Source organism: Protopterus annectens, chromosome 1.part0, assembly GCF_019279795.1.
Source record: "Protopterus annectens isolate FY-2018-M chromosome 1.part0, PAN1.0, whole genome shotgun sequence".
Lineage (NCBI taxonomy): Eukaryota > Metazoa > Chordata > Ceratodontiformes > Protopteridae > Protopterus > Protopterus annectens.
In genome coordinates, this window is record NC_056725.1 from 405,409,163 (window position 1) to 405,542,007 (window position 132,845).

Consider the following 132,845-nt stretch of genomic DNA (forward strand, 5'->3'; position numbering starts at 1 on the left):
CATGGGACCTGACGACATCTCAGGCTGTGTTCTACATGAACTACAGAATGAACTGGTGCCCCACCTAAGTACCATGTTCAGTCATAGCTTCACCTCAGGCTATGTGCCCACTGAATGGTGCACAGCAACAGTTATCCCACTCCACAAAGGGGGAGCCACCACAGACCCCGGAAACTACCGCCCCATTAGCCTAACAAGCCTGGTCTGCAAGGCTATGGAGCGTATCATCATGGAACTTATAAACAATGACATTGGTAACCTCCATACTCAGGACTCCACCCAGTTCGGGTTTGTAAAAGGCAGATCATGTCTCCTAAACCTGATAGACTTCTTTGAAGCAGTCACCAAAGCCGTAGATGAGGGTAAGGTGGTTCACACAGCCTATCTAGACCTCGCCAAGGCTTTTGACACCATCCCCCACTCTGGAATTATAGATAAACTCACTAAACTAGGTATAAATCCCTATGTCACAAGATGGGTTGCCAACTGGCTCACTGACAGAACCCACACTGTGAAGGTAGCAGACTCAAAATCCAGCTTCAGACCAGTGACAAGTGGAGTACCACAGGGTTCAGTCCTTGGTCCTCTCCTGTTTAGTATCTACTTCTCTGAAGTACAGGCCAACACAGAAGGTCTTTGGCTAACTAAGTTCACAGATGACTGCAAACTAGGAGCCATAATCAAAACTCCAAAAGATGTGGACATCCTACAAAAGGGCCTTGCTGAGACAGATGCCTGGTGTCAAAGCCATGGCCTCAAGCTCAATGCCAAAAAGTGCATTGTCATTCCTTTTGGTAAAAACTCAGTACCCATGAACTACCACATAGGTGGTAGTCTACTTAACACCGAAAGTGTGATAAGAGACCTTGGGACACAGGTGGACAGTAGTCTCTCCTTTGATAATCACATCGCCACAGTAGTCAGGGAATCCTTCTATGTGGCACACCTCATCACAAAAGGTTTCTCATCCAGGAAAAAAGAGGTCATTGTTCCCCTCTACTCATCACTCATTAGACCCATTATAGAGTACAATGCCCCTTTTGGTATGTACCTCACAAGACATCTACAACAACTGGAAAGGCCACAGAAATACCTCACAAAGAGGATTACTGGCCTAAAAGAGATGCCCTTTGCAGACCGTCTCAAAAAACTGCAGCTTTACTCCATTGCATATCACCTACTCAGAGGCAATCTCTGTCTAACAGACAAAGCTATGTCAAACCCAGAGCTTTTAGTCATGCCCCAGTTAAAGAAATCCCAATCCCTATGAGCTACACGCTCTAGGGACCTAAACCTTGGCACCACAATAAAGAGAACATGCTGGAGGGATAGATTCCTGTCCCAGAGGCTTCCCATACTCTGGAACAAACTACCTATCTATATCAAACAAAGCTCCTCATTAGCACTGTTCAAGAAAAATCTTGATGATTGGATGGGAGATAGGAAATTCACCCTGGGGATCACTTCTGCAGCTCTGCTCGACAGTGGCACAGGAAAATAATTTTCTTGGGTGGCGAAAGCCAGGGTACCTTTGGCTAGGCTTATATAGGCCCTAGGGCCAATAGCCTAGTACCTACCTATGAACCTATGAACTAAACTGAAAGCTTTCTTATATTCAGAGGAGTGTCTCACACAACTGATAAAGCTGTTTCCTAGAGAAAAAACAGTACCATAAATGTATTCCATCGATTAGTCTTATTCAGCTTTTAAAAGATGTACTATTTTGAAAGATGGAAACTTGTTATTATTTTTGAAAAGCTGTAAAGGGAGGGCAAGCCATCCACTTTACAAAACAAATACAGCCCATTACATTGCCTTTATGTTTACTTTGAAGAAAAAAATCATGCTTTTATATATTCTGCTATTAAGCATATATTTCCCCTTACATTTTTTAATATTGCATTCTATTTTCTTTGAATGATACTTTCATTTACTGTTTAATATAGTACTGAAATGTTATTTTTAATGTGACTCAAACTGGTGAAGTGTCAACTCAGCAATATATATTAATAAGGTGAGTTGACTTTTTAGTTTATGAATAAGGTAATAAGGTGCTTATTTTTTATTAATTTACTAAGCTCTTTTTTGGCTCATTGTTGATACAAATTTTACTATGACTGTACCTATTTTCTACAATATTTAGTTATTTTAAATTAGTTATATTATTAGTTTAGATATTTTAAATTATTATACATTGGTTTCAGTGTATTTTCCCCTTTTTCCTCTGTATTATGTATATTCCTGGCACAGAGGCATTGGTACTTAGTACTCATTATCTAATTATAATATTATAATTATAATAATAACAGTTGTGATATTTATAAATCATTGGGGATATTGTGGAGGATGCATAATGCAGAAGAGCATTAAAAAACAGCTAACAGTACATAGTGCAATGAGGACTAATGGTGATTGTGCATACATAGGAGGATTGTGCATACATAGGAGGAGGTGTCAAGCAGTCATGTGAGAGGGGCAAAGAATCACAGTCACACTACTGGTAATGGCACTGCACCACAGACTAGGTGCTGTGGCATCCTTTACATCCACCTGAACTACCACCAACTCGGGTAGATGGGTCCTCTGTTAGATATCTTATCATATGTGGAGAAAAAGGCATAAAGAAATGGCAGAAATGGGGAAGCAGAGGCACACCCATGGAAAACATGGTGGGTATATAGGTGGAGGGAAGGAAGATGGGTGTGCTTCCTTCCTTTTGGGGGGGGGCAGGTGCCCATTTTTCTTTCTTCATGGTTGGTAGAGGAAGATATCAATAAGGTTCAAATAGGGGGAAGATGGATAATATAAGGAAGGTGGCAGGGTCACACCAACAGATAAGGCAAAGACTGACAGGGGAGGTGGTAACACATAAGGGTGTGTCCAAGTGACAGAGACTGACAAAAGATGGATAACTTCAATTGGAAGGTAAGGCTGACAAACAGGGAGGGGGAAGAACACACAAGAAAAGACAACACAGTAAAGGGGAGAGCCAGAGTACAGTTAGAGTCCCATCCTGCCCAACAGATGAATTGTCCCAATATCAGCCACGTCTTAACTTAACTCAGGGTTGGTGGCTTGATGGACTAGGATAGCCAGATGTATGGCTCTACCAGCCATAGCAGGAGTAAATTCAACGTGCCAGTACAAGCATTCAGATAATAACCTGCCTCAGCCCACACAAGCTACCACAATTCCCACTTTGTGTCTCATGGGGTCCCTCTCCTACAGTCTCAGAAGAGGAGCCTTTAACTCCTCCTGAGATATGGCTATAGGTACACCAATGAGCCCTCCAGGTCACTTTCTACAGGGTGACATTTGTCACCTAGCAGGAAGGCAAATCTGGGGACCACTGGGGACCCAGCAGATATTTGAATGGTAGATACAAACCATGGTGGATGCTTCCTCACATCTGCTTGCCCCACATCTGATCCTGTAGAAAATGAAAATAAATGGAGAAACAAAAACAGCAACATGAAAAAAAGTAATGTAAATGTACCAAAACAAAAAAAGAGAGAAGAACAATCAGCATATTAGCATCTATGATATATTTCACTGAACTATTACAGAACTTTTCAAATTACCCTCCATTTACTCCATCATCTAGAGTGCCAGACCTTTCTCCTCTTGCAAACCAGCCTATTAGTTTCAAATTTCTGGGCCACTGGAAAACAGAAATAATGAAGGACTCAATAAGTATGTTTCTGACAAGTGAAAGAGAACATAACTGGATATACACTGCTGACTTCATGATGCCAATGCAATATTATCTTATTTCCAAAAAGAAGGTAAGCCTTCCTTTCTAATCTTTTTTCCTATTGGCAGAGTAGACCTGGACAGTACCTTTGCAGGGTGTTGAGTCTTTGGCTGCATTGATCTCTGTTAGGTTTAGGTAAAAAGATTATGATTTTTTTTTTGGTCATTAGTTAATACGCACCTGCCTTTCTGACAGGGAATTTGGAATTCCACGGATGTATTTTCTGTTTCCCATCCAGTTATCCAGGTTTACAATTACAGTTACAAGTCATACTGGCGGAGGATAATTATGCAGTGCTAGGCATCTTTAAATATGTAACTGAAAGCACACTGGAGTTACATCAATGAACACAAGGTCCACATTGAAGTGATAACGTGCATGAAATGCACATTCTTTCTACTTGAAGATACATGAGAAGAAAGAAGATGAATGTGCTAACACATCACAGTTTCGTCCACCTGATGATAAAGAAAGCATATGACAAAAATCTCAGGATACTCAGTTACTGACATTTGTAGATATGACCAGCACCTGCGTTTGTCTTCTCAGGCAAACATTTTTATATTAGACATAGAGTAGGATGGGCATATGCTTGTATTATAAGGCACTGCATGCTTGTGTTTGGTTGTGATTGTGTCTCCAATATTAAAAAACAAACATGCAATTAAACAAATGGCATGACAAAAATCTTATGAAATGTTAAGTCTCAGACTTCATCTAAATAAATCAAGTATATCTCAGTGTGTCATTCATATTAATATCTTTCAGTTGCTGGTGGGGGTCTCCTGAAGAAGAGATATAGATGACATATTTGTGGTGAATGGGAAAATATGTGATATACACACAACAGGGAATGGCAAGAGAAAGAAACAGAAGAATCTGAGAACTGCACATATCAACAGTAGTACATATGAGTAAGGAACCCAGTGATAATGACCAACTGAGAAATTTCAACTTCGTGTGACTTATGTAAAGTAAGGAATGTTCATTTCCATTAACAAACTTTTCATTAAGGCCTCAACAAATAAAATCAAAGGGCAATGGACTTGATAAGATACCCAATGTATATTTTGGTTGTCTGGCATGCTTAAAGTAATTTTTGTATAGTTGTTACATCAAGTTATCTGTCGTATTGTATAGATGAAATTCTAAGAATGTTTTTCCTTATTTATCTGTCATGCTGCATGACAGGATTAACTATGAGAACTCTACAGTGAATGATAATGCAACTCATTTGCCAGACACATCAGTACTTACTGTTAGGCTGCAAGAAGATTCAATAGTGAAGTCATTTGCTGTAGTGATTATCAAATATAAGGTACAGGGAACATCATAAATGTTACAATCCATGTTTACACCAACATACAGATGGCTAAATTTAGTGTTACCATGAAAGCATAAAATGATCTGCATATGTTGTTTGAAACTAGATAAGAAACAACTGAATTAATAGCATTCCTGCCACAGATGGTTACTCTAACAACTCTGGGCCTGAGGCTTTCTCCATTGCTGGTTCTAGTCTGTCTGCCACTCTGATGGTGTTCTAATGTTGTAGTTGTTTATATTACACCATGTTGTATATCATGCAGCAGTCATGCAGCAGTCAACGCATATCTTCCTGTATGTGTCCAGAGTACAATGCAGTCCACCTTCAGAACTATCTAGGCAATAGAAGCAGGCCTTCAGTAATCTGAATGTTTTCAGTTATGCTGTGCATCTGTGACAGAATGGTGTTCTAATAGCCATCTCTACCATGGTCATTGCTGGAAATGAGACATATCTCCAAGGCATATCACCCATCATCCACAATACACAACAATGAATGCCATTGTGAGTGTTCTGTGATCTTGTAGCATTGTAACATAGATTATGTTGGGGAACATGTTCATCTGCCAATTAAATGACCCTGTGGAGAGTCACCCATCCCAAATTGCTAGTATAGGTCATACATAAGGTCAGATGTCAGAATTATGGGAACTCTTGGCATAGCAAACAGACTCACTATAAATAATACCCTGTGCTCTGCTCATAGCCTGACAGTTAATGGAATAGAAGCTCTTTCAGTTGATGCATCAGACAGTATATGAAGCATGTAGGCCTTGATAGCAATGTTGGTACAATCAAATGCTCCCAGAACCTCAGGGAGACGGGGTATTTCTTAGGGTGTTTTATTGGTGTTGCTCTCTTCTGCTATTTGTGGGAACCAAATATCCGAACCAAATATCCTTCACCACATGCTGCAGAATTACATCAAGGAGCTGGTGTAAGCTTCATGAGAAAGATGCCCACAAAATCTTACCAAGTCCCCTGTCACATGCTGGAAGATCACAGTAGTGAGGAAGCTGATGGTACACAGATCTTTGTGGTCAGTGGGATAAGCAGTGTATGCATCCCTAGTGATGCCATGCGAGGGATGCACATTCCTGCTAACTCCTGTATGGTGCATCTGCTCACACAGTACTAATCAACTATGTCCTGGTTATGGTGGTGATGGTTTGTTAGCTCCTGGCAGATCCTTCTGCAACTGGGACAATGGCAGAAAACACCCAGACACTAGTTGCAACGGTGGCTACTAAAAGATGCAGCTCAGCTATTACAGATTCTACTCCTTGCACTTATAACAGTAAGCACTCCTGTCAATCAAAAACACTGATATTCAGAACGACTGAACATTGCAACTCATCAACAATACTAATTTTATACATCTGTGGAATGCTGTGCCATGTTTGAGGTCATCATTTGCATACATGATGACTCTCAGTTCCATGTTATCTTTCATCTGCATGTGATTTTGGAGTGATTTCCATGTCATGCATATTTCAATAGCTTCCTTGTAATGCAGTTGCACTGTATGTATCTCTGAACATCCCCCTTAGGTCACTGCTCACTGTGTGATGCTGCATATTGTGATATACTAATTGTTTCTAATGGCCACTGCTTATTTCAAGTTTGTGGCAACATTACATTTCTCTGTTAATCTTTTTTACATAATATGAGTTTTCACACTTGTAAAGTTAAGCTTTCATACACTAACAATACTTGTTCATCCCAAGATTCATTTTTGAAAATGGCTTGCTTCATGCTATGTAAATTAATGTTTTTAGTTTATGGTAGTAAACTAGTACAATAACACATCAATCCTTTTTTTATTCTCTTGAGAAATATATTACTATTTTTGTTATATTTCCTTTTTAATTATATTTATGGACTTTTGACAGTGAATAGGGTAACAAATATTATTTGTCTGAAGATCTTGCTGAGTTTTTATTTCTGGTGACTTAATGTCAAATTTCACCTTAAAGTAATGTTTGTTTCATATCAGGTAAGTAAATGTTTCTAGCTTATTTTATGAAACTGGTGCCCGATCTTTATTTTGCTTAGTTATGGAGCATATTAATCTCACTTATTAAATTAATATTTTGAATTAAAAGCACAGACTTTTAGTGAGAACCATAGCTATATAGCTATATCTATTTATTTCCAAGAGAAATTTCTGTGCTTAAAATGAATGAAGACTTAATGGCACCTAAAGGATGATATACATAAACTCCTTTTAATTTCTTAAAATGTTTCTGTTTTAAAATGTCACAAGAAGTTAAAATAATAAACATGTTTTAGTGATATACTGTAATAAGATTAGATTATAGGTTTCAGAATTTGTCTTAGCCATAGTGCCAGTCCATGGATGAAGTAAGTGAGGCCACAACTGACTTCATGATTGTATATACAGTAATAATAGGAGGACTCTTAATTTTTCAACCCACTTTCACTACTGATATCCCTCCGTGCTTTTTTCTGGCATTGCGCCTTTTTAGCGTCTTTTTTCTTAGATGTCAAAAACAACTCATTCTTCTGCTCACCAAATCTGCAGATGAATACAAAATCGGGGGCATCACCCCGAACCTCATAAATATCCCTCTCTTTAAATGGCACTAAACTGCATATAAGTGGTGCATTAAATTATCTTGCCATTAGTGTCAAAAATGCAACATTTTTTCCTTCCAAGAATCCCTCCTAGCTTTATATATTACTGATGGGTAAAAAGAAAAGTTGACAAAACAGCAAAAAGGCCTCAGAATTCTGATCACTGATGATCTTTGTTTTATACCTGTATAGTCATAGACAAACTGAACCAGTGACGAAAAACACTAATAGTTCAACAAACAATAAAATCCATCCAGCAATATCTCATATAACACGTGTGTGTGTGTGTGTGTGTGTGTGTGTGTGTGTGTGTGTGTGTGTGTGTGTGTGTGTGTGTGTGTGTGTGTGTGTGTGTGTGTGTGTGTCGTGTGTTTGTGCGTGTGTGTGTTGATATATATATATATATATATATATATATATATATATATATATATATATATATATGAAATATATTTTTATATGTATATATAAAACATTTTTACATATATTGGATGTTCATAGGTACCACTAGGCTATCTGCCCTTGTGAGCCATTTTATTCTGCCCAGTTTCCCTTTTTTGTGCTTGAAATAACAAATTCCATTTGGTTATAAATAGACCTTGCCCATCCCATGGTTAACAATTATATATTACCCCTAATGAGAATAACTAGGATCATGCCATAGATAATATGAGGAGACCTAAGCATGGAATAAAGCATTTAGGAGCTGCCTCTCTCTATTAGTAGTACAGGGAGCAGTCCATGGGTAAGCTTTTTGTTTCCCATCCATAGATGTAAGTTGTGCTTGAACATGGACAATGATGAACTTCATTTTATGTGGATGGGAAGGCTGTTCCTCAACAGCAGTGTATTGTGTGGGATATGCCTGTTCCTCCAAAACATTCTGTTGATGTTGTAGAAACAAATATATCTGATGCCATTTGACTTGTTTATGTTCATTAAATACATCAGTGATGGGTCAGATGATATCTTGTATGTCAGTCGCAGATCACTTCTTAGCAGTCTATAGGATAACTAGTATAGTGACAGAGTTTTGAGTTCATCCATGTAGGACATGTTGTGTAGGCACTTCACCCTTTTAGTAAGGTATCTCTATGGCATTCTGGTTGTTGCATGTGTCTGAAGAGATGCATGCCAAAGGGATCATTATAGTCAATGAATGTCCTAATGAGGGCTGAGTAAAGGGGGTCAATGACATTCCCATATCTAGACAAAGTCTCTTTGTTTATAAGCTGTACAATATAGGACTTTCTAACAACAACAGACACACATTGGTCAAAAGTTAGGTTACTGTCTACATAAATTCCTACATCCTGAAAAACTGGGTCAACTCTTAGGGGATAATTGTCATTGTGGTACTTCCCTGAGGAAGATGGCTTCAGAAAGAATGCAATAATGCATCTTTGGCATTTAGTTCAGTGCATGATTTTGACACCAGGTATTTATTTGGGCCAAACCTTCCTGCAGGATGGCTAAGTCATTTGGGATTCAGTGACTGCTCCTAGTTTTCAGTCACCTGCAATCTTAGTCAGACAGAACCCTTTTCATAGTTTCTTTTATTTCACAAAAGTAGATAGCAAATAAGAGAGGTCCTTGTACAAAACCCTAGGGTACTCCACCAATGAGTGGTCTTTTTGGGAAGGTAACTTCCCCTATTTTGATTATCTGCATCTTACCTGTGAGCCAGTTGGCAATTCAGTAAGTGACATTGGGGTTTATTCCAAGTTTATTTATCTTTCCTACTATGGCTGAGTTGGAAACTGTGCCAAAAGCTTTAGCCAGGTTGAGGTATGTGGTGTGTGTCATTTTGTCTTCATTTTGTATTGGAGACCTTTTCAAAAGAAAAAATAGGTTGAGTAAGCATGACCTACCCTTGATGAATCCAGGCTGAGACAGGTCTAGTGTCTGGAGGTTCCCTATGTCCTGACTGCTTAATTCCATAATGAGTCTTTCCCGGATTTGCATATGAGGCTGGTCAGACTTACAGGACTGTAACTGCCTGCATCTATGGAAGGCCCTTTGTTATTCAGTTGAATGACTGTAGCTGTTCTCTGTCTGGTACAAAATCTTATGGAGACTGAAACTGAACAGTTTTGTTAGCAGTGTGGCTAAATTGTACTTTGTGCTATTTAAGATGCATCCAGATATATTGTCAGGACCTATCAATGCAGTATTTCTAGCTTTTGATAGCACTTTTAGGACTTAATCTTGTGTGATAGCTGTAGGTGAGCCAGTTTCAGGTATATCTTGAGGGACAGACAGACAGGCGACAGGGGTAAAGTTACAGCTAAATTTATATGGCAGCAGGTTCACTATATCTTCAGCCTCAGGGTAGTTAACATCATGCATAATCATCTCAGTGCTTTGCTGCATTTTGCTTTGAGATTATAAACATAACTAAAAATGCCTTGTGATTGTCTTTGGCCCAGGTAACTATTTTATCCTTAAACTTGAGTTGTTTGTTTATCTCAGTGACAGAGGCTCTAGCATTCTGGGAATTACTCCTTACTTTGGTCAAAATTCTCTTCCTTGTATTGTAAAGCTTGTTGATATCATGGTTTCCCCATGGGGGTTTGTTTCTGGGTTTGCCCTATGCTTGTTCCTACAGATTAAAGATGCATGTGTGCAGCAATTCATATGCTGATATAGTGTGGTGGTGTAAACTTCTACATATTCAGTGGAGCTAAGTGGGTTTGGTAGGGATTTGAAACTTGACAATGTATCACTTAGGAGTAGGTAGTTTGTCTTCAAGAAATTTCTAATGGCACCTTGGGTGGATGGGATCTCTGGTTTTAGCTTTATTTCAAAAGAGACTGCCTTATGGTCAGACCTAACAAGTGATGAAGATGTGCAAGGGATGGTGCTAAATGCTTCTGTATAAATAAGGACAAGATCCAAGATGTTATTCCTGCTACTGAATACTCTGACTAATTGTTACAGGGTATTTGTAGTGACAAAGTCCAGGAATCTCTGTGCTTGTGCCCCAGTGCTGCTGTAGGTTTCCCACTCTATAGTTGGATAGTTTAGAGCACATAGGAAAATGGCACTGGGATTAATACTTAGTGATTCGGGTTCCTGTAGATATGCATTGTAGCTTTATTTTGTCAAAGAGGGAGTTCTATATCTAATTAATATATAGTATGGGACCTTCCTGATGGTTATTCAGACATGAAGCAATACTAGGGCAGCATGCTGATTTACCAGCCTTAATGTGAGTCTCTTCTGGATGTAAATTGAGACACCTCCACCTTTTTTACCCTCCTGTGCAGTTGCTGGTCTAAACATGTAGAAGGCAATATAGACCTGCACAGCTGGAGTGCTTGCCACTGTTTAAAACCATGTCTGAGTCCCTACACAAGCGTCAATGTCATCCAGGGTAAGAAAGGCTTGTAAGAAGTGAAATTTATTGTTTAGACTCCTGGCATTGATCAGTAACACATTCATATTTTTTCTTTGTTTGTTTCATTATGTTAGTAGGCTTATTAGGCTGATATTCACTAGAAAAGGCACTATGAGGGTTTACAATGAGTTTCCCAATAACTAAATCCCTAGAGGGGACAGATGAATGCCATCCCTGGCAAAGTAGCATGATGTTTCAATCATATCCTCAAAGGCTGGCAGATATTGGACCCCCTTTGAATGACACCAAAAACTAAGCCAATTATTGAAGTCAATTATTTTTTGCTCATATCATAGCATCATCATTGGAGAAGGTAGAATGCTGCTTAATGATAGGCTCATACCTGTCTTGTACTCATAGTCTGAGAGCTCCATCAACTCTCTCTTTATACAGTCCAGGGAGGTAGGTACACCTCAAGCCATTGACACTGGCATGAACTATGACAGACTTATATGGGTACCTGTTGTTCAAGGACATGACAACATGCATGAGCTGACAGGTTCTCACACCAGCCAAGCAAGTAACCATCCCTCTTTCCTTGCTCATCCTGGTAAGAGGTACATCTGTATGTCTTACAATGGAGTCACCTATAACAAAAGTGTTTAGCTGGGTTGATCCCTGCCTTACAGGCTCAGCATCTGTGCCATTGAGACTCCATGTGTTATGTGAAGAAGTAAGCGTAATACGCTGAGTGTGCTTTGCACCTGTATTGTGTTTTGGATGTGTTTGAGATTTAGGCAAGTTATTCTTTAGAACCTCAGCAAATGATGGCTTATGTGTATTGTGATGACTTTGGAGAGATGTAATATGTGGTGTACTGCTGACCATTTTGGTGTCTGCGTTTACGTTATGTGATATTTTTGCCTCCATGGATATTATATATGTACATCTCTCACACACTGTGTTATGCTGTGTGAGTAATAGATGATCATTAGACAGCATGAGACAATTCTTACATTGTCACAAAATACCCATCTCAGTTAGGTTGGCTAGAGAAGTTGTGGGTAAGTGCCAGTCCACGATACTGACAGGAATGACTCTGGATGCAGGGGTAATTATAACTGCTTGGAGTTTTAGAATAATGCTTTGGTAGACTTGTTACTTAGCATTTAAGTTTCAGTCAAAACAGCTAGCCTAGAAACCATTTTCTGCCACCAGTAAACTAATTATAGTAAACAAATCAGTAATTTGATACTAAATTGGGTGCGCACAGTATCAGTGCTCTCATTATCCACCAGTAAACTAATTATAGTAAACAAATCAGTAATTTGATACTAAATTGGGTGCGCACAGTATCAGTACTCTCATTATCCACCAGTAAACTAATTATAGTAAACAAATCAGTAATTTGATACTAAATTGGGTGCGCACAGTATCAGTACTCTCATTATCCACCAGTAAACTAATTATAGTAAACAAATCAGTAATTTGATACTAAAGTGGGTGCGCACAGTATCAGTACTCTCATTATCCACCAGTAAACTAATTATAGTAAACAAATCAGTAATTTGATACTAAATTGGGTGCGCACAGTATCAGTACTCTCATTATCCACCAGTAAACTAATTATAGTAAACAAATCAGTAATTTGATACTAAATTGCGCACAGTATCAGTACTCTCATTATCCACCAGTAAACTAATTATAGTAAACAAATCAGTAATTTGATACTAAATTGGGTGCGCACAGTATCAGTACTCTCATTATCCACCAGTAAACTAATTATAGTAAACAAATCAGTAATTTGATACTAAATTGGGTGCACAGTATCAGTACTCTCATTATCCACCAGTAAACTAATTATAGTAAACAAATCAGTAATTTGATACTAAATTGGGTGCGCACAGTATCAGTACTCTCATTATCCACCAGTAAACTAATTATAGTAAACAAATCAGTAATTTGATACTAAATTGGGTGCGCACAGTATCAGTGCTCTCATTATTAAGCAAATTTATCAAAGGTCAGTTAGCCTTGTGAGTAGCTTAAGGAGATAAACTTGTGAAAATATATGTATGTGTTTATTGTCAACAGCCAATAAATGGGGACACGGAGGTAAATATGTTTTCAAATTATTAAAAGGGGCAAGCAACAACAGCAGATACACAACTACACAGGTAAGTGAAAGGAAAAACAATTAGACCCTTACCCCTAAGTTGGCTGGCCTGCAACTGCCTTAATGCAAAGACAAGTCCTGAACAAGTTCAACATATACATAGTACATAAGAATGAAACTAGGGTTTAATAACAACAGAACACTTAAATAGCAAAAATGCAGTGCAGCTATGCAATGGAATTATCAATATAGGCTTAAAGACCTTAGCTAAAGCAGATACAAACTATTAAAATGAATTTAAAATCAAATCAAGAAATTAATTTTTGGATAGCATTTTAAGCTTCACATTGTATATAGTTTTTGTTCTGTATTTTCTTCTGCTAGTTTTGTTGTATTTGATGTTCTGTATGTTTGTACTAATGTCCACAATTACTGTTTTGCAATTTTATGTGTTGTTATTCTTTATGACAACTTTTACCTTGTTTTATGAATTGTGTATTTGCTATTTCTCACTCTACATGTAAATGATTTTGATTAGTAATGTAAACACAAGTGAACTAATCTGGTATTTAAAACTTAGTAAAACTAATATCTTTTTTCCTGATGTACATCACTTAGAAAATGATACATTTAATCGCAGTTCTCTAAGATACAAGTACTAGCTAATTCAGCACATATTAAAAATAGAGGTTCTGTTAGGCTTTGTAAAAAGAACTCCTTGATAACAAAAATATAATCAACACATAAAGATAATGAAATATGAGAATGTTGTCACTTATTCACTTTAACATGCATCCAGTTTCATTCATTTTCAGAAATGAGTGCTTAACTAGAGAAATATGTCAGTAATATCTTATGAAATGTATCTTGATTGTAAAGATGTAAATCATACTTGTTAATCCAGGCACCCATGTAAATTGTTTGTTTTGTTGTTAGAGAATGTTTGCTGAAATTAATTTATTGTTAACCTGCATATATTGTACGTATATAATATGAGGTTATGAAAAACTCAATAAAAATATTTGAGAAAAAAATGAGGGCTATGAACATCAGTTAATTGCTAAAAAATGTTTTGTAAATGGTCTCTTAATTTTAGTTGGTAATTTAAATTACATCAACAAAATGATGCAAGTACTTTAAAAGAGCTGTCATTTCAACTACTGCAAAAGATTTTGAATACATTGTATATTACAAATTTAAAAGTTTTGACTGGTGTATGGCAAGGTAGTCCTCTATTTCCTAGGCATGATCATTTTTTTGTATTTCTTGTAAAGATTATCATGAATATACCGATTTTATTTCTAAGAATAAAGAATCCAAAGCAAAATATTTTTTACTGATAATATGTCACTTTTCATACCATAAAGCCTTTAGCTTCATTTTCCAAAAATTGCTAAAATAACAATTAATTAGTGTTTTGCTTTCTATAGCAACAAATCATTCTAAAGGCATTTTTGAATTAAGTGAATATTTTTTTTAATGAAAAGCAAACTAAAATATGATATACTTTAGAATTCATTAAAATGCTATATGTTTGGAAATTTTCTAGGATAGCTAGAAATATGATGAATGATTGGAATAAAGAATCACTAGAGATTCAGTAAAAATGTCATATTGGGTTCTACTATGAAGCACTGAATGTCAAAACTCTGAGTATGTGTGTGTGTGCGTGTGCGTGTGCGTGTGCGTGTGCGTGTGTGTGTGTGTGTGTGTGTGTGTGTGTGTGTGTGTATATATATATATATATATGTACACACACACACACACACACACACACACACACACACACACACACACACACACACATAAAGGTGCTTGGTATGACATCTGGACAGAAGAAGGACGACAAGGCGACATGGTGGTGGAATGAGGACGTACAGGAGAGTATACAGAGATTGAGGTTGGCAAAGAAGAAGTGGGATTGTCAGAGAGATGAAGAAAGTAGACAGGAGTATAAGGAGATGAGGTGCATGGCAAAGAGAGAGGTGGTGAAGGCTAAGGATAAGGCATATGAGTTGTATGAAAGGTTGGACACTAAGGAGGGAGAAAAGGACCTGCACCAACTGTCTAGACAGAGGGATCGAGCTAGGAAAGATGTGCAGCAGGTAAAGGTGATAAAGCATAATGAGGGAAACATACTCACAAGCGAAAAGAGTGTTTTGAACAATGGAAAAAGTACTTTGAGGGGCTGATAAATGAAGAGAATGAAGAGAGAGAAGACTGGATGATGTGGGTATGGTGAATCAGGAAGTGCAATGGATTAGCAAGGAGGAAGTAAGAATAGCTATGAAGAGGATGAAGAATGGAGAGGCTGTTGGTCCAGATGACATACCTGTGGAAGCATGGTGGTGTTTAGATGAAATGGCAGTGGAGTTTTTAACCAGATTGTTTAAAGAACTCTTGGAAAGTGAGAGGATGCCTGAGGAATGGAGAAAAAGTGTTTTGCTACCGATTTTTAAGAATAAGGGTGATGTGCAGAGCTGTAGTAACTACAGAGGGATTAAATTGATCAGTCACAGCATGAAGTTATGGGAAAGAGTAGTGGAAGCTAGGTTAAGAAGGGACGTGATGATTAGTGATCAGCAGTATGGTTTCATGGCAGGAAAGAGCACTACAGATGCAATGTTTGCTCTGAGATTGTTGATGGAGAAGTACAGAGAAGGTCAGAAAGAGTTACATTGTGTTTTTGTAGACTTAGAGAAAGCATATGACAGGGTGCCTAGAGAGTAGTTGTGGCATTGTATGAGGAAGTCGGGAGTGTCAGAGAAGTATGTAAGAGTGGTGCAGGATATGTACGAGGGTAGTGTGACAGCAATAAGGGCTGCGGTGGTAGTGACAGATGCGTTTAAGGTGGAGCTAGGATTACATCAAGGATCAACTCTGAGCCATTTCTTATTTGAAATGGTGATGGACAGGTTAAAGACAAGATCAGGCAGGAGTCCCAGTGCACTATGATGTTTGCAGATGACATTGTGATCTGTAGTGAGAGTAGGGAACAAGTGGAGGAGACCCTGGAGTGATGGAGATATGCTCTAGAGAGAAGAGGTCAGCAGGACTAAGACAGAATATATGTGTGTGAATAAGAGGGAGGATAGAGGAATGGTGCAGCTGCAAGGAGTAGAGGTGGCGAAGGTGGATGAGTTCAAATACTTGGGATCAATAGTTCAGAGTAATGGTGAGTGTGGAAGAGAGGTGAAGAAGAGAGTACAGGCAGGATGGAGTGGGTGGAGAAGAGTGTCAGGAGGGATTTGTGACTGACGAGTACCGGTAAGAGTGAAGGGGAAGGTCTACAAGAGGGTAGTGAGACTAGCTATGTTATATGGGTGGAGACAGTGGCATTGACAAAAAGGCAGGAGTTAGAGCTGGATGTGGCAGAGTTAAAGATGTTAAGATTTGCACTGGGTGTGACGAGGGTGGACAGGATTAGGAATAAGTATATTAGAGGGTCAGCCCAGGTTGGAAGGTTTGGAGACAAAGCCAGAGAGGCAAGATTATGCTGGTTTGGACATGTGCTGAGGAGGGATGCTGAGTATATTGGGAAAAAGATGCTAAGGATGAAGCTACCAGGTAACAGGGAAAGAGGAAGGCCTAAGATAAGGTTTATGGATGTGGTGAGAGAGGTCATGTAGGTGGTTGGTGTGACAGAGCAAGATGCAGAGGATAGGAAGAAATGGAAACAGATGATCCACTGTGGCAACCCCTAAAGGGAACAGCCGACAGAAGATGATGATATATCTATATAGGTTTACCATCAAAATGTTGACTGCACATAGTCGAATGTGCACATTATTGACAAATTTACACAAAATCCGTACTGCCGAATTTTCAGAATGCCGAAATACAACCGAACATTGGCATTTCTGACTGCTCCACACCTAAAAATAAGTGCCAACATGGGTCAAAAAAAAAGATTTTTACAGTTTGGAGTATCAGTATTCAACTTTTTCAGCGGTCGGATTTTGAAGTTTGCATAAGTGGTGTTGACAATCTGCAATCAGTATTTTGATTTTACATACATATATATATATATATATATATATATATATATATATATATATATACACACACACACACACACACACACACACACACACACACACACACACACACACACACACACACACACACACACACATCTGTATATACATATATAGAGTGATAGATGGGTAGGAGCTGAACCTTACATTGAACTGGCTTTTACATTGATGTGTGAAAAAGTCAGTACAATGGATCCAAAAATAAGCTTATCAAAAAGTACTGGATTTTTTCACCAAAAGATTGCAGTACAGCAGTGGTGATTGGTGTATATGCCCTTTCCCACTATGGTGTAGTCCCTAAGCTGTTGTATATAATTGGCAGGGTATGTGTGGTGCATGCAAAACCATTTTTTTTTTTTGTGGGTGTGAGCATTGAACTTATATGCACCAATGACATGGAACTCCATGGTCCACTAACACAAAAAAGGGAGAAATCTCCCATCCCAAAAGAAAAAAAAAAAGAAAAGAAATATATGACTGCTCTGTGAAAGCTAGCAATAACTACATCATCAAATTTGCAGATGACATCATAGTGGTGGGACTCATAAGTGGTGATGACAAGAGTGGGTACAGGAATGAGGTAACTCCCTGACTGAATGGTGCAATAACAACAATTTGGACCTGAACATCAATAAAAAAAAAAAAATCATTATTGAATTCTGAAAAAGCTCTGCCATGCACCTGCCACTCAAGATCAATGGTAAAGAAGTGGAGACAGTCCAAACTACAACGTTCCTGGGGTTACATATAGCAGAGGATCTTTTTTGGAGTACAAACACAGGCAAGCTAATTAAAAAAGCCCACCAGCGACTACACTTCCTAAGAAGGCTTAGAAAAGCAAAGTTCTCTATGAATGCTCTAAATACCTTCTACAGAGGAGCCATTGAGAGAATTATCACCATCAACTGCACTGTATGGTTCGGTAACAACACAATGGCTGAAAGGAAGAAGCAGCAAAGAATAATAAGAACAGCAGAAACGATTGTGGGCACTAGTCTTCCTACCTCACAGGAGCTCCTTGAAATGAGATGTAAAAAGGGGTCATGCAAAATACTGAGTGACACTTCTCATACAGCATATGGTTGGTTCACTAAACTTGCATCTGGTAGAAAGTTACGGAATATTTGCTGCAGGACATCCAGTTTCATGAACAGTTCTTATCCTATGCAATAAGACTCATTAATACAGACGTAAATCTGGATGTATCAAATCTATAATAGCGTTACACTCTAATTTTTTTCCTTTTTTTCCATAGAGTAATTCTTTTTATTTATTACATACCAAAATTAATATATTCTCATTTAAGTCTATATCATATGAGTGAATTGCACAAATTGTGAACACTCAGAATATGGAACGTAGCGGACCTCAAAGTGTTTTTCTGAGATCACGGTACAGTGAAGAATGGGATATTTGCCCTTTCCTCACTGTAGTGCGATCTCGGAGTTGGAATTTATATTTAGCGGGTGGTGTAGGGGCACAGCCCCCCACAACAGGAAGTTCGAGGTCTGGTCCATTCGATATTCTGAGCATTTGCAATTTGTGCAATTCACACATATGATATAGACCCAATACAGACAATAACAATACACACCAAAGATTGCTGCCAAGGCCATGACAACACATGAGATGAAACAAAAACATAGGGTAATTTGTTATGTTATGAAAACAAGCACATAAACCAAGGATAATGTAGACACCACAACCTATAAGCAGATCAATTGGTATGTGACCTGTGTCCTGTGGTTATGTGGAACATCCACCAGCATGTGGCCACAATGGTGACAACTCTCTTGTATGTAACACAACTACTGAGTATGTGCAGGGTATCCGCATCAAAGGCCATAATACCTCCATAGCTCACAGCCTTCATCACACCAATAACTCAGTATAATGCACCCTTCTACATATACCACCCTACACATATTCCAGTGATGTGTAACTCATGTGTAACCTATACCACAGTGAGCTGTCACACATCTCATTGGCTATACCTTGGTATTCTTTTTGTTGCATAAACATTACTGTCTGATGGTATGGATCCCCCAGCAAGGTGTTATACCAGATGCATGTGCAATACCTGTTTGGTGATGCACACACTAGCTGTTTGACAACATTGATGACATGGGTTACATTTGTGACACTGTGGATTGTGCTATATATATATATATATATATATATATATATATATATATATATATATATATATATATATACACACATATACACACACACCAGTCAACAATTTGTAGTCCTCCAGACAGCTGTTTGGACACAGGATGTGTATGTCATTCTTTTCATCTGTGACCATACCTCTCAACCTCTTAGAGTAAGAAATCTGGACAAAGCCATGAAAAAAGTGGTACAAATAGGGACAATTTTTGAATATTGCTCTTACAGACTTAAAAAGTTGGTAGAATAAAAGGTTTTGCATTAGCATGAATTTTCTGAAGGATATGAAGTCTAAAACTCAAATGTCTGTCATTATTTTGTAAATTCACTCTTTAATGATTTGCCAGGAATTTGTCAGAAAGTCAGAAATTTATGAAAAATGGACCAAAACTATAAGGCAAAAATGTGGACATTATGCAAAAGTCTGTACAGTTGACAGGTATGTCTGTGACTTAAATAATGGATGAAAAGGGCTTAGCAGACAGCACTGATGTACAGACCTGATCACTTGACCCAAAATATAGGTCACTTCACACTTTTCGTCATGTATGTGATGCAGTGGTCTACACATTTGATGATATAGTGTTTATGGCCACAGCTGACAATACTGAGTGAACACCTCAATGTGGATTTGTGTCAAGTGCCTTGGGCTTGATCAAGGATGATAGTGCTGTCATCATTCATGCTCTCAGTGACCACTTTAAGGAGATCTAACAGATGTAACAGACATGATGTAGCATTAACAACTCACATATGGCTGTTCCACCCAGCTAGGATATTACTAGTGTCCATTTAGAAAAGGTCCATGATGTTATGTTGGTCTACTTCACAAATGAAGAGTGTCAGTATGTGTGTGTATGTATGTATGTATGTATGTATATATATATATATATATATATATATATATATATATATATATATATATATGCATGCATCGTGTGCTGTCCTCCCCCATGCTAATACGTGATCTGTGATGTTATCACAGCCCATTGATTCTGTGTGATAGCCCTGGATAAAGGTAAGACAGTGCATACTTCCTATCTTGGCCTGGCCTAGGATTTGGACACAATCCCTCACTCCGGTATCATTGAGAAACTCTCCCAGCTGGGGATTAACTCTTACATCACTAGATGGTTAACCAATCGGCTCACCAACCAAACACATACTGTGAAAGTTGTTGAATCAACCTCTAGTAGCAGAGCTGTCACCACTGGCCTACCCCAAGGATCTTTGATTGACCCTGCATTGTTTGGACTCTATTTCTCAACAGTCCAGGCTAAAGTATACGGCCTTTGGATTACCAAATTTGCTGATTCTTGTATATTGGGTAGTAAAACAAATAAGTTCTGCCACTTAAATAAATCCGGTTATACTTAAAAGATAAACAAAATGCAAAAAGAAAAAGACAAAATTTGTGAACATCTGTCAGATATGTGTAGACAAATAGACATGTCCGAAATACTAATGTATCTCATGAGTTTTGTTTTCTTATATTACAAACTATAAATAAAAATATTAGAGGAGGGGATTTTTTGAATCATACAGAAACTATAGAAGACAAATGGATTCTTAAGTTTAAAGTAGAGTTGCCCTCTGGTTTAAATGAGAAGTTTACAGCTAACCTATTTTAAAAGAGAAACATAATAGGATTAGATAACTAATTATAAATATTTATTTTACAAATATTTTTAATATATATTTTAATAAGTATATATATATATATATATATGTATATATATATATATATATATATATATATATATATATATATACTCTTAGACATTAAGATATAAGTATTGGCACTGTTTACCATTTTATTTGTTAGTCACATGATCTTTTCACATAGTTGGTTTCAAGAATTTAAATGCTATTTTTAATTGCTTAGACCATTTTGCCTGAAGAAGCCTATATGGCGAAAATTTTTGTAACTAGCACTATTAAGTAAAGTTGTTATTTTATCAAGTGCTGTGTTCCCGGTTACTTTTTCTTTATACATTTTGTTTCCTTTATCGAAGTGGTGGAACTTGTTTGTTTTACTACTTGTATCCTTTTGTTTCATCCACAGACATAACATCTCATTGCAGTCCTATCCCTTCCACAAGCACTTTTTGACAACTGTTTATACCTGATATAAATCAAATACATGGTATTACTCCTAATTTATTGTTGGAAGGTACAGTTGATGAAATGTTGATAATATAGGGTTTGAATGCAAGTATATGTAATACTGTTCAATAAGTAGTGATAATGCAATGAATTATACTTTACACTACATTTGCCATGTGTTACTTTGAGTTGACATAGCACAATGTGTTTAAGCGGCATTGCATGGAGGTAACTGCACCAAGAAAGAGCTATTCACCATCACTTGACATTGGTTCATGATGCCAACCTCCACAGAAACACAGAGTCCAAAAAGTGAAGGGCTCCATTATTTTTATTTTTGCACTTATATGTGTCACTTGTGATTCTATTTTATAGGTGTTAAAATGGGTAGACAGGAAAGTGGTGAAACTGGGGGCAAGCAGGGCGAAAAGCAAAGGGAAAGCAATATAAGAATATGCTGGAGAGAGGTAGAAAAGAACCATAGCTATCCATTAATTCAAAAGTGTAAAATGAAAATATGTACAGAATATGTACAGAATATTAGCTGAATTTGGACTGTCACCTCCACAAAGTGGTGTGACAACAACACAATCAAGTTGTAAAGCCAATTGGACCAAGTCAAGTGTGTCAAGAGTACACAAGTGCAAAATGAAGAGCTATGTATGAGAGTTTCTTTTTTTTTTACTTCAGTAAGAGAGGAATGCTGGGTAAGAGATGTTTGTATTTTGGGGTCAGAAAGTTGGGTAGGTGAGGAAGCAAATGCAAACAGAACAAGCAAAACAAAACACAGGGATGGTGAGGGACACAAAAGGTTGGGAAACAACATGATTGAGATGAGGGAGGGGAAAACGTAAGCTCATGTTCCTCAAGCATGGGGACACTGAGAATCGAGTCCTTACCCTCAGGACTGTCATCACTGGCATCTTAATCTTCTGGCTGTTGAAGTGCTTGACATTTTCTCCTCCTACTGATCATGAAGGAGAGCAGCCTCTCCATCCAGCATAGCCATACACCTATAGTGCTGTGCACAACTCTATGCACCAACCCTGACCTCTCGTATTGGGTGATGAAATCCCCACCTCTGCCAGTACTCCTGGAGGGTTCTACAGCACCAGTTGCCAGGGTGGTACTACCTGAGGGCACGGGTAGTACAGGGGCAGCTGAAGCAGTACTGCTAAGGTAGATCCCAGATATGGTGGGTATCTGTGCTGGAGCCGGTGCAGCCAGGACAGGCTGACCCACTGGGGCTGACCTACCTCGCTGTGCCATGAAGCATTAAATGATTTGTTACAGATGGATGACATGGAGGCATTCTGATGACACATAACAGAAAATTAAAAAAATTTATAAGGGTGGGGGTGAGAGAAAAAAAAAGATAAAATTGGTATCATCATATGTGACACACAATGCATTATCACAATTATACAACTATTTTATATGAAGTATTCTATTTAAGTAAACGGCCTAACAACTACATACTATAATTATGGATGTCTCAAAGTAATCCTTGCAATGTGCATGTATTGCTCATATGCTTGGTCCAATTTTACAAATTGCAGTTAAAAGCAGAACATTTATGCCACTTGTATAGATTTTAACTTATCTAATATTATTAATGTATTGCAGTATTGCATAGTTCTTACGCATGGTATTTGAACCCGCAAACTTTGACTACAGTCTTACACTTGACTCCTAAAGTTGGTTTGTGCTACAGACGTATGAATGCATACTTGCATTTACAGTTAGGATATGCATGCTTACTTTGCTACTACTGTAGAAAAAACATTGTTCTTTTACCTTTAAAGCTGCAATAACACTTCTCTTGTGCTGCGTACATACCACTTACTTCTCTCAGTCTCTCCAGATGATCAGCATGAGCCTGCCTATTTGCCACAACTTCAGGATTAGCTGTGAAAAGAAAAGAAAAGAACAGAACAGCATTATGCATACCAGTCTTGCCTATATTTAGCTTTTATAGGTACTTTAAATTCTCTTTATTAGCATACTTACACAACTGCGGGATTTCACTAGTTTGAAATGCATCCAACCACTGGGTGATTGCATCCCTCTTGCACCTTTTTTGGTCATTGAAGTGGTGTCTACACTGTTCTTCAGTGTGTGGGATGGCAGTCGTACTGGATACAGCCTTGGACAGACTATTCCAAGCCTCAGACTAATACTGGGAGTCAGAATAGACCCCTGTAGAAGCCTTTGTCTGTGGTGCTTTACCAGGAGTCCAATAAATATTCTGGACTCCTGAACACCCCACCTCTGCACCCTAAATTGGGGACCTTTTACTCTAATGCTAGACATATCTAATCCAAAATGTACGGTAATAGCAAATAATGATTTTCTGCCAATTTATGACATCACGTTTACTGGTAGTGTGTAAACCCAAGCAATGATGCCAACCACATTTGTACAATGTTAAGAAGTGAGCAACAGAACCAAGCAGAGAGGAAAACAGTTTTTGAAACTGGAAGGTTAGTCTGACACTTGACATTAGTTTGAGGGGTGTCTGCTGTTATAAATTTTAGGTGATTTAACTTTTTCGACATGCACTGGGAGCATGAATATCCTGGTGGTGATGGTGCTGCAGTAGCATTGTCACCTCACAGTAAGAGGTTGACCCGTTCGATTCTCAGTTAGAGCATCTTCTGTGTGGCAACATGCGTGAATGGGCGTTCCTTCGTTGAAGGTTGTGCATTAGGCCCGGCAAGTTGGCACGTAAAAATCTACTGCTAATCATTAGCGGACCGGAGTTCCACTGTGGCGACCCCTAACCGGGAAAAGCCAAAAGACACAACAACTGGAAGCATGAATATCCTGACCTGGCATATGTTTATTTGGCTTTATTCACTGCTAAAACTGATTTTTACAGTGTAGGACTCAAACCTATGCATAAGGAATAAAACATTTTCTTCCATAGTTATGATTTTTCATGTTTGTCACAGAAGTTCCTCTCAAAGATAGTCATCAATCTTTCATAAATACAGATGACAGACTGAGGTGTTAACCATATACATGTGTAAGCTGACAAGGTCCTTGCATATACATTAATTTGTGTATTTGTCTTATTTAAGTGTGAAGGCCATCCAAGTCCAGATAGCAGAATTATGCTTACAGAAACATAGTAGAACCTCAGTCATACATCTGAACTATCAAAACACAGGAAGGGAGTCTTATGCTTCATGCATGTAATTCATATCAGCTCCACTATTTATAATTATGTATAAAGTGATATAAGTGTTAGTTAATATAATGTGAAATGGAACAGCAGTAGAAATGTGTGAAATTTCCTGTATCAAAACCCAGGAGCATGTGTATGACAGCCCTACACTTACACCTGTTGCCACAGGACTATTTAAATAACACTTGTATATTTTCTTGTTCATTACTATAAACTGGACTGTCACAACAGTAAAAATATGTTTCACTTCCTGTATTAGACCCAGGACCATTTGTTTTACAGTCCTACACTTACACTTCCTGCAACAGGAATAGTTATATAGGAATTTCTTAATTACCTATTCTGTGTGTTAACAGCAATGCAGCGCCACTTAGCATGTTTGTGTGGTGCCCACCAGAATTAATAGAATGTATCTATTTTGAAATTGTTGACTGCCCGGTCTGCAGGTGTTCAATGGCTGCAGGTGTTAGGGAAGCTTGCTAACCACCACGCAATGTTGCTTAGTGGTGTTGCCCGATGGAAACCATAAAATACAGCAATGTATCTGTTTTGACCTGTACACGGTCTATGCCCTGTCTGCAGGTGTTATGTCTGCTTCTTGTGTGAGCCAGTAGTCCAGGTTTCTGCACTGCTAAGTGTCACGCTAATGAGATACGCACAGCTAAACTTGACATTCATTGTGTTCCTCCATTTCCCTTGTTTATGCTAAGAAACGCATCGCCTGGTGATTGGCTAGACACCAACTAGAAAATCTTTTCCACTTGACAATTTATGATTTCCCAGTAGGAGGCTTTCTTGCCCTCTTTAGTTCTTGGTGCTTGTCCACATGAAAGAGGGGCTTAAAAGATATCAAAATTAAATCATCCAGGCAGTTACTTGAAGTTGTTTGAGATCAGGATGCATCATACTCCCCTTGTCTTGTACGAGTAAGTCCAGTCTGTGAGGAAGCTTATGGTAATTGTCTGTGGCTAGTTCTATAAGAAGGGTGAAATAATATTGCTATGACCAAAAAGGAGTTAGAACAGTGATTTTTGGAGAGTCCTTTGAAATCTACAGAATTACCCTGGAAATCATTAGAAAGCGTGGAAATTTGTAAAGGAACATCCCTGACCTTGGGAATAAAAATGCATCTGTTTTCCAGCCCTGCTTGCAAGAAGTTAAGGGGCATAATTTGTTTAGTTGAATGTTTTAAAAGGAAATGAATAGATGCTTGAACAGATACATGAAGTGTTCCCCACAACTGCATCAGTTCCTAGAAGACACCTTCATCCATTTTCCAATTTTTAAGGGTCTGTTCTGCTCATGCTTAGCTTGTCTGCCACTACATATTACTCTGACAGAATGCAAGCAGTTTGGAAGGTTAAACCGTCCAGAAGAGCTACCTGCCAAGCCATAATAGCCATCCAGCACAGGCGGTTGGACCTGGTGGCCACTGTTTGTTTATGTTCAGCATCGATATGGTGTCTGCAATCATTTGCAAAGGTCCTTGGAAACACAGATGATAAAGAGATTCCATAGAATGGATGTTTTGAAAGTTTCATGGGCTGTTGCAACTTTACCCCATACAAACTGCTCTCCGTACAATATCTGAGGTGTCTGTAATTATAGACTGACTTGGGATATGAGGAGAAAAGGGATGACCAAGAGTTTGAGACATTTCATGTCCCTACTAGTCCATTTCCTTTTTGAAAAAGACAAAAATTGGAATATGAGATTACAGATAATGATGATGTTGGCCCATAATTTTTTTATTAATTTTTCCTCATGTGTATCCTTGTGAGAGGAATCATGAGAATCAGAGAAGCCATGAATCCTAAAATCATGAGATATTATCTTGCTGAAGTCTGAGTGACTGGAGAAGTTCAGGAAAATTTCAAAATAAAAGTCCACCTTTTCATCTTTAAGAAAAGCCTTTTGCTTTGAAGTGTCCAGAAGGCAGCCCAGAAACACAATCCTGTGTGATGGAGTCAAGGAGGATTTCTGAACATTTGTCTAGAACCCCAGATCGGTAAGGGGGGGGAGACACCCACGTTCAGTACTCCTGACATCTGGGAAAAAACTCTGAAAGGAAAAGTAAGTCATCTGTATAATGAAATATTTGAATGCCCTATAATCTGCAATAAGATATCACTGGAGTTAGAACACTTTGTAAACACTCTTGGAAGTGTACATAACCCAAAGACTAATATACAGAACTGTTAACATGACTCAGACACAGAGAATCTGAGAAATTTCCTGAAGCCTATGATTATGGAGATGTGATGATAAGCATCCTTTTGGTCTAATATTACCACAAAACTCAAGACAGAGATGACGGGTTACAAATTCTAAAGGGTCAATATTCTTAACGTTGATACTTTCATAAACAGGCTGAGAATGTACAGATCTAAGACTGGTCTCCATTGTAAGCTCAGAAAAGATCCTTCCTTTTTGTTGATCCCTTCTGCCCTCTCTTTTTTGGTCTTTGTTTGCCAGGAGGTCACAGAAGTGCTTATTTTTCCTTTTAAAGGGAGAAGAGGATTTGAGAAATTTGTAATGGGGAACTTGAAAAACCTTAGCACCACAGATTAATTTCCCTCTTTTATCAAATTGTTTGTGGACCTGTGTTGCAGAAGGACCAAACAAAGCCTCCTTATCTAAGGTATATATTAAAATCTCAGACTTTACTTCATCAGCAAACATTCGGTTATATATCCAGGCATACCTCTGTAAAACTGTGGCTGTGGCAGTGGCCCTAAACACAACACCTGCTTAATCATACATACTCTTTAAAGCATGTTAAGATATTTAAAACAGATAGAAATAATAGAATTCAGAACGGAACTACCTTCTGAAGGAAAAATAATAGGATTCAGAAAGGAACTATATTCTGAAGGAGGTATGACAGAGTATTCATTTACACTGTCTGCACAACAACGAATAAACTTCAACACAAATAAAAGTTGTCAAAAGCAATACACTTTTGCTACCAAATTATCCCTGTGCTTAAAAATAAGCCCTTGCTGACTGAAAACATCCAAAACTGAAATCATACAGATTTTCCTAAAAGGGAAATACCACTTTTACTCAGCAAATAAAATATATAAATATTTTCTTAAAAGGGCAATAATGTCTATTTATGTGTGGAAGGGTCCTGCTATGGAGATATAACTGACAGAAATGAAGGCTGAAGCTGATTACTGCTCTGTGAATCCTCAGAGCTGCTTCTTCTCAAGGCAGCAAGAAGGGACGGAAACTGTCTACACTTTGACTCCTGATTCCCTTTTAAAGAACTAACCAGTCAGTAGTTAAGGTGTAGGTGTGGAAGGGAGCCAGAGCTTTGTGAATCTAGCTGGTTGTTGTACCCTGTATAGGATATAACCCATTTAGCCAAGGACTACCACAGCAGTGAAAATTATGAACATCTAACACATTAAACTCCATAATAAAAAGAAAAATCTCCTGGCCACCACAGAAAGAGAGGTTGATAGGAGGTTACTAGGCTAGCAGCCCTAAAGCCTTTACAAGCCTACCCATGTTAATCCCAAGTATTCCCATTTGTTCTTTCTGGGTTGCTTGCAGGACATATTTATGAGCAGAGTGGGTCTGTGATCAACACTGGCTACCCCTATCCATGAAAGTCACGGGTGCCACCCCAGTGGCAAATTTGCGGTCTCCCATCCAATTATCTAGGTTGCATTTAAATAGAGTCAGTGAGGAGCTCTGTTTAACACAAATAGGAAGTCTATTCCAGAGAAGTGGCAGTCTCAGGGAAACACATCTGTCCCTCCAGCATGTTCTGTTAATGTCACAAGCTAAGTTAAGATACCTAGAGCGTGTGACTTTTGTGCCATTTGACTTGCAGATGTGCAGCATTTTCATTAGGGCAGGGTTGGAGATTGCCCTATAGGTCAGGCACAAGTCACCTCTCAGCAGCCTATAAGATACAGAATAAAGTGACAGGGCTTTCAGCCTGTCCATGTAGATCATGATTTGGTGTCCCTGTATTTTCTTAGTAAGAAATCTCTGAGGTCTCCCCAGTTGCTGCAGGTGTCTGGTGAGGTACATGCATAAATGTGCATTATCCTCTATTAGTGGTCTGATGAGGGTCAAGTACAGTGGAGTTATAATGTCTCTTGACCTGAATGCTATGCCCTTGCATATATGGTGCACAAAGTATAAGTCTTTCCTTACCACTGTGGAAACCTGGTGGTCAAAGTTCACATTGCTCTACACCTGTGTTCTCAAGTCTCACAGCACTGGGTAGGAATTCAAGGGGTGCTGTCATTATTGTAATTTGTAGGGAATTCCATTTTGTCAAAAGGAATAATAATGCATTTTTTGCATTTATTTTTTGGCCATGGCTTTCACATCAATCACTTGTTTGTGTTAGCCTTCATTGCAATAAGTTGACATTATTGGGGGACTCAATGCTACTCCCAGTTTGCAATCATCAGTGAACTTGGTTAGTCAAAGACCATCTTCTTTGGCCTGGACTTCTGAGAAATAGATGCCAAAATGTAAGGAGACCAGCACAGACCTCTGTGATACTCCACTGATGATGGGTCTACTGGTGGAGATGGAGTCACCAATTTTGACAGCATGTGTTCTGTTGGTGAGCATATTGGCTACCCATCTAATAACATAAGGGTTAATCCCTGTTTGGAAGAGTTTCTCAATGATGCCAGAGTGGGGAATTGTGTTGAAAGCTTTGGCAAGGTCAGGATAGGCAGTGTGCACTGTCTTACCTTCGTATATGGCTTTGGTGACATTCTCAAAGAAGTCCACCAGGTTTGATAAGCATGATCTACCCTTCAAAGTTTTGAAAGTCAAAAAACAAACCACAATCCAAAAATTAGCCTCAGTTGCAACAAGATGAATAAAGATAAAAAAATTCAAATAAGCAACTAAGAAGTGCTTAGAGAAAGAACATTAATTTAACAAATAAAAAATAAAAATAAATCAGATGAATCAAGCGCTTTCATCTCCAACCATTTGGAGACTTTATCAAGACAGAGCATGCCCCAACTGACAGCAAATTTATAATACAAAGTTAATTACTGAACCAATCAACATCCAGGGTTCATGAATAATTCATGAGCAATGACTATCCCTACAATTTACATCTAATAATGTCAGATAATCACACACAAAACATTCATCATCCTAAATATTACCCACTATAATACATATAAATACATAACTATAAAATACATTATTAAAATAAAATTGAATATGTGTAAATAAAATCTAATAAAACCTCAACATTTCCTATATGTTGTACACTTCAAATAACCCTAATATATTGTAATATAAATGAATAAATACATGTATAAATAAACACATAATAGATACAGTATAAAATTCACCAATGTATATATATATATATATATATATATATATATATATATAAAACATAAAATTAATGCATATGTTTCAACTATTAAAAATTACAAGAACATTTCTTTAAAAGCATCATCTATCTAAAGCTTTTAATCTTAAAAAGCAAGTAATTGCAACAGATTCATTTAAGTCTGGCCATTGGGTTGCATTCGTTTTCAACTGCCATATGGCCTCACTTTTCTCCAAATATAAAGTCCAAGGTCCAACTCTTGGGTCTAGTTCAATAACTTCAATAACAGTGAATTTAAAATCATGTCCAGGCCATTCCATACAATGTTTTGCAAGGGCATTGGTTTCTTTTTGCAGTCTGATATCCCTCAGATGTTCATAAATACGGTTTTTAAGTTTCCTTTCTGTCTTTCCAATATAAAAACAAGCACATTTGAAACAGAAAGCACAATAAACCACCTTCTCAGTATAACAGCTGCACTTTTTATGTAAATAGACCTTTATACCATTTATATTACATTTTGACCCTTGCTTAATATGTTGGCAATAATTGCATGCCCCACACTTCTTCATATGGCCCCCATTCTGAATCTGGTAACTCCTTTCAAAGATGTTCTTTAAGGTTTGTCCCTTTCTATATGCCACAATAGGCTTCTCACTTATGCATTGTCTAATGTCATTGCTTGAGGTCAAAATTATCCAATTTTTATCCAAAATCCTGAACATTTCTTTACTGTCAAGATTATAAAAAGTGATAAAAGCTGAACGAAACTTCCTATTTGCCTGCACTTGTTTAACAGGTGTCATAACATTCACATTAACATTGCTGTCCGTATTAACGGAACCAACAATCAAATTTAAAACCATATAACTGTTCCCTTCATTGCCAGAGTGCACCATCTCCGAATTCAATATAGCATGATAAAACCCCCTCTCTCTCTCTTATTAACTACTTCCAACATGAAGTTGTTAATTAAGTCCAATGGGTATTCTCTTTTAAGAAACATATCTTTCAACAGTTCACATTAATCCAAAAAAGAGTCGAAACTAGACACCATCCAAGCAGCTCTAGCAAACTGTCCCTTAACAACTGCTCTTTTTTTGCTTGAAGGGATGGCTACTTTCAAAATGTAAAAAACTGCTTGAATGCGTTTCCTTCCTATAAATACATGACTCAAAATTCCTTAAGCCTGTATTTTTTGTCAGTTTAACATCCAAATATGAGATTTCATTGGGATCAATATTATGGGTGAACCTTAAAAAGGCTGTTGAATTATTCATGTGAGTTAAAAATTCATTAATCATCTCACTTGGTCGATCCCCAAATATAAAAATATCATCCAAAAATCTCACACACATTTTACAATATTGATAATAAACTGAATTAATAACAAACTTTTTCTCCCATTGTAGCATCACCAAATTAGAGTACAAACCACCACATGGAGAACCTATAGCAACGCCAACTGCTTGGATAAAAAATTCACCATTAATAAATATACAGTTATTTTTCAACACAAGTTCAAATAGTTGTTTGTATACATTAATTTTTGGTTGTGATATTCCTTTTTCCAATAAATAGTCACATGCCCATTCAATACCAGTATTATGGGGTATTGAGGTGTACAAATCCTTCACATCAATGGTGATGAATACACCTGTCTCACTGTATTCTAAATTATTAACCCTTTCTAAAAAATCCCATGAATCCTTACAAATAATAGTTTCTTCACTAATAAAACATTTCAAATTAATATCCAAGTATTTTGCTATGGGATAAGTGATAGAACCACGCCCATTCACTATAGGGTGCATAGGTGGATCAACCATATTTTTGTGTAGTTTTGGTAATCCAAATATACAAGGAGTTTTTGGATGGTGCACTGTCAGGTAATTGTACTCATGTATAGAAATTGAGCCTTCAATAAAGAGGTCCATTAATTCATTTTTAACTTTGTTATGAATGCCATTTAACGCATTAATAGAGATTTTTCTATATGCATCACTCAAGAGAATATTGTTCATCCTTGTGTTATAATCATCTAGGTCCATAATGACAATATTACCACCTTTATCTGGTTTTATAATCCACACATCTCTATTAGACCTAAGTTTGTTTAGACCATCCATCTCACTTTTACTTAAGTTAGGTGAGCGTGCATTTCTGTGCATATTTCTAACATCTATTTCACACATTTTATCAAACACCGCTAACGCAGGGTGTAGGGGTGGGTTGAATGTACTTGAAATGTGCAAAGGGTTACTCACATATTCAACAGATTTAAAAAGGACATTTAAATTCAACTTTGTAACAAACTGTCTGATATCTTGCAATGTTAAAATTCTTGCTCTGGAAATGCTAATATTGCTACTTCTTACCATATAAATGATCTACCCTTAACAATCTGCATCCGGTGTCTTCATTTCGGTGCTTTTATTTTTTGGTTAAGTTTTGGTCTACAGCAACTACCACTTTTTCTTCTTAGTTCTACCCTTAACAAAGCCAAACTGGGTTGGGTTGGAGGTTGACTACATCCTTGTTGATAAAGTCCATGATAATTCTTTTCATGGCCTTGCAGATGACGCTGGTTAGGCTTATGGGTCTGTAGTTCCTAGTCAGTTAGGTCAGTTGATGTCCTCCCTTTGTGCAGGGGGATTACTGTTGCTCTTCTCCATACTGCAGAAACATAGTCAATTCTCAAGCTATGATTAAAGAGAACACCAGATGGGTCCACTAGGTCTTGTTTTAGATTTTTTAGTAAACAACCTGGGATATTATCTGGTTCCATTGAGGCCATGTTTTTTGTCTTGGCAAGTGCAGAGATGTCTTGTTTTCCAGAGATACAAGGCACAGGGCTGGTGTCAGGTATGCTATGGGATATGGTAGCTGGGATAAGGGGGTGAAGTTTGCGCTGAATCTGTTAGCTAGCAAGTTGGTGATATCTTCCAGTGTAGTATGAGTGTTCCCATCTACAACCAGTTCTGCACATAGCTGGGCATTTTTTTTTAGACTTTGGATGCAGTTAAAGAATGCCTTATAATTATCCTTTGCTAGGGATGTGAGTTTAGTTTCATAATTTGCTTTAGAAGACTTTACAAGAATTCTGATTTTCTTGTTTAGGCTTAGGAGGGAATTCTTCATCTGCAGAATGATATCCCTCTTGCTTTTGGACAACAGTTTCTTCCTATTGTTATATAATCTGTTTATACTTGGAAGTCCACCACGGTGGCTTGTTTTTATAGGTAGAACTGGTTTTGATCCCATCAGGTACAGCAAAGTTTATGCAGTCACTTAATTGTTTCCATAGGGCATTTGTGTACACTTCTGCATGTAAATGTCTGTGATTGTGGGTGGTATGGAGCTTTTTATACCATGGATTAGTAGGCTGTAGTTAACTTTGGTAAAGTTTTTATAATTTTTGTTCCTGTGAAGGTGTAATTTCCGTACTTACTTCAAATGAGACTGATTTGTGGTCTGACCTAGCTACGGATGTTAGGATGTAGGATTAGGGATATAGGAAAGATGTCCACTTCATCATTATAACAGTGATTAAAAACTGGTAAGCCTATCGAACTTATTGTTAGGAGCGGTAAGGCCAACTAGAAACCTAGGATTGCAACTAATTCAAAAGCCTCCTTCTGCTATTTTAATATGCTTAGAGGTAACCTATAATTTTGTAGTAATAATACCCTAGTCTCTGACCTTAGGGACATTTTTCATATGCTTGTAAAGAAATTGTCTTCCAACTTTTGTCCACCCACCTTACACTTTGTTTCCTCCATCCCAAATTACAACTCCTCTTCCTGATATCAATATGGAACAATTCTTTATACCATTTTTCAAAACATAAAACACTTCTTCCCTGGGTCTTGGCTATATCCCTACAAATCTGCTGAGAAGCATAAAGTTTCAGCTAGCAAAGTCCTTCCAGTAGCTCTTCAACCTAAGCAAAATTGTAGTGCCCCTGCATGAAGGTAATTTTTCTACTGGCCCTAGCAATTCCAGACCTGCTAGTTCCACTCATATTATTTGTAAAATCATAGAATGTGTTATAGATGAACTAATAAACAATAATATGGGGAACCTTATATCCCTGGATACACACCCCAGCTCAGGTTTGTAAAAGGCAGATCATTTCTGCCCAAACTGGTGGAGTTCTTTGAAAGGGATATTGAAGTCATGGATGAGGACAAAACAGTTCAAACTGCTTATCTGGTCTTTGACCTTTGACACTATCCCCATCCTGGGAGTACTGACACACTATCTCATCTGAACATTAACCGAAACATAGTTCACTGGATTGGTAATTGACTGCCTGGCAGAAATCCATTTAAGTCAGTAGTATTTGCTGTAGGCAGAAAAAATGTCACCAATGGAGTCCCATAGGATTCTGTCCTGGTTCTCCTCCTCTTGAGAATATATTTCTGTTGTTTATAAGCTGATATAAAGGAGCTATGGCTGACCATATTTGCTGATGTCCACAAACTGGGAGAAGTTATCATATCTCATTCTGCTAATCCAATTCTCCAGCAAGGGCTAGACCAAACAAATGCTTGATGTCAAATTCATAGGCTTGCCTCAACACCAATAAAGGCAGCATAGTTTGGTCTGGAAATGCTGATATTGCTTCTTCTTACCATATAAATAACATTCCACTTAAATTTGATGCAGTCAATAGGATTCAGATTATATATGTTGATAAACTCTCGTTTGACCATCATGTCTCTGTGGGGGTTAGTGAATCTTTCTACCTCGTGCAACATATCTTTTGTGATATCCCCTCAAGGACAAAATAAATTATCATCCCACTTTATTCATCTGTTATTAGTCCCTTTATTGAATGTAACACAACTTTCAGCATGTGCATCAATAAGCCTTTAAACAACCTTAACAGACCTCAACATTTCCTCTCAAAAAATACATATGTCAGTATCCTTACTTACTCAGAAAGCCCTGTCTCCCTATTCAGTTACACTGACTATGAAGGTGGTGATTTCTATTTAACCTTCTGTGCTATGTATGACCTGGGCTCTTTGAACTCCTTTCCCTAAACAGAACCAGTAGTAAAGCAAACACCCCTTCAAGACTCCTAAACCTACTCTACCTTATCAAGAACAGCAGGTTGTGTGAAAGATGCCTACCTCAACACACTTCTACTTCTAGAATAGGCTGCCTTACATATCCAGCAGAGTACTTCCCTAGCAACATTTTAAACCATGGATGACTGGATGGGTGACCACAAATTTTCACTGGACATATGTGGAGAAAGTCTTCTTAATGGGGGACATTGCTAGTATTCCATCAGAAATGGCTAATGTGGCTAAGCCTCCTCATAGTCTTTTGACGTGAAGCTTGGTAAGAACCCATGATTCTATGATCCTAGGGTTGACACCCATCCTGTTATCAGCAGGACACCTATGGGTTGAGTTACCTCATCCTATTGTCTGCTGTGGAAAGTAGTGTGATTTGATAAGTCATGCTTTTCGATTACACGGAGTCACTGTGGAAAAGCCGCAATCACTTCTGGGTTTTTCCACTGCAATTCAGTTACATCACCAACCTGGACCTGCAGGCAATGCTATTCCCTGTTAGGTCCTAGTGTTGTAAATTAAGCAGCAATTGGCTGCAATTTATGAAGGGGGCAGTTATCAGGGCAGGAAGAGCTCTACACAGATTATGGCTGTAGAAAGTTTTGTTATTAGGACTTCTACAGCTGTTAATAAAGTAAAGACTGAGATTTGTCTTTTTTTACTGTTCCTACTAGCCTAACTTAGCCAGTCCTCTATATATCCATACATCCAGCCAGCCATCCAACCAACAGGCAGCCATTCATCTCTACATCCAGCCAGCCAGCCAGCGAGCCAACCATCTATCCATCCAACCAGCCAGCCAATCAGCCAGCCAGCCATCTATCCATCCATCCATCCAGCCATCCAGCCAGCCATCTATCCAGCCAGTCACCCATATATTTATCCATCTATCTATCTATCTATCTATCTATCTATCTATCTATCTATCTATCTATCTATCTATCTATCTATCTATCTGTCTATCTAATCTAGCCATACAACCACCCAGTCAGCCATCTATCCAGACACTCAGTCAGCCTTCTATCCAGCCACCTATCCAACCACCAAACAAGATATTTTACTTTTTCAGCCTGAAGTATTTTTTTTCACATTTAAATTAGCTGTAACCTTCAGATTACACAGACTGTAAGCAGTCAGTCATTCACTCACTGACATTCTGGATAGGTGGTTTAGTTGAAAACTCATTCTAAGAGGTTCAGAAGGACTATAATCACATTATATTGTTGCCTGAGGGTGAGATCCAGGGGAAGACACTTAACATTTCTGTTTCATTTGGCTTTGCTGTCTCTAACAGCAGTGTATATCCCTTAAGACCAGCTAACTTGACAAGTTATTGCATCCTGGCTTAAATCACTGTAGATGCATATATAGCTAGTGGATACAAATTAACTTTTTTTGTGATAATAAAAGACGATATTCTAGTCTAAGATGAAGTGTTTTTGCTATCTCAGCCATTCCAACCAGTCAGTCTTTTTTTCATGAATTTTGGAATAACTTGGGTTACTGTTTCAGGACTGCACACTTCTCTATCACGGATGATTTGTGAGGTTTATCTGTGAATTATAGTCTAGCAATCATTTTCTTTATGCAAATTGCTGAAGTCATTTTTGAAGGGTGTCCTTAATCAGGAGCTATCTGTTCTATCCTCTTTCAACCTTACAAACTGTTAACGTTTTTCTGGAAAAGTTCTCCTTACTACTGTTCAGACTGCAGCAAATGATTTTGCTTTTGTCATTAGAGTAATTTTATAGGTGTCATTACCCAGTAAGTAACTCCAACATAAAATTATGTAAAATGCAGACTTCAGGTTCAAAGGATAAACTATCAAGATCAGGCTGGTGACTACATGCCGTTCCTATCAGGGAGACCACAAGTCATAGTGCAACATTTCAGCATAGAGGCTACAGATCTCAGTCACATAGTGAGACCCCAAATAAAATGCAGGATGTGGGAGAGTTTGACATAATCATTGCAGTCTTCACCTCACAAGGTACATGGTTTTGATTCTCATCCTTATTGGCTAGGCATAAAATGGCCCTTCAAGGCAGTTGGTCTAGTATTACCCTATGAATGCAAGGCTGAAATTATGTATGACACAGAATGTTCATCGCGTCAAGACTCTCGCCTCTGTATCACATCACATTTGCATAGCGGAGCACACCCAAGCCCGATTTCAGGAGGAAATTGCATATTACACACAATACCTATCACTGTGAGCCCCCAACTCAGACTCCTGCAATATACCTCCTCCCTACCTAATGTGTGATGGCAGATGCTTTACTGTATTTCTTTGCCTCCTGTCCATATGATGATGATGAATATGAACAACTTTTCCTTTTCTCTGATAAATACGTGAAAGTCTGATGCACAGTCTGGCTTAACAATTCACTGAGTAGCATAGTCTGATATTTACAAAGTATGCATTATCTTTGATGTGGATCACATTGTAAGATATCTGTGTGCTTATCATGGCACGTAAGCAAGGACTGGACATCATCACTTTGCCTGTGCTAGCATATATTGCACCTGGCTTTGTCTGGGAGTGGTTGTGTGGCTGCTGGTTGTTGATGCTATAGTGCCGTCTTGTCAGGCAATGGTTTTGAGGCACCTTCCCTGCTGGATATTTATGTGCACTGTTCCACTGTTACACTATGTCAATAAAGTTAATCTGCCCAGTTTATCTCTGCACCAACATATTGTGGGGCACACAACATACTAACAACATTCTGAAGGCTACAACAGCGTCATATTAGTACTAACATGTCAAGGCACTGGAAGTGGGCTTCAAGCAGGCAGAACGCACCCTTTATGATGATGCAGGTCTGTACATGTGTGATTTATACTAGTATTTGGCCATACTGAGTTCCAGACTAAATATCATAAGCTAGGATTCCAGCAAGCCTCTAGCACCTCAAGCTACAGAGTTTTTATTATGGGGAATGGATAGCTTCTGCATTTGGACAATCTAGAAATGTAACAATATACATTTGCAAAGTCAGTGTGTTTGCACATACCAAGTAGATTGTCCTCTGAAATTTTGTTATACAGGAAATGACAATAAAGCTGAGATGTGCTTGAGTGAGATGCCACCTCCCTGGGTAGCCTGCAGAAACACTGGTTATGATCCCTTGCATGTCAAACATTACCTAGCAGTTTGTAGAAGACTGCATCTCCCTCACCATTCATGTGGTGATGTCATGGTAGAAGGTGTGGCCAGTGTCATATTGGCCACACCAACATCTCCCACTTTGGCCTGCTTAAAAGGTGGCAACCCTATATAATGAGCCTGCACTTTCACTTGGATTCTAGCCAGACCAAAGCCAGACTCTGCAAAATAAAATATGAGCAAGGCCCAGATTACTGCATATTGTTAGGTTAAACAAAAAATTTCCATTTTTTTTACAAAGCTTTTTATTTACTTACAAATGAATAAACAGGACAAATTATACTCAGGCATAAATGTACAGTATATAATTTTTTGGTCATCTATGTTGAAACCATTTACAGCAAGACAGCAAATAATATATGATTAGAGACAAAGGTGAGGATTTGCAGACATGGCCCCCACTTTTTCATTGCAGTATTTTTATTGAAGCCATATCATTTACAATGGCAAAGAAGGCACATGGTAAGCAGTACATATTCAGATATAATGAATGCCATAAATACCAGCAATACTACAACAAATTCAGATACACGCACGTGCACACACACACACATGCACGCGCGCACACACACACACACACACACACACACACACACACACACACACACACACACACATATATTTTATTTATCTATTGAGATATATATATTTGGTTGACAAAACAGATGGTTGACAAGTGTGTGAGGCTGACAATCCCTGGGGTTGGGGAATATACCCTTCTCCCTGGATTGTGCTATAGCAGAGGTAGTATATATAAATTAGCAGGGGGGTGGTCTTGCTGACCTACAAAACAGCAGTTGTTTTTATTTGCATGGTCCAAGGGTGTGCCCCGTAGAATGTATGTTAATGTGTTTATATATTCTTTTTTGACCTTTTGTCATCAATTTTGTTAATGTCAGTCTACTGCAGTTTAGATTAACTTCAATATAGATACAATATAGGTAGATAGATAGATTGATAGATAGATAGATAGATAGATAGATAGATAGATAGATAGATAGATAGATAGATGCATGTAAAATATAAATGATAATATCCCAAAATAGTGACATGCAGCTACAACAATGCCTATTACATTGATGTGTACACACTGAACATAACTATCCTCAAAAAAAAAAAATCAAAAATACAATGATCAAAAAAGGAAAGCAAAGGCTTTAGTTTTTTGATCAGTAAACTTATATAAATAAATTAAAACATAGCTGTACCTTCAGATATACTTTGTCTGAATAGTAATCCTGTTATGGAGATAGTTTTTTGCAAATTAATGTGTAGGGTTCGGGCTGGTGGCAGAGGCAGGGTTAGGGTTAGCACACATGAGGAAGAATTCTAAGGAAGGGCTTTATGGTATTGAATACCAACATGTAAACACAGTGCAGAGAGAGTATGTACATTTCATTGTACTATAAGTATAAATACCATAGCCCATCATCATAATTTCTTGCCCTCAGTAAACTAACAGGCAGCACACTGGGTCTATATTGTACTGTCAAAATAGCATTACAGCAAATGCCGTTTCAACGACACATAAAGTGTGAAATTCAAGAACAGAGAAAGCTCATGTCAGTGATTTTTTTCCTAGGGAAAAAAAAATCGGTTGGCCTGAGTCGTGACATTGCCCTTTACCCCACTGTAGTGCGATCTCGGAGTTGGTATATTTATTTAGGGGGGATATGGGGGGCACAGCCCCCCAAATTGTGGGTGTGGGGCACAGCCCCCCAAATTGTGGGTGTGTGGGGAAAGTCCCCCACTTTGAAATGTTTTAATTGGTGTGTTGTATTGTTGGTCTACCAATTTTTTGCCGTTTCAACAATATAATATAGACCCAGCACACTTATGATAATGTATACATTCTTTTCTTTGTATCTTTTTATAGTGGCTATGCAAATTCGAGTTACAGCTCTTGCTAATCAGACAGAGTAACAGATGTCATGTTGTAATTTATTATGTCTGTTTTTCGACAAAGCATACAAAAGTATCACTAATAATAATGAGTTCTTGTAAATCAAAAAAATTGCACCCGATAAATCTCTGGCTTTACAGAAGAACTTAACAACAGGAGTGTTATTTATGTGGCCTTATGACTTGTCATAAAACTAGGCCAATAAAAATGTCCTGTTGTAGACTGCTGTCTAACTAGCTCAAAAGCAGGAGAGCAGAGTGCAAACAAGTCTGCGCCTTTGCAGAAGAGCTTCCCACCAGCAGTGCCATTTATTTTACCTTATGATTCGACATAAACTAGGCAAGTGAAAAAGTTCTCTTTGTAGACTGCTGTCTAACCAGCTCAAAACCAGCAGAGCAGAGTGCAATTATGCTACTGCCCCCAGGGCATGTTCAGGCTTTTTGACATTTGATTTTACAGGAAATATTTCCGTGAGATTTTTTTTTTAAACACAGCCTATCCCCATTCCATTCCATGTAATTCATACTAATTAACGTAAAGAAAAAGAATGCATTAATGGGCAGAGTCGCACTCCTTTAAAGGGTGGATCTTCCTTAGAAATGTGAAGAGTGAATTTAGATAAAGTTGTGAATTATGAAGTGCTTTGCACATTATACAGAGAGGAACAGTTGAGTTAAGCTGCTGCTGCTACTATTGCCTAAAGAACAAACATGGTAAGTTATATGTTTACTGAATTTTCACAGATTTTCATAAAGATGCTCTTTTTTCTGAATTCACATATACTTAAATTATCTATTAATTAACAGTAAGGAAGATTCTTTACAGCTACATATTTCATGTTATTTACCTCTTTCCTTTTTGTCTATGGGGTGAGCCTATCCAGGAATGGTATATGTTCATGACAGACTTAAGTAGGCATTCATATCGACTAAGAGTAATTTGATCTGAGCAGTGTGGAAATTCCACTACTAATTTTTTAATAAGTGTCACAAGATATTTTGTTTCATGTACAAGAGTTGCTGCAGATTCACATTCAGGCAGATTGGATTTTGATTAAGCATCTCTTCTGCACAATAGCATGCCAAGAGTGCACTAGTTTATTTCTATCCTTTTTCAGTATTACAGTATCATTATGTGGGCATGTTCATCATCACTTTCTAGTGGATGTTATGGAATTAGAACCTTAAACTTATGAACTTTGAGGTGTCAAATACATGTCTGCTTCCTGCTGACCCACCGATATGATTAAGTCAATGATGAATTACATGCACTATTAACTGTGGGTCTACCAGACATGAAAATATGTTCAGGCATCAAATTAATGAAAAATAAGAAGGTATGTGAAGAGTACTGGATTTAATTTGGTTACTAGCAACTTCTTTCTGACTGTTGGTCCAAACAACAGATGGTTACTTTTCATATTTCATCACAACTGAGAATGAGATGTGGTCTCTGTGTTTGTGTGTGTGTATGTGTGTGTGTGTGTGTGTGTGTGTGTGTGTGTGTGTGTGTGTGTGTGTGTGTGTGTGTGTGTGTGATAGTTAACAGAACTGCATCTCTTATGGTTTTAAATATGACAGCAGTGTGTCTTTGTGGGTATATGTGAATGAAAGCATATATGCCTTTTTGAGAACAGAATATCATGATTCAGTTTGTATGTGAGTGCAAGGAAGTTAATCATTTTCCCCATTGTTATATGATCTTGGAGTTAGCATTTATTAAATTGCAACAGCTGCTTGCCATCAATAATTGCAGTTTGATATTATTTCCAATGAAATGTTGTTTTGTGCAGCTGGCATAAACTCCAAATAGACAGAGAGACAGAAATGACAGATATAGAAACATTGATAAATAGAAATATTTTTGTTACTATATTTTATACATACAAATGAGTAAATAAAAAAACAAACAAACCAGTTAGTGATTCCTTTTGGAAGTGACCACCCAGGGGCTTGACTGCAGTCACACTGTATATGAGGCAAGACAAGCAATTAAACAAGAGACTGTAAGATGAAACTAGACATCAGCTTACTCCTTTAATTCCAAAAGTATTAATGCCTGACTTGCATGGCTTTCCACAAAGTCACCAATGGAAGAGAAGGAAAGGCATTCAGTAAACTGAACTAGCTACATTTATTAGATGGCAGTCTATGGCATTCTGAAGTACTGTATCATGGGTATCTGTGCTCTGATGTATGGATGCCTTAATATCCGTTAACATCTTTATACACTGCACAGGTCAGGACATCCCTGCCATCATTTTATCCAGTAGGAAGGTTACTACCCCCATGTATTTAGTGGCACTAATAATGTGTCAGGATAATATAAAAAACAACCTCTACCAATGGATATCTTGTATTACTTCTAGCTGTTTAATGTCAATTATATTAAATAAATGTTGAGAGTTCCCTAAATTAAATTAAATTGAATTAATGTTTATTTGTTGGAAGAGTTAGGTAATACATTAAAAAGATCTCCTAATCCCCTCAGATATTTTGGAAAAAAATAAACCAGTATGGAAGTGCATTTAAGTAGAAATAATTTTGTATCCATTTTGTCTCGAACAAAATACATTTAGGAAATGCTCACTGATGTATCAATATATTACAGAATACTCTGCAACTCCAAAGAAACAGTATGAATTAAAACAGCTACAGAGCTTATAAAATGTTAAATCTACAACTTCTAATACCTGTGTGCGTCTTTTGACTAGAAAAGTATGTGGCTATAATGTTTACGAGTGGCATGCTGTACATACAAATCTTGGCTATTGCATCTAAGTCCTTGTTATAAACAAAGCAAGTTTATTATACTCCTTAAATGACCTCATGCATACCTCTGCATTCACTTTATAGTCGTTGAAATTTTTCTTTTCTATGCATCACTGATATCATCAGAGTTATCTGAAAGACTGTATTGCATAGTTGAACATATAAACAGACTGCTACATGCCTTGTTTAGTTTACATATTTTATTTATTATTTTATTTATTTATATTTGTTGACCGGGAGTGTCTGACTGGACGTAGGTCCATTTTCAGCAGAGGCCCGGGGAGAAAGACTACACAATTAAAATAAACAGACAGTAGTTACATTGGATTACATAGCGATTAACAATTTACATAGCAATTACTTACAACATATTTACAGATGAAGAACATAGTACATCAGTAGACAACTAGAATCTTTATCTGTGAAGTACATAACAGACATTAACAAATGTTAAAATAAGAAGTTCCTGCTGTATAAGTACTAGGCTTATGAGCATCTGCGCTTGCTATAATCAAGGTAGTTAGTGGAGTGGAAAGAAAGGTAGTGGTTGGCTGAGGTGGGTGATATTAGAGTGGGAGTTGCAAGGGCATAGCCAGCATGTTTTTAGGTGCGCTTTTAGTAAAGTTTTGAAGTGGGTGCATGATGGTACTTAGGTAATTGTGGGTGGAAAAGAGTTCCATAATTTGGCTATGGTGCAAGAGAATAGTGCTTCACCAGCAGAGTTATTGGCTTTAGTGATCTGCAAGTGATTTTTGTTGCTGGATCTTAGTGGTCTGGTGGTGCGATAGGGTTGGACTAGATTCTGGAGGGATGGGGCATTTAGTGGATGGTTTACTAGTTTGTGGGCGAGTGAGAGTTGATACCATTGAAGTAGGTGAGGGAGTTTAAGCCAGCCCAGTTCAGCAAGTGAGATACAGTGGTGACTACGGTAGGATGCCCCTGTGGCGAATTTGGCAATTTTGTTGTAGCAGGTCTCTAGCTTGTTTAGATTGCATTGCCTTAGGTTGGTATATAGTGGAGAGGCATAAAGTAGGGTGGAGATAAGGTGGGAATTTGCTATTGAAATCTTTGCTGCTTTGGTGAGAAGATGCTTATTTCTGTTTCACGCTCCTCGTTTATTGTGGACTTTTTTTATGGTCATGGATATGTGAATGCCAAATTTTAGTTTATTGTCCATTTCCACTACTAGCAATTTGGTGTGTTCAGTTGGGCATATAGTAGTGTTGTCTTTTGCTGAGATGTTAAAGTGAGAGTTGTTTTGAGTATGTTTGGTGGGTTGGAAGATGAGTAGTTTAGTTTTGTTTGGGTTGAGTATTAATTGGGCATCGGATAACCAAGTTTCAACAGAGGAAAAGGCTTCCTGTGTGACTTTTTGCAGTTTGGGTAGGGACTGGGCTGAGCAGATGATGGTCGAGTCGTCTGCGTATTGTATGAGTGCACCATGTGTGGTGGCAGAGGCTAGATTATTTGTGAAAACAGAGAAGAGTAGGGGTCCAAGGATGGATCCTTGGGGAACCCGTATGGAGACAGGTAGTTGCGGAGATATGTCATTCTGCCATACAATAGATTGTTGGCAGTCAGACAGTTAACTCTGAAACCAGTTGGTGACTGATTGTGAGAAGGATAGGTTATTGAGGGCAAAGATGAGTTGTTTGTGTGGGACCATGTCAAATGCTTTAGATAGGTCTAGGAAAGTAGCAGAGGAGATATAGCCATTGTTTTTATGCTGAAGGATAGTGTTAGTAAAGGAGAGTAAGGCAGTGGTGGTGCTATGGTTTGGTCAGAAACCATGCTGAGTATTGGAAAGGAGGTTGTTAGTAAGGAGGTAGTCTGAGACCTGGAGTGTAAGCATCTCTCTAGTATTTTGGAGAGTGGAGAGAGAATAGCTATGGGGCAGTAATTGGTTAGTTCTGTGGAGGGTCCGCCTTTGTGGAGGGGAATTATATGTGATAATTTCCACAATGTGGGAACATAACTTTCTGACAGAGATCGATTAATCAAGATGATACTGGGTAGGCCAGAGCATCAGCTGTGATTTGTAGGTATTCACTTGGGAGGTTGTCTGCTGCTAATTTGGTGGGTTTAAGTTTAGTTAAGAGTTTTTTTATGTTCGAGGTAGGTACAGCAGAAAAAGAGAAGGCAGTGGGGAGATTAGTAGTTGAAGGTGTGGGTTGGAGGGGAGGGGGGTTGTGTTGTTTAGCTAGTGATAGTATGGTTTGTGTGAAGTGTGTGTTGAATGAGGTAGCAATATTTTCAGAAGAGTGAGGAATGTTAGGAGGAGGGGTACTGACTTTACCTGGGTGGAGGATGGAGTTTATGGAGGACCAGAATTGTTTGGGGCTGTGTTCGGAGGAGTCTAGGGCAGACTGGTAGTATTGGAATTTGTCCTGTTTTATTAGCTTTTTGACTCTATTGCATAGTTCTAGGAATTTCTGTCTAGTTGAGGGGGTCTTGGTTTTGCACCAGTGCTCCCAGGCTTTATCCCTGTTTTTCATTTCTGACTTAGTAGTTTTCTGTAGCCATGGGGAGGGTTGTGCTTTGATTCTGGAAAGTCTTATGGGTCCATGGTAATTAAGGATGCTCAGGAAGGTAGTATTAAAAAATTCAACTGCGTCATCAAGACTGAGGTAATTTAGAGGATGCCAGTTACATTCTTTGAGGGATGAGATGAATGTGAGTGGGTTAAAGTTTATTTTTTTACGTATCTGATGGTAGACGACAGGTTTAGCTTGGTATAGGTATTTTATGAGTAAGAATGTTGGGGAGTGATCACTGAGGCTATCTGATAAGCAGCCTGTTATATATGACTGGGGGCTCTTACTGACTAGTATCCAGTCCAGGTTAGTGTGCTTGCTGGAGTTTTTATTTATCCTGGTTGGTGACTGGACTAGTTGGGTGAAGCCATGAAGGTGTACATGATGGGTTGGATGGTTGCCAGAACAGGATTGCCAGTCAATATTGAAATCACCTAAAATGATAGTTTCTTGGGGGAGATGGTGGGTAGACCAGCTGAGGAGGTTTTCTAGTGGAGGGATGTTTTGGCCAGGTGGGAAGTAGCCTCCAATTATGTTGATGGTTTTGGTTTATTTTGAGGTTGGTATATATTATTTCTTCATTGCCTATTTGTGGAGCTGATGATTTTAAGATCTGGATGTTTAGATGTTGTTTAAATATTATAGCTACACCGCCTCCTTTCTTGTTTAGCCGGTCTACTCTTAGTATGCCATAACCTGTAGGGAGTATTTACTCACTGGTAATGTGAGGTTTTAGCCAGGTTTCTGTCAGGATGACTATATCTGGGGAGTACAAGTCTATGGTGGCATGGAGTTCATGGACTTTGTTGGATATACTTCTAATATTTAGGCTTAGTAGAAGGAAGTCATTTGGCATTCTATTGGCTGCAATATGGGAGAAGTTGTAGTTTCTAGTCTGATTATGAGGATTGGAGTTGGAGATGGCAGGGCCAGGGTTGGGGTGGATATCTCCACTTAGAGCTAGTTTTGATATGCATGAGGTTATTAGTTTTCTCAGTTTATGGATGTGTTTGTTTATAAGGGAAACTTTATGATTGTGCTCTTTGGGTAATAGGTATGGTGGGAGGGTTATTATGTTAAGTTGTAGGGATGCTTTATGTTTGAGTAATATAGTTGGTAGAATATGTGAGGGGGTGCATAGGGATGGTTCTTGAGTTGGTGGGAGGGGAGCTGAGTGAGGGTGTGACATGAGTGGTGGTGTGAGTAGTAGTACAGTGGTAGTGGTTGAGTGTGGGAATGATAGAGCTTTGGTAGGATGTAAGATATGCAAGGAGAGTGCATGCAGTGAGCATAGGTAAGGTACGCTTGTACATGTTAGCTGAGGAGGTGTGATAGTGGGAAGATGGAGGAGGTAGTGTTGGGTTAGCGCTGCGGTTGGCTACTGGAAAGATGGGAGGGGTTTGTGAGTGTAATAAAGGTGGAACCACTGGGGGCGGGAGGGAATAGGGGGCAGGGTGGGGAGCGAAGCGGGTAGAGACCCTTTTAGTTGCTCTTATGAGGGGGCTGGAAACAATCAGGTAACAGAGTTAACTGCTGAATGAACATTCATGTTTCTAAATGAAATTAAAAAAGCTGTTTAGTTGTGTAAAGCATCATGTAATATGTTTATTTTTCCTTTTGAGGTGATTTATTAACCTTGCAGTCAAGCAAGGTTAGTGTATTTTCTATTTTGTTTAAATATAAGCTTCTAGTTTGAAAAAAGTAGATAATAATCATGAATTTCCTGCTTTGCCTCACAATTCCAACTGAAACAAAATTGTTACATTATTATTGCATAATACATTTTCAATTTCTCCCACTCTAATTTTCTTTTCTATAGTATATCTGCTAGTTGTTTCGATTTCACTAGCAGTTATATGTTGCAGAGCCTTTGCATGTCTTTGCTGATGTCTTGTTCATACACCCCTTCATTTTACTTTATTGCCCCCCTTTGTTTTAATCTAATGACAGTACTACTCAGAGCATGTCATGCATAAAAGTTTACAAGCAAAACACTCCAACAGTAAGTAACAAATGTGTATATGGATATGGTTCACAGAAGTCAGACCTTATCAATAAACAAGGACACAAAGCTAATCCAAATATTGCACCTCCCTCACAGCTGAATTATTGTCAACTTACAGATCATTCCTACAGCAGTCAAGGAAACCCTTCCCTATGTTACTTCATGTGATGCCATAGAGCTTACAGTTCACTGACACTCTTCTGTAATATGTCTACCGTCTAGTGTTCATATTTCTGTTCTGCCCAGTGATGAAGAGTTAGGATGAATGTTTCCATTTGTTCCTTAACCTCACTCACTTAACATATTTCAAAGGACATAACTATGTGGTTTAAAAAGGCTGTTGTTTAGTGCATTATAATGCAAAAGCTAGCAATTATTTACTTTTCCTTCTCTTAAGTATCCCTAACAGGGGTAGCTCCATGTGGATATCAACATGTCTCTGATCTCTACCTCTGACCTATTTTTCCTTGCTTGCTTTATCTCTGCTGGGTCAACTAATGGATACAGGCATTTACACCAAGTGCATGCACCACACCAATCCATTAAAATGCTGATTACATGTAAACATATTATCTAACCAACTAATTTATAATTTCCTGGGATCAACAGTTTAGGGGGAATATGAAAGTTCCTCATTTCTCTAAGCATGTGTAACCTTAAAATTGCAAATCATAAGTAGTGGAGGACAATGACCACGAATGAGGGATACAAATACATTTACTTTAAGTAAGCAGTATGATCCAATGATATGCAATTTTGGTTAGTTTTGCTTTATTAACATTAGGCCAGAAATATTCAGTTATGCGTTGTGTAACCTTTATGTCTTTCTATTTGAAAATTCCATGTCTGATTATAATTCTCATATACATTTTAGAAGCACTTTCATTTAATCTAGCACATGCACCAAATTATCAATGACTGCATAAATAAATGCATAAATGTATAAACTAGAGAAATAAATGATAAAAAATGAATGCCTATTATTCAACATTTTTAGTAGTGATCAAAATATTCATTTTTATCCATACTTGTAATGCCCAGTTTAGAAGGGATTTTTCTTAATATCCATGGTATCACAAATAGTAGATCATACATAGTGCATAGCTACATAATTCTATGGGAATAGCTAGAGACTCTTGGCTGAATTCAAAGAACCTTAATTAATCATTATCACTGAAGCCTCTTATCCAGAGGAGAAAGGCAAACAGAGACGTTTTGTTCCAAAAATCTTTATTAGTCAATGGATGAGGGCTAACACAGGTCTTCAAAGTTACAATATTTTAATACAAGTTAAAGTGCATTCCTCCAATTGTATATTGGAAGTGGATAGTTGGGGAGGTTGAAGGTAGCATGTAATTGGCTAAAATAATCTACAATTTGAAGAAATCCTTCTGGGAGGATTCCTCTAGCCTTAGTTAACCTATGAGATTTTGTCTTTCAAAGACCACTATCCTTTACTCTCATCCATCAATTAACTTTAACAAATTGAAAGTGTAAATATTTCTATTTCAGTGAAAAACACAAAACTGGAGATGAAAAAATGGTATGTTATTTTCAACCACAGTGCAGTTTCTTTTTTTTCTGTGCTTAATTCATGTGAAACTTTATGTTTCATTACACCAGTATAAAGTAGTTTATTGAAATCATTTTCTAAAAAGTGCTGTTACATAAGCTTCTTCAGACCCATCAAAAAATCAGTAACCCAGCAGTCTTTTATGAGGCTCATATCTTATTATTGAGATTTTTCTAGTATAAATACCAACATAATTCCAGAATCTCAAGTTTAAACCTAGTGGGTAGTAAATTATTCTTCATTCCTGCTTTTATGGAACTTGCATATATAGTGAATTACTCAACTGAAAACTTCCTAGTTAGAGAAAGTCAAGAAGACATCTCTTGGCATTGAGACATCCTTCAGACTTACCATCTAAATTTGTATATTCAATGTAGTGCTTGCTTTTATAGGGCTTAAATTTTTACTCAAATTATACCTTGGTAAATGTAAAACTTGGTGTTCAAACATATCCCAAAAGCTAAAGAAAGACAGTCGCAACACTTTGCTGGAAATTGAAAACTGTTTTAATGGCAAACAGAGTAGCAAATCAGCCAACAAATAAGCACTTTCACCTTGGATTCCACTGGCATCATCAGAGTTATAAAAAAAGCCCAACATGACAGCTTAAGTACCCTCATAGGTGAAATAAACAACCAATCACATTCTTCCATACAATACAGGACACTAAGTAGTTTACATAGTTAAAGACATATCACTAAAAATCAGGATTTTAAAATAATGACTGCCATATAAATAGTAAAAAAAACATACTAAATACAGTTTAAAATACATTTTTGACACAACAAATCCCTAAGACCAAATGTAAATATAATTACCCATCAGAATTTATAATTCCAGGAGTGAAACAAAAAAACACTGATATTAATTCAAATTAAACAAGCCCTTTGTTTCAATCCAGGAGTTAGAGATATAATCATTACGTCAGGTGAAACATTGGCATTTAACCTCATCTGCCATTTACTTTGCTTTGCTGCTACTTCCAATTTAATGTCACCACCCCTCTCATTATGTTGAACCTTGTCAATCACAAAAAAGATGAACTTTTTAAAGTTCACACACTTATTACTGTAAACAAAAAGAGCATTATGTGGATCCATATTCTTTATTGCCCTTAAATGTTCACTAATTCTATCCCTTAACCTGCGCACAGTTTTTCCAACATAAAAAGATGTGCAGGACACACAGGTAGCCAGATAGACTACCATAGTTGTATTGCAGTTTCATTTCCCCTGGCATTTTATAGAATAATCATAATTCCCTACAGTGACATATGGCCCATCATTAATAAACTTACAAAGTTTACAGGCACTGCATTTCATCATAAGGGAATGATACCCAGGTTTTAATTTGGTCTTTGAATTCCTCTCTAAAATGTTCTTAATATTTCTGCCCCTACTATAAACTATTCAGGTTTTATTGCCAAGACATTCCTTGGTCACAACACCAAAACAAGTGTCCCAACATCTATTGACAATAGAACATATATTATGGGAATCTGTATTGTAATGCAAAACCATCACATCTGTAGTCATATCTTTAGGTCTAGTTTGTGTCTGGGCAACTGTGGTGTTCAGTAAAGGGATAAAAGATGTGTTTCTTTTTACCAATATTTCTTTCTTAATTTTAATCAACATTCTCAGTGGATATCCCTTCTCAATGAACATCCTTATTAAAACGTACAGTTATTTGGTAGAATTCACATCATCACTTATAAAGGGTGATAATCTCACCAATTGGCCCTTTATTATGCTTTTCAACTGATGTGGTGGGTGGCAACTCTTAAAGTGCAACAAGGTATTAGAATAGGTCTTTTTTATAAATATAGTACTGCATAACTTTTGATTTATTTCATTCTTGAACAATTTAATGTCCAAGTAATCAATCTCATCAGGTTTCCAAATACTAGTAAACCTAAAAAAAATCAGTTGTGGAATTTAAATATTCTACAAATTCATCAGGTTCATTTTTAGTCCCTTGCCATAGGATGAGTAAATTATCCAAAAAACGATCGTATAACAAAATTTTGTCATAAAACTGTGACCTAAACACAAATTTCCTCTCCCATTCTAGGAGTACAAGGTTGGCAAATATGGGGGCACAACTGGCCCCAATAGCCACACCTGATATCTAAAAAGTGCTGTTACAAAAGCTTCTTTAGACCCATCGAAAAATCAATAACCCAGCATTCTTTTATGAGGCTCATATCTTATTATTGAGATTTGTCTAGTATAAATACCAACCTAATTCCAGAATCTCAAGTTTAAACTATTCTGCATGCCTGCTTTTATGGAGCTTGTATACACAGTGAATTACTCTTAAATGATTTCAACTGAGAACTTCCTAGTTATAGAAAGTCAAGAAGACATCTCTTGCAATTGAGACATCCTTCAGATTTACCATCTAAATCTGTATGTTCACTGTAGTGCTTGTTTTTATAGGGCTTAGATTTTTACTCAAATTATACCTTGGTAAATCTAAAACTTGGTGTTCAAACAAATCCCAAAAGCTATTAGTGCAAGCATTTTAAACAGCATGAGAATTAGCAGAGTCCAAACTCACTCTGCTCCTCTACGCTGCCCCTAATTTCCACCCCCAACTACCTGTACGTTTATACATCACAAAACTCCACCCCTTCTGTATTTCCACCTATCATAATCACAGCACTTTCAGTTCTAAATGAACCACTCACATTTCACCCTTACTCTTTTCGCCCTTCCCTACTTTCCACTCTCACTCCTTTTCCCATTATAATTCAATTACTTTTTCCTTAAATTCTACTTCTAACCACAGATATGATTCTCCTAACAACACTTGCTATTGTTCTCAGCAATTTAACAACCTGTTAACACCAGTCTTACATCCTCAATGCTCTCTCCTTCAATTACTTGTTAAAAATCGATCACCACAACCATTTCACCATCATAGCATCCATTTAAACCAAAACCATGTTTTTTAGGCGAACTGTTAGATGCATGTTCCTATTTAAACTATGCTGCAATGCATTGAAAAAAACAAGTGTTTTAATATTTTTTAAAGGTTGTTTTTCTCACTAAACAAAGAAAGTGTGAAATTCAAATGTAAACAGCTTGAATGATAAATCTGATGAAAGCTGTAGTTAGGTCATGGACAAAATATGCACAACGCACACTGCCTGCAGCTACAATGGTCACTGCTGAAGAAAGTTGAATCCAGCTTTTTAGAGAAGCCACACGATGCCGCATCCTCTTCAACTCCCAAGAAGAAAACCAACAAATAAAAAAACAAGGCCTTATATAGAAAAGGTGCTTCAGCACTATAAACAGATTTTGCTTTATTTATTAACTTGTTTACTTTCATACTTCTCTGGCAACTGCAGGGAGAGCCTTCACAACACCAGTCAGAAACCCCTTTACAGGTACAAGATGTTATGGATCATGATCAGGAGATCACTGCAGCTGCCAGCGACCATTTAAAGTAAATAAATTAATAAATAATGAAAGCCCTATTTACAGCAATGAAGCACTTTCTGTACATAAGACTGTTTTTTCCTTTCTTCGGAAACTGAGAAGGGTGCCGCACCCTTTTGCTTCTGTACAGAAGCCAAATTGTGTAGGGGGTGGGGGGTTCTTCAACAGTGACTATTGCACCTACAGCTGTTGTGTTTTGCAGGCATTTTTCCAGCAACCTAACAGAAACATTCAATGCAACATACCTTTATGCTTATAAGTCGTGTAGGTCTTGAGCATCTGCCTTTTAAGGAGTATAGGCTAGATATTTACATAATAGATGTTGCATACATTATGACCTGCACAACCACTGGCAAGGTCAGATATGCTTGTGGAAGCAAGACATGATTGGAGGAGGAATAAGGAATTATGGACTGGCAAGGGATTATCATACAACAGAAAGTGCACAATGGAATCTTTCATAGGATAACAGGATCACAGGAGATTACTTAGCTAGCAACCCAGAGGTCATTTCGAGCCTAGCCCTTTTTATCCCAATGTAAGACCATAGAAATGCTATTTAATATCCAGGATTGCATTTAGTTATGACTGCCCATGTCCAGGAGGGTTGCAAGTAGAATTCCCGGTAAGAATTTATGGTACCCCATCCACTTATCCAGGTTCTTTTTGAACAGTGTCATAGAGGTGTTCTGTTTCACATGAATAGGTAGCCTATTCCAAAGATGTGGCAGTCACTGGGAGATAAATCTGTCCATCCAACATGTACTATTTAAGTCACAGGCCATATTTAGTTCCCTGGAATGGGTGTGCCTAGTCCTGTTTTGATTTACAGATATGCAGCAAGTTCATTCATTAGGATTGGGTCTAAGATTGCTCTGTAAGCTAGGCATAAGTCTCCCCTAAGAAGTCTGTATGGTAGAGAGTCAAGTGACAAGTACTTTAGTTGGTCTGTGTATGGCACATGCTGGAGTTCCTTCATCTTCTTTGTTAGAAACCTCTGAGATCTCTCCAATTGCAGCAGATGCTTTGTACGTTACATGCCAAATGGGGCATATATATAGGGTTCCTATCTGCAGACCGAAGACGCATGAAATGGCAAAATATCGAAATGGCATTAAGTGAATTCTTTCCCTGGGAAAGAATTTGTTTGGCTGCTTCAGTACTTTGCCATTTTCGGCACTGTAGTGCGGTGTCGGAGTTGGTATATTTAAGTAGGGGGGGTGTGGGGGAAACAGCCCCCCACTTAATCTCATGTTTTAATGTGCTTTTTTTTTTTTTTTTTTGGAACAGTGATTTTTTTCCCCTTGGATAAAAATCGCTGTTCTGAGAGTTCGGTTTTGTAAGCTTTCGCTTACATGGGGTTGATTAATCATCGTTCGCTTATCTAAGCATTCGGTGATCTACTATAGACCCATATATATATATATATATATATATATATATATATATATATATATATATATATATATATATATATATTTATATATATTTATATATAAATATTACTGTTTTCCATACTTTTTAAGTAGTGGTTTATTGCTGCACTTGCTCTAGAGTCATGCACAATTGTGATTCATAAAGATGTCATGATGATGGCAGAGCTAAGTTCATTACCTTAATATGACAATGTTGAGATCTGGTGCTATGTGGGCAACTATTTGTGTGTGCTCAGCAGCAAAATTATATGAAGTCATCACCCATTTCATTGAGATAGCAGATTTCTCTACGCTATAGACAAATCAATTGCTAGTAGGGATTATTCTACTCCTCATCAAAGGCCCTGGATGGTTGTGTTTTAACGGCACTATGATATTGCGCAGATCAGTATGCTGAGAAGTGTATAAGCATGGATGAGCAATCCATGTTGATAAGTAGACTCCCTTTGTGTTGTAATTGGCTGCTACCCATAGGCTGTCCCTTTCAGACCAAGTAGTACTCCAACTGTATAGACATCTCGAACTGTGCACAATCTGAAGGAGAGATTTGTATATGTATTTTGCTTATGGAGTACAGTGCCTACACAGTGTACATGACAGCATATGTGATCTTCATCCATTGTTTACAAAACTTGTATAAACCATTCAGGGTTTTTGTGCAGGTATACAGCATTACAGGCCTGGTCTACTGCATACCAATTATTGTCAACATCACTCTTAAATATTTGAATTCTTCTGCGTTATTAGGTAAATATATTTATTTATTCACTGAGTGCACTGTAGCTGTCTTAGATGATATGTGTGGCACAGCATTTCCTTTTACAGAAGGGTTCTTGATGGATTTAACGTGTTACTGTGATGAATCTTTCTTTGAATTGTATATGCATATTTTGTCTCTGGTTTACTGGTAAAGTCAAGATTATTTCAGTACTGATGAATATACGTACAATATTTTATATTGGGAGGAACACTGTTGTTTTTATAAACAAATCAGTAATGCTTTAGTTAACATACAGGGGATTACCATTGTGTCTCCTGGCATAATCAACTTATGCATTTAAAATATTGAAGATTTCACCATAAATGGAGAGAGATAAACAAAGCTTGACAGGTGAATCCTGACATCCATGGTGAGAAGCAATAAAAAGATTTGTCAGCAAAGGCATACCTCTCAACCTCATACGGCAAGAAATCTGGCCAAAGCAAAAAATAATGGGAAAACTTAGGCTCAAAAATAGGGACAGAGTTATTGCTCTTATAATAATTAAGTTACTAGAATAACAGTTTGTGTGTTATCATGCATTTTCTGAAGCATATGAAATCCGAAACTCAAATGTCTGCAATTATTTAATGACTTCAATCCTCAATGGTTTGCCAGAAAGACATAAATGTTATGAGGAACAGATCAAAAAACATGAGGCAAAAATCTGAGAAAATATAGATATTTGAGAAGTGTGATCAGAAGTTTGATTGTAATTCTTTGTAATGCATGCAGCTTTTGCAGCACCATGGGATACCAGTTACAGAAAGAAACATGTAGAAATGCAGTGTTGAAAGCTATAAAACAGTGTTGCCACAGACAGGCAGACACGGTGTTGCTCCTCACACAGACAGTAGGCAGAAGTAAGCTTTAAAAAGTTTAGCCATTCTGCCAGACTTTTTTCTTTGTGCATGTATGTAGATGGAGGGGGGGGGGTGAGAAGCATCTAACAGTTTTCATAGCTGATTTTAGGTTCTAACAATTATTCTATGCTGGTTGGCACTGTCAGCTGCTATGCTCTGGTGTGAAACTACAGCTTAATAGCAGTGAGGGGCATACCTCTTAACCTCTTACTGTTAGAGATTTGGAAAAAGCCAAAACTAATAGGAGGGGGGCAAAGGCCCATAAATAAGAATATATTTTAAAAATTGCTCTTATGCACTTAGAACGTCATTGGAATAAAAGATCATGCATTATCATGCATTTTCTGAAGGATATGAAGTCAGAAACTTAAATATCAATCATTAAAACACACATTTTATGACGTACACACCAAAAATGTGAAGCAAAAATCTGGGCATTCTGCAAATATCTAGACAGTTGACGGGTATGGGATGTGCTTACCAAAAGCATTTCTGATGTCAAAAAAGGTATTTAATAAGCCTGTGTTCTCTCTGTTTTCAAAGTGTAATTGCAATACTCTATGCACTAAAAACACTTAAACCCTGCTCCTAAAACTTAAGGCCATGTATCTCAGAACTGCAGTATATTGTTCTTTACCTAACAATGAGTCTGATATGATTGAACTCGTGTTATATTGACTATGTATGTGACACATTTATTGCAGCTAAAGTATTGTCATTTCAATCCTAGCAGAATCCAGCCAGCAAGACTGAGTGTCTTAAGAACACTTCAAATCCATCACAGCAAGAAGCAAGCAAGCAGCAAGTAAGCTCCATGTAATTTTTTCAGTGATCCTATCCAGGAATGGTATATGTTCATGACAGACTTAAGTAGGCATTCATATTGACTAAGAGTAATTTGATCTGAGCAGTGTGGAAATTCCACTACTAATTTTTTAATAAGTGTCACAAGATATTTTGTTTCGTGTACAAGAGTTGCTGCAGATTCACATTCAGGCAGATTGGATTTTGATTAAGCATCTCTTCTGCACAATAGCATGCCAAGAGTGCACTAGTTTATTTCTATCCTTTTTCAGTATTACAGTATCATTATGTGGGCATGTTCATCATCACTTTCTAGTGGATGTTATGGAATTAGAACCTTAAACTTATGAACTTTGAGGTGTCAAATACATGTCTGCTTCCTGCTGACCCACCGATATGATTAAGTCAATGATGAATTACATGCACTATTAACTGTGGGTCTACCAGACATGAAAATATGTTCAGGCATCAAATTAATGAAAAATAAGAAGGTATGTGAAGAGTACTGGATTTAATTTGGTTACTAGCAACTTCTTTCTGACTGTTGGTCCAAACAACAGATGGTTACTTTTCATATTTCATCACAACTGAGAATGAGATGTGGTCTCTGTGTTTGTGTGTGTGTATGTGTGTGTGTGTGTGTGTGTGTGTGTGTGTGTGTGTGTGTGTGTGTGTGTGTGTGTGTGTGATAGTTAACAGAACTGCATCTCTTATGGTTTTAAATATGACAGCAGTGTGTCTTTGTGGGTATATGTGAATGAAAGCATATATGCCTTTTTGAGAACAGAATATCATGATTCAGTTTGTATGTGAGTGCAAGGAAGTTAATCATTTTCCCCATTGTTATATGATCTCGGAGTTAGTATTTATTAAATTGCAACAGCTGCTTGCCATCAATAATTGCAGTTTGATATTATTTCCAATGAAATGTTGTTTTGTGCAGCTGGCATAAACTCCAAATAGACAGACAGAGAGACAGAAATGACAGATATAGAAACATAGATAAATAGAAATATTTTTGTTACTATATTTTATACATACAAATGAGTAAATAAAAAAACAAACAAACCAGTTAGTGATTCCTTTTGGAAGTGACCACCCAGGGGCTTGACTTCAGTCACACTGTATATGAGGCAAGACAAGCAATTAAACAAGAGACTGTAAGATGAAACTAGACATCAGCTTACTCCTTTAATTCCAAAAGTATTAATGCCTGACTTGCATGGCTTTCCACAAAGTCACCAATGGAAGGGAAGGAAAGACATTCAGTAAACTGAACTAGCTACATTTATTAGATGGCAGTCTATGGCATTCTGAAGTACTGTATCATGGGTATCTGTGCTCTGATGTATGGATGCCTTAATATCCGTTAACATCTTTATACACTGCACAGGTCAGGACATCCCTGCCATCACTTTATCCAGTAGGAAGGTTACTACCCCCATGTATTTAGTGGCACTAATAATGTGTCAGGATAATATAAAAAACAACCTCTACCAATGGATATCTTGTATTACTTCTAGCTGTTTAATGTCAATTATATTAAATAAATGTTGAGAGTTCCCTAAATTAAATTAAATTGAATTAATATTTATTTATTGGAAGAGTTAGGTAATACATTAAAAAGATCTCCTAATCCTCTCAGATATTTTGGAAAAAAATAAACCAGTATGGAAGTGCATTTAAGTAGAAATAATTTTGTATCCATTTTGTCTCAAACAAAATACATTTAGGAAATGCTCACTGATGTAGCAATGTATTACAGAATACTCTGCAACCCCAAAGAAACAGCATGAATTAAAAGAGCTACAGAGCTTATAAAATGTTAAATCTACAACTTCTAATACCTGTGTGCGTCTTTTGACTAGAAAAGTATGTGGCTATAATGTTTACGAGTGGCATGCTGTACATACAATTCTTGGCTATTGCATCTAAGTCCTTGTTATAAACAAAGCAAGTTTATTCTACTCCTTAAATGACCTCATGTATACCTCTGCATTCACTTTATAGTCGCTGAATTTTTTCTTTTCTATGCATCACTGATATCATCAGAGTTATCTGAAAGACTGTATTGCATAGTTTGAACATATAAACAGACTGCTACATGCCTTGTTTAGTTTACATATTTTATTTATTATTTTATTTATTTATATTTGTTGACCGGGAGTGTCTGACTGGACGTAGGTCCATTTTCAGCAGAGGCCCGGGGAGAAAGACTCCACAGTTAAAATAAACAGACAGTAGTTACATTGGATTACATAGCGATTAACAATTTACATAGCAATTACTTACAACATATTTACAGATGAAGAACATAGTACATCAGTAGACAACTAGAATCTTTATCTGTGAAGTAAATAACAGACATTAACAAATGTTAAAATAAGAAGTTCCTGCTGTATAAGTACTAGGCTTATGAGCATCTGAGCTTGCTATAATCAAGGTAGTTAGTGGAGTGGAAAGAAAGGTAGTGGTTGGATGGGGTGGGAGATATTAGAGTGGGAGTTGCAAGGGCATAGCCAGCATGTTTTTAGGTGCGCTTTTAGTAAAGTTTTGAAGTGGGTGCATGATGGTACTTAGGTAATTGTGGGTGGGAGGGAGGTCCATAATTTGGCTATGGTGCAAGAGAATAGTGCTTCACCAGCAGAGTTATTGGCTTTAGTGATCTGCAAGTGATGTTTTTTGCTGGATCTTAGTGGTCTGGTGGTGCGATAGGGTTGGACTAGATTCTGGAGGGATGGGACATTTAGTGGATGGTTTACTAGTTTGTGGGCGAGTGAGAGTTGATACCATTGAAGGAGGTGAGGGAGTTCAAGCCAGCCCGGTTCAGCAAGTGAGATACAGTGGTGACTACGGTAGGATGCCCCTGTGGCGAATTTGGCAATTTTGTTGTAGCAGGTCTCTAGCTTGTTTAGATTGCATTGCCTTAGGTTGGTATATATTGGAGAGGCATAAAATAGGGTGGAGATAAGGTGGGAATTTGCTATTGAAATCTTTGCTGCTTTGGTGAGAAGATGCTTATTTCTGTATAACGCTCCTCGTTTACTGTGAACTTTTTTTATGGTCATGGATATGTGAATGTCAAATTTTAGTTTATTGTCTATTTCCACTACTAGCAATTTGGTGTGTTCAGTTGGGTATATAGTGGTGTTGTCTTTTGCTGTGATGTTAAAGTGAGAGTTGTTTTGAGTATGTTTGGTGGGTTGGAAGATGAGTAGTTTAGTTTTGTTTGGGTTGAGTATTAATTGGGCATCGGATAACCAAGTTTCAACAGAGGAAAAGGCTTCCTGTTTGACTTTTTGCAGTTTGGGTAGGGACTGTGCTGAGCAGATGATGGTCGAGTTGTCTGCGTATTGTATGAGTGCGCCATGTGTGGTGGCAGAGGCTAGATTATTTGTGAAAACAGAGAAGAGTAGGGGTCCAAGGATGGATCCTTGGGGAACCCGTATGGAGACAGGTAGTTGCGGAGATATGTCATTCTGCCATACAATGGATTGTTGGCAGTCAGACAGGTAACTCTGAAACCAGTTGGTGACTGATTGTGAGAAGGATAGGTTATTGAGGACAGGGATGAGTTGTTTGTGTGGGACCATGTCAAATGCTTTAGATAGGTCTAGGAAAGTAGCAGAGGAGAGATAGCCATTGTTTTTATGCTGAAGGATAGTGTTAGTATAGGAGAGTAAGGCCGTGGTGGTGCTATTGTTTGGTCAGAAACCATGCCGAGTATTGGAAAGGAGGTTGTTAGTAAGGAGGTAGTCTGAGACCTGGAGTGTATGCATCTCTCTAGTATTTTGGAGAGTGGAGAGAGAATAGCTATGGGGCGGTAATTGGTTAGTTCTGTGGAGGGTCCGCCTTTGTGGAGGGGAATTATATGTGATAATTTCCACAATGTGGGAACATAACTTTCTGACAGAGATCGGTTAATCAAAATGATACTGGGTAGGCCAGAGCATCAGCTGTGATTTGTAGGTATTCACTTGGGAAGTTGTCTGCTGCTAATTTGGTGGGTTTAAGTTTAGTTAAGAGTTTTTTTATGTTCGAGGTAGGTACAGGAGAAAAAGAGAAGGCAGTGGGGAGATTAGTAGTTGAAGGTGTGGGTTGGAGGGGAGGGGAGGGGAGGGGGGTTGTGTTGTTTAGCTAGTGATAGTATGGTTTGTGTGAAGTGTGTGTTGAATGAGGTAGCAATATTTTCAGAAGAGTGAGGGATGTTAGGAGGAGGGGTACTGACTTTACCTGGGTGGAAGATGGAGTTTATGGAGGACCAGAATTGTTTGGGGCTGTGTTCGGAGAAGTCTAGGGCAGACTGGCAGTATTGGAATTTGTCCTGTTTTATTAGCTTTTTGACTCTATTGCGTAGTTCTAGGAATTTCTGTCTAGTTGAGGTGGTCTTGGTTTTGCGCCAGTGCTCCCAGGCTTTATCCCTGTTTTTCATTTCTGACTTAGTAATTTTCTGTAGCCATGGGGAGGGTTGTGCTTTGATTCTGGAAAGTCTTATGGGTCCATGGTAATTAAGGATGCTCAGGAAGGTAGTATTAAAAAATTCAACTGCGTCATCAAGACTGAGGTACTTTAGAGGATGCCAGTTACATTCTTTGAGGGATGAGATGAATGTGAGTGGGTTAAAGTTTATTTTTTTACGTATCTGATGGTAGATGACAGGTTTAGCTTGGTATAGGTATTTTTTCAGTAGGAATGTTGGGGAGTGATCACTGAGGCTATCTGATAAGCAGCCTGTTATATATGACTGGGGGCTCTTACTGACTAGTATCCAATCCAGGTTAGTGTGCTTGCTGGAGTTTTTATTTATCCTGGTTAGCGACTGGACTAGTTGGGTGAAGCCATGAAGGTTTATATGATGGGTTGGATGGGAGCCGGAACAGGATTGTCAGTCAATATTGAAATCACCTAAAATGATAGTTACTTGGGGGAGATGGCGGGTAGACCAGCTGAGGAGGTTTTCCAGTGGAGGGATGTTTTGGCCAGGTGGGAAGTAGCATCCAATTATGTTGATGGTTTTGGTTTATTTTGAGGTTGGTATATATTATTTCTTCATTGCCTATTTGTGGAGCTGATGATTTTAAGATCTGGATGTATAGATGTTGTTTAAATATTATAGCTACACCGCCTCCTTTCTTGTTTAGCCGGTCTACTCTTAGTATGCCATAACCTGTAGGGAGTATTTACTCACTGGTAATGTGAGGTTTTAGCCAGGTTTCTGTCAGGATGACTATATCTGGGGAGTACAAGTCTATGGTGGTATGGAGTTCATGGACTTTGTTGGATATGCTTCTAATATTTAGGCTTAGTAGAAGGAAGTCATTTGGCTTTCTATTGGCTGTAATATGGGAGAAGTTGTAGTTTCTAGTCTGATTATGAGGATTGGGGTTGGAGATGGCAGGGCCAGGGTTGGGGTGGATATCTCCACTTAGGGCTAGTTTTGATATGCATGAGGTTATTAGTTTTCTCAGTTTATGGATGTGTTTGTTTATAAGGGAAACGTTATGATTGTGCTCTTTGGGTAATAGGTATGGTGGGAGGGTTACTATGTTAAGTTGTAGGGATGCTTTATGTTTGAGTAATATAGTTGGTAGAATATGGGAGGGGGTGCATAGGGATGGTTCTTGAGTTGGTGGGAGGGGAGCTGAGTGAGGGTGAGACATGAGTGGTGGTGTAAGTAGTAGTACAGTGGTAGTGGTTGAGTGCGGGAATGATAGAGCTTTGGTAGGATGTAAGATATGCAAGGAGAGTGCATGCAGTGAGCATAGGTAAGGTACGCTTGTACATGTTAGCTGAGGAGGTGTGATAGTAGTGGGAAGATGGAGGAGGTAGTGTTGGGTTAGCGCTGTGGTTGGCTACTGGAAAGATGGGAGGGGTTTGTGAGTGTAATAAAGGTGGGACCACTGGGGGTGGGAGGAAATAGGGGGCAGGGTGGGGAGCGAAGCGGGTAGAGACCCTTTTAGTTGCTCTTATGAGGGGGCTGGAAACAATCAGGTAACAGAGTTAACTGATGAATGAACATTCATGTTTCTAAATGAAATTAAAAAAACTGCTTAGTTGTGTAAAGCATCATGTAATATGTTTATTTTTCCTTTTGAGGTGATTTATTAATCTTGCAGTCAAGCAAGTTTAGTGTATTTTCTATTTTGTTTAAATATAAGCTTCTAGTTTGAAAAAAGTAGATAATAATCATGAATTTCCTGCTTTGCCTCACAATTCCAACTGAAACAAAATTGTTACATTATTATTGCATAATACATTTTCAATTTCTCCCACTCTAATTTTCTTTTCTATAGTATATCTGCTAGTTTTTTCGATTTCACTAGCAGTTATATGTTGCAGAACATTTGCATGTCTTTGCTGATGTCTTGTTCATACACCCCTTCATCTTACTTTATTGCCCCCCTTTGTTTTAATCTAATGACAGTACTACTCAGAGCATGTCATGCATAAAAGTTTACAAGCAAAACACTCCAACAGTAAGTAACAAATGTGTATATGGATATGGTTCACAGAAGTCAGACCTTATCAATAAACAAGGACACAAAGCTAATCCAAATATTGCACCTCCCTCACAGCTGAATTATTGTCAACTTACAGATCATTCCTACAGCAGTCAAGAAAACCCTTCCCTATGTTACTTCATGTGATGCCATAGAGCTTACAGTTCACTGACACTCTTCTATAATATGTCTACCGTCTAGTGTTCATATTTCTGTTCTGCCCAGTGATGAAGAGTTAGGATGAATGTTTCCATTTGTTCCTTAACCTCACTCACTTAACATATTTCAAAGGACATAACTATGTGGTTTAAAAAGGCTGTTGTTTAGTGCATTATAATGCAAAAGCTAGCAATTATTTACTTTTATTTCTCTTAAGTATCCCTAACAGGGGTAGCTCCATGTGGATATCAACATGTCTCTGATCTCTACCTCTGACCTATTCTTCCTTGCTTGCTTTACCTCTGCTGGGTCAACTAATGGATACAGGCATTTACACCAAGTACATGCACCACACCAATCCATTAAAATGCTGATTACATGTAAACATATTATCTAACCAACTCATTTATAAATTCCTGGGATCAACAGTTTAGGGGGAATATGAAAGTTCCTCATTTCTCTAAGCATGTGTAACCTTAAAATTGCAAATCATAAGTAGTGGAGGACAATGACCCCGAATGAGGGATACAAATACATTTACTTTAAGTAAACAGTATGATCCAATGATATGCAATTTTGGTTAGTTTTGCTTTATTAACATTAGGCCAGAAATATTCAGTTATGTGTTGTGTAACCTTTATGTCTTTCTATTTGAAAATTCCATGTCTGATTATAATTCTCATATACATTTTAAAAGCACTTACATTTAAACTAGCACATGCACCAAATTATCAATGACTGCATAAATAAATGCATAAATGTATAAACTAGAGAAATAAATGATAAAAAATTATTCAACATTTTTAGTAGTGATCAAAATATTCATATTTATCCATACTTGTAATGTCCAGTTTAGAAGGGATTTTTCTTAATATCCATGGTATCACAAATAGTAGATCGTACATAGTGCATAGCTACATAATTCTATGAGAATAGCTAGAGACTCTTGGCTGAATTCAAAGAACCTTAATTAATCATTATCACTGAAGCCTCTTATCCAGAGGAGAAAGGCAAACAGAGACGTTTTGTTCCAAAAATCTTTATTAGTCAATGGATGAGGGCTAACACAGGTCTTCAAAGTTACAATATTTTAATACAAGTTAAAGTGCATTCCTCCATTTGTATATTGGAAGTGGATAGTTGGGGAGGTTGAAGGTAGCATGTAATTGGCTGAAATAATCTACAATTTGAAGAGATCCTTCTGGGAGGATTCCTCTAGCCTTAGTTAACCTATGAGCTTTTGTCTTTCAAAGACCACTATCCTTTACTGTCATCCATCAATTAACTTTAACAAATTCAAAGTGTAAATATTTCTATTTCAGTGAAAAAGACAAAACTGGAGATGAAAAACTGGTATGTTATTTTCAACCACAGTGCAGTTTCTTTTTTTTCTGTGCTTAATTCATGTGAAACTTTATGTTTCATTACACCAGTATAAAGTAGCTTATTGAAATCATTTTCTATAAAGTGCTGTTACATAAGCTTCTTCAGACCCATCGAAAAATCAGTAACCCAGCAGTCTTTTATGAGGCTCATATCTTATTATTGAGATTTTTCTAGTATAAATACCAACCTAATTCCAGAATCTCAAGTTTAAACCTAGTGGGTAGTAAATTATTCTTCATTCCTGCTTTTATGGAGCTTGCATATATAGTGAATTACTCAACTGAAAGCTTCCTAGTTAGAGAAAGTCAAGAAGACATCTTTTGGCATTGAGACATCCTTTAGACCTACCATCTAAATTTGTATATTCAATGTAGTGCTTGTTTTTATAGGGCTTAAATTTTTACTCAAATTATACCTTGGTAAATGTAAAACTTGGTGTTCAAACATATCCCAAAAGCTAAAGAAAGACAGTCGCAACACTTTGCTGGAAATTGAAAACTGTTTTAATGGCAAACAGAGTAGCAAATCAACCAAGAAATAAGTACTTTCACCTTGGATTCCACTGGCATTATCAGAGTTATAAAAAAAGCCCAACATGATGGCTTAAGTACCCTCATAGGTGAAATAAACAACCAATCACATTCTTCCATACAATACAGGACACTAATTAGTTTACATAGTTAAAGACATATCACTAAAAATCAGGATTTTAAAATAATGACTGCCATATAAATAGTAAAAAAAACATACTAAATACAGTTTAAAATAAATTTTTGACACAACAAATCCCTAAGACCAAATGTAAATACAATTACCCATCAGAATTTATAATTCCAGGAGTGAAACAAAAAAACACTGATATTAATTCAAATTAAACAAGCCCTTTCTTTCAATACAGGAGTTAGAGATATAATATCATTAAGTCAGGTGAAACACTGGCATTTAACCTCATCTGCCATTTACTTTGCCTTGCTGCTACATCTAATTTAATGTCACCACCCCTCTCATTATGTTGAACCTTGTCAATCACAAAAAAGATGAACTTTTTAAAGTTCACACACTTATTACTGTAAACAAAAAGAGCATTATGTGGATCCATATTCTTTATTGCCCTTAAATGTTCACTAATTCTATCCCTTAACCTGCGCACAGTTTTTCCAACATAAAAAGATGTGCAGGACACACAGGTGGCCAGATAGACTACCATAGTTGTATTGCAGTTACATTTCCCCTGGCATTTTATAGAATAATCATAATTCCCTACAGTGACATATGGCCCATCATTAATAAACTTACAAAGTTTACAGGCACTGCATTTCATCATAAGGGAATGATACCCAGGTTTTAAGTTGGTCTTTGAATTCCTCTCTAAAATGTTCTTAATATTTCTGCCCCTACTATAAACTATTCAGGTTTTATTGCCAAGACGTTCCTTGGTCACAACACCAAAACAAGTGTCCCAACATCTATTGACAATAGAACATATATTATGGGAATCTGTATTGTAATGCAAAACCATCACATCTGTAGTCGTATCTTTAGGTCTAGTTTGTGTCTGGGCAACTGTGGTGTTCAATAAAGGGATAAAAGATGTGTTTCTTTTTACCAATATTTCTTTCTTAATTTTAATCAACATTCTCAGTAGATATCCCTTCTCAATGAACATCCTTATTAAAATGTACAGTTATTTGGTAGAATTCACATCATCACTTATAAAGCGTGATAATCTCACCAATTATTATGCTTTTCAACTGATGTGGTGGGTGGCAACTCTTAAAGTGCAACAAGCTATTAGAATAGGTCTTTTTTATAAAAATAGTGCTGCATAACTTTTGATTTATTTCATTCTTGAACAATTTAATGTCCAAGTAATCAATCTCATCAGGTTTCCAAATACTAGTAAACCTAAAAAAATCAGTTGTGGGATTTAAATATTCTACAAATTCATCAGGTTCATTTTTAGTCCCTTGCCATAGGATGAGTAAATTATCCAAAAAACAATCGTATAACAAAATTTTGTCATAAAACTGTGACCTAAACACAAATTTCCTCTCCCATTCTAGGAGTACAAGGTTGGCAAATATGGGGGCACAACTGGCCCCAATAGCCACACCTGATATCTAAAAAGTGCTATTACAAAAGCTTCTTTAGACCCATCGAAAAATCAATAACCCAGCATTCTTTTATGAGGCTCATATCTTATTATTGAGATTTTTCTAGTATAAATACCAACCTAATTCCAGAATCTCAAGTTTAAACCTGGTGGGTAGTAAATTATTCTTCATGCCTGCTTTTATGGAGCTTGTATATACAGTGAATTACTCTTAAATGATTTCAACTGAGAACTTCCTAGTTATAGAAAGTCAAGAAGACATCTCTTGCAATTGAGACATCCTTCAGATTTACCATCTAAATCTGTATGTTCACTGTAGTGCTTGTTTTTATAGGGCTTAGATTTTTATTCAAATTATACCTTGGTGAATGTAAAACTTGGTGTTCAAACATATCCCAAAAGCTATTAGTGCAAGCATTTTAAACAGCATGAGAATTAGCAGAGTTCAAACTCACTCTGCTGCTCTACGCTGCCCCTTATTTCCACCCCCAACTACCTCTACGTTTATACATCACAAAACTCCACCCCTTCTGTATTTCCACCTATCATAATCACAGCACTTTCAGTTCTAAATGAACCACTCACATTTCACCCTTACTCTTTTCTCCCTTCCCTACTTTCCACTCTCACTCCTTTTCCCATTATAATTCAATTACTTTTTCCTTAAATTCTACTTCTAACCACAGATATGATTCTCCTAACAACACTTGCTATTGTTCTCAGCAATTTAACAACCTGTTAACACCAGTCTTACATCCTCAATACTCTCTCCTTCAATTACTTGTTAAAAATCGATCACCACAACCATTTCACCATCATAGTATCCATTTAAACCAAAACCATGTTTTTTAGGTGAACTGTTAGATGCATGTTCCTATTTAAACTATACTGAAATGCATTGAAAAACCAAGTGTTTTAATATTTTTTAAAGCTTGTTTTTTTCTCACTAAACAAAGAAAGTGTGAAATTCAAATGTAAACAGCTTGATTGATAAATCTGCTGAATGCTGTAGTTAGGTCATGGGCAAAATATGCACAACGCACACTGCCTGCAGCTATAATGGTCACTGCTGAAGAAAGTTGAATCCAGCTTTTTAGAGAAGTCACACGGTGCTGCATCCTCTTCAACTCCCAAGAAGAAAACCAACAAATAAAAAAACAAGGCCCTATATAGAAAAGGTGCTTCAGCACTATAAACAGATTTTGCATTATTTATTAACTTGTTTACTTTCATCCTTCTCTGGCAACTGCAGGGAGAGCCTTCACAACACCAGTCAGAACCCCCTTTACAGGTGCAAGATGTTATGGATCATGATCAGGAGATCACTGCAGCTGCCAGAGACCATTGAAAGTAAATAAATTAATAAATAATGAAAGACCTATTTACAGCAATGAAGCACTTTCTGTACATAAGGTTGTTTTTTCCTTTTTTCGGAAACTGAGAAGGGTGCAGCACCCTTTTGCTTCTGTACAGAAGCCAAATTGTGTAGGGAGTGGGGGTTCTTCAACAGTCACTATTGCAGCTACAGCTGTTGTGTTTTGCAGGCATTTTTCCAGCAACCTAACAGAAACATTCAATGCAACATACCTTTCTGCTTATAAGTCGTGTAGGTCTTGAGCATCTGCCTTTTAAGGAGTATAGGCTAGATATTTACATAATAGATGTTGCATACATTATGATCTGCACAACCACTGGCAAGGTCAGATATGCTTGTGGAAGCAAGACATGATTGGAGGAGGAATAAGGAATTATGGACTGGCAAGGGATTATCATACAACAGAAAGTGCACAATGGAATCTTTCATAGGATAACAGGATCACAGGAGATTACTAAGCTATCAACCCAGAGGTCATTTCGAGCCTAGCCCTTTTTGTATCCCAATGTAAGACCATAGAAATGCTATTTAATACCCAGGATTGCATTTAGTAATGACTGCCCATGTCCAGGAGGGTTGTGAGTAGCATTCCCAATAAGAATTTATGGTTCTTTTTGAACAGTGTCATAGAGGTGTTCTCTGTTTCACATGAATAGGTAGCCTATTCCAAAGATGTGGCAGTCACTGGGAGATAAATCTGTCCATCCAACATGTACTATTTAAGTCACAGGCCATATTTAGGTCCCTGGAATGGGTGGCCCTAGTCCCGTTTTGATTTACATATATGCAGCAAGTTCATTCATTAGGATTGGGTCTAAGATTTCTCTGTAAGCTAGGCATAAGTCTCCCCTAAGAAGTCTGTATGGTACAGAGTAAAGTGACAAGTACTTTAGTTGGCCTGTGTATGGCACATGCTGGAGTTCCTTCTTCTTCTTTGTTAGAAACCTCTGAGATCTCTCCAATTGCAGCAGATGCTTTGTACGTTACATGCCAAATGGGGCATATATATAGGATTCCTATCTGCAGACCGAAGACGCATGAAACGGCAAAATATCGAAACGGCATGTAAGTGAATTCTTTCCCTGGGAAAGAATTTGCTTGGCTGCTTCGGTACTTTGCCATTTTCGGCACTGTAGTGCGGTGTCGGAGTTGGTATATTTAAGGGGGGGGGGTGGGGGGGAAACAGCCCCCCACTTAATCTCATGTTTTAATGTGCTTTTTTTTTTTTTTTGTTGGAACAGTGATTTTTTTTTTTCCCTTGGATAAAAATCGCTGTTCTGACAGTTCGGTTTTGTAAGCTTTCGCTTACATGGGGTTGATTAATCATTGTTCGCTTATCTAAGCATTCAGTGATCTACTATAGACCCATATATATATATATATATATATATATATATATATATATATATATATATATATATATATAAATATTACTTTTTTCCATACTTTTTAAGTAGTGGTTTATTGTTGCACTTGCTCTAGAGTCATGGACAAGTGTGATTCATAAAGATGTCATGATGATGGCAGAGCTAAGTTCATTACCTTAATATGACAATGTTGAGATTTGGTGCTATGTGGGCAACTATTTGTGTGTGCTCAGCAGCAAAATTATGTAACGCCATCACACATTTCATTGAGATAGCAGATTTCTCTAAGCTATAGACAAATCAATTGCTAGTAGGGATTTTTCTACTCCTCATCAAAGGCCCTGGATGGTTGTGTTTTAACAGCACTATGATATTACGCAGGTCAGTATGCTGAGAAGTGTATAAGCATGGATGAGGAATCCATGTTGATAAGTAGAGTCCCTTTGTGTTGTAAGTGGCTGCCACCCATAGGCTGTCCCTTTCAGACCAAGTAGTACTCCAACTTTATAGACATCTTGAACTGTGCACAATCTGAAGGAGAGATTTGTATATGTATTTTGCTTATGGAGTACAGTGCCTACACAGTGTACATGACAGCATATGTGATCTTCATCCATTGTTTACAAAACTTGTATAAACCATTCAGGGTTTTTGTGCAGGTATATAGCATTACAGGCCTGGTCTACTGCATACCAATTATTGTCAACATCACTCTTAAATATTTGACTTCTTCTGCGTTATTAGGTAAATATATTTATTTATTCACTGAGTGCACTGTGGCTGTCTTAGGTGATATGTGTGGCACAGCATTTCCTTTTACAGAAGGGTTTTGATGGATTTAACGTGTTACTGTGATGAATCTTTCTTTGAATTGTATATGCATATTTTGTCTCTGGTTTACTGGTAAAGTCAAGATTATTTCAGTACTGATGAATATACGTACAATATTTTATATAGGGAGGAACACTGCTGTTTTTATAAACAAATCAGTAATGCTTTAGTTAACATACAGGGGATTACCATTGTGTCTCCTGGCATAATCAACTTATGCATTTAAAATATTGAAGATTTCACCATAAATGGAGAGAGAGAAACCAAGCTTGACAGGTGAATCCTGACATCCATGGTGAGAAGCAATAAAAAGATTTGTCAGCAGAGGCATACCTCTCAACCTCATACTGCAAGAAATCTGGCCAAAGCGAAAAATAATGGGAGGACTTAGGCCCAAAAATAGGGACAGAGTTATTGCTCTTATAATAATTAAGTTACTAGAATTTTTTGTGTTATCATGCATTTTCTGAAGCATATGAAATCCGAAACTCAAATGTCTGCAATTATTTAATGACTTCAATCCTCAATGGTTTGCCAGAAAGACATAAATGTTATGAGGAACAGATCAAAAAACATGAGGCAAAAATCTGAGAAAATATAGATATTTGAGAAGTGTGATCAGAAGTTTGATTGTAATTCTTTGTAATGCATGCAGCTTTTGCAGCACCATGGGATACCAGTTACAGAAAGAAACATGTAGAAATGCAGTGTTGAAAGCTATAAAACAGTGTTGCCACAGACAGGCAGACACAGTGTTGCTCCTCACACAGACAGTAGGCAGAAGTAAGCTTTAAAAAGTTTAGCCATTCTGCCAGACTTTTTTCTTTGTGCATGTATGTAGATGGGGGGGGTGAGAAGCATCTAACAGTTTTCATAGCTGATTTTAGGTTCTCACAATTATTCTATGCTGGTTGGCACTGTCAGCTGCTATGCTCTGGTGTGAAACTACAGCTTAATAGCAGTGAGGGGCATACCTCTTAACCTCTTACCGTTAGAGATTTGGAAAAAGCCAAAACTAATAGGAGGGGGGCAAAGGCCCATAAATAAGAATATATTTTAAAAATTGCTCTTATGCACTTAGAACGTCATTGGAATAAAAGATCATGCATTATCATGCATTTTCTGAAGGATATGAAGTCAGAAACTTAAATATCAATCATTAAAACACACATTTTATGAGGTACACACCAAAAATGTGAAGCAAACATCTGGGCATTCTGCAAATATCTAGACAGTTGACGGGTATGGGATGTGCTTACCAAAAGCATTTCTGATGTCAAAAAAGGTATTTAATAAGCCTGTGTTCTCTCTGTTTTCAAAGTGTAATTGCAATACTCTATGCACTAAAAACACTTAAACCCTGCTCCTAAAACTTAGGGCCATGTATCTCAGAACTGCAGTATATTGTTCTTTACCTAACAATGAGTCTGATATGATTGAACTCATGTTATATTGACTATGTATGTGACACATTTATTGCAGCTAAAGTATTGTCATTTCAATCCTAGGCAGGACAAAATCAGGTTGAAGAAGCTCTACGACAAATGTTTGAAGGCATGGATGAAGTAAGTACTTCTTTTCAGTCTAAACTACATCATTCTTTGTAAGCATGATTAACCCTTGAAACTAATTTTATATTTTCTGTCCATTTATGATATTTCTTACACTCAAAATTCTTTTTTGGAAAAAAATTGGAGCAGAGTAGACTAGACATTTAACAACAAAGCTTAGGATCATTGTCTCTGAAACAAGTGATACAAGGAAATACTTAGAAAAACATGTGTGTTTGTTGTGTAAAGCAGAATTTAGAAACAATGGTGTGCATTCTACACCAGCATTATTCAAGAAAACTGTGGTATACCATGTCTTGTGAGCCTGATTCAGTGATAGGAGTGCATGTCATTACAGATACACAGAGAGAGAGAATTTAAATTGCCACTACAAACAGTATAATAAAAGCATACTGAACATAAAATACACAGTTGTACGGCTGATGAAAAATGAAACACAGAGTAGAGATGACCTTGAGCAGACCACAGATTATCAGGATATTAGATGTCCTTTGTTACAACACTGTGTACTTGACATGCAAACAGTATGTAAAAATATTAACATTGCAGTGTCCCTAATATGCAGAGCACACATGTCTTGAGATGTGTAAGTAACACTGTTACTATTCACTCAAAGCTGTATGCAGTAATATATAAGAAGATAGATATTGGGAATGTTTGCATGAAGTCCAATACATGCAATATCTTGCTTACATAAACTGAGTATGGGCATTTGTGTTGTAATTTAGTGTGGATAACACAAATACAACACTATGAATATTGCATTATCCTGTGAGCATATATGTAGGCACAGCATGAGGTATAAGATGGAGCTCATGAGTCATAATAAGAGATTTTAAACCTTGGTCATTTATTATTGCATTTTTCCATAAACAATGCTACTTGTAAATTTCTCTATAGTCTGATAGCTTAAACTGTAGTAGAAGGTCAACAAGAAAGAATTGTCTCTGTTCCAGGCTGTACTTCAGAGCTTTTTTATTCTGCTTACCATTTATCTGCTTAAAGTTGCATTCTGTATCTGCCCCAACCCCACTAACACATTAAGCTAAAGTTTCTGAAGCAGCTCACATATTGCCTTTATTTGATTGCATGCCTCCATATCTAGCCTGGTTGGTTTCCCCAACCAACTCACTCTCATTGCTGCTGTTGTTTTATAATAAGGCTGTGTCTCTGGCCTCCTCCCCTTATAATAATCTGAACTCCAAAGTCCCTCTCTTCTCTCTTTTTTTGCATGAGAAGCTTGCTCACATAAGCCAAATGGCTAAAAGACAGGGCCCACATAGTTCATGTAGCAGGTGCCTCTTCAAAAATCTGGTTAGTCAGATTTGTATGCAACTCCAAAGCAGGTACAATTGTCAAAATGCTCTCAGATATCAGCTTTCTATAGAAAGAGTAAGATGCTATGAATGTTAATGAATGCAGCATTGTCTCATTTAGTAAATATGAATTATTCACATCATATAGTAAAGGTAATACTCCCTTACTAAGCAAAAAAGTAGTTAGGAACTTGGACATTTGGGTTTGTAGTCCCCTCTCCTTTGTCCATTGCATTCCTGTGATGAACCACAGCATAATAGTGGCGGTTACTGTGGATCTCAAGCACTTGCTAACTAATTTGCTGTTGGTTACCACAACTAAAAGCCAAAGGCATTTTGTCTCTGTCCAAAGATGGTGTCATTCATATGTACTCTGCCCTGATCATGTACATTATAGAGTGCAGTGCTTTTTTTCTTTTTAGTGTTTTGGTATGTACAGTATCTCACTAAACTTATCAATGACCTCAAAATATCCTAGAAGTTCCTAACAAAAGATCTTTGGCATTAACAACCTTATCTACCAGGAAAGTCTGGAATCCCTGTCCCTGAAATATTTGTCTTATATACTCTGTGTTTTGCTTACAATACCATTAGAGACCCAGTGGTCTTCAGCCTCCCACATTTCAGTGAATTAATTAGTGCCTCAAATACTAGAATCAAAGACCTGAACCTTCATCAGCAGATAAATAGAACATGATGGAGACACAGATTCATCAACCAGCACCTCCCACTTCTCTGGAATAAATTTCCTCTGCAGGTTGAGTGGTAAAATTCAATATCTTCCTTTAAAAATAACCTGGATGACTGGATATGCAATCTGAAATTTGCCATGGGACTAACTGGCCATACCATCCTTGAGAAGGGAGGTAAAGCCTGAAGGTAGGTGTTAGCAATGCATACATGATCATTAGACAAAAATTGCCCCTGACACTTCATTACTACCCTTCACCTTGTGCCTGCTTAAGTTAGGGGGATTCAGCTGGTGATACTGGGTCCTGTCATCAAAGGGAACAACCTTTTTGAGTTGATATTTTGCCCAACTTGGTCTCAGACAGTGGTTTACCGTAATGAAAAAACCCTCTACATAACACCTTGCTGCACACCTACCATAGTTACAGAGGGGATCAATCAAACTGCAACAGTTCAATATGTTGGTCTCTTTAATATAAGCATCATGGTGGAACTCATAGCAGATCTCAAACACCACTTAACTAACTTGCATGGTGGAACTGATAGCGGATCTCGAACACCACATAACTAACTTGCATGGTGGAACTGATAGTGGATCTCGAACACCACATAACTAACTTGCATGGTGGAACTGATAGTGGATCTCGAACACCACATAACTAACTTGCATGGTGAAACTGATAGTGGATCTCAACACCACATAACTAACTTGCATGGTGGAACTGATAGTGGATCTCGAACACCACATAACTAACTTGCATGGTGGAACTGATAGTGGATCTCGAACACCACATAACTAACTTGCATGGTGGAACTGATAGTGGATCTCGAACACCACATAACTAACTTGCATGGTGGAACTGATAGTGGATCTCGAACACCACATAACTAACTTGCATGGTGGAACTGATAGTGGATCTCGAACACCACATAACTAACTTGCATGGTGGAACTGATAGTGGATCTCGAACACCACATAACTAACTTGCATGGTGGAACTGATAGTGGATCTCGAACACCACATAACTAACTTGCATGGTGGAACTGATAGTGGATCTCGAACACCACATAACTAACTTGCATGGTGGAACTGATAGTGGATCTCGAACACCACATAACTAACTTGCATGGTGGAACTGATAGCGGATCTCGAACACCACATAACTAACTTGCATGGTGGAACTGATAGTGGATCTCGAACACCACATAACTAACTTGCATGGTGGAACTGATAGTGGATCTCGAACACCACTTAACTAACTTGCATGGTGGAACTGATAGTGGATCTCGAACACCACATAACTAACTTGCATGGTGGAACTGATAGTGGATCTCGAACACCACATAACTAACTTGCATGGTGGAACTGATAGTGGATCTCGAACACCACATAACTAACTTGCATGGTGGAACTGATAGTGGATCTCGAACACCACATAACTAACTTGCATGGTGGAACTGATAGTGGATCTCGAACACCACATAACTAACTTGCTCTGCCACTTGCTCATCCCCTTGCTTACTATTCTATCTCAGGAGTCGTACCACATGATATATTGTGTCTCCACCTGCTGTTAGACCACACACAGCAACTTCTTCTTCTTCTTCCACTTCAGTACAATAGTTGTCATGTCCTCCTCCTCCTATGAGCTTATGCAACTGTTTCACTTTTGATGTGAGACATAAGTCATTGTATAAAAAACATGTAAGTCCTGTTAGGCAATCTGACATCTTGATTGTCATCTGAATGATAGCATTAACTCAACAAAACATAACAAAGCATGGTACACCTTTCTGAGTTCATGTCCATTACTATTCACACATTACTATGCATGTAAGGACTTTACACATAATCCTCAAATTCTTTGCACAAGAAATCAGGACAGAGTCAAAAATAATGGGGAGAAAAACTTTAAATATTGCTCTTATAAATGTGAAAGCTGCTGGAATAAAATGTTTTCTGTTGCATGTACTTTCTGAAGAATATCAAGTCCGAAACCCAAATGTCTGTCATTATTTGATGAATTAAATTCTCAATAATTTGACAGAAAACTGCAAAGTTCCCGAGGAACAGAATCAAAAATATGAGACAAAAAATGGACATTCTGCTAAAATCTGGACAGCTGAGATGTAGATCTTTACATGTTGGTACCTTATGAACAGTAAAGCTATGTAAGGTATACACAAACATTGAAATTCCACACTTAAACAGGTTACACAGACTATACATTCCTCACTCTGAAGGAGGTATGGGCCTCATTGAAAGTGACTACATGTTTAGGTGTGCAGTTGTTGAAATACATACATATTTGCTGACATCATAAGATCTCAACATAGTGAAAACTCTGAAGCATGATGAAAAGAAGTTTAAGATTATGTCTTTACTTAGTTTAGCGGAAGCATTTCAGACAAAAGTGGGAATAAAAATCAAACCAGCAGTAGGAACGAAACAGACCGCAACTGAAAGTGCCAAAACAAAAATGAAAGAATATAAAGAAGAGGATCAGAAGAAAAGAAAGGAAAATTGGAAAGTCCACAGATATAGTGCCAAGTATAAACAGCTTCTGAAATAACCTCATGTTGACCAACTTCAATTCAGGAATGGTTAAGGAGAGGCAAACTGAAAAAATAAAAGATGAAAGGCTAATGATGGCAGCACAAGTTAACGGGATTTTTACTGTTGGTTTGCAAAGTACATTGGAAAAGTGGAATAAACAGACAAATTTAGATTCTATAAGACAGAATTGGAAACAGCTGCACATCTCATTGCTAGGTGTAATATACTCATGGCTGGGGACTGTATAGTGAAAGCAACAATAACACGGCAAGACTGTTGCACTGGAGATTGCACAAACAATACAACATGAACTTCAAAGCATTCTCCACAATGATAACGTTTATATCACATTAGGTCACCCAGTACTCACAGTTCAAAAAATTGATGCAAGAAAACCAGATGTGGTATTTCAAGGAAAAAAAAAAAGACAAAAGGAGCATTAGTCATTGAAATGACTACACCTAGTAATTATAGGCACAAAGTTATAAAATACTGGGATTTGCAAGCATACAGTACCTCTCAACTTCTTGGAGCAAGAAAGCTGGACAAAACCATAAATAAAAGTGGGACAAAGGCCCAAAAATAGGGACAACTTTTAAATTTCGCTCTTACAAACTTAGAAAGTTGATAGAATAACAGGTTTTGCATTAGCATGAATTTTCTGAAGGATATAAAGCCTGAACCTCAGATGTCTGTCATTATTTTCTAAATGCAATCTGCAATGATTTACCACTAATTTGCCAGAAAACCACAAATGTATGAAAAATGGACCAAAATATGAGGCCAAAATCCAGACATTCTGCAAACATCTGTACAGTTCAGAGGTATGTTGCAAGCAAAAATGAGAGCAACATGGAAGAAAGGTACCCAGGCAAGTCCTATAGTAGTAAGAGCAACAGGACTAATAGAAAAGTACTTACAATCAGACTTTATTATGCTGTTGGTGCAAGGAGCCCCATATGTGCTGAAAACGGAGCCATTTCCTGGTACATTGTGCTCACAGAGAAGAGCACTCTTGTCTAACATCAAAGACTGAAACAATACTAATTTAATGAACTGTACTTGTACCCTGACTAGGGAATGGGATCCATTCCCATCACTATATTAGAAATCAAAAACATTTGGTGACACCAAAAAAAAGACATAATGCTTAAGAAGTGTAGAGGCTCAAATACACTATAAAATGTCTTATTGGCATCTATAGAAAGAACTACAGCCAGGTATTTGTCTTATTTCATTAACTTAAGCCAGGTGCCTATTCTAAACCTGACCCCACAAGGTTCTGCCTTTAAGGAAACCTGCCCGCTCCAGATGGCTTATGTCTGAAGAATAGGGCTGTAGCTTCTTAGTCCATATTGTGATAAATAATTTGCAGTCTACATTTAAAAGTGAGATATGTCAATAACTATTTGGTGAATTAAGATATTTTCCAAGCCTTAAGAAGGGCACTAATAACATTTCTATCCCAGATGGGAAAGACACATCTCATCAGATAGCTGGTAATTGCAGGATTGTTATTAGGTACCACATGACAGGGGGGTGAAGGATGCCATTGAGGTGATCAAACATTGTGATCCTTGCACAGAAAAAATGCCAGCACAACCGATTAAAAAATTATCTGGACAAACATGCCAGCTTATTTTCTGTGTGATCAGAATCAGTTGGGATCACAGAGTTTGCCCTTTTCCCACTGTAGAGTGATCTCAGAGTTGGTATATATCATTAGCAGGGGGTGGGGGATGCTGGAGAGTTTGTCTGCAAGAAACACTGTTTTTTTTTTGTTTTGTTTTTTTTAATGAAGTGAAAATTTAAAAGATTTCTTTGATCTTCTGATGTTGGCATGTATGAGTGTATGATGTAGTAACGTATCCTTGGAGAGAGATTTCACTAAATTAAAAAAAGCAGACTATCCCATCACAGGGCTTTATTCCATTTACTCATTCAATTGCCTTTGGTAGCTGTTCCTTTAAACACTGGCTGTATCAGCATTTCAATTACTTCAGGGGTCAGCATGGAAGAGTATTATAAGTACTCCCGAGAGCAACATGGAAGAGTATTATAAGTACTCCTGAGAACAGCATGGAAGAGTATTATAAGTACTCCCACGAGCTTGATACAAATGCTGATTGAAATCAAGATGGTGATGGCACATACGTCAACTGATTATGGGAATAAAACAATTTCAGAGTTTTCTCAATGATATGCAAAATCTGTAGACTTATTACTCGCTCCTACAAGAAAGATTGCCACTGTATAATATTCAAAAACACACTGGCTCTCAGTTAAATAAAGGAACAACCTGATCTTTGGCCCTAAACTATTTAAGTTCCTGCTCAAATAAGTTGCCTCCTTCTTACCTCAAAATTTTTAGACAAACCTCTCAGGCATCCTCTGAAATCTGAGTCGCTCAGGCTCTATCGCACAAATCTTGCTGCTTAACTCAGATTATGCCTTCTCAATTCTGGGGCCAAAAACTTTGGGAATCACTCCTTACAAAACTGAAAGATACCCAGTCTTATCCTAAGTTCCATAATTTGTGGATATTTCACATATTTCATTGAGCAAAATAGACTTTAAACCTTTCAGATCACATAATGTAGTCCAATATTCTCATGCTTTTTCCAAGCATCCAAAAATCTACCTGCATCCAGTCTCTAAGCACATATTGAAAGGTTTCCTTTTCCTCCTGTACTCTAGCATCACTTCATCTCCTTACTTAGTCACTTTCTGCTGCTGCTTCCTACTTACCCCAGTGTCTTCTTTCCTGATTCCATTCATGCTCATATTTCCTACTTTGACCCATATTCTGAATATATAGGACATTTTGTGTATGATGTATAATAAGGCCATAGTGTTGAGACTGTATATTCACTTGTTAAAATAATATCTCTTCCTTTGTCTATAATCAGCTTTTCATTGTATCAAACACTTCATTGCTTGCATTTCTGAATTCTTTATAACAGTGGTTCTGCCTTAACTCTGGGAGACACTGAAACTGGTTAGAATGGATAAATGCTCTATCTTGCTAAATAAGCCCAAATAAATAAACAAAGAAACATTTAAGGTGGACCCTTGAGTCTCTAATAGTTTATTTTTTCTAGCTTGACATCATAATGCTGAATACATAGTCTGTCAATGAGCAGCTTAATCGGCTTTTAAATTTTACTTTTAAGTTCAAATGGAAAAGATTTTTGTTGGATTGTATGTATTGCTAAGAGAAAATGACTGAAGAAAGCAGTGCTCCGCTTACTGCTGGGGTAAATCAGATTGCAAAAATCTCTACAACCCAGCAGACCAAGACCATAAATTGGTGAGCAGAAAGCATTTATAGGCATCCTGCAAAAACTAAGGAGAATAAACAGTCATTTAATGAGCCTGAAAATAATTAATTGGAGATAGAGTTTGATACATCCCAAAATGGTGGTATTTTACTGTAATATGCCATAAGATGCTCTATTGTAAGAGGTCCTAATCTAACTGAAGCTAGACTTTTTTGTGTCCATTATGATCAGAAAGTGTCAGTGTAACAAAGAATGCAAATGAAAAAAAATATATTTTTTGCATATACAAATGTTTATTAAATTGGTAAAATGCATCCAATATATATATATATATATATATATATATATATATATATATATATATATATATATATATGTATATATATATATATATATATATATATATATATATATATATATATATATATATATATATATATGTACATACATATATTGTTTTTTATTCAAAAAAGTTTTTATTGATTTTTCATTAAGATATATCATGTAACTTATTAAATAATATCTAATAATTAGAATAAGATAACTATGTACAATATTTACATTGGCCTGAAAATTAATTTCAAAATTATCTAAACTAGTCACGATGATGTCATATAAAAGTAAAAAGAATATTTTCCATTCTTCTTTTTTTCTTTACAATTATGAAGAGTCTGAATTCAAATTTAATGTCTCAATGAGAAATAATATTTTCCTCCATGGATTGTTGCTCCATTTCTTGGGTATAATTCTTAGTTCCTTTAATTTAGTTTCCATCAATGCAGTTTCCTTCAGTAGTGCTAAAAATTCATCAAAAGATTGTGCGTTATTAGATTTCCATTTCCTAGAAATACATTTCCTATCATTTGCTAGTATATTCCAAAGTATATATAAATTCTCATTACTGAATTCCAGATTCTCATTCACATTTAATAATATTAAAGACTTAGATAACACAAATGCATCTGAAAATATACCTTGTAGGAAGTTACTAATATCTCCCCAGAATTTTTTAACTTTGATACAATCATGAAACATGTGTATCCAATCTGCCTTACACGTTTGTAAATGTCTCCAACATATGACATTATTAACAGAACTAAATCTGGCTGGTTTATTAGGTGTGTCGAATGATCTATGCAGAAATTTCCACATGTAGATTTTCCAGAATTGCATGTTAGATGTTAATTTAATAGAGTATAACATTTTACTTTTATTTTCCATGGATACATTTATTGAATGTTCTTTAGTAGTAAAGTTCTAAAACTTCTGATTGGTTTAACTTTATAATTTAATAAAATTGTATATAATTTCAAAGTTATGTTTTTCCAGTTTTGATTATTATAAATTGTTTCTTTCAGATATTTTATACATTTAGGTCTATATTTAAAAGAGAATTATTGTTTATTCTGCATAGATTTTGTGTGTATAATAGTACACTTTGAAGTATGAGCCAGTCTGATGGAGATAGGTCATATGTTTTTATTATATGTTGGTGGTCTACAACTTTTTGATTATCAATATATTGTTGACAACAAGTAAATTTGTTTGCTTCCCATGCAGTGAAGATCCTTCTATGTATCTTGTTATAGAAGTTATTTGTAACACTAAAAGGATATAAAAATTCCATCTAAAGTTTTATCTCTGAGTGAGAATTTACACATTTTCTAAATCATTTAAACATGTCATGTTGTGATGTTTAATTTAGTAGGTTTTGTTAGATTATATTGGAAAGTAACACATAAGATATGCCATGGTTTATTAATGTGATCATCTAGCATTAGATTTTTTAATATGGTATTTTCATTTGTATATATGATAGTATACAAAATTTTCCAATTGGAAGAATAATTTGGATTTATCCAATTTATAATGATTCTAAAAATAGAGGCTATAATATAAGTCTCTATGTCTGGAAAGTTAATTCCTCCTTGTTCCCAGGATCTGATGTGATGTGTGAGAGCTATTCTTTTTTTATTGGGATACAAAGACATTTTAATAGTAGTGTATTTATTTCTTTTAAAAAGTGTTTATCTGGTATTGCAGGAATGGCTTGTGCTATATATAATATTTTTGGAAGTAATATCATCTTTATTAGTTGCAGTCTATCTTCAAAGGTTAAATACATTATGTTCTACTTTACTATATTGGCCTTTATTGTGTTTATAATAGTATTATCATTTATAGTTAGGGTTTCTTCTATGTTTATTCCAAAGATTATACCTAACTAGTTTAAGGTGGAAACTTGTTTCCCAATTATTTGATTGTCTTCTATCAGGAAATCATTTTTTTTATTCAATAACATAAAATTTGATTTTGTTTTATTAAAATGCAATCCTGAAAGTAAATAAAATTTTTCAACCTGTGTGATTTTTTGATGTGGTCAAAAGTGAGTAGTATATCATCTGCAAATAACATGATTTTGGAATTGTATTTCCTATATATATATATTTATACCTTCTATTTTGGGATTGTTGAGTATTGAGGAGGCAAATAATTTGATAGCTAATGAAAATAGTATTGGAGACATAGGACAACCTTGTTTTGTACCTTTTGTTAACACTATGGATTCAGAAGTGAAAGGACCTCATTTTACATATGCTAGGTTAGTTTTATAAATATTCTTTATCAATGAAATAAAAGGATGAGGGAAATTGTAGAGTTCTAATGCTTTAAACAAGTAATCCCATTTTAAGGAATTGAAAGTTTTCTCTATATCCAAAGCAATTAGTAAGGCTTCTTGTTTCACTCTATTTAGGATGTCAGTAAGGGTTAACATCCTTTTATATTATCATATGTATGTCTATTATATATGAAACCTGTTTGATCTTCATTTACAATTTATATCATATATTTTTTGATTCTGTTAATTAGAATAGCCATAAATATCTTATAATCATTATTAAGTAGACATATTGGTCTGTAAAAGCTACATTGTGTTGGATCTTTGTTTTCTTTTACTATGGGAGTGATTAATGAATATCTTCAAGATGGTTGTATTATGTTTTGTGTTTGGACTTCAAGTAGGTCTTTATGAAAGATTGAGGTTATAGATGATGGGAACATTTTGTATATTTCATTTATAGTACCATCAATCCTTGGAGCTTTATTATTTTTACTTTTTTTAATTTTCTCTAGAATGTCTTTATGTAAAATTTGTTTTTTGATTTCTAATTTTAACTTCTCTGGTATTTTTTTTTTATTTGTATTGAAGTTTAATTCTAGATTTAAGTTATTTGTTTGATTTTTATCAATTCTATAGTGCTCAGTATAATGATATTTGAAAGCATCTAGAATATCACTTATATTTCATACTTTTTTATTTATTTTTTCTTCATGAATGACGTTAGTGATGTTATTTGCTCTAGATTGTGTTTTGACTCTCATTGTTATGCATATGTCTAGGAGATACAAAATATGAATTTAGTTTTAATTTTTCTAATGCCAAATTAGTTTTATGTGTTAAAATTTCATTATATTTTTGGTTTAATTCATCAATTTTCTTTTTATTAATGTTTGTATTTGATGGGTCATTATTTATCTTTGAGAGTTGGTTTTGTATGTTGTGTAATTCCAATTCCCATTCTTTTGATTTATTTTTAAACCATGTGAGGATTTTACCATATATCTATCTATGTATATATATATATATATATATATATATATATATATATATATATATATATATAGGCTTTTAAAGTGTACCATATCATAACTATGTTAAGCTCTTCAGTATAATTAGTATCTAAAAAAATGTAGCTCTGTAAGTAACCAAGGTTTAAATTCTTTCAATTTTGTGATGTAAGCTGGTATTCTTGTCATATATGTTAGTTTCTTGAAGTCTACTTGAATTTTAAGGATAAGTGCTCTATGATCTGATAGGGGACATGGAACTATTGAGAAGTTATTTGTTTCTTTGTTTAGGTCTTGAGATGTAAATTTTATCTATTCTTGTTTGAATGTCAAATCTATGGTCTTGATGGGAAAATAATAGTGAGTTATTTTCTTTGAATTTAAATGTGTCTATTATATTATGGTTTTCATTCCACTTTATGAGCTGTTTTGCTAAAGGAATAAGGCATAGGTTTCTCTTATTGGTGGTCTCTGAGTTATCTAGAATATAATTAAAATTATCGCATCTTATCAGATTACCTATATTCATTTTGCTGATGAGATCTAAATGATTTTAACTGCCCCTGTTCCTAGGCCTGGAAACTGGTATAAGTTTACTATTGTCCAAATTCTGTTATTGAATTTTATTATAACAATTGTTATTAGTCCTTTGTCTTCATAGTTATATATGATTTGAGGGTTAATAATATTTTTTCCATAGAATCATTACTCCTCTAGTTTTTGTTTTATATGAGGAATGAGCTAACACTAAATACTCATGTGAGTTCCATAAATGCTTGTAGTTTGTTTTAAAATGAGTCTCTTGAAGAAAGACCACTTGTGCTTTGCTTAGTTTTAAATATCTTAATAGGTTTGATCTTTTCTTTGGATTATTCAGACCATTTGTGTTTAAGGAGAGTAGTGTCAAGTCCATATGTTTTGCTAGGTTTAAATTTTACTAGTACATATATTAATACCCAGACTTCTTTCATAACATTTTAGTTGAGATGAATTCTTTTCATTTCTCCAAATCTTGATCAGATTGGACTTCTCTTGATAAACACTTATATTGGAGTTCAGTTCAGGCCATAAAAGAAAAATAAAGTGCAACATGAAAGCATTTATATTCAACAATGTGACAATTCTATCTAGTCTGATAAAGATGCCTTAACATAATAAAAAAAGTGAACTCATCATTTCTTATGATTTCATTTGACCCTCAAATCCAACAATGCAAATTTGATTGTCCAAACTGAGCTTTTTTCAATAGTTTCATGTCATCCCAAATCCAACAAGCCAAACCGGGTTGTCCACAAAGACAGGATTTTTGAGAAGACAGATAATCTAAAGGGTGATAAAGATACGGATTCATTAACTCCCACAAGAGCATTCAAATAAATTTAAGCTATAGTGATGAAAAAATTGGATAGTTTTAAAAAAACACCCATCAGAAGTCTTTCAAATATTTAAATAGTATCAGTGATTGAGTAGATAATATTATTCACCTAAACCTGCACCTTCTTAACTTTGTTCACTTGGGGCAAGATGCATCTCCTGGATAGAAATGATATCAGATATCTGTAGTTTCAGCCACATGAACCATCTAAACTACTTAATTGGAGAGTATAGCCCATTAGATATTGATATTTTTATCATCACTTGAATGAAACCTACCCGATTCTGATTTCTATGACTGCCATGGTTAGCAGCACAGAGGTGCAGACCAGAGTGCCCATCAGCTTCAAATGCATGCACCTCCCTTGGCAGACTCCAGGAATAAAGATATAACAATGAACAATGAAGACGTATGAAGCATTTTCACTTCAAAAGGATCTGCTTCCAAAGAACAATAGCCTAAAAAATATGAAAACAAAAACCTACAAAACGAACAGAATAATCTAAACTCCTAACATCCCATAATTGAAGAATAACATAAGCCCATGTAAATCTAACTGAAAAACACACTGAAAGGTACATTAAACACACACAAACATAGTTTAACTACAACCTTTAGGCTGACCAGAAAGAAAATGCTATTTCTACTATCCATGGTTTATGACACCAAAAGGACATGTGCTCTGCAATCACAAAAAGGTCAGGCACTGTCTGACAAGCTTGGCCATGAGAAAGGCTGCATTATACCAGATTAGAGACCTAGTTATAACTAAGTACTTCTTATGTGGATGTCTTTGAATCAGTTAAGCCAGATTAAAGTTATGGAAAAGATTTACAAGGACAGGCCCATTACCCAAACCTGTTCAGGAAATGCCTTCTTTCAAACAAATGTACAGTTCATTTGATCAAAATCCTGCATGAATGTAAAGCTGAAGCAGAAAAGAAAGTCAGCACCACAACCTGTCCAGCTATAGCTTGAAGCACCACACAGGCATACATTTATAATCTGGTTTAATTCATTACTGCCGAGTGATGCCTCCTGTTGATTCTGCAGTTACATCCTACTGATGTCTCTAGGTATAAAATATTGCTTGCTCATATTTGCATTAATAATTCCAGAACCATGCTACATACAAAGTATTGTAATATTGCATTAATATTTCACCTCTCTCTTGTATAGCTTAAGAGATATTAATTGTTGTTGATGTAATATTTATTTATGTAGTCATAAATTTCATGTTTTCTACATATCTTGACAACCAAGTAGCACAGACACAGCTGCTTGACCTCATGTTAAAGCTCTCAGCTGGGTGAACAAAATGCTGTTGTACAACACGAGTGGGTGGTGAGATATTGTAAGCTGTTTAGAAAATATTGCAAACTTAATAGTTACTGTGTTTGTTGTGACTTATAAAATCCTGTCTAAAAACAAGAACCTAATGAATACTACCACTATAAAATGGTTTCTGATGAAGAGTTTGAAATTTTCGTTTTTTAGTAACCTCTGTGGCTCCACAGATATGAGCATTTGTTTGAAATGTGAGGACATCATTTTATTCTGTCAAAAAGCTTAAGCTCAGCCCACTGGAAGTTACAGTGCAAACTTCCAGAGCTCCACTGGAGGGAAGAGTTAAAAGGCTTGGATGGAAATATCCTCTAGGGTCCCAACACAAAACAAGAATAGCTACCTGATATAGAACCAAGGGTTCAAAATGCTAAAGAGCAGTGACATTTACATTAAGGAGGTTAGAAGAGTACTTGACTGCACAAAGTGAATGTGTGAATATATCACCAAATATTCAGTAGCTGCAGCATCTCATAACATAGAATTAAATTAAAATAGTTTATCTACAAGCCATTGATCATTCTTTTTTCACTCCCCATTTACTGAAAATGTAATTATGAAAATGGTGAGCTGTAGATAGTGAATAGATGTGAAAGGTTTGCCTCCATGTTTCTTAAATATTTACACCTCTTGCAGGTTGTTCTACTAATTGACAGCAGTGAACAGTCAGTAAGAATAAGGTAATTGCTACTCTAATGTTAAACTGGTCACATATGTGGACAGAGATCAGACTGTTGAGCCATGTTGTAAAGGTAGGAGGACAAGGTAATAGTTCTGAGATGTTGGAAGGAGACTACCATAGAAGACACTGAAGATTTATTGATGAAGTATTTAGGGTGATACTTTGAAGTTAGGTTAAATACTGCCTATTACTAAATAAGACCCTCAAGGTTTATTACTAAAGTATTTAGGGTGATACTCTGAAGTTAGGTAAAATACTGCCTATTACTAAATAAGACCCTCAAGGTTTATTACTAAAGTATTTAGGGTGATACTCTGAAGTTAGGTTAAATACTGCCTATTACTAAATAAGACCCTCAAAGTTTATTACTGAAGTATTTTGGGTGATACTCTGAAGTTAGGTAAAATACTGCCTATTACTAAATAAGACCCTCAGTGTTTATTACTGAAGTATTTAGGGTGATACTCTGAAGTTAGGTTAAATACTGCCTATTACTAAATAAGATCCTCAAGGTTTATTGCTGAAGCATTTAGGATGACAATCTCATAGGTTAGCTGGTGGCAAATCTAGCAGTGCTAAGTGAAAACGCAGAATTAGGTTTGCCAAAAATGATAAATAGTGATGACTCTTCTATTGGCTATTACCTGACTACAGCTAGTGCTCTTCTCACAGAAGCTACCATCAGCTCCTTCTTTCACCATAAGCAAAACAGTATCACTAATCCAAGTTGGTTCTTGAAAAGCAGTTGACAGGTTTTTTGGTGATCATCAGTCTCGACCTAAATGATGTATTGGTCTCTACACTTTTTGCAGCCTTAGGGGTAACATGTACAGTAGGTCAGTATTCCAGAGCAGTCAGGGAAAAGCCCTACCTACCCAGTCAGGAGTCAATGTTCTGCACTCCTTCTCTCAGTAGAACAATGACCTCAAGCTGTCACCTAAGAATCAATATTCAGGCTATTCAGTGAAGGGTAGAAAATAATGTCCCCTTAATTTCTCTTACTAGGACATAAACAGAAGCACTGAACCCAAGTTTATTCCTGAGGGTTGGTTTGTAGGCTGTCAGTGTTTGGTAATCTTGCCCAGATGTTTGTGATTTTGTAAGTAGGAAATAAGAAAATCAATTAATATTTTGGGTATTGCAATGTGCACAAAACAAGAAGATACAAAAAGATAAATGACATTTTGACAGTATAAGGGGAGGGCCTTCCTAGTTTAAACATCTAGTGCTCACTAGTACTAGCAGACAGGATGTGACTGGGAGGTGCTTCCAAAGTCAAATGTATGGAAGGGGTGGGCCATTCACGAACCATTGAGTAGAATAACACAGCAGAGAAAGTGTGTAGCAGCTCCAAAAGATTAAAACCTCTTCCTGTTCTGCTTAACTTAAATAACAGTTGTTACTTCCCAGTGCCTCCCACAGATCACCTAGTATTAATCTCTTTCCAGTTAGAGAAGAAAGCAAAAAAGAAATATTTGCAAACATGCACTAAACAATTACTTTTAAACATCAAGAAAAATCACATTAAAAATAAAACAAAATTAAAGCTAAACAAGTTGAAGCTAAAGCAAATTGCAGAAAATAATAGTAAAAAATATAAACAATGCAAAACTGCAAACCTTAAAATTCCAAAGCAGTGTCACATCAGCAGCAGCAGTCACAGATCAGTGGTAGCGGAGATGTATTTATTTTACTGGGATAGCAATTACCATATCTGTATTCATATAAGGAAGGAATGTATCCCTTTGTCCCAGCACCATTGTGATTTATGTCTATATACCAAAGATGATCCAGGTCATTCTCATCAACTTCTATGACTTACCTGCAGTGACAGGTCAGCTTGACACTGAAAACTCTCACAGGCTCCTCCTGTCATTCTATACTGCCCAGCACCAGCTAGACACTTCAGATTTATTCTGGCACTTGGATAGCACACAACAGTGGAAAATGGGCCCTGGTTCTTTAATACTTTTAGAATGATTCTTACTTGATTCTTTCCTTCCGTTTTTTTCAAGGTCAACTCTTCCCTTTTTACTACCATTTGGCATACATTTGAGGTGTTTTGATTGAATTATATCACCTGGTATCTCTTCCCTACATTATATTTTCTGTATTGTTTTCCTCCAGATTTTACAGGCAAACTATTATCTGTAGACAGATTGCTAAACGTTGGAATTTCATAAAAGTTTTTGTCATTTGCTTAGCAACTGCCCTTAGTTCAGTTTGAATATGGACAATATTATGTTCAGAGCATGTACTATTTACAGTCATCTAATCCCCCACAACTACCATATTGTTTGTATGGCTTATTTGGGGGTCAGTAATTGGTAGAAGATTGCATTATTTCTGTAAGTTTCACTAAGTGGACACTGACACAGTGATGAAATAAGCTTGTTCCTAAAAGTGTTGTGGAAAAACAGTACTGGAAAGGAGAAGGGCAGTCTTCTTCTTCAACATTTCTGAAATTTCAGTGACCAAAAGATAAATCAAGAAAAAAAGGAGGGCTCTGCTCTGTCCTGTTCCATATGTCCTACTGCCAAGAATCATGGGTGGAGGCACAAAGCCTCTTCTGTAGCAGAAATGTCTTCTGTGGTGATTCTGGACACTAAACCAGCTGCTCTTGTTAAGGATACACCCACTCTACCTCCTCAAGCTCCTAGATCCCCAAGTTTATCTCATCCATCTGATTTTGAGCTAGTCTCTCCTTACTTCAGATCTGCATGTGTTAGTCTCTCCTTTCAAAGTATTACATCAGCTTCTCCAAGATGATGGAGTCTTTGCTGCAGATCCAGGTGCACATGGGTTTAAACTTGTACCCCTCTGCTTTTAGGGCAGATAAGGACTCTGCTATAGAGGCCAATGTGTTGGTGTCTTCCTCATTAGCCCCTGTCTTAGAATCGTTTACAGAGAAAAATGGTAGCCTGATCAGTGGAGCTTGAGACGATGGGATCAGCAGTGTCTCTGTTATGCTTTACCAATGATAATCTGTCTTTTTTGAAATGTTCTTCCCACTAACTCATCCTGCTAAATAACTTTGAATGCTTGGCTAAATCAGCACGATCCTTGTCTGCATGTAGAAGTTATCCAGCCCTCTCATGTCTCTGAAAGTAAGAAAGTACCAGCAAATCCCATTATATGGTGGAACACTGTAGAAATAAATTAATACATATTCTCAAAGGAAAGACTGATTTGGCAGGGAAGCTAGATGTTGCTTATAGTATGAATCCTAGAAAGTACAGCAACATGGAAAAGCCATAGTTGGATATCAGAAGCAACTGCCTGTTCCTACAATCAAAGAATTTTTAAATTTAACAGGAATGCTATATAAAACTGAAAAAGAAGTGATCAGAATAAGATTTATAAAACATACTAAAACTTTTAAGTGGTTGGTCTAACCTTGAAATTTTGCTTTTGAAAATACCAATATTCTTAATGTATTAATTGTATAAGATTACCTTGATGATTCAATGTATTCCTATCATTGTATAACAATATGTGATGGTGAATTTCTTCCTTTCTGTGTATGTATTGTAAATGTTTAAAATAATAAAAAGTTTCTTAAAAAATAAGCAACTGCCTGAATAGTACCAGAACAGAATTTCACATCTCTAGTCAAACCTATTGAGGAAAGGGAAATTATAAAGGATATCAAAGAAGTACCACAGGAGAGAGTCCTTGGTCCAGACTAGTTCAATGTAGAAGTTATCAAGTAACTATCAGGTATTCTGAGCAGCCTACATTTAAAGTTATTCTGATCCTTCCACTTAGACAGTTACATAGACTATATATCTGCATAGACAATTTGTCTCTATCATCCATTGTTCCAGTCATCCCCAAATAAGTTAAATATCATTTTAAATTAATTGTTTAAAGATATCACTTTTAAATATAGATGCAGAATTTTATGAATGCATTTTAGCTAGCAGGATGAAGCAAATCCTGTCATCCCTCATCTTTAATATCCAGAGTCCATGCAGTGTAATTCAAGCACAGACCAACTTTCCACTTATACATACAAAGCTTTCAACACATAACAGATCCTACAACTTTGTTATTTTGGATACTGAGAAAACATTTGACTCTATATTTTCGCACCATCTATGAGAAGTAATGACACAAATGAGGATCCCAATACAATTTCTTAAAACTGTCAGAGGAATTCAAAACTGTTATCCACTGGCATCACTTCTAATGATCAGCTTTGTTCCTCTGCCATTTATCCTTTATACAGGCACCAGGCGGGGTAGTCACTTATCACAATACCTGTTTCTCCTAGCTGTGGAGACCCTTAATAGATTTCTAAATGCACCTGAGGTAATTTAAGGTTGGGATCCATTAAAAAAAAAACAGAATAACGTTCCTCTTTTCGCTGACAAATACATTATCCTTAAACAGAATGGGGAGAATGATGCACCCACTGTCCTAGAGATTTTAGAAGATATTTTACAAAGCTGTTGGGATTCAAGCTTAACTCAGTCGAGATGGAAGTCTTTGCAGTGAATGGACCAGCATGAGCTCTTCCTTTTTGTTGATGAACAACCAACCCAAAGGTTCTGGGGATAATTTTGCATTATGATTTTCATTACTTACATGCATTAAGTGTATAGAAACACTAGCAAAAGCTCTTTGGGTGTATTCCTGTTACAAACTCAAACTCTGTTTGTTGGGAAGAATAGCATTAGTGAAGATTGTTGCAGCCCATGCTCTATTTTACTTGTATAGGCATATCACTGGTTTATACAGTATGGGGTGGCATAAAAAGGTGCTAGCCTTGCTGAATCATTTCATGTGGAATTATCAAAGGAGAGTAAAACTAATTGTGGCAAGAGCCCTTCTTTTTAAGTTAGGCCTTAGTATTCCAGATTCTCACCTAAATAGTATGGCCTTTTTCTTTAGCTCTTCCCTCTATTTGGGTACAATTGGAAGCATGAATTCTTTGCTACCATCCTCACTGGTGCTATAAGGAAAACAAACTCACCAGAAGAAAATTGAAGGGCTCTGTGACTACTGTACAAAATTGCACCTGCACTTGAAGTGTGAGCTTTCATGATCATTCTTTGGGGTTGCCTTTTTCTCAGAGTTGATGCGTTAGTTAGCTTCATTCCTATAGCTGGAAGAAAGATGAGGCCTAGATAGTCAAGAGCACTAGAAATGTTAAACCATGAGATGCACAATCTCACACTCCTTACTAAGAAACAGAATAGTGTTTCTTTCCTTTTTCCTGCCTAAGGCAATCAGTCAGTTTTAAAATGAGGAAGTAACGTAGACAAGAATGTCTCCCACATATATGCCCTCTTAACTGAGAAAGATGTTTTTAATTTCAAAAAGCATTTTAGAAAAAGTGCATACAACACAGACTCCTAGCTGCTCTGATAAAGTTGTTCACAAAGCCATAGGCTCATACTTATCTTACAGCCAGAGCAGACCATCCAGTAGCTGAGCCACAATACCAGATACTGGTGGGAGATAACAGTTTCCCCAGTTAAGTATGTTTTTCCCACATATCCCCAAGAAAAATTTGCAACCACCCATGCAGTCATCAAGATTGTTTTTAAAAGTTGCTAGGGAAGTACTCTGTTTAGTAGGGAAGGGCAGCTATTCCAGAAACAGGTAATATGTTAGGGTAGGTATTGTTCATGCCATTTGGTGTTGTTGATGTAGCAGTGTAGAGTTAGGTTTCTAGAACAGGTGTTTGCTATACAGCTTGTTCTGTTCAGATGATAGAGTTCAAATAATGCTGTGTCAGTTGTATCATGGAATGCTAAGAAGAGATCACCCCCTCAGAAGTTTGCATTAGACAGAGTAAAGGAACAGATCTTTTAGTCTTTCACAGTAAATAAAGGTACTGAGACCTAAGATCTTTTTTGGAGAGAACACATTGATGTGTCTCAAGCTGGTTTAGGTACTTGGTGAGGTACCCACCAAAGGGTGTATTATATTCAATGATGGACATAATAAGGTATCAATAAAGTGAGACTATAACTTCTTTGGACCTTAGGAAAATACTCCAAAGGCAAAGCTGTGTAAAGTAGAATGATTTTCTATCCACCAAAGAAAACTGGTGGTCAGAAGAGAGTCTGTTTTCAACATAAGTGCACAAATCCCTGATGGCTGTGTTACATTTAAGTGGAATGTTATCTGTGATGGTCAGATTCGATTAGGGTGCAGTTAACAAGTGAGGTGGTACAACTGAAAAAAATGTTTTTAATGAGAAGACAAGGAAAATTAACACCTGTGGTTAGGTTTATGTGTGGATACTTGAAGTCATCCATAAGAAAGGCATTTTCCAACTGCTAAATTTTCTAACTTGTAAATCTGTTCTGCATGCTCTGAAGTGGTCATAAATGGGATCTGTGATTTCATAAGATATGATTATTAGTATCAATCAGTGTAACTAAAACGTCATCAAGTTCCAGATTTGCATCATGTGGACTCCATAGAGAAACAAATGAATTATGAATAAATGCAGATACTCCTCCACAGCTGACAGTGGATTTGAATACTTGATGGGCATTGTACCCTGGAATTCAGGTAGTTCACGACAATAGAAGCAGGTTTCTATAATTACATTGGAGGGGTGGAGTATTGTAGGTTAAATACGGTTAGTGTAGTGATTTTTATATAAGTAGGGACCTATACTGAACAGGATGGATGAAGGGGTTACATTGCAATCATGTTTCTTTTAGTAGTGTATGATGTATTCAGCGAGTTGTGTTTGGTAATATGTAGAACAGGTTAATAATATGAATATGAGGGGGCTGGAGTGAGACATTGCATCATGGTGGAAGTGGTAAGTTTAGAGTATGTGATGTTTTAAAGGCGAGAATCTTTAGATGGTAAAGAGTAGAGAACAGATATTGTCAGTTATAGTAATAAGGATATGCAAGAGGATGCTATTGCTTGGTTAGGTTTTGGTCAATGAAGTTGTTGTGGATGGTAGTATAATTTTATATGTGTGTCAAAGTATTTGTCACTTACAATAATTTGGTGATGTATAAGGTTATTTGTTAGGTAGGTTTTTGGCAGGAGGAAGTTGTTGTGGGTTGGTAGCATTTGTGAGGGTGAGACTAAGGTGAGAAATAACAAGGTGGGAGTGAGTGGGATATGTGGTAAGGTAGGAGAGCGGAATGAGCCCAACTGCAGTGAAAGCAAACAGAATGGGTTGCACCTGGCATTAATTTAGTTTGGCCAAAAAGCAATCTAAGAACATTTCCTGACTGTGGAAAATCATTTTTATTCAGTTTAATTTTTATTAGAGGTGTTTTTTATACTTACTTTTTTATTACTTTGTTTTTATTAAAATTGTATAGGTTATCTTCATTATTGGTACAGGAAATTAATTTCTATGCAGCAAGGAAAAATATATGTTAAAACTGCATAACAATAGAAATTAGAGAAATAGTGTGTATTTGGGGGTGGGGCTGATGCAGTATTAATGAGAGGGTAATTAACAGATTACATTTGAAAAAAGCACTATTAAAGTGAGACCAGAGTTGGCAGGTTGGTGCTGACTGACTATGTCCTGAGTCATTTGTGCATACCTGTAGTGGTCAGTACAGGAATAGGCCAAAAACAAATAAAATAAAAGAGCAAATAAGAATATTTGTGGAAGTTATTTAAAAAAAGAATAGCATACCAAGCTGATAATGTAGGCTGAAAAACTGTCTAATCCTCAAAGCAGGTGTCCTTTGTTCTCTTGGTAGTTTTAGAGAGGCTGCCCTCACAGTTGGAGTCAATGCACATTTGGTGGGAGAAATGTGGTTGTTTGAATGCTGGAGGCTGACACAGACCTTAATATGGATGTTACTGCAGTCTGAAAAGCTTTTTAATCTTCATTGCGGGTATCTTTTTTTCATTCAGCTTGCTTAGAAAGACTCCCCACACAGACGGAGACAATGCACATTAGGAGGTACGATTTGGTTGCTTGATAGCTGGGGGCAGACACAGTCTGCACAGACATTTAATGTTTGGTAAGCACACTGAATCTGGGATGTGTCTGTGGAATCCCTAACAGTACTAAGCTTAAAAAATGGACAGAGGCAGCCCATAATTGCTTGACCACCCATTGTCCAGGCCAATATCCAACCTTAAAAATTATCCAGGAGTATGTTACCATGCCACACAGATGGCTACATAATTGAATGTAGATTATTCATTCAGCTAAAAATACTATGATGGCAAAATGTAGGTCAAGTATATAGCAGCATACTATTCATGAGATGTGGTAGGTATGGATATGACAGAAGGAATTTAGTACAGACAGCATTTGATCCTTCACTGTAAGATACTGCTATAATCAGTATCTGAATCCTGTATATCAGTGCCTGAAGTGGTCTTGTATTACTAAACAGAATGTGTCTCTGAACTCTAAATTTATTTATTTATTTATTTATTTGACATTTGTTGACCGGAATAGTCCAAATGAGCTACTGCCCTTTTTCAGCGGAAGCTCTACATTACAAAATTAAAAACAATTATACAACAAATATTAAAATATCACAGTACAAATAGATTATACAATGGTTATTACAAATACAAGTAAGGAGTTACAATTATGTAGACATTTGCATAACAAGTATAGATGCTTTAGTAATTGAAAAAAAGAAACTACAGAGAAATCAAAGAAACAAGTGGATGAGAGGAAACAGTGTAATTGAGCAAACACAAGCTCTAGAGACATAATTTACAAGAGATAACTTAGGAACAACATGCATATATATCAATGGCAAAGAAAACTGAAAATACACTTCTGTAGGTACACAGTTGCACATTACCGATCCTGGACAACATGCATGATTGTCATCATCTCCCTTTCCCAAGTGTCATCTACACTTGTACAAGGTAGTTCTGAGCTTGTAAATAGCAACACTGGTAGCTCTAACAGTCACACAACTCCAAGAATAACTCCAAACGTAAGTGTAACACAAACTACAACTGAAACAACCATAATGGTAAGGGCTTGATCAAAAGTTAGGTTGAAGTAACGGTTTACTTTAAGTTTAATTGCTGAATTAGGCTTAGAAATACAGTGTGAGTAAAAGTCTAAGATTAGGGTGCCGATAATCAAGTATAGCTCCCAAAGTTCTTACATGTTAGCTAAGGTTGGTAATTGCATTTACAGTTATTGTCAACTCTGAGGGCTGCATTACTCTTGAGAAGTCAGTCTATGTGAAGCTGCAAGCTTATCTCAGGCATACACCTAATCAACAGCCAAAACATACCTTTCTATGCTGTAAGTAGGTTTATGATAGGGTTAAACCTGGCATAATGGTTAGACAAATATACAGTTAAAATAAAGGTCCTAAGAGTCAATCAGTAAGTGACATAAGCTCCAGAGATGAAACATTAACCATTATTTCTGCAGAAAATAAACAGTTAAGTGTAGTTTTACTTTTATCTGCCATTTCTTCATTTTATTCTGTCTTCTTCTAAATTTAAATTAGTCACATGCATGCAGCCCCTATATTTCAAGCTCACATTCATTTTTTAACACTGTTGAATAGTAAGCAATACATGCACACAGAAAAAAGTGACTGTATTATAAAGAATGAAGATCAGCACAGATATATATATATATATATATATATATATATATATATATATATATATATGGTTTACTATTGTTTCTTCGAACAGCAAAACACTTGCTGTTTGAAACAATGAATAGTAACACTGAAAATAATAACAACGAACAGTGACAATGTCAAACCAAATGCCCGACACATTTGATTCAACATTGTTGCCGAAAGCAGCACATGATAGCCGTATAGGAGCTGATATAAATCAGACCCCTATTCGACATATCACATTTTTGCAAGGGGGGGCAAGCCCCCCTGCACCCCCCACACCTACCCTACTTATATATTCGAACTCCGAGATCGCACTACAGTGGGGATATGGATGAATTTCCAATCCCCACTGTACCACGATCTGTGTGCAGATAGCCGAATTACACTTATGCGAATGCAGTAGTGCATTTGCATAAGTGTCTTCGACTATCTCATCAACTATTGTTTGTGCGCTCGACATTCAGATGTTTGGCACACTGCTGCTATCAGAATGTAGTTTGCACAAACAATAGTAAACATTATATATATATATATATATATATATATATATATAAATATATATATATGATTCTTTTTCTCAAAGGTTAATAACATGTAATGTGAAACATTTAGTCTACCCAGTCTATTTGGAATTTAGAGTGTTACAGTGCAGCAATAAAGAGGAAAAATACAAACAGAAGATAAAAATTATTGCTGTTTCTGAAATTCCTTTGTAACTAAATAACCAAAGGTAACGTTGATAGCTGTGAATGATTTGAACAACAAAAGTAGATAGAACTAAATGCTAATGAAGAGTGTTACCATATTAAATTTGTGTTTTGACTGGCATAAATGCAAGGGATTGGCCTCCAGTAAGGTTCTCACTCAAGGCAACCATAGGTTACATAACAGTATTAAGGTGCTGAATCTAGTTAAACAACACACCCCCTGTAGCACTCTGAGGTGTGCAGCTGCATGTTTGATGATGCAATATGATTTTGTGAGTCAAACCCACATGCAAATATTCATTAGGAGAAGTAAGGCAGTAAGGCAGGAATGGTATGAGTGAACCACACTGAACTACTGAAAGAAGAAGCAGTCACTAAAGAAAAAATCAGTCATGTAAAACTGCACATAAAATGTTCAATCCACTTTGAATTTTAGACAAATACAGGTCTTTTAACAGCATGTAACATCTAGTAACACCTAAAGATAAATAGCCCATTATTTAAAACAATACATACCATGTATCTAGTAGACAAAATTATCAGAATACCTTATGTTCACTAATAGATAGCTGACCAGTTTCCCAACAACAGCTAAATAACACATCTGCATTACACAATAACATTTCTAAATATAAAAGTGCATACAATGATGACTATGTGCAAGCTTAGGGTGGTTTCAAAAATAAGAAAGAAAAGACAGAAAAAGAGCCTAGCACATTTCTGCTAGTACAGCCCACTAATTTGCAAGAGGATGTATCAGGCATGTGTACCAAGCAATAATGTCATGTGAACTATGGTAGTTATACAACCATGTAAAGAAGCTATTACTTGTGTCATTTCATTTCACATGGCATACAGCTCATAGTAAGGAATGAATTAAGAGATGATAAAATCAGCAAGCAAAGGAAAGTAGTATCGCTGGAACTGAACTCATCTTCATGTTGTGGTGAGTACCTTAATGAGATGGACCCTGTTTCTGGAACCTGGAATGTACACTGGTGCCAAGATGGGAAAATATGACAATGTAGAATCCTCAAGACATGGAAACATTCCTACAATGGGGTTAGGCTAGGCCCAGGGGGGAGGATGCCCCCCCTGTTGTAGAAGGTAGCAGTAGTCCACAAAAAAATCACAAAAACTGATAGGCCAAAAAGAAGCCATAAAGATGACAGAGTGGACTATTGGGGATAAGAAGGAAATTAAGTGCTGTTACTATTATGAAAGAAGTCCAAAATTTCTAGCTAGAAGATATTCAAAAAGATTAAAAAAGAAATTAGAGGAAAGTAAACCATTTGGAAAAAAAATACTGAGGAAGTAGAAAAATACATAGAACAAAACCTAGAGATTTTTGAAAGTTATAAAAAGAAATATGGGCATCAGAAAAAAAAAGATAGATCTACTATTGTGCAATAGTTATGCAAAGGAGAGAGGCAAATTAATCAATATAAAAAAGCACCCCAAAGATATTTGAAGAGAAGTACAAGCAAAGGCACCCAGATATGGAAAACTGCACAGTACAAATAATAAGATCAAAAAGGGGGATCTTAGAATAGAAGTTTAGAAAAATAGACATTAAATAAATAGAAGCTGAAGTTACAGAATACCTGTGAACTGAAGGCTTTAGTATAGAAAGTCTAACAAAGGTTATGTCACAGCATGATAGAACAATGTGTTCCCAAGTAAGGAGAAACAAGAGGAGCAGGAGACATCTGAAGAAGAAATATGGACATGGGAAAGAAAAAGAGATTTAATATGGTGCAATATTTATGCAAAGGAGAAATCAAGACTAATCGATACAAAAAATATTACCGTAGACATTTGAAGAGAAATACAGGCAAATGATTCAGGATATGAAAAATTTTACAAAAAAAATGAAAAAAACAAAGGAGGAAAGTAGAAAAGATGACTAGTAATGAACAAGTTAAAGAAATAGAAACTGAAGTTATGGATTACTTGTGAAGTGAAGAATTTTGTGTAGAAAATCCAACTCTGTAACATCACAGCATGATGGAACAGCGAGTCCCCGAATTAAGGTGAAACAGGTGCAACAGGAAGCATCTGATCACTTGCCACATGAAGATACTCTGGACCCTTGAGTAGGAAACCAGTAAAAAAGTTCCACTGGAGTTGCACCACATGGAAAGGAGCAGGAAACAGTGGCACCTCTGACACAGTCAATGGCAACTCTGACACAGTCAGTGTTGTGTAGTGTTAGCCAAGTGAGCTTCAATATGAAAGAGCAATGGATGATGCAGGATAGAGCTAAAGAGACTATGTCACAGAAAGATGTTCTGGAACTTTCTTTAGAATGCCCACCAGAAACAGAGAAATAAATGTGCCCTCACTTTTGAAGAAAATGATCTAAAAAGTTGGTTGATTTAATAGAGATGGATAGACATATTAAGATCGATGGAAAAAAATAGATTACAAGAAGTCAATAAGACACGAAATGTTAAAAGTCTGATAAAACAAATGAACACAGTAATCAAGTCTGTTAACAGAAATTCATGTGAAAGAAGTAAATGGGATATATTCCTGTGAGGGTAAATTAATAACAGAAAGAGTCTTACCACAAAAGCATAGTGCAATAAGAGAAAGGAAAGGAAGAAATCAAATGCCATCATGGAAGCATCGACTAGAGAATACTATAAAGCATTTATGACAAAAATTGTCACTGTTAGAAGAGTATAGAAGAAGGAACAGATCAACCAAAATACTTAGAAAGATAGTTATGATAAAAACAATGCACAGTATCAGAACAAACCAGGATCTATAATATACCATATTGCAAACAATAAACTAAAGAAAACAGCACAGGCAGAAAAACTTAGAAGAAATGCACATAAGTATAAAGGGAAAGTAGAAAATAAGTAATTCACTGATGACCCCCAAAAAGGGTTTGGGAAACAAAGCAAAATGAACAGAAATACTGCCAAAAATGAAATAGACACTTTTGGAGAAGTATCTATGAAGACCCTGTGGAACATAAAGGTGTGAAATGGATAAAAGAAGTAAAAGAAACAGTAAGAAGTTCAAATGTACATGATGTAAAAGGGGATGAAGTAACGGACAGAGAATTTGAAACAAAATTAAGAAAATTCTTAACTGTAAAATCCCAGGCCCAGATGCAGTACCTAACTTCTGGCTAAAAGTATTAACGTCATTACAGACAAGATTAACCCCTGAATAAGAACTACTTACATGCACATCCTGAGCAGACACCAACCTGGTTAGCAACAGGAAAAACAATACTCCTCCTTAAGAGTGAACCTACAAGCTATCCTAAAAAGTCTAAACCAATAACTTTCCTTCCGATGATGTATAAACTATATACTGGAATCAATGCTGACAAAGTTTATAGTAATTCTGAAGAAAACTCAGTCATGGCAACAGAACTAAGGGTAACAAAAAAAGAAAGTCAGTGGAACAAAGGATCATTTGTTAAATGAAGCCATAATGGAGAATTATAAAAAATGAGAAGAATAAAAGTGTAGAATGGATAGATTGCAAAAAGCATTTGACAGCATCCCACTTTCATGTATAAAGGGCTGTTTACAGATGTATACGATACACCCTACATTGATTAATTATATTGCAGTGACCATAAACAGTGGGTAACTACCTTGCAGGTAAGCCATGATAAAGGACAAATTATTACCCCAAGGATGAAACTTCAAAGGCGGATATGCTGGCTTGACTTTCTGTCATCGCTGCTCCTCTGTTTTGCTCTTAAGCCATTAAACTGTCTACTTAACAGATAAGGTCATAGTTACACGTTGGCTCAGAGAAAACAACAAAGGGTAAACACTTCTGATCTTCTATTTATGGATGATTTAAAACTGAATAGTTCATCTGAGGAGGAGCTGACAGCACAACTGGAAGTGGTCAAAGCCTTCTCAAATGATATAAAAATGTCATGGGGTCTTGATAAATATGTAAAAGCAGCATTTAAAGCAGGAACGCTGCAGCACCAAGAAAATAACTGTCTGGGACAGGAAAGTGAAATAAAGGAATGTGAATAGGAGGGAGTGTATAAATAGTTGTGAACTGATGAAGGATCGACAATAAAACATGAGCAAATGCAAACAAAACTCAATAAGGAATATCTTAGAAGACTAAATTTAACACTGAAAACAGCCCTGACATCTAGGAACAAAGTCCAAGCTATAAACCAATTTGCTCTTCCTGTTCTAACTTACAGTTTTGAGGTGACTGACTGGCCCCAAAAGTTATTGAATCAGTTGGACAAGAAAACAAGAAAAATGTTTCACACTTATCAAATGATATATAAAAATCAGTGTATACCAAGTATGGGCCTCCTCAAAATTGATTACATCCATAGATGTGCAGTCATAGAACTGCAGACATATCTACTGACCTTGCCAGATCCAAACATAGTGAAAGTTTTAAAGCATGAAGAGAACAAGTCTAAGATGACCACACTGCTTAGTTTAACAGAAACATATCAATGTGAAATTGCAAACAGAAATCAAACTTAATGCGCACAAAAAAAAAAACAAAAAAAAAAAAACAAAAGAAATAAAACAAGGAGAAGGATCAGATCAGAAGGAAATAAATATGGAAAAGGCATAAATATAGTTGCAAGTACTTAAATCTCATGAACAAATTCATTTCAATTAAGATCTGTCACAGGAATGGTTAAGAAGTGGTGAATTTAAACCAAAAGTTGAAAGGTTAATAGGGGTGGCTCAGACTAGTGGACTATATACATGTTGTTTTAAAAAATCCATTGCACATGCAGGGGAAAGAGAAATGCAGGTTCTGTAAAACAGAACTGGAAGCAGTTACACATCTTTTAGCTGGGTGTGATACATTAATGGCTGAGGGTCACTATACTAAAAGACATAATAATATGGCAAGACTGTTGCACTGGGGATTGTGCAAATATTACAACAGCGATGTAGCTCAGAAGCATTGGAAACATGAGCCACAGAGCATTATAGAAAATTATGAAGTTTATATCACATGGGATTACCTATTACCAACAGTTCAAAAAATAGGTGCGTAAATACCAGATATAGTAGTCCAAGAAAAGAAGTCAAAAGTAGCACTGATCATTGAAATTGCTACACCTGGTGATTACAGTGCCTTACATACAGAGAGATACAAAGTCATAAAATACTTGGATTAACAGGCATAAACGAGGGCAATATGGAAGAAAGATATTCAGACAGTTCCAATAGTAGTAGAAGCAAAGGGTTTCATAAAAAAGAATTTACAGTTATATGTAGATATGCTACTAATACCTGTAAATCTGAATGAATTGCAGAAAGAGTCGATTCTGGGCACACTGTGGGTGCTGCAAAGAGTACTGTTGGTGTTGGCTAACATTAAATATTGAAGCCATACTAATTTCATGAACGTTAATCATACTTCCAGTGCCACTGGTATGCACCAAGGGCCAGAGCTCCAGCTGCCTATCCCTTATCATAAACATTAAGACATCACTATCATTTATAATATGAAGTTCTAGATCATGAAGAAGTCATGGTTTAACTCAAAATTAAAATACAACACATCAACAAAAAACCCTCTTCTTATACCCTTTAAATGAAAACAACAGTCAGTGATGTCAGGATCACTATTATTTGTAATTACGTCATCTTGTACAAAAATGTGTTTGTTTATTGTTATCCTTTTCTTATCCCCACTGCCTTCTGGTATCAGGCCTCCATGACTTAACCAGTCTATTTTTCCTTACAGCTGAGAACCAATCACAGGTGTTCATCATCCTAGCCAGAAGCTGAATTTTCGTAACTTTAACCGTATCTCCTAAGCCCAATTTGGTGGTTGAGGGGTGCCGTGTAGTGCTAGCCCTTTGATGCATAATATATATTTCCACACATACTGATTGTGACTACTATGCTATGTACTGCTTGGTAAAGAGTGCATACCCAGTCCTAGTGTGAGCTTTCATGCTCAGGCCTCCATCAGGCATGGTACCTTCACTTGTATCACAGCAAACCGCACCATGTTCCTCTCCATTTATGAACCTATGCTGAGTGTCCATGTCTGATACCTTCCATGGACTTAAGATGAGAAGATTTATTTTTTCAGTTTAACTTTTGATTACAATGTATTGCCATTATATTCTTCATTCAGTTTTTTTTTTCTTTGTTACACTATATATGGCTGGTTTAGTGTGTCATCAGCTGGCTGAATATAAATTTCAAGGATAGCCTTGGAGACCAGTTAGGTTAAGTGCTAGACTCATCCAGAAGACAACTGAATATAATCCAGATAAATCCAGGACTACAGAATGACGCTTGCTGGCAGCTTTTTTATTTAATCCTTTCCATTATAATGTATATATATATATATATATATATATATATATATATATATATATATATATATATAGTGTGTGTGTGTGTGTGTGTGTGTGTGTGTGTGGGTGCGTGCATGCGTGAGTGTATGTGTGTGTGTATGTGTGTGTGTGTAGAACACTTTTCTGCCCATTTCTGCACATATGGTATTTTCTGTTTAGAATCCATGTCTCTTTAAATTTAAACATGCGGCCATAACATTATACTTATACCCATGAAACATTTAAAATGGAATAGAACATAATTCACAGGTATGGTATACTAAATAAAAGATCAAAGTAGCCTTGTTCAACACTGTACCACTGTAATTTTAATTTCTGAGTACTTAAATAAATAACTGCAAGATAAATCACTTTTGTTTTACATAGATTATTCCAGTGATGCTTCTGTTAATGTTGCACAAAACTTCTGAATCACAAAACAAAACACAGATTAAGAGCTGCCTTTATATCTTTTCATTAGGATAACTCAGGGACCTTGAGCAAAGAAGAAGTTATTAAAGCTTACTTGAAAGCTAATCCAAATGCTGATGTGAATAAAATAACTAAACTTGTTGAAGATTGTGACAAAGACAAAAATGGAGACATATGTTGGGAAGGCAAGTGCACTTATCATCATTTTAAATTATGTTAATGGAATTTTATACTGTCTTGATTTACTAAAAATTCATTGCACCAGAGTTCTGAAATACTAAAAAAACTATTAATAACAATATTAAACCGCAAAGAATGTTCTTAGACAGCTGAACATGTGGCCATTTACTTGCTGAGAAGATAGTACAAAGTTAACATTTTAATACTATGTATTGTACTGATGCTTGGAGAAGAAGCTCAATCTGTAGACATGAGAAGGAGTTGCTAGGAAATAACTTTACCCATGGTAAGAGGGACTTCAGTTTAGTTACGCAGGCTGTACCTGCAGGCATATCTCTCCATTGTCTATATTCTGGCAGAATGTCCAGATTTTTGCTTCCTATTTTTGGTTTGCTCCTCATAAAATGTGTTGCTTTTTGGCAAATGATTGAGAATTCAAGTCAGAGATCAATGAAATGCATTTGAGTTTCAAACTTCATATCCTCCAGAAAAATGCATGCTAACACAAAACAATTATTCTATGTCATTTTAACAACTTTCTAAGTCTATAAAGGTAAGATTTAATATCTGTACCTATTTTAGTGTCTTTGACTCCCCCCCCCCCATTATTTTTAGCTTTGACCAGACTTAATGCACTTAGAGATCGATAGGTTTCCCTCCTGAAGCAAATAACAACCTCTTCACTGGTAAAACATGCACTAGATTAACCTTCCCATGGTTATTGTGACAATATCCTACCTGTAGTACTTGATTTGTTTATCTACACTCAGTATGTCTCATTGTTAATTTATCTCCTGTGTGTATTTCAACTGCCTAGACTTGCTTATAATATCTATCACTATAGATATAATTAGCCAGTATAAGCTACACATTGAAACTTAAAAAATCACCAGGTTAACACATGTAAAACACTGCTACTTAAAAATCACCCTAAACTATAAAATTATCACCAAAGTAGTCTTCCCTGTAACACAAAAGTAATTAAAACCTAACAATGCATAGAAATGCACACAACTATGTTTCACAGAACATTCATCCTCACAAATTAATTCACATCTAAAATGTATACCAAAATAAGAAAAAGAAAAATAGAATATGGAAGAAATGACATACACTTGACTAATCAACAGAAAAAAGCCACAAAAATGGCCCTCAGGAAAAAAATAAATAAATAAATAAAACAAAATAAACAGGAAATCTTAAGGAAAATCCCCACAGTAGGAAATAATTGAACCAACAAATAAATAAATAAAACATAGAAATAAAAGAATTTTGAATGAGTGCAGAACTATAAACAACTCTACTGTGCCCATAATTCTTTAATACACTTTCTGAGTGGAGGAATCAACAAAGTGCAGTTGTGTAAGCTGAACTTACCATAACACTAGATGTTCAAATGATCACTGCTGCAGTACCCTTAGTTATATGGTTTATATCCTGCCAAGGATGTAATAGCAGGTCAGCTTCCAAAGGTTCAAGGCACGGTCCATGTGCCCAAACTATCAAGCAGCTCGAGGTGATCTGGCTAAAAAACAAGTTTGGGTGTGAAGCCCTTCAGAGCTTTTCTGCCATTGGATACAGGTAGGCTGAGCCCTGAAAGGACAATGCTGGAAATAACAAAAAATAAATGTCCAAATGTCCACACCCTGTCATAAAAACACACTAAAAAACAAGGGCTATAGAGTGAGGGAGCAGCTACTCCAGCAGTGATCATTCAAACACATACTATTATGGTAAATTCAGTTGACACAACTGTACTGTGTTCTTCATATTGATCACTGCTGCAGTAGCCTTAGTTATATGTGTAGATTACCACAGCTAACTGTATTTGGGAAGTGGAAGGAGAAGGGTCCAAATGCCCCTGGAGAATGGTCCGAGCAAAGCTTGATCTAAACCTAGAGAAGGCATCGAGCCTATAGTGCTCTGTAAAGTATGTACAGAGCATTTTGTGAAAGGTAATAACCGGAGATTTTCTTTATTTGTTAAGCATCTGTTTGTTTGTTCTGATTTTCTGCCAAGGAGTGTATCATATAACTGATTTGTTTGCAGTTAAAATCATTCTCTAGAGTTTCCTTGTTCCTTTATCTGTTTACATGTTTAAAATGTTAATTTAGTGTCTCTCTGCTGTGATAAATATTTCTATAGTGTTGTCTGCCTAAAATAGTGTAGCTAGTAGCTGTAACATAGTTTTCCACCTGCGCTCCCTCTTGGTGTCTTGTTGTTATACTTGGTAGCTCTGCAGTTGACACTCCTCCCAGACCAGTGGCATTAGCTCATTCTACCTAATACAGAACAGAGAGAACATTTGGGAAGCCCAACCCCCTTAGTTTCTTAACATTGAATTATCTCCTTTCTCTCTTTCCACTTTACTAAAAAAGAAAAAAAACTTTATTCAGCTGCTTTTACAGTATTTGTGTTTCCTCCTTCTACTCTATCACTTCCTCTTGGTTTTTCTGCTACTTGTTCTCTAAAGTGTTCAATTGCATTTTCTCTGCTGCATTTATTACTGCTTGTTTTTAGCCTGTTTAAATTTTAAGTGTTATTCTAAACCTCTCAGTTTTGGTTTAAGCACTTGAGCTTTAGGCCTACCCCTTGGCTCTCCCTGGCCTCTCTCCCTCAGATTCTGACAAATATTGATGGACAGTTTCCTATGGTCTCTCCTGCCAGCCTGGTTGATATGGGCATCCTGAGACAGTGTAGCAACTGCCTCATGTACATGGGCAACCATCTACTACAATTTGTGAGAGATGCAATTACATAAAGAAGCTACAGTCTATACTCTCTCCCTCACAAGCCAGTATATCTGGTACTGAGAAGGTTGTCAACACAATCACTACAACTCAAACACCACCCACAACTATACAACACGCACCCGCATATGCGGAGATTCTCAACAAAACAGACCAAAACAAAGAAGACCACAGATGCAAAAACACATGAGAACTCCACAAACGTCCACACCACATACCATGCATAGCCCACACACCAGTGTCTTGCAGCCACTAAGGCCTAACCATGAACCCACCATATTACTCATAGGAGATTCCATTGTGAGACACACAGATGTGCCTCTTACCAGGCTGGATAAGGAGAAAGTCACAGTTAGTTGTTTGTCAGGTGCCAGAATCTGCCATATCACACATGAGCTCAAGTCTCTCAACAACAGGTACTGTTATGACTCCACCATAGTCCATGTTGGCATGAATGACTTGAGACGTACCTCCCTGGACTATATGAAGAGAGACATGACTGAGCTTGCTGAATGTGTGTCCCAGGCAGGTATGTCCCTAGCCTTAAGCAGCATTCTACTGTCACCCAGAATGATGCCTCAGTATAAACAGAAAATGATTGAACTTAAGCAGCATTCTACTGTCACCCAGAATGATGCCTCAATATAAACAGAAAATGATTGACTTTAACAATTGGCTTAGTTTCTGGTGTCATTCCTGGGAGATCCAGTGCCTGACAGCCTGGGAAGATATGATTAATAGACCATGATGCTTTGCTAGCGATGACCTGCATCTGTCTCACTTGGGCTTCAGGCTTCTGGCAAAGGCCCTTGCCTACCCCATAGTGCCTTTTTTAGGAAAAGTCATGAGGTTGATACTAACATAAAAATCTCAACAAAACGAAAATTAAAGATCATGCTGCTAAACGCTAAGAGTCTAAACATGAAACTGCACTCATTGCAAGCATTCTTAACCCTGGAAGATGTTGACATTTGTGCAGTCACAGAAAGCTGGTTCAAAGCTGTGGAGAGCACCCCAGCCTTACCTGGTTACTCATCCTATCATACATTTAGACCCCAAAATATAGGCAGAAAAGCCAAAGGAGGTGGAGTTTCAATATATATTAAAGATACATATACCTCCAGGCTGGTCAAACAGTATGACGCACAGGAGATACTCCAGGTGCAGTTAACCATTGACAAGTCCCCTATTCAAATTATAGCTAGCTACAGCCCCCAAATTTGGCTCAAGATGCCCACTCCACCAATCTGGACCTCTTCAAATCAATTAAGATTCAACCCGTTACCCTGATCCTGGGTGACTTTAATTACCCAACCATAGATTGGAAAAAATACTCATGCTGGAACACAAATGCCCAGGGATTACTCAATTTTATCAATGCAAATGTCTTGGAACAGCTAGTTGATACCCCCACAAGAGGTGATAATATCTTGGACTTTGTTTTAACCAACATGAATAACCACTGCTGCACCCTTATGGTGTCATCCTGCATGGTAAGATCTGACCATAAAGCAGTCTCTTTCAAAGTCACCATCTCCCCTGACCCCCCCCCCCCCCAGCTAGGGTCAAACAAAAAAAATTCTCCAAAGCTGATTACCACCTCCTGAGGGATGGTATAAACAGCTTCACAGCCCCCTCTCTCACTGTAGGAACTGACACCAATGTCCAAATCTACACCAAAGTACTATACAAGCATTTATATAGATGCATGGAATCAGGAATACCTGACAGGACAAAATCAACCTCTGGAAAAAAGAGTAAACCTGTCTGGTGGACATCTGTAATAAAGAAACTATATAACAAAAGGAAAAAAATGCTGTCCAGGACCAAGAAGGAGCAGGTACCCAATTGGAAGCAATCTCTCCTTAGCCTGAACAAGCAAAAAAGAGCACTAGTGAAATCTAAAACCAGCTTCGAGTCTGAACTGGCCACATCTACTAGAGACAGCCATAAGTCCTTCTTCACATATGTCCGCAATCTCAAAGGAAGCACCCAGATCTGTTCAGAACTGGTGTTCAAGGACACCACATACACAAATGCTGTAGATATAGCCAATCTTCTGGCTGACAGATTCAGTGAAAACTTCTCTCCTCTGTCCCCCCATCAGTAAATCAGGACATCCCCAGTACCTGCCCCCCCCCCACACTTCTTATCTCTAGGGAACAGGTCATCACTGCCCTCTCAAAGGCAAAAAATACAGCCTCCATGTGACCCAATAACATCCCAGGCTGCATCCTACATGAACTCAGGCATGAACTTGCAACACCATTAGGCACCCTATTCAACCAAACCTGAGTACCAGCTTTGTCCCAGCTGAGTGGAGGACAGCCACTGTCATCCCTTTATACAAAGGTGGAACATTCACTGATCCAGGAAATTATAGACCCATCAGCCTAACTAGCCTGATCTGCAGGGCCATGGAACGGATTATCATGGACCTCATTAACAGAGACATCGGCAATCTCCAAAGACTCAACCCCAAACAGTTTGGCTTTGTCAAGGGGAAGTCATGTCTGTTAAATCTGGTCGACTTCTTTAAGACAGTCACCAAAGCCATGGACAAAGGGAAGATGGTGCACACTGTCTACCTTGACCTGGCCAAAGCCTTTGACACTATTCCCCTCTCAGGCATAGTAGATAAACTCTCTCAACTAGGCATCATATGTTACCAGATGGGTAGCAAACTGGCTTACTGATAGAACCCACCTAATCAAAATAGGGGAAGCCACATCAAGCAGTAGACCTGTAATGAGTGGCGTACCCCAGGGATCTGTCTTGGGCTCACTGTTATTCAGGATACACTTCTTTGAGGTGCAGGCCAAAACCAGTGATCTATGGCTGACCAAGTTTGCAAATGACTGCAAGCTGGGTGCTGTAATCAATTCCCCAAGTGATGTGGACATTCTCCAAGAAGGTCTCACCCAAACAAATGACAGGTGCCAGAAACATGGCTTGAATGCCAAAAAAATGCATCATCATCCCCTTTGGAGAGAGTGACGTCCCCACATATTATCACATTAATAACAATGTCCAAAGTACACAATCAGTAGTGAGGCATTTGGTGACCCAGGTTGACAGCAACTGGATGTTTGACCACCATGTTGCTTCCATTGTACGGAAAGCTTTCTACATGGCCCACCTCATAAGTAAGGGTATCTCATCCAGAGGCAAAGAGGTCATAAGATCCCTGTAGTCTTCCCTTATAAGGCCAATTTTTGAGTACAATGTGCCCTTTGGCATGCACCTCACAAAGCACATGCAGCAGCTGGAGAGACCACAGTGGTTCCTCACCAGGAGAATCCAGGGCCTCAACCACCTACCTTACACAAATAGGCTAAAAGCCTTGTCAATCTACTCAGTTTCATACAGACTCCTCAGATGTGACCTCTGTCTGACATACAAAGCAATCTCAGACCCCGCCTTGATGGGACTGCTGCATATCCACAAGTCAAGCTCCACTCGAGCAACCCATACGCACAACCTCAACATGGTCTGTGATATCAATAGGACTTGCTGGCAGGATAGATTTGTGTCCCAGAGACTCTCCCATCTGTGGAATAGACTCCCTCTCCACATCAAGCAGAGCATCTCATTATCCCTTTTTAAGTGCGACCTGGATAACTGGATGGGAAACAGAAAATACACTCCTGGGATTCCACTTGTGTCCCTGCTGGACAGGGACTCTGGGTGATGACGTCTCTAAACATGGGCTTAACTCTTGGCTAGGCTTATAAGGTCCTCAAGGCCAATAGACTAGTAACCTCCTATTATCCTATGATCCTATGACCAAGTATCAGCTTCTAGAATACTACTAGAATCCAAACCTTTTCAAGAAACAGTAGACAAAGCCAATACCCTGGTAGAGTGGGACCTGACCCAGTCTGGAAAACATTTGTCATGGTGAGTATAACAATATGTCATAGCCTTAGATGACCATTTGGAAATAGTCTGTTTTGACACAGCTTGTTCCTTCTTACCTTCACAAGAAATGGGCAATTGATCTAAAAAGCCAAAAGATTTAATCCTGTCAAGATAATACCTGAGTTGTCTGTGGACATCCAAGGTATAGAGTAGCCTTTCTCCTTCATTTTTAGGTTAAGGAAATGGGGAGACAGATAGTTTGGCTTAAAATAAACTTGGATACCACGTTAAGCATAAAAGAAGGATTAGTTCTCAAAGAAACCCTCTCCCTATGGAAAATGAGTTAAAGTTTACTCACCATAAGAGCTTGCAGCTCAGATACCCTTCTTGTAAATGTGAGCTCTCTAACACAAAATTAAGATCCCAAGGAAGGGCCACCAGTTTACTTGAAGGCCTCTTATGAAAAAAAAAACCTTTCAAGATCATAATGTCAGGAGACTGGCTTTTAAGAGGAGGATCCATGGGCAGACATGCTGAAAGGCTCAATAAATGAGGCTTGACTGAGAAATAAGAAAGGTCACAGAATAGCACCTCACACAGATACTGTAAAATTAGAGAATGACTAGCACTGAAAGGGTTCTGGTTATGCTGTTGGCACCAACTAGAAAACAGTTAAAGAGTAAGGTAGAGAACTGACATTCTGATCCAGACACACAAAACCTTAAGAAACACCTGAAGTCTGGATGAACAGGCATGTTTTGAAAAGCATGTTTTAAGTATGATGTTACCAGGAAACTTGAAAGAGGAAGAAGAGATAACAGGTTGGGAAGTGACATCATTTTGAATTTGGGCACTATCACAAACCGGTTTAGGAAAGAAAAACACAGAACTGGTCTACAAGCATTTTCTTTCCTTCTTTTTTGGCACTAAGAACATCCTTGAATAAAACACATTCCACAATTGGAAAGGAGGAACTGGCTCTCTCACTTTTTGAAACAGCATGTGAAGTAGAGCATGTAGAAACAAAACAGTCTAATCTGCAGGATGAGGAAGGCTCCACTTGAAAAGGAGGAATTTCCTTCCACTGCCATCTATAACCCTGTTGAATGATCTTCAGAACCCATTTGTCTGAAACAGTCTGTTGCCAAAGAGAGAAACAGAGATTCAGAATTTCTGGAAGAGAAGAGGGGCCAGGTTAGGAAGAGTTATTCAGACTTTAATAGAGTGTGCTTGGTTTTGGGAGGTTTGAGACTTCTTTTTAGAAGCCCTTTTCCATTACTTCTTAAAAGTTTGTTTATTTGAATTCTTTTAAGACTATTTATTCTGCTTTTTTTTTTTTTTGCCAAAATTGAATGAGTAGAAAGAAAATCCCTTGGACAATTTGGAAAAGAAGGGCTGAAAAATCTTAGCAATTCCAAGAACCAACTTGCCCCTTTCATCACACGTTTTGATCACCTCTGCAGCAGAAGGACCAAACACTAAATCTCTATCTAAGGGAGAATTTAAAATTTCATTTTTTTAATTATCTTGGAGGTTCTGTGAATGCAGCCTAGCAAACCTCCTTAAAACAGTACAAGTGACCATAGCCCTAGAAGAAGTATGAACAGAATCATACACACACTGTAAACAATAAGTAGTAAGCTATGCAATAGAAGACACTAAATTATTTAAAGCAGTTTTTTTCTTCACAAGAAGGTGTAAATAAAAAATTCTTCATACTTTCACAATATATCAGAGCAAATTTTAACATGTCAGACTGACAATTTAAAAATCTGAAAATCAAAGTTGCAGAAGTATACACTTTTTCCCCATATCTATCAATAAATGTACCCATCCTTATTAGAAGGAGTAGTGTTTGAATTAACTAAGTACTTAGCAGTAGTGGTGTCAACTAAGGCAATAGCTGCTGGGTCAGATTTTGGAATAGTGTATAAACATTTAAAAATAGAGGAACTTTATATATCTTACCTGCCTTTTTAGGGACAGCTGACTGACTATCAGGAAGATTACAGGTAGTAAAACACACATCCTCTAAAGCAGACAGAACAAGAGGAATGGGTACATGTTCTGGAAATTCCTTCTTAAACAATTCATAGTATTTTCTAAGGGACTGAAAACCCTAAGTGTTCTCCCATTGAAAACACTGGCACAGTCTAGCAAATGTCTCAGAGAAACAGAACCACCCCCACCCCCCCAGACACAGGAAGAATCAGCAACTGAGATCTCCACTGAGTCTGAATGATAAATCTGAGACTTTTATTTAACGTAAAGAGTTTGAGGTAAAGCAGATAAAAAAATCTCAAATAGTTCATTTCTCTAATCTCTGGTAATATAATCAGAAAGAGAAGAAAGCTTTAAAATGTAATTATTTCTCAAACCTTCAAGCAACAGCTTCAAAAATAAACTCAAAACAGTTAGAAATGGTACTATGTAGAAACACATAAATAAAGTTTCAGATTTAATCGGGTGCTAATCAGTCATAAAGAGTGTGACAATGATCCACTGGACTGGTAATCAAGGAGCCTCAATCCTCACCAATGGCAACAGTGGGGGATGTTCATTGCGAGGATAACAGGCACACACACAGTATTTCCAGATGCAGCTCTCTGCATCAAGTGCAATTTCCCATAAGGGCACACAGAAACCACAGTCAGTCTGGGGCTGGTTTCTCCCTCTTTCTCCAGATCCCCAATAGGACTCCCCACTAGCACAACTATAGAGTTGAGATCTCAGCTGAGTGTCCAAGCCAAGACCTCCAGCACCCTCTCTGTCCAATGAGTGCTTCATGTCCCTACCCAAGTAGCTCACACACACACACACACACACACACACACACACACACACACACACACACACACACACACACACACACACACACTGTTTGAGGTTTGATTTATACACACACACACACACACACACACACACACACACACACACACACACACACACACACACACACACACACACAGACACCTGTGAAAGGCTGGCACAGGTTTACTAGCTATGCCCCCTTCTGCCCAGCCTATAAGGTAGTTTCCACTCCCACCAGCCACTCTTTATAAGGTACAGTACTTTAGGGCCCTTAACAAAGGGTGTCCTATCTTGCTGTGTAATATTAATACTAATACAAATGGTAGTTTGACCAAGAGTAAGGCCATTCGGAGTGGCCCACACAGTGTCACCAAATATATATACAAATACTCTCAAAACTTGAATATTTCTACACAAATCAATCACAATGAAAGGCTTAAATATATTTAATAATAAATAATAAAAGAACAAGACAATACTAAATATATATTCACAGTGACATCAGAGTTCAAAACCACAGGAAATATTTAAAATAACATTGCAGTACAGGCTCACTCAAACCAAGAAAAACATCTAAACTAAACTTCACTATATTCCTGACTGTATCTAAGAGAATTATGCTGTTCCCTAGAAACTTACTTCATTAGAGCAAGGCAGATGCATGATGAATGTGTCTTCTTGTTGTCAGGTCCAACAAGACAGAATACAGAATGCTCTGTCTCACTAAGAGACTTCTCAAATTAATATTCAAAATATTACTGCTGGCATAGCTTGCAGAATGACATAATTTCTTGACATCTGACTTCTAGTTCCCAGGTAAAGCCCCCATTGCTGAAGCTGGCGGTATTTAGCATCTACCTATAAAAATATACAGACAAAGGCTTTTGCTCAGATCTTTGGCAGATGCTGAAAGTCATAAAACAACTGTATTCCTTCATGCTTCAAACGTAACAACTAGTTCACTCCAAAGACAATACAGGAAAGTTTCCTAGTACAAACTTTGTATCTTTAGCTGCATTGAAACCTGCCAGATATCCTCTTTTATGCCCTAACCTATAAAATCATTTAATTTCAGATATTTTTCTAAAGTTTGCTGGACAGAGGTTAACCCTTCAGTTTCCTCTGTTACGCATATACATCTAAACAGTTACAATACTGCAGGTACATTTCTGTTCTCTTCCAGTAGGGCACACTGTGGTTACTTTTAAACATAGCACTCTACAAATACCCTTTCATCACATGTTTGTACAAGCAGTTTGATATACACATGACATACAGTTCTAATACATTTGTAACACAAGCATCTTGTATAAATCATTTTGATATTCACCAATGACATACAATTATAATTTCAGCTAGCTGTGCTGGCAGTATCTCCTTTCAGAACAATGATATGACAAAACATCAGACTTCATAAGATTGGTTAAGCCTATCTTAACATTTGTTCATCAACGCACTTCTAGCTTTATCTCATTGCTACCTCTTTTCAGTCTCCTATTCCAAATTCCAGATTTTAAATTCATAATAAAATTCAGAGAAGTCTTTAATCATAATAATTATGAGGTGAAATGCCAGTGTATAATATCAGCAAAACAGCAACTGCAGTTAATAGAAAAGTTACATATATACTGTAAGTATATGAACAGCTGCTTCATAACATTATACGAGAAGCATTTCAGGTTAGGATACTGTATGTTAAAATAACACAAGCTTAAAATATCATAGAGTTTTCTAAATAACAAACTGTCACTCTGGGGATGGAGGGGAAAAGACAATGACTGAAATCTTTGCAATTATGTATAAATTAATTTTAACAATTACAGGATATCTTTAGTGCTGCAGCTGTGGACACAGAACTGCAATGGGCCATCTTGTAAGATAAACATTTCCTGTTTTCAGTTGCAGCTCCTGTTAACTGTTCAGTTCTTTATTAAATGTATCAGCCTAGGCATTTATAGGTAGGTATGCAGTATGTCTGTTGCCTGGTGCTGAGAAAAGATGATGCTACTGAGAATGAAAAAAAACAAAGTAGAAACTGCAGAACATATTCTGAGAACTATCACGGTGAATGTTCACAAAAATGGAGTGTAAACACATTAAAGCAATATCTTGCACACACAGTCCAAACATAACTTCTTTAATCTTTATATTGTAAATTCTTATTGGGAAGTAGCTGAGGTGCCTTGTGGGTAACAAAGTGCTACTATTTGGAAAGAACTATGCAAACAGACACAATCCTGACATGAAGCAATTATTACTGCCTGTTAAATATTAAGAAAAAATAAACCTTTCACAATAATCAGCTGGTTTAGTATCTATTAACGGAATGAGATGGCATAGCAGGACTCGTGTGACTGGATTGTTATGCAGTTAGTATAATAAGCAATCAATGATAACCAGAAGACTTCATTGATGTAAGTAAACTAGATTATTTAGGCAGGGCAATTTATTGTGGAATGCAGCTTTTGCAAGCAGACTCTCACTTGCTGCTGGTAGTTTATGATTTCTAAATACGCTAAGTCTCCTCTTATGTATTATTATCATCTATTTTGAAAAAAGCCAAAGGAAGAATTAGGGAAGGGGTGTAAACTAAACAGACTGGTCAGAAGGAATACTTGAATATTGTAGCAAATATGTTATTTTCCTATACTTCCAGCTGTAATATTCTCTACCACAGTAAAGACAAAACTAATATGAATAATTTATCAATATATTAATTTTGTTTAACAGCCTGTCATAAAAGTCTTCCATTAATAGTGCAATGCCTACATTATAAATGGAAATGCTATAAACTTACAAAAAGTTAGCATTTTTGTTTTACTGATGTAATCATTAAGTATCACATAAGTCTGCATGCCCAGAGACTGCACAACAAATGAAAAGTACTCTACAGTTATTTGAATTGTACCTAATTGTAGTAATGCATGAGCATTTGATCTGAAACTTAAAATGCCTCTGGATCAAACCTGGCCATTGAGGAGTAAATTTTCCTATAATTCCTGCCACTATAAGGTATTGTTCCTTTATTATTTTCTTTTATTCTACCTTATGTTTTTTTTTATACTTATATAATTGCTCATACTTAATAGTTCAAGGGCAGCTGTGTATGGGCCAAAAACTGATCATTCAGAATGCAGACTTAGTTTCAACACATACACTAAAGGTCCCATCCATGATTCCAAAGGCCTGCTGAATCGATCCATTGATGTACTTTGAAAAAATCCCACAGGTTATCTATAACATAGTCTTAGCAAGGCTTGTGTAATAAATGTAGTTCTCTGCATATTTCCATACCCCTCTATTTTAAATATCACCTATACCCCCCACAGTTCAGTTGTCAACCTGTGAAGACCTAGATTAATAAAATCCAAAGTTTTTCATCATGAAGTCTGAAAGTAAAACAGAACTTAACACTCAACTATCGATAACTGAATGAAATCAATCCAAGTGTACTACTTAACTATAAGACAATTATTTTCGTTGTGAATTTTCTCTGAACACTTTCAGGAAAAAATAAATCACATTTGTTATAATTACAAAATAGTGAATCATAGTCTAAAACTGCACTGATAGATACAAATAATTTTGCAAGAGCAATGTGTGAACACAGACAAATTTTTAAAGATTAAGCATACAATTGTCAGTGTTCTGCTTATGACCATCAGTATGTTTGATTTTTACCTAAAAGTTAGGTATTCTGGTTATGAGGTGTTTGTAGTTATGGAATTTTTATTTTATTTAATTCAGAATTACCGATTCAGATGTTACACATAGAATAGCGCCCCCCCCCAAAAAAACATAACTCCTCTTTTGTCATAACCCTTTATCCAAAAAAGTATTAATGTCTAATTTGTTTGAAATTGGAGCACCTATCTTGATGTTTGCACATTTATTACTGAGACAGGTTTATTAATATATATTTATTTAAAATATATTCATTACGTAAGTGATACAAAAGACAACAGGGACTCAGAGAAAGAGGGGACAAGAATAGTATAAAGATCAGTCTTAATCTAGTTCTATTTAATAGCTTTTTCATATCTGTTTTGCTTCTGAATGTACACTTAACGGATAAAAGTTATGATTTAATTGCCTGTCTAACAGTCTTTTAGAATATTTCTGGTGCAGAAGACATACCAAATGTAAGTCTAATGAATCTTTACTTTCCAAATGATGCATTAATTATGTAAAATTTGAAACATTCTACATCCAGATTTAAATAAGACAATTCCTTATTTGAATTTAGTAATTAAAATAACATAGCATTTGCCATTTTTGAGACATTTCTTTAACTGTTAGCAATGATAATCTTAAGCAATAACTATCGCCTGGGTGTGGGTAATGCTGGATTTACCCATGGTTGGTGTGGTTTGGTCAGGAGGGCGAAGCCCAATTGACCAAACAAAGACAACCGTGGGTAAATCCAGCATTACTCATACCCAGAAGTGAGTTATTGCTATTATACAATGACATTATTTAAGAAAAAAAATACTTACTTTCCTTAAATAATGTCCTTGTATAATGGCGCCGTGCTGTCCTTCCACCACTGGACAGCTCCGCTTTGCCATTGCTGATGTACTGCGCATGCATTTGGAACTTCGTTCCCACCCATACCCAGTACATCAGTGCTCGGGAAAGTAAACAACGGAGAAAATATCTCCGTTGCTACACTTTTTTTTTGTTTTTTTAAACCCTTAAAATTAAAGAATATATCAATAGAAAAAAGTCCGGGCGACCAGACCTTTTTCCGTTGTATATTCTCAAGGGGCATGCTGGTTGGGCTGACCAATCAGCGTGCTCATTTTATGATGTTACCAGCCAGTCATTGTATAATTGTGATTACATTATTCTGAGCTTTCAGAGCAAATGTGAATTACGTATAGGCTTCACAATAAGTACAAGATCCACTCATTCTTTCACCTGTAATTGCTTCTTGATGTTCTCTGCATTATTTATTCACTTCAGTTCTTGTTCAATTCAAACCCTTGATTAAGTTTAGAACTTTATATCTTGTTAGAATCATTATCATAACTTCAGGGTTCATTGTTATATGATATTCTCTTGGCAAACTTCTGAAGCAAGTGATTAAACTGCAGTCATCATTAAGGCTATCAGTGGTATGACAGTAATGAATGTAGCTCATGAGGCAAAACCTGACTGATGAGACTACTGAAAATAAGTAACACTGCTCATTGTCTCTATGCCCACATAGAAGGAAGGGTGGGAAATCCTTACATTTTAATAACAAGTGCACTCTGGGTGGCTTGAAGTCATATCTCACACTGAATGGTAGATAACCAAACAATAAATTAGTGTGAAAGAGTAGAGAGTTATGCAATACTTAACTATATGTAAATATGCAACTGCAGTGCTAATAACCAGAATTTTGGGACTGGACATGGAATGCTTTCAGGACTGGAGACAAACCCAGTCACTTCTCTCATAGACAGAATGGTAATAGTGCCTAGTATGTGCTGAATGGCTGGCCTCCATTCTCTGAAGTATTAGGGATAAATGATTAGGAAAGAATTATGATCAGTGTGGCAGCAATGGCACAGGGGGGTGTAATGGGAAACAATGACTGAATCTTATGATAAGTCCTTTCCTAATACCACATCAGAAATAAGGGCTTATAGAGAAGTGAAGATCAATACCATATTGGTTGGAAACCTTGGTCTGGAGATCCCTCTTCTAACTCTAACAGAGAATGAGCTGTCTGACCCAAATGATTTATTTATTATTTTTATTTACCAGGAAAGTCTGACTTGGAATGAAGTCAATTTTCAGCAGAGGCCCAGGGAGAAATGCTCCAGATACATGTCTTTGGATGTGGAAGAAAACCAGAGCACCCAGAGGAAACCCACACAAACACTGGGAGGACATGCAGACTCTGCACAGAAGGCACCCCAGCTGAGAATTGAACTGGAGAACCTCTTGCTGTGAGGCAACAATGCTACTGCTGCACCACTGCACCATCCCCATCTGTAAAACTTTTAAATTGTCAGAGGAGAAATAATCATTCAGAACATTAAATTCAGTTGTGGAAATAAAAAAAAAGATACCAGAAACAGACACAGTGAAGCTGTATATGATTAAAACTAAATGGGAATACAAATGCTACAGTGCATAACACACACTGCATAAGAAATGCTTTTACATAAATTAATTATGGAAAAACCTAAGTTGTAAAAAGAGACAATTGTGAATATGATTTTGATTTGTTAACACTAGCAAAGGAAGGGCCATAAAGAACAACATACGACACATAATTATGGGTTGTGGATGGCTAAAAATAACACATTTTATGACTCAGAAAAGAAATGTAATTTCACACACAGCTCTGTGGTATAGGAGGAGTCTTGACTATGACTGGAATGTGTGAAGCTTGTTTAGCCTCTTTAGAACTGAGGAAGCCAGACAGTGAATGTCATCTGTCACCTCACCCATGTCAGAGAGAAGATTAAGAGCTTCTTGTGATCCACTACTTTCTTGTGTAGGCTGTTGAGTATTTCCTGGTCATGTTGCTGTCTTTTGTTCTGTTTTGGGGATTAAGTAGGTGTGTTTCTGTGTAAGGTGATGTGTAGAACTGATATATATATATATATATATATATATATATATATATATATATATATATATACTTTACCTCAATTAAGGATTTCTCTCTCTTAGCAAACTACTTCCCACTCATAAACCATTTATATGATGCCTGTCTTGAATGTGGGTTGGTCAATGCACTGTATGTAAAGACAGTAAGGTTTCTGCTTTACCTGGATAAGAAGGGGTTACCCGTCAGAACGTTTACAGGAAGATCTCATTAGCCCTGAACAAAGAGGAATAATGACTTTGTGGAACAATTTAGATGTCAACAACAGGGCATAGAAAAGCTAAAAACATGACAAAGTTATTTCATGTGGCAGAAAAAGAAAGAAGGCCAGTGCAGTGTAGTGAATGGTAAGTATATAAAAAGAAGTCAAACTTTACAAATTAGCACATGACAACAAGAGTACAAATATAGTCTATAAACTTCAGAAGTATGAAAGAAGCATATGAGTATGTCTTTCATGTTGGCAGAAGAGAAATAGATGATGCTTAAACATAATGGCTTAGATTCAAAATGATACTGAATGCAAGAAATAAAGAGGCTGCTAACAGAGATATGCACTTTGTGTAGGCAAGAAAATGAAGTTATTTCAGTGCTATAAACTAAATAATAACTGTGGAAATAATGGTATTACAGATTTATTGCAAGATACATAAAAAAGTAGGACATTACATAGATTGGTGACACAATGGTAAAAATATAGTGGCTTTCCGATTATATGTCAGTAACATGGCTAAATTTGATTCCTGCAGTGCTGAAATTTGTTTTTGCACTCACTTTGGACTAAAGCACATACATCACCCAAAATACCACAGTTTTGACTGATGATTTAGAAATGAGTGGTCTGTAAATATTTACTATACAGATGGGCATGATTACAATGTTATGTTCATTTTGGAAAGCAAAAAAACTGTTACTAAAAGAAATTAATATAACATAATTGATTTTCTTTTTTTCAGAATTTCTTGCACACTTTACTGGAGCATGTTAAGGAAATTTAAGAGCTATGGCTACACCTTTCAAGATGAATTGCATTACTGCCTCCACGGGTACAAGAAATGCATTTAGGAATATAATCACATTTTAAGAATGCCATGATACTATGTTTGGAAAAATGTTTTTGCAGCACATTTGAATTCTTCTGTATTATACACATTTGTGTCAGTGCATGCATGATCACATATATCTAATACTTGACATGTGGTAAAGTAAAAATGGGAACGGTCAAAACTTTTTAATCTGTGTATTGCCATGGTTCTCATTGCAGTTCTCTTAAGTTTAGTTCAACTAAACTTGTTGTGTGAAAGTCGCAGTTAATTGAAAAAAATCTCAGCTATTAAATAAAACAAGCAATGACCCTTCAGAATTACTTATAACTTACCCTCGTGTAATGGCTTGGTCTTAGTGTATTTAGCTAGAGGGGTTTGAAAAGTCTACTGCATGGTAGTAAAATGGGAAATTTATCACCTAATGGAATACTAGTGTTATTTTTACAGGATGGGATTACAAGAAATTTTGCATTTATTGAATTAAAGTGAATGGCATAGTCATTTTCCAAAAAATTTTGATTAATTAGTATAAATCCCCTTAAACTCTTAAATACACAGTGTATGTCTGTTATAAAAGGAATACATATTCATAGCAATATCTTCTCAATATTTTCAATTAGATTATCTTAATATTATTTTGCAATTCTTTTTCACATTTTCCATATTTTCCTCTTTCAAAAAGTGTTAAATATTAATATGACACTTTGCTAGTAATGCACCCTGTATTTTTTTAGCATGGAGATCATTTTTCCTAATTTTAGTATGCTTGTTTATTTCAGAAAGTGTTTGCATAATCCTTCTTAGACAAAAAAAGTTTCCAGATTATTTCTGTTCTGCAATGTCTATGTAAAATTGTTACTTCACCATACAATAAAACATTGAATACACTATCTGCAATGTTGTACTCTCTGCCTTATACTGAGTGCTACTGTTCTGTGAGCAAACACTGAATGGTACCTCAGAAATGGAACTGAAATTGTACTTTCTTGTTGTTAAAACATTAATGGCTAGATTCTAAAAGGTTAAAACAATATTGCATAGCCCCAATGCTGAAGAATTGTTGTTCCCAGTCCCAAGCCAATAACTACAACATAAGAGCCATTGCAACTAATTTATTATGTTCAGAAAGAGTCAATACATAACATTATGTTCTTTTATGATATAACTCAACATTGCATATTACTTTATTACCATCTTCCTTTCTAAGCTATCAATTGTTGTTAACCACCCCCATGACAGTCCATCAATTGTTGCCCAAGTGGTATACACCATGGCCACTGGGATTGTTGCTGTTACCAACTCAGCCCAAATCTTCTTTACCTTATACCCTACAAGACGTCCTGTATGAGGCAGTCTAATGCATAGCCATAATGTCATGTGCCTGCACTTGACAAGCTAGTGGTCCACTTCAACACCACACTCGCCCAACAGGAGGCCGAAGAAGACTAAGTGGTATACAAGATTGAGAGGCTGCAATGTGACCATCTACCAGCATGCCTTTATGTTCTTCTCCCTCCCACATGGCCTCCCAACCTAAATGGTAATGGATAATGCCAATTATAAAACATGAAAGAAAACTTAGAACAAGATCAAGGACAATGAACTGTTAAGAATAAGTACAGACTCAACATACAGTTCTCTCACATACAGAAATTATGTTATTTAACCTTAATTAAATTTGAAGTTTGGATAAATCCAAACCAAAGACATTAAAACATACCCTGCCATTAACATAAACATCTTTGCTGGGCTTTGCTAAGTCAGGATGCTTTATCATATGAAACCTATAGTCCTTTCTGCTCTTGTGATACAGTGATTAATGTATCTAGTTGGTAGTTAAACTACTGCTGGCTTTAGAGTGCCATGCCAAAAAATACTTGGCACTATGGAGGACCAGTTTACTAACATGTCTGGGTGCTTCAATCTCAAGGCACACAAGTTGACAAATATTCTTGCTAACTATATCTTCTTCAGAATGCAAACTATATCATTACCTCCTAGATGGATGACTATCTCCTGAGACTTAGCCCATTCCAATATTATCTGTTCCCAGATATTCCACAAATGAAGACAAAAACATCCAGGGAATTGCAACCCAAAAATACCCTAGGAAGCAAGATCTAAGCTGACATTAAAACTGTTCTCATCAACAAATGCCCTCCAAGCTTTTTTTACTTATGTATGTATGACCTAATATTAGCATGAGTTGCCAAGCAATAAAATAAAAAGGGGTGACATATTATTACCTGATATAAGTTAGGAAAATGTTATATGTCAGTCTGTCAATTGTAAAACTTATACAGAATAGCCTTCATTTGTTAAATCTGATATTCTGCCAATTCTGAAAGAATGAGAGGAAAAACCTAAAGGAGGGAGTCCTTGTCTTATCAAAACCTTGAGCAGCATTAAATTAAACTTTCTGTTCTGGGTGTAATTACCTGACCTTCAGGAAACTTGAATCCACTTGTGATGGGAAGATGTCAGGAGGCAGTCTATGCAAACCTCTGACCCAGTGCACTGCACAATACAAATAAACACCTGACTGATTAAGCAAACTGGTTGATTCTGGCTAATATAATTTTTTGATTTCTTCAACCAAATAATCCCATAAACCATGGACAATATAGCATATCCCATGACAAGGACTAAAGTATTTCACTAACTCTGGAAAAGGCTTGCATATAACCAGGGAAAAGGAACACCCACACCACAAAGGTGTGGAAATCATCTAAAGATCACACTCCAAGCAATATGGAGCCTAACAAAGACTTGCAGTAGGTTTTCTGGGGGTCTAAGACTGCACCATTGATGTTACACCAACCTTTTAAAACTCTCTGGAAAGCAACCAATGGTTAGCAATGTCATGCAGACTATGGGATCCTGCCATCAATCTCAGTACTGCTAAGTGAATATGGACTGAGCTGGCAACTTTGTATAACACCTGTGACATCCAGTTAATATTCCACTGGACTGCCACTAGTAAGTGACATCCCTGACTTAAAACCCTGGTCAGTAATTAAGGAGCCTCAATCCTCACTACTGACTCCAGTGTGGGAGCATCACAAAAAACATCAGTGTACCGAGCACAGAAGAGTACAATTCTACAATTTCCCTTAAGAGCACAACAGGATTATACTCTATTTCCTGGGGACTGGACTATATATCTCTGTCCACCCCAAATGTAATCTCTTATACACTTTAAACAAATGTGTTCCAGTTTAAGTCCATTGACCTTTTCACACTGAAAATAAATTCAAATCTCACACGCTCAAACACTTATGGGAAGCCTGACACAGATTTCCAGCTGTGTCTCCTTCCCAATACAAATGGCAAATGCTGCCACCAGAGTTAGACAGGTCTACATACCCTTCAAAGGGTGATCAATTATTAAAAACTAAATATCAAAATAAATGACAGCTATGACCAGAAGCAGCCAGACATTTGAGGTGACCTCTGAAATATCAAACAGGTATAAGCACTCTCTGACCGCTAAAGAATACACTGATTGCCCAGCCACAAAGTAAAGTAATGAAAAAAATATTTAATAATAAGTAAAATGGTTATTAAAAATGTAAATCAATAACTTTCAATAGACACCAGAATTCATTCAAAAGAACTGTAAAGTTAAACTGAAGGGTAATAGTCCATCATTTCAGAAAAACTCTAAACAACTAAACTTTCTTGATCTAATGAGAGAATATCGTCCTTGATCTAATCTAAAACATAACAGCAAGGCAAAGGCAGGCTTACAGTTTTTGGTGAGTCCTTTTTCATGTATCCACTGCACAGCAATGTAAATGACTGCAAGGCTTGCAGTTTTTGGTGAGTCCTTTTTCAGGTATCCACTGCTTAGCACTGTGACTGACTGCAACTCTTAACTAATTTCCCACAAATTATGTCAGCAGTCTTTTTTATAGTCTAGGTTAACAATCTCCACTGTCTTATTTTGAAAATAACAGTCAGCTGTTTGAAAAGTTTTTTTTTTCCTGTCATTCATCTGTTCACATAATCACATAGCAACAAGGAACATCCTAATGACATCACCTACTGATCAGCTGATTCTCCACAGACAGTTTGTACTTTAGAATCTCCCTCACAAACATATACAATTAGAAATGTATCAAAACACCCAAAACCTCCTACAGGTCCACAAACCTTCCCAGGCCACTTTCTGCTTTCATACTCATTAGCCAAACTTTGGATCTCACTCCCCCCCAATTTGAACTACTCCAAACCACTCCAGCTTCCAATCCCTCATACACTTCTACTTGTCCTCTAAATGGACTTGCCCCTGCTCTTTCCCTACATGAACTCATTAGCCTCTCCCTATTGACACTACCTTTCTACTTCTGCAATCTGCTTATTACCTAAATTCAAACCTTTCTCCTAACTTACATAACATTACAATCACTTCTAAACTGCATTTCTACCCTCATGTTATCACCTGCAGGAATGTATATCTACCCTCATCTTATTATCTGCTATTTTACATCCATGTAAATACTCTTACTGTTGTCTAGAAATGAATCGCCTTGTGTGCTTGCAGTATTTCCTTACAAAGCTATTTGCTTACCATCTGTACTACCATCCTATACCAAAAGCATTCTGTTCTTATGTAATTAACTTACCCTCAGTATTGGACAACATCCTATGCCTGAATGTCATCTCTAACATTTCATTCTGAACTCACATCATTTCAATGATGCACAAATTCTGCATCTTTACATTCTTACCAAGTTCTGCTCTGCTTACAGAATGTATATCTGCATAGTGAATATATATCTGTTATTGCTACATATACTCTATATACATGTCTGTGTATTTCTTCATACTTTGTTAATTGTACTGTCATCATTTCTTATATGTTGTGTTTGATATGCATGCTTTTTTTATTATTGCTGTTAAATATTTGTTACTGATATTGTTATTGTCATTGTTACTGGAGGTTTTCTCCCTGGGCCTCCACTGAAAATGGACTTTTCCTGGCCCAGTGGACTTCCCCGGTCATCAAACTTAAATAAGTAAAATACTGACAGATTCTTTAAATATTTTGTATAAGCAGGAAAATACTCAACATTTTAAAAACTTCTTTACATTTTCACATTTAGACATGCTGTCATACAATACAAGTTAATCTGAGAATATATACAAATTTCTTGCCAGACATGCTAACACAGATGACAGTTTTTTCATTTTCTTCACACACACACACACACACACACACACACACACACACACACACACACACACACACACACACACACACACACACACACACACACACACCTCCCTTATGGCTCAAGCACTATTTTAAGTGACCCTTGAAAACTTGAGGAAAATGGGTCTACCTGGGTATATTAACCCACTTCTCTCCTGGGTAATCCATCCACAGTAGCATTATTAATGACATTGTGATGTTGTATGGTCATATCATATGCTTGCAATCTTACACTCCACCTCAATAACTTGGCATTTTGCTTATTGACCCTATTAAGCCATGTTAATGGGTTATGATCTGTCCATACAGTGAATTTTCTCCCATAAAGATAGGGTTGCAGCTTTGGAAATGCCCACACTATGGCCAAATACTCTTTAGCCACAGCTGCATATCACTCTTCTCTCGGTTGGAGTTTATGGCTTAGAAATACCACTGGGTGCTCTTCTCATTCTGAGGAAACTAATTAAAGCTACACATAGATAAGCCATCTTTTTACTTTAGCAATTGTGTGTGGCCTTTTGCCAGGGTACATAATTCTCAGAGAAGGGCTGAGAATGTAGAATTCCATTCCTGCAAAAGAAAATTCATACTTTACATTAAGTTGTACAGTTATAGCTTAATAGATAAGCAGAAAAACTAGATGAACCTGTCCATTCAAATACCATGTGAGTTAAATAAATGCTGCTGAGCTGCCTGCCATAACTTGTAATGTCTCAACAATAATAAATAAATAAATAAAAGTTGGTGGTAACTACAAGTATAATCAACCACCAGTACATTTTTTAAATTCTCAAATCCCATTACAAACCCTAAAAGTCATACTATGGGGTATAATCCAATACAATTGTGAATAAAGAAGTCTATCGGGCATATTCAATAAACTCTACTGTCCACTAAAACCATCGGTAGCACTCTGTTTTATATTCAGTAAGTGACTCTACATAGTGTATAGAGTCACTCAACCATGGTAAACACTGTGGCATGTTAATTCTAGCATAAGCAGCTGAAATGTATGCTAATCAACAAGTCCAAGATTGAGAAGCTATTCAACAAACTATAAAGCAACCGTGTAGACTCAGTGCTGGTTTTCCCTGCAAATTCCAAAACCTACTGGAATACACCCACAGAAAGGAATCTACACAGAGAGAATGTTAGGGGGCTGTTGTTGCTTTAATTCATGTGCATGTGCAACAGGCTGAAGTCTATGCTACTGGTGCTGCTACTAACAGACCACCATCAGGAAGGAGGAGAGTTTTCAGACTCCATTTAACTTATCACAGTCTGCATGAGGTAATAATTGTAGAGCTCTACAGGGTGAATAGAAACATACTACAGGAGCTCTGCAACCTCGTTCATCCTCAACTCAGACACAGGGCAAACTGAGGGGAGCCCATACCAGTGTAGACAAAGGCATGTGTAGCACTTAGAATTTTAGATACAAGAATCTTTCAGAGACCAACAGGGCACATGCTTGGGGTGTCACAGACATCACCATCCAGGATCCTCCATCAATTCCTGAATGCTATGCTCCAACATGCCAGTGACCACATATATTTTACCCATACTCTTGAGGACAGGTTCATAAATATAAGGGAGTTCTACTCTGTAGCACACTAACCTGAAGAACTGGGTGCCATAGATTGTACAAATATAGAAATTAATGGAATCACCTAAAACAGAGAAGGATCTACATAAATAGAAAGGGCTTCCACTCTATTAACTGCCAAGTCATGTGTTATGCAAAGTGAATCATCCTAAATGTGTGTGCTGGTAATTGAGGCAGTTCCCATAACTCACATATCTGGCACACCTCACAACTGTATCAGATGTTCACTAGAGATGATATCCCACAGGGTCATTTACAGGTGGATGCAGGTTATGCACTGGAACCATGGCTGATAATGGCCATCAGAAATGCACACACACCTGCTGAAGAACATCATAATGAGGCACATGCTCAAACCAGAAATATCATAAAGCATGTGTCTGGGCTGCTAAAGTCGCAGTTTCAGTACCTAGGTGGATCTGGAGGAGTCATGCAGTACAATCCATGTAATGTACTGAAATATTCAACATCTGTGCCATGTTTCACAATATCATCCTGAGAAAGCAGCTTCAGCAGAATCAACAAGGGGAAGGGGCATACATCCCACCACCAATGGTAAAGTTACCAAAGCCACACACTGGTGAGGAGTTGGGGAGAAATCAGCAGGTACTGTGGGTGTAGGTAGACACAGGCATACTCAATATGCCCTCGCATTGGCTAAAAGACAATGCATAACACACTCACCACCTAAGGGGCTAAAACCTTCATCTTACACACATACAAATAGTAAGATTGATGAAAGCAATGCTCACAACCTTTACCTACCCATGTAATGGTTGTGTACTGCTAGCATCAGACAGAGTCAGCCTTGAACTAAAACTGCTGCAACTGCTGGATTTACAAGGTAAGTATTGAACCTGGAGTGTATTGTGTAATAATATGAATGACTGGCATATCTTTGCATGTTGTTACTTGGTAATGTAAGCAAGTAAAAGGTAGATGATTTGTACAGAAATGACTTTAACATGAGCAGCAGAGGCTTATGTGAATACGTGTCCTCTATCAAGTAGTAGGCCTCAGGCATCAAAGCTTCACACATTCATACCTCTCAAAAGTAGTCCTGATTTTGGCCTTATACTTTTGTAATGGAAAATCATTAAAGAGAGAAGTTAGAAAGTAAAGAGACACTTTTCAGTTTTAGACTTTACAAATCTCAGAAAATTATTAAAAATACTGATGAAAAAAGTGTTTTAATTCTATCAACTGTCTAACTTTCTAAGACCAAATATGTCAAAATTACAATTAGCAAGACAACATCACAAATGCTGATATACTAAGCACTAAGTCAGGTATGCACCTTGAGCATCAGACAAAATGTTATGTAAACCTGAATCCAAAAGACAGAAAACAAGGATATGGCACAGTTATCATCATTTGCAGAGGGTGGTTGTGTGTGTGTGTGGGGGGTGGGGGGGGGGGGGGAGAGGGGCAGGAAGCCTAGGCTGACACAAAAGGTTGGTGATTGTACATGAGAAAGAAAGAGAAGCAGACAGACATTTAGATAAAGTAGCAAATTGCCAGTGAGACAAAATGAGCTTTAAGCTTCATGGCTGAACCATGTAACTGTTGTATGTGTATCTGTATGGGGCCTCATGTGAAATTGGTGTGTGATTGTCTGCAGGAACACATCCAAGGTCTGTGCTAGCTCTACATCTTGGTATGTCAGACAGGGGTGAACCATGCATGATAGAGGTGGCAGTTTATCGCTGTTGTACCTGACCACAACAACTGGCTCTGCCAGAAGTTGCACTGGCACATCCACAACCATGGTCAGATGCACTACTGCTATCTGACTGTGACTGATGTCTGATGCATTTGCTCCCCTCATGAAGATGCCCAGGAACACAACCCCCATAGCCTTCCACATTTGGGGGTGGACACCTCAACCACTGACAATGTAGTGAAAGTAGTGCCACTATAGAAGCATGGTTAGGCATGGCCACATCGGCTAACATTAGATGATGTGGCTGAATTACACCCACATGGATGTCATCACCCTAACAGTAGATGTTCCATCACAGACACTGCCCATTCCAGTGTGTCATTCATGTGATCCACTGAATCAGCAACATGGTGGAGGCAGTCATGCATGTCAGCATATGTCAGATCTACAACCTTAAGCATTTTTCTGGAGGACCTATTGGAATGTGCCTGCACCTCCATGATGGCCCTAAACACACATCGAGTGGCATGGGAAGACACACTTGTATCAGGTGGACGATGGAGAGGAGGCCTCCTCTGTGCACCCCTAACATCCATCCTGCATGGCACCCCACCCACACTTTGGGTATGGCCAGAGTTAACAAGCACTAAAAATGCAGTAACCACACTTCCCTGATAAAGTGTCTCACCCTACAGCTGTTCAATATTTGAGGGCTAACTGGAATGAGTTAGCATAGATTACTGGCTGTGCCAGATGGAATTACAGGGGATGGCTGAATGACAACCTCAGTGCCAGATTCAACTTCTGCAGCCCCAACTGTGCCTCAGTTTGGACACCATTATCATCACTGTCTGCTGGTACTCAGACATCAGGTGGCAGGAGTCCCACACTTCTACTGTCATGATCACCTGTGATAATAAGCAACAAACACAGGAAAAAATTAATACCTACACTATTATAGTCCAATATATGCTAGCAAATTAACAGTGGTGCCACTGCAGGCAGTAAAACAATACACACAACAGTCCTGACACCCACATCACACATATGGATAAAATAAATATGTCTTTGAACTGCTCATCAGTACTGACATAAAAATGTTTGGCTTACCATGTGGAGATGATGAAGAGTTCCTACGGTTGATGTTCCTAGAAGAAGTTAAGCAAAAGGTGAGGATACTATAATCACAATTAGCAGTAACACCAGGTGAAAACTTTTTCCCTTATGTATGTCCATTAACCATACTTTTAACAAGAACTTGAATGACAAGTCCACCATAAGCCCATGTGTAATCAACCAGAATGCGTTGTTAACTGTTGTAAATAAATAAATAATAAAAACTGTATCAATCTATAACTATCACCCCCAAACAAATTTAGCATTAAACAGAACTTAAGTACTGCTGTCAGTATTTTACTATACAAGAAGTATTTAACAACTGAGATAAGTAAGCCTACCTGGAAGCTTCTCCAGGGAATTACTTGTCCTCCGTGAAACAGCAGCACCCATGTCAATTACATGCTGTTGTGTACTTTGCAGTGAGCTGTATGGATCCCAGTAGCCATCCATTCACAGGCCATGGCAGCTGCTCTTCTCCATGCTGAAGAAATCATGTCAGTGGTCACAAGATCATATATCCTGCTCTGACAACCTACTACATTCGTATGAGCAAATATCTGCTGCCAAATTTGCATTTTGCCAGACATATCCTCACATCCACTCTCAACCAGAAAGGCACTATGACACCTAAATGCTTCCACAATTACTTCATTTAAAGGGTCACTGAAGGGAGGTTCTGGTATTGGGATGTCTGGGTGGCATAGTCCTAGGTCACATAAAGCACAAAAGAAAGACAATACACATAAGTATCACAGAACTAAAAGTCCTGTTTTGATATAACACATAAAAGGTAGTAGTTCATTATTACCCACTGGAGAAACATAAAACAGTCAAGATATTCAAATATATAAAAAAGGAATTATATGGTTCTAATATATTACAATCACACACAAAGCAAGGCTGGATCCAAAACAAGGAGAGTAACAATAGCAAAAATCTTGTGTGTGCCAAAACAGAAATGCAACTTTGCTACCCCACCCCCAAAACAACAGGCAAATGACACATTTTGCTAACAAACTATTGGTGAAATGCTAAATGTGCTATCAAATAAACTTTCCCTGAAACATGTGTACAGAGTTAACACATAACATTCCATTTTAAGCTATTGCCGGTCATGTCTACCTGTACCCAGCACTCCCCTAAAGGTGTGTATGATCCACCCCAGAAGGCTAACACCCTTGTGTCATTGCCAATATAGGATATGTACATTTCATGGAAAAAACAATAGAAGAGTGTACAGAGTAAAACAGTCGTAACATTAGCACTTGTGATGACAGTTAATAAGGCTGTGTATCTGAGAAAGTGAAATGCCCTGTCAAACATGCCCATGCTGTCAGTACACTTCTAAGAAATGCATACAGATAAAAGTATAGGTTCATAGGTTCATAGGTAGGGACTAGGCTATCTGCCCTAAGGCATTTATAAGCTTAGCTGGAATGTGTTGGCTTTCACCACCCCCTTAGATTAGTTCCCTGTGCCTCTGTCCAGCAGAGCTGTTGAAGTCATCCCTGGGGTAAACTTTCTATTTCCCATCCACTCGTCAAGGTTTCTCTTGAAGAGAGTTAGAGAGGAGCTCTGCCTAATGTAGATTGGAATCTTGTTCCCAAGCATGGGAAGTCTCTGGGACAGGAATCCCTCCAGCACGCCCTATTTATTGTTGTGGTGAGGTTTAGATCCCTGGAGCATGTGGCTTGAGGGGATATGGTTTTCTTTAGGTGGAGCATGTCCATCAATTCTGGGTTGGACATGGCCTTGTATGTCAAGCAGAGATCACTTCTGAGTAGACGGTATGCAACCGAGTACAGCTGGAGTTTCTTCAGTCCAGCTGCATAGGGCATCTGCTTAACGCCAGTGATCCTCTTGGTGAGGAACTTCTGTGGTCTTTCCATTTGTTGCAGGTATCTTGTAAGGTACATCCCAAATGGGGCATTATACTCTATGATGGGTCTGACGAGTGATGCGTAGAGGGGCTGAATGACCTCTTTCGATCTGGATACAAACCCTTTTGTGATTAGGTGGGCCGCATAGAAGAATTTTCTAACTACTTTGACAATGTGATTATCAAAGGAGAGGTTACTATCTACTTGGGTCCCCAAATCCCTTCCGTATTTAGGGGGCTACCACCTATGTGGTAGTTTGTGGGTACTTTGTTTTTTCCAAAGGAGATGAGTATGCACGTTTTAGCATTTAGCTTGAAGCCATGGTTTTAACACCAGGTATCTGTCTCAGTGAGACCCTTTTGGAGGATGTCTGTGTCAGCCGGAGAGTCAATTATAGTCCCTAGTTTGCAGTCGTCTGCGAACTTGGTCAGCTGTAGTCCTCCTGTGCTTGCCTGTACCTCTGAGAAGTGTATGCTGAACAGAAGGGGTCCTAGGACTGAGCCCTGGGGAATGCCACTTGTAACTAGTTTAGAGTCAGACCTAGCTCCCGCAACTCTTAACATGTG

At 37.2% G+C, this 132,845-nt stretch overlaps 1 protein-coding gene across 2 annotated transcripts; it reads left to right on the forward strand.

Moving 5' to 3' along the window:
- Window positions 1-40,698: 40,698 nt before the first annotated feature.
- On the forward strand, window positions 40,699-121,683 carry LOC122792553 (calhepatin-like). 2 transcript variants are annotated; one of them, XM_044060274.1, is made up of 5 exons: window positions 40,699-40,843; window positions 56,255-56,326; window positions 71,565-71,621; window positions 103,588-103,723; window positions 120,704-121,683. In XM_044060274.1, exons 1-5 carry the CDS (start codon window positions 40,841-40,843, stop codon window positions 120,733-120,735), a joined length of 300 nt encoding a protein of 99 aa, XP_043916209.1. In that variant the 5' UTR covers window positions 40,699-40,840; the 3' UTR covers window positions 120,736-121,683. The 2 variants fall into 2 exon arrangements, with proteins under 2 accessions (XP_043916209.1, XP_043916208.1); XM_044060273.1 differs by having other exon boundaries at window positions 40,702-40,843; window positions 56,252-56,326.
- The last annotated feature ends 11,162 nt before the right edge of the window (window positions 121,684-132,845 follow it).

What these genes read in the sequence shown, in the direction of transcription:
- LOC122792553 (XM_044060273.1), top strand. An exon ending in TGTTTGAAGGCATGGATGAA is followed by an intron (nt 71,622 to 103,587) that starts GTAAGTACTTCT and finishes TCTTTTCATTAG; the next exon opens with GATAACTCAGGGACCTTGAG. An exon ending in TGGAGACATATGTTGGGAAG is followed by an intron (nt 103,724 to 120,703) that starts GCAAGTGCACTT and finishes TCTTTTTTTCAG; the next exon opens with AATTTCTTGCACACTTTACT.